The sequence below is a fragment of the Nannobrachium achirus genome (assembly GCF_963921795.1).
Source record: "Nannobrachium achirus genome assembly, chromosome: 13".
Taxonomy (NCBI): domain Eukaryota; kingdom Metazoa; phylum Chordata; class Actinopteri; order Myctophiformes; family Myctophidae; genus Nannobrachium; species Nannobrachium achirus.
Genome location: NC_137833.1, coordinates 28,497,501 through 28,641,679, shown reverse-complemented (window position 1 = coordinate 28,641,679; position 144,179 = coordinate 28,497,501). Strand labels below are relative to the sequence as shown.

The following is a 144,179-nucleotide window of genomic DNA, read 5'->3' as shown; positions in this document are numbered from 1 at the left end:
CTGCTGCATCGTGAGCCTAGCCTGAGTCTGACGTAGTGACTGGGGGCATCAACTTTGGTCGCAACCTGCACAGATTTTGCTCCTCGCATTTCGTCTTTACAGTCACACACATTTATCCAAAATATAAATCATAATCATCTAAGCATATATATCTAGTTGCTTAGCAGAAATTATATTTAAAAAAATATTTTTGTGAACGGAAATGCCAGTTAATAGTCACAAATTGCAGCTTTAACTCTAAAGAACTACAGTATACTCCACCTCTTTAGACTCGCATGTCATGTCCCTCTCGTAGTTAACTTAACACAGAGGATTTGTTTGTGTTTTCTGTTTCCAGGCTGCTCATTATGGATGTGGCTGCTGGGCTGAAAATGCCTGTAAAGTGACTCCTTATGCTACTGCAGTGAGTACCTCAGGTATAGACCACAACACACACTCCACAACACACCATTTAGTATGTGCCCCGCAAAGTCCTTCAGTATTCATTTAACCACATGAACCCTACAGTTCCTATTCTTGGGCAAACATTCAATGAAAATTGACAATTTACAAGCTCGCAAAGCATCCGCTTTGGGGACGCTTTACAAACTTGTAGATTGGCTATTTCCGGCAAAGAGATTTGGTGTACTGTAGAGGGAGTAAAGGAAAGGGGCAAGTACAATATACAGCCCTAGGGGACTCTAATCAATGAAGTATATCAGTTAAATCGAGTGTGTAAATGTTTTAATTACCTTAATGCAACATCGTGACATGTTGTCTAACACACTGTGCAGTGTGCATGTATGCGTGCGTGCAAGTAACCATGAGTATGTGCAGTTGCGCACGCACGCGCACACGTATGTATAATCTGTTTCCACCCAGCGTGAAGTTTTTTCACCGCTAGCCTGTGTTTCATTCCGGTGATGATATGAATCAGACGCAGGAGTTTTGATGTGGTGCCTCTATATTTTGTTTCAGTGAGTCAGGCTTAAAAAAAAAACTGATAATACTTTCCAGTGACCCTCCGAGCATTCCTGCTGCGTGATCTCCATCACAGTCACTTCCTCCTGGGTTGATTGGGTCGTTGTGCCGCGCGCTGTTAGTCAGCTGCATACCAGGTGGATTACGGAGTCTGTTTGGATCTGCACTGTGACATGTGACAGGAGACACCTGCTGTGAATGTGATAGTGGAAGGCCAGGCGCTTATCAATCTGGGGGGAAAAAAAGCTTCTTGATCCAAATGGTACCCCTTTTTAATATAAAAAAGGGAGGCTTATGTGGTAGACAGATATATTTGCTAGTTGGGCATTTTGCTAGTTCAGCATTCTCATTGTCACATTGATTCACATTGCTCTTCAATCACATCAAAAAAACAACTTACACACAATTTAGTTTCCTTGCTAGCGAGGAATTTCTTTTATGTCTCTCTGATAGATTGAGATGGATGAGACGAGCGGTGCTGCTAGGGAACCAGAGGCAGGAATGGAGGGAGGAGAGGCATTCAGAGAATCTGAAAAACTCCCAAAAAGTATTTCCAACATCTATTTTTCGCTGCACGACACCGACCCACAACTAGGTATAAACCAGGCTTAAACATTAGTGGTTCCTTCTTGCAGAAGTGCATTGGTCCATTTGTTCACCACTTGTACACAGTATTAACTCATTCTCTGCAAAGATTAAATAACCAAAAAAGCCCACGCTGCCTGCGATTTTCTGAAGCTGCCTGAAGTTTTTCTTACCTTTTCAAGTATTTCCAGAATATTTATCTCCAGTACGAATAGGATCCATCCCCTGATCGTTGGTAACAACAGAGGTTATCTCCGAGTCAACAAATTCGAGTCATTTTGACCACCCGTTTTTGAGTTATGGGCTGTTGAAACAGCGTAGAGGAGATGAGGACGTTTCCGGAAAGAAAATAGACAGGAAATGGTGCGCATCAAATTGTTCAATTACATTTTTTCATATTTTCCGGTGGGACTGTGAAAAGACAGGATTGGCGGTGTGGGCCAACCCCCAAAAATCGGTGGAAGTACGTGATTGGCAGATTATGAGTTAATTTGTTTACCAAAACATATCTCAGAAACTACTGTTTGGATTGATATGGAACGTTCTCTGTATATCCATGATCCCTGGAAGATGAACTGTAAAAAATTGTGTGACTCCATGATCTATCCTGTAGTGTCACTCTCAGGCCAAAATATCAATTTATCACACACACTATCTCATAATGTAAATAGAGTGGCAACAACCCAGAAATTAGTTGGCGTGTGCACTTCCTGGTTCTCTCTCTCAAAGTCTATAGGCCACAAATGTTGTCAACACACAAGCATTCGTGGTGGTGGTGATGTTGTTCAAGACATATGGGACCGTGGTGTAGTTTGTTCATAGGGTAAGGTTATCTTTTTACTTCTGGGTTTGCATTTACTATCATCTTGCGTAACTAATCATTTATAATAATAAAGTATCATGAGCTTTTATTTGCCACAAAGCTTGTTTTCAGCATTAATCAAAAGCCCAATAAAAGAATCCCACTGACATTTGTTGAGAGAAGCAGGAAGGTGGTAACTTACTGCTTCAGACAACAGACAGTCATCCCTTGGGGCACGGTGGTGTAGTTGGTAGCGCTGTCGCCTCACAGCTAGAAGGTCCTGGGTTCGATTCCCGCTGGGGACGCTGTGGGCGCTGGGGGGCGTTTTCTCTCCTCTGTGTCATCAGTGCCCAATCTGCCCATGGTGAAAGGGCCAACATGCAGTAATCCTGGTCTCTATACTGCCTCCCTCTGGTCAGCCAGGACGCCTGATGGAGGAGAAAGGAACTGGTTGCAATGTCCTACCGAGGAAACTCCCCACTGTCGAGTGATAAGAAGCGGCCTGCTCACTCCTCATGCATTGAAGGAAGCATGAACTCAGTTCATGGCTCCCCCCAGATTGGGAGGGAGAATAGCGCACAGGATTACAGCTACAGAAAAATAGGTGGGATAATATTTAAGTCATCCCTGGATGAGGCACACATGCAGATTCCAGGATGAACACTGTTGATATTGGTGACCCGTGGCTTTTCCTTCACCACTACTCTTGGGTCAATATCCAGTTGGATGTAAGGAGCAGCATGAACTCTAGGGGCTTTTAGATAACTAAGTATTTGGTTCAGGCCTGTGATACTGAACTGAAATCAAGTGGTTCCCACTAAAGGGTGATCATTTGACCCAGATAGTGAATTTTTGGAGCTGTGTGGAACACAAGCTCCCTATACGTGGCCGTGTGTGTGGGTCTGTCTGTCTGTCTCCGTGTCTCCGTCCGTGTCTGTCTGTCTGTCTGTAGCCTGCACTACAGTAACCTTTTCTGACCACACATGTTAAGGGAGGGGCGCTGTTGCACACACACACACACACACACACACACACACACACACACACACACACACACACACACACACACACACACACACACAGCTCCACTTCGAACAGAGGTTCGATTTTTACTACCGCGTAGTTAACTTAAAACTCCAGATCTCTTCTGAATGTTTCTATTGCTCACCCTTCTCTAAGCTCTTGGTTCCAAACATCTCAATACGTTCTCACCAACATGTGAAATATCTACACCCACATGCATGGAGAGTAGAAAACTTGGAAACCGAGTCAGATGTTCTGCTCTGACTTCTATGACAGCCCTCAAGCACTGCGTGTTTACATTTTAAGCTAACGCAGACTGTCACATGAATAAAGACGCCCCTTCCCTTTCATGACTGATCTGCCATTTTCAACAAAGCAACTGCATTCTTGTTGAACATATTTATGCCGTGTACATGTGCATGCCTTGGTCTTATAAAAAAAGAGGAGTGCATGCCTTCTTCATCTTATAGCTGAAAGGCACACACGCATTCATATGCTTGTATGGTTTTGTGTGTGTGAGATACGTTTCTGAAAGAGACTACAGCATGTTGGCCCAGTTCCTTTAAGATGCATCGATGCTGGTTCGTGTGTAGCTTCTGGGGGACATTAAATCTTTTGATGTGGATCTGCTGCCCGATGCATCTCAATGCCTAGGATGTGATTGGATCAGACAGGCTGAAGCCGGAGTATTACAGCCACTATAACATATCCCAAGTGTCTCATCATCGCTGGAGTTCACTTGAATTATGTCATCGCCGTTTGGCGTTCGCTGTGATGTCCAGGTGCAGGAGACATGGCTCAGTCAGGAGGCTAAAGCGGCCGTCTCGGAATCGGAAAGGTTCCTGGTTCGATCCCCAGTAAAGATAGCCGATCTAAGCTCTCAACATGTGACACGTAGTGTGAGCTTGTTGATCAGCTTTTTCCACTTTCTTTTGGGAGGATGGGATTTACTGTCATTCTATAACAATGACAGTAAATCACCACAACATGCATACTGTATCCACAACTTTCCAACATCCCATCGTGCATTGCGCAGAAGGTGTGCTGCAGCTTCCGGCGTCGCAGCCGAGTGTGATCTACAGTACAAGCTCACAACAGTTGCATCTGCGACGCGACGTGAGCTTGTACGTCAGCTGTTCTCCGGAAGTGTCCCACAGATAATGCTACAGTAAATTCTCGCGGAAACAGGTGGATAGATCCTTCACTCAGCAATCCAGTCATCATGCCTAGACAGATTTAGAAGAACAACACAAAAAAATGTTACTCGTAAATTAAGTTATACTGTAGTACAGTGGATCCCAAACAGTGTTCCGTCCAGGTGATTTTAATTTACTTTAGCCTTACTATTTGGGCACTGATTTCCCAATACATTGGCAAATGAAATACCCTGAAAATATTTTATATACATTTATTCAGAGTGTTACCACGTTTTATAGGGGCTATTTTGCATGGATATGTGTTAATGAATTAATGGGAATATATTCTACTTGAAAAGATGCTCTCCTAAACAGTAGTGACTGCTTCACTAGAAGATAAAATGCACCGCTCTGTTTAGTGTCCAACAACAGGTGACTCAGATTTGACAAAGGCATCAGTGGTAGATAAATCTATGCATCATTGTGATCTATATAAGACTATATCTATATAGATATGTGTCGGATCAAGCAACCACATTCTGTAGACTAGACAGTGTACAGTATATTGAATACAAAACGGCACAAATCAGTTTTTTATCAAGAATGTTTCTGATTTTCCCCAGATTGACCAGCCTGGCGTGTCACACAGATGCGCATTGTATCTATGAATCACTGGATCTATAGGTTATCTGGTGCTGCATCCTACACATCTTTGATCCCAGCATGGCCACGCTGGCTTGTTTGCCCTTCGTGTTTGTTCACCTCCTCCCCTGTCGTCCTATATCGTGGCCGTGCCTTTCATCTGAGTCAGAAAAAAATTGAAAACTCTTTCCTTATGGGGATGGAAAAGCATAATGTGTGTTCCAGTACGACACCTGCTTCTAATTTCCTAACTTGAAAGGCATTCCCATCAAAAGCAGCAGAAAAACAATCATTTTGTTTCTGACACGGGGCGTTTGGTCCTCCCCCCTGTATGTCACCCACTCCTCCACCCCCCCACCCCCCCATTCTGGTCCAGTGTGTAATATGCGGCTTATGTGGGTATTTTTTTAATATACGTGTTGACCTCTAAGTCAGCCTTCCCTCTGCTGTGGCTGACATGTTGCACGATTCACAAGTCGGTAGTGTTTCCTCTTTGCTGTAGTTGGCTGTCACACACTGTGCTTCAGTTTGCTTTAGTATTTATGTTTTTACTCTGCGGCCTCTGTGCTGTTTTTTTTTTTCTTTTCTTTTTTAATGTCTACAACTCCTGTTAAAGCAACAGTTCCAGCGTTGGTTCTGTTGCTACCATGATGTCCATTCCCCTCCCGGGACGGGCCAGTTTACGGTAAATACCAAACAAAGGGCACCGTACACCGGCCAATTCCGCATTCACCTCTCATTAAATGAAGAAAAAAAACGTATTCTGAATTACTCCGGGCCACAGTAACCAACCTGCATTCAGTTTTGTTGTAGTTACCTGATATTTTATAGGGCCTCCATTTATGTTCACAGAAACAACAAGGCTATAGTCTTTAGTCTTTATGGGTTTTTATCTTGAGTTTTTGCCAAACATGCTTTGTTTTTCACATTAGGGTTTCTTTTTCCTTTTCCAAAGCACTGGCTTTGACTTCACATTTGAGAATGGTCACGTTATAAGAATGCTACATGTACTCAAGGTGTTATTCTTATTCCCAGCAACACCATATACATGATTTTTGATTGATAATGTTTTTACCTTAATACATATCTTATATTGTTGCTAACAGGCGGAAACCTTGAATCTGCTTATCTCCTCTTCTCATGTTCTGACTGTATCCTCTTCAGAGGGTTGAGTTTTGTTATGTATACAAGCTTAAAAGATAAGCACCAGGCCTGTTTCTCATAGACCCTTTGTTGTTGTCTGGCAATGGTATTTATAGTGAAAATGATTCAAAGTTAGAGATGCTTGATATGCTGTATTTATTTATTTAATCATAATGCACTGTGAGTGCTTATAACTCCAAGAATGGTTGCAAAATAAAATAACCAGCTTGCTAAAAAACTATATTTCTGCAAAAAAATATATATATATATATTTTGAAATTGTGAAATAGGACATTCTGCACAATGAGTACTTTTACTTTTGGTACTGTAATTACTGTACATTTTGATAGTACTGTGCAATTTGAATACGGGACTGTTACTTGTAACTGAGTATTCGTACATTGCAGTATAGATACTTTTACTTTAAAAGGGAGTACTTCTTCCATTAATCCTTCCCACCTAAAGTATATGCGTTCATTACTCCAATCCAGCCGTTCTTGACCTTGACCTTGATTGTGACCGAGTCAAATTGTTAGTAGCCAATAATTTGTACCCCTTTTTTTCCCAATGTATTTGTTTTGCAAACATATTCTGTGTTGCTGCTGCGCCCCAGCCCGTATAGGAGTCGCTAGTGCAGCGACAAAGAGACAAGTTATACCAAGCTGCATGCCACTGTCGCTCACCTAAAATAGCCGATCTAGGAGCTCACAACTCGTCGGAGCATGACATGGCATGCAACTAAATATAAATCAGGCAAAATATGTATCATCATAGAGGATTCAAATCTCTTCACTCAGCGGTGGCCTACTGATGTTTCCACCAAATTTCAGGGAATTTTCGACCATCCATTATTCTGAGTTACATAGCCACATAGACTGCGGCAATTACAATATCCTGCCAAGCATAGCAATAAGTCCAATTTGATTAGACTTTAAATGTTCTGTTGCCTTTTATACAGTATATGACAAAACATCTCCAATGCGTGCTCTTGCTTTGTCCTCGTACAACTTTTGATTGATGGGAGGTGTAACACAGAGCAAATAAACTGCAATAACCGAAGTGTTCTTTCTTGCCCTCGTGTCTCTGTTGTTTGTGCGTCGTTGCCAGGCTGTGGAGAGCATCTAATTCGCACCATGCTGGCAAGGGAATGCTCCGCTGCCATGCAGTCTGAGGATGCCCACCAAGCACTGCTGGAGGCTATGCAAAACAAGTTCATCAGTGAGTAACTCCACTCCAACATGTCCTCCTTGGCCTCTCCGTAGCCCCTTAGAGGTTTGTTTGTGAAGCGATGGGGTTTGTTGGGACACCCAGCTATGCATGGAGGAAATTAAAACTAACAAAGTAAAATGCAAAATAAGAAATGACCTAACAACATGGAAACATGGCAATCAAAGGGATTTCTAACAGACAGACAGCGTTTGATTTATGGATCATTCTCATGTGTTTCAAACAAGGCCTGCAAATGTTCCACACGTTCATATTTGACAGCCGCAGTTATTTTTGGGGAAGACATAAATGTTTTGTTGACAATTCATGTGAAGATGTTCTTTTCTTTTTTTTGAGAGAGAGAGAGAGAGATCTTTTGGTCTTGCGTTCTGAAGTGGTCCGTGTTTAGAAAGACTTGTTAAGTGTGCTTGGCTCTCTGGGTCCCGTGAGTGAGAGTGACCACTGGGGTGACGCAGGGACCACTGAGCAGGGGGAGAAAGTCAAGCATCGCAGACGATGTGGAAACCCGCCGCCGCGGTTTGAGTCTCGCTCTGGCTTCCTTTTTTAGAAGCCTTTGTCCCCATTGGTTGGCTCTGTCACGGACATTTGTGACATTTGGAAGGGTTGGAGAGGAGTCGTTTTTTGAAGTTTAATTCCCTCTTTTGTTTTCCTTCGAGACACACATTAAGTTGAACAAAAGCTTAATAAATCCAGCTCTGGTGAGGAGAGTTGATGAATGTCTCAAGTTATCCTATCTGTCAGTTCCTTGGCATAATGAGATATATCAGCTATTTTGGCGGAACTTGATCAGCAGTTAAATTTCGCTTTTCTCCACGCCGCTGTGCATCATAAATCTGAATGTTATTGCTTCATTAATTATATACTAATATAATATTCTTGCAGCATTAGAGGCATAATTTTATTTACATTTCTCTCTTTGTCTCATGGAATAGACACCTGTCAAGTACATAGACAAATACCGAAGAAGGGTCTCTGAACTCATTAAAGTTATTCTGGTTCTCGATTGTTATTGATGGGTAAATTATAGACTGTAACTGGCATGTTTACGGTGTCTAGAGATTCTGTTTTTATTCAATATGGAATATTTAACTAAACATATTTAAGAGGCTTTTAAAATGTAGCATAAATACCAGACTTTCTGTGTGAAAGTGCTCCAAGCTATAGTCAATTCTTTTTATTGTGTGTTGAGCAATGAGGGCATTACTACAAGGAACCAAAATCAGCGTGAAACTTAAAAAAGCAACAATGGCGTGCAAAAGCAACAATAACATTTTAATGAAATGGCGTGATTGGTCCTGTTTTGCTTTAACTTGCCACTATGTTTAGATGTTTCCAGACATGGCTGCTTTCAATGAGCTTCTTTCCAAACTACAGCTCCCTCCCTTTATTATATATCGCTAAGCACATAATCTGATTTTCCTTGTACACGTGACACCTCAAATACACCTCTTCTGATGTTTACTTGGGTCGTGTGGAAACGTAGCATTTCAAACTTTGCATTTTTGCTCTCTGGGTGTATTTTAAAAGTGAGATTAAAAGCATGAAGCATTGTGGTTGTGTAATGTATATACAGTGTGCGTATAGAACAATTACACCACCTGTCATTAACCTATTATGTGCTAAAACCTTCCCATCCAAATGGTTTGAACAATCTTTTACTGCAGTCTGGTTAATACAATAAAGGCAGTGGACAGAATAATTGGTTTCAGTTGTTTCACTTGGCCCAGTCGGAGGAATTATATGGAAGGAATTGGAACAAGGAATTGTTCATGGTCACCTTCATATGATTAATAAAAAATGTCTGCGTTTTGTCGAGATTCTGCGTTTATTGGAACTGTTTTTTTGTTTTGTTTTTACATCTGTTGTGGGGATGTCTCGGGGACGTAATTGCTTAGCGCACTGTAAGCTTCACATACTATTAATTGCTTGTGCGTTTGCCACGATTGTGTCAGGTCTAGTTATGGTAAGTGTCTGTTCCTCTGGTGTTCAGGTTCACCCTTCCTGGCCAGCGAAGACCGTGTTCTGGGCGGTGTGATCGTCCTACGCTGCTGCAGATGTGTGGAGGCCCAGCCGTCTCAAGACATCCAGGCCATACTGGGTAAGGAAAAGGACATCAATCAATTCCAAACCCAACCAACCAACCACACACACTCACACACAAAACCACACGTGCCAATTACTGCTAGGTAAAGGAAATCAGTGGTGGATATTTACAAATCCATCAGCAGATTGTCTAGCAGAAGAGGGGGCTCTCTGACTGTGGCTTTCCTCTGCGGGTGGTCTGCGTTTCTACCTCACACAATCAGGCTCTGGTTTCACACCCCGGGTTCTCAGGTTCAAACCCAGACCTCCCACTGATGAATCAACCACTAATCTTTAAGATAAGTGGAGGCCTTCTCCTCACCACCCACCCTGCCCGGGTGCTGCTTCTGTGGATAGATCTGGTTTCTCTACCTGTGAGTCCTGGGGAAGAGCGCTCCCGTCTCTCTGATCAACAAGCAGGGGTGTCGTGCCAAATTCTGGGCCCCGGGTATATAGGATTCACTGCGGGCCCCCCATGAATGTTTTTCATAAGGGGAGGGGGTTTAACCCATTCAGACTGGGAATGCATTATTTTGTGCTTTAACTCTTGAAAAATAGCAGATATACAAGCTCACAGCAAAAAAAAAGAGAAAAATATTTCAGGTTAGGGTTTTGAAAAAACAATGTTTCTATGTCAGTTGTGCTCAAACGTTTCCATATCAAGGACCCCCAAAATGATATGTATTTGGCCACGGACGCCCATCTCAAAATATTTAGTTCCCCCAGGACAAAAATTGGAGTTACAATTGTTAAAAATAAATATTTTCACACATTTGCACACATTTTAACGACTTTTCAAAAAATAGAAGATCTACAAGCTCGCAGCGCGGCACTCGGTGCCGCGCTGTGAGCTTGTATATCTGCTATTTTTCAATAGCATAAAGTATAAAATAATTAAGGCCCCTCCACCTTGGGCCCCAGTTTCAAAAATATTCAAAATATTTAAGTTTTTTTTTTCTCAATATTTTTTAAATAGTGTCGCAATGTGACACATTGTGAGCTTGCTGATCTGCTATTTTCAAATGTAAAGTAGTAAAACTGAGCCTAGTTGCTTCTGTTGGGCTTATTTCTTTGGCAAAATCTGGCAACAGACAATTCCCTGTCACTTCCTTACTTGGGAGGAAGTGAAAAGATGTTTTTGAAGCAGCACACAGAGACAAACTCTCTAGCGTAAAAGGCAATGGCAGCCTCCCTAGAGAGGGCCAGGGCATAAGGTGAATAGACGCTACCTGAAAACAGTCAGTTGGGCCTCTAGTACCAGTGCTTTCACTGCAATCTTCACAATGTCATGAATTTACATGGAAGTACTGTAACTGCACAGTAATATGTAAACAATTCCATTCATAACTAGATGGTAGAAATCTAACCAAATGCACCCATAACGGTCCATTTGTAAGATTGTACCCTCTCTTGAGTTAAATAAACACTCAGGATTTTGCTACTTCACTGAGCAAGAGGAACAACTGTCTGTCTGTCACAGGAGGACAAGACGTCTCCATTAATGATTGACACTAATGCTTGACACCCAGTGAATCCATTCAATCCTTTCCATTCATTCAGGCTATCTATATGCATCCCCATCGATGACATTTCCCAAAAATACCGCGGGCAGAGTGATTGACTGCTCCTCTCCAGCAATTGGCACAAGCCTATATTGTTGCCGTTTGTGGAATTGCCCCGGCACCCCCGTTGTGAAAGAGTGCAGACTTCACTCCGGTCGACTGCAGATCAGATTGCAGCGGACAGGGAAAGTCTCTCTTGTTGATTTACAAGACTAAACAGTCCCTCAGCATATCCACCACATCCCCTGGCGCTGTAATTAAGTTTAACATCCAAGTCACAAGTTCAGCCTCCATTCCCCAGTAATGTTGCAACCGTGTGCCATACAGTATATTCTCATGCAGTATTTGACGGGCGTGCCGTACGCAGACTGTGGCACATTGTGAGCATGCCCTCACTGCCACCTGCTGAACAGCACTGCGTCTCCTCTGGCACACCGGACCGGGAGATGTTCAGGGTTCCATTCGCTGGTGGGCATGTCCTGTGCTTTTGATACTGTACCCACTCCCACCTTCTGCTTACTCATTGTTATGGCCAGTGGGGATTTGTTGTATATTCTGGTCAGGAAATGTACACTGTCTGATGTGTTTGATGTTTATGTTTGATAATATCACACTTGTTTTTATTTATTTATTGATAACACTTGACACTTTTAACAATTTAATTAAGCCTGGCATCCCAGTTTCCTCAAAATCATAATGATGAATTCAAACTCATAAACCCCTGCCCCTCCCCATATGCAAAGGGAACATGGTTGCAGTCCAATTACCCATCAGCCCCCCTTATAAGTACAGTAGATGTGAAGCAGCTGGTCCCTCTTTCCTTGGCCAGCCACATAAACTCCAGCACTCATCCCAACTGACAACTCAATGAAAACCAAATAACTTAAATACAAATTAAATGACTCCTGATAAAACAACTTGACCCCTAATAAAAGATAACTTATGGATGTACACTCGAGTCAGTAACTTTCCCATCAAACTTGCAATAAACAATATGCTATTTAACCGGTTGTGTGTAGTCCTTTATGTTTGTAGTGCTGGCCATCACATATGGCCAGCACTTATAGTGTATAGTGTATACATGTGGCCATCACATGTATACACTATAAATACCAAACTATAATGACCAAAATATATACAGCATACAGAAAACTACAAGCGCATGAGCTTGTAGATTGGCAAATTATTTTTTTGTCGTACAAAGTATATATGGCTTAACACAATAACTGCTGGGCGCCGCTAGGTGCCGCTAGAGTGCCAGCCATTCTCCCGTAGGCATTCACTATCACATCCGGGTCGCCAGCCTGAACTGGCTTGGCTTTTCACTCGAATGAGTGCTATGCTAGCGAGCCGGAGGAAGTTAGCTATCAGTTAGCAATCGACTATATAATTTTTTAGAAGAGCGATCTAGCCGCCAAAATAACTTGTCTGCTGGCCTCGGAACACAATCCGGAGAAAATCCGCTGTAAAGATGTGTTTTTCTATTGGAGTGGGCGGCGTGGCGCGGCCTTTTCTTCCCATTACGGGCCGTGTACACAGAATCGCGGCCTTGTGCTAGGATGCTAAATTAGACCGGAGGCATCCTCCGATTATTTAATTCATTTTACTAAATGAACCGAAAAATTTCGGTTCTTGTAATCCTTAATACGTCTTGCTGAAACAGCGTTTTTTTGGGGGGGCTCTAAACTTTTTTCTAAACCATTTTCAATGGAATAAATCATCGGGACAAGTAGAATGGCTCGTTGGGAAGCGGTGGAGGAGCCAGGACCACCCACGTCGCTACTAGCAGCTCAGGGTAAGCGAAATAGATTAAAAAATTAGTATTGGAATGGAAAAAAGAACCGATATTATTCGGTTTTCGCACAGAAAGAGTTAAGTGGTAGAAAAGCCCCCGTTTGCATTGCTTCCATTTGTACACTCTCAGAGTTAGGGGGGTCCTTGCAAATAAAACGTTTGATAACCACTTGTGGACTCATAAGTGCCATAATTAGTTTAGTTTAGTTTATTTAGCACATTGCTATAAACTTTAAAGAAAATTGCATCTGCTCATCAGGCATTGACACTAAGGGTTGCCCACCTGCCCCTGACAGATGGAGATTGAAATAAGAGCACTGTTTAACTATAATGTGCTGTTTTCACTGTCGCTACACTTAAAAATACAAGTTGAAATATTCATAGCTACGCTAAAAATTGAGGTATGCCATTTTTGATTAATTGAAGAGTAATTCAAATTTTAACAATTATTTTATAATGGAAGATGTACTTTTTGGGCAAGTGGGTGTGACCTGTGGGCAAGGAGAACATGACCTGTATTTGCCCGACAGGCAAGTGCCTCTGAGACCTTAGTGTCAATTGACACTAAGGTTAGGTTCAAAATAAGAAGTCTTTGCCACGGACACATCTGTCTGTGTAGTTTGGACATATTGATGACTGAACCCTGATTCAACCTGTGTGTCTGTGTCCCCACAGTGGAGTTCCTATGGAGTCACACCACAGAGAGCATGTGTGTTGGCTACATGTCTGCCCAGGACAGCAAAGCCAAGGTCAGTTTCACACAAACACAAACATCCTTTCAAAGTTTGCCTTCACATAATGGCACTCTTTGAAAATACGTGGATATCGTCATTGTCGGGTGGAAACCTTGTATGTTCAAAACCGTTCATTTTGTATTTGTCAATTTAAAAATGATTTAAACTAGTGAAAATAGCTTATATCTATAAGCACACAACACCTTGCGTGGTGTGCTTGTAGATCTGATATTTTCACTAGTTTTGTGCGACAGTCTTGCGTGATGAAGCAGGGCTTTGCTTTATGAAAAACAAAAACTTGGAGATACAAGGTCTCTGCCCGACAGTGACGATATGTAAACACAGCCATCTCTATCTGAACATGTACAGGAATTGTTTTAGATCTCTGGGCAATTTAGACTTTTGACATGTTAATTCACATAAACATAATGGTAATTACGTTTCATTGGCTAGGGCCAATCGCTTGAAGTTACTTGAGACATGTTGTTTTCATAATTTACGGAGAATTTCTTCTTTCACGACTTGTGGTTTGAGTCATAGATTTTTGCTTCGAGCCTTTTGCGAAGGTTGTTTTACATCAAATTTTCCAGAATGTATGACTGCTTATTAGAAAAATGTGACCGAAGAAACAAATTAGTCTCCAGGAAAAATCAGCCTAGTTCTTGTGATGTAACAGGTTTGTGAAACGTGTCAAACTGCACAATAAGGAACCCAGAGCAGCTTTCATACAGTTGTTCATATTCCTCCTGAGCAAATTGCCCAATTGGCTGTATTATATAAACTCACAAATTGGCCTCGGTTGCAAATGAAAGGAAGTAGTGTACACTGTACAGTGCCTTCATGATCGGTAAAATGTGTCATTGGATTTATAATGCACCTGAGTGCATGTGTGCGTGTAGTACGTGTACTGTATAGTATAAGTCAGGGTTCCCCAATTAGTTTTCCCCAAGGGCCGAATTATGTCTATGGTACAGTTCAGATATCGTCGTTGTCGGGTGAAAATCTTGTATGTCCAAAACCATTCGTTTTGCATTTATCATTTTAAAAATTATTTAAACTAGTGAAAACAGACAATCTACAAGCACACAACGCCTCGCACCGCGAGGCGTTGTGTGCTTGTAGATCTGCTGTTTTCACTACTTTTGTGCGACGGCCTTGTATGATTTGCGAAAGAACGTACAAATTTGGAGATACGAGATTTCCACCAGACAACGTCGATATACTAGTGTTGTTGCTGCTCTTATACCACCATTATTACTGGGGTTGGCGTGGGGCAGACAGTAGCCCCCCGCGGGCCGCAAATGGCCCACGGGCCGCCTATTTGGGAACCCTGGTATAAGTGCATGTTCATAATATGCATGTAAATTGTAAATACAATAACACATTATTAATGTAGTTATGACAAATCTTCCTAAATCCCTGTGTCACAAGTTCAAAATAAACACACACTAATATTTCTTCATACTTGATTCATCTGTGCATGTAGTTTGTGTGGCAGCGTACAAACCTGTCTCCTGTGTTACAGCACTGTATGTGGGACTGTAACGTTTCTAATTATTACGATTCGTGAGTGACTGAATGGTCAAATAAAAGTGCAGTTAAAAAAAAGAACAGATCTGCAAGCCAACAAGCTTTGTTTAGCTTGTAGATCTTTCTCTGGCAGGCGGCGGCACCATCGTTCTACGGAGCATAAATTAGGCTCGAGGCTGATCTCTCTTTTATGGATGTAGTTCTGTCAGTGCTCATGAAGAGAGGGTACTGTTTGTTCAAGCAAATCTGGTTCAGATTTCAAAGCGTTTGCCCTCCAATCCCCCCTCCTTCCCCTCACTCTGTCACAAGCCCTCTCTCTCTCTCTCTCTCTCTCTCTCTCTCTCTCTCTCTCTCTCTCTCTCTCTCTCTTTTCTCTCTCTCACACACACACACACACACACACACACACACACACACACACACACACACACACACACACACACAGCCTCTCTTTCTTTCTCTCTCTCTCTCCATGGCCTTACCTGCTCCTGAAGTAGCCACGTAGTGAGTTTACAGTAAGTCACGCTCCACTGGGGATATCGGTGTCAGTGGGCGTATTTGCCAAATGTGCCTCCGTGTGTAAATGTGCCTCCGTGTGTATCGGGCCCTTGTGGCAGAATGTGAGCACGCCATCTCTCCTTTCACACAGTGGCGGCCCCTGCATAACGAGGTGGGCAGATCGCTGCAGAACTCTATCCCTGTTCTTGGGGAAACTTTTTTTTTTCTAAACGTTGATTTTTGATTACGAGCGCTTGTTAGCCCGATTCATGTTGCTTTATATATTGTTGTGGTCGGGTGGAAACCTTGTATGTTCAAAACCGTTCCTTTTGTATTTATCATTTTAAAAGTGATGCAAGGCGTTGTGTGCTTGTGGATCTGCTATTTTCACTAGTTTTGTGTGACAGTCTTTTATGATGAAGCAAGGCTTTAATTTACGAAAAAAACATACAAATTTGAAACTTTGAGATACAAGGTTTCTGCCCGACAGTGACGATATATAGCACATAATGTACCCATTTGGAATTGAGGACTTTAGGCGCGTCATGGTTCAACTTCAGAGCACCTGTTTTTATCAGTTTTCCATGTTGAATTCAACTGAGAATTCAACTGATTTGAATACATATCATTTTGGGGGGTCCTTGACATGAAAAATGTTTGAGAACCACTAATAAAGCAACATAAGGTTTTCAGAAAATTGATGGATTTTAACTAATTTAATTATTTTAAACTTTGGCTATTCAAAAATAGCGGAGAAACAATCTCATAGCACGTCACTTCGTGCCGCACTATGAGCTTGTAGATCTGCCTTTTTTTATTGTGAAAATGAAATTGCGCAATTCTTTGAATATTTATATATATTTTAAAGCGAAAAAAATCTATATCAAATCTTTGTTTCTGGCCAATAACATATCATTTTGGGGGTCCTTTTGGGGAAACCACTGATATGTTGTTGCAACATAGGTTTTTTTCTGAAAACTGACATGGGGGACTTCAGGTAAATAAATGGGTTTTAACTGCAGTACTGGGCACTATGTGTATGGAATGTATGCATTCTCAGGGGTGTCACAAGGGGGGGGGGCAAGGTGGAGGCGCCTTTAATTGTTTTATATACTTTAGCTATTGAAAAATAGCAGATATACAAGGTCACAGCGTGGCACTTGGTGCTTGTAGATCGCTGTTTTTGAAATATTCAAAGAAAATATTCAAAGACTTGTTCACGATTTTTCAAAAATGGCAGATCTACAAGCTCACAGTGAGCTTGTATATCTGCTATTTTTCAATAGTTAAAGCACAATAATGCAGTGAATCCTTGTACCCAGCCCCCAGCATTTGGTGCGACACCCCTGTGCATTCTGTCCATAGGGACAGCAGAGCAAAAGAAGGACCCAGTGAGCTTGGATGCACAGCGCTCACTGTAGCTCCTGTTCTGCCACAAATTCCTTCCATTCCTCCTGGCATCCCACTGAGGGTCTTACTGACCACTGAGCCAGGGTCCCTCCTGCCCCGCTCCCCTGCGATAAGAACATGAAAGGCCTGATACACGGGGAGCAAGGGGCTATTTAGGACAGAGGTCGGACTGGATTTGTACTAGTACCCCCTATACCTCATGTATACATACCGTATACATACTGTATGTCAGTGGGGATAAAGTACTCACTTTTTTTGAGCGGTGGTAAACCGCTCCATAGAGTGGCTGTGCGTGTGTCTGTAGCCTTTTTCCTCAGCGTTTTGCCATAGCAAAACGTGTGTGTGTAGCATAGCCTGTACATCCTAGACTCAAATCCCAGTCCGAAGACGTTATGCAAGCACGACCACCGCTCACTTCACATTGGGTGTGATTTTTTTCTTAAAGGACGACTTTGCCACTTTTCAATCTATCTTCATATAATAGATCCTCACTAATGTTCATAATAAAATAGCAAAAAAAAAAGGTTCTACTCGGTCCAAGTCTGTGGGAAGTTCAGAAATCCATAGTCTTGTGACATCATCGTTTGACAGATTTCTTTTTAAACAATATCTTTGAAAAAAAAAAATTCAATTCTTATTATCGCGAGAAACATTGCAACTTTTCAGGAATAGAAAGCCTGCATTTTCTATTAGCTTGGATTCTCCATCGATGATGTCACAAGATGACGGGTTTCTGACCTGCCCACAGCCCTCCTCTGAGACACAGACCGCCATCGCGTTGTGAGCATGTAGATCGTCTATTTTCACAATTTCTGCCTCTAATCTGACAGTTTGGCCAATATTAAATTTGTAATTTTGGAGGTATTAACTCAGCGGGTGCCCACGAGGTGTCTACACGCCAATCTCTTTGATGTCTCTGGAGGCCCACGACGCGTTGATGTGTTTACTGTATTTACAGTATTAACTTTAAATCTCACCGTTACGTTGGGGCTGCGCCTGGATGTAGCCCATTAGCCGCTAGTCGCTTCGAGTCGACGCTGAGAGCATCGCGCGGCCGTTTTTCTCTGTATACTCCAATGCATTTCCCCATCTTTAACGCCCTTTATCTCTGATGGCAATGAACAGCTATGATCAACACTGGCCCATACAGTAAGTTACACAATAACATCCTGTCTGCGCTCATGTGACCAAGTGACGTCATGACGCATGCATTGACGCAACAGGGCCTTGTATTCTTCTATGGAGGTGGCTTTGGGCACTTAGCTGGGGCTCTGGTGCCACCTTTTGGGCAGCCGATGTGTTAAAAGGGTCCTTTAACACATTGACCGCCATTTTAACATACCTCCGTACTCCCACCTGCCATTCGTCTCCATAGACTTCCATGTAATTGGGTGTGCACGGATCATGCACACCCATGCCTAGATAATGCACCACGTGTGTCCACCTTGCTCACAGCTTTCAAACAAAAAAATCCGAATGGAAATCCGTTCAGGCATTCCTGAGATAACAGCCACTATGTTTAACAAAGATGGCTGCCAAAATGGCTACCATGCTTGAAAGATGGGGTTGCTATGGGGGTTAAACATGAAATTTCGCGATTGCTATCATGCCTACTCCATTTTTTGGGGTCAAAATTAAAAAAAAAAAAAAAAAAAAAAATTGATTGATTTTTTTTTTTTTTTTTTTTTTTTTTTTTAATTCTCGGGACTATCGGGCCTGGCGGGGAAAGACATTGGAATAATCTCGGGACTATCGGGCCTGGCAGGGAATTTAATTGTCACTTTAGAAATGTGCAGATACCCTCTATACACTCAAATCATATGTCGGTTTGTTTTCTGTAAAGTGAAAAAACAATGTTGCACATTAGTGCAATCATCGGAGGACCCCACAAAATAATTTGGGGACCCCTCTGGGGTCCCAACCCACATGTTGAGGACCACTGGTCTAGAGAGGGTTTAAGTGGTTAAAAATGAACTGAGTTGATTGGACTGTGGGGAGAGAGAGAATGCCTGGTTTCATTCAGACATTCACCTTTGTGACTGACTGTCTGCCCTGCATGAGCCCCACCATGCAGGATGAGCCCCACCATGCAGGACATGGTGGATGAGTCCCACCATGCAGGACATAGTGGATGCAGGACATGGTGGATGAGTCCCACCGTGCAGGACATGGTGGATGAGTCCCACCGTGCAGGACATGGTGGATGAGTCCCACCATGCAGGACATGGTGGATGAGTCCCACCATGCAGGACATGGTGGATGAGTCCCACCGTGCAGGACATGGTGGATGAGTCCCACCGTGCAGGACATGGTAGATAAGTCCCACCGTGCAGGACATGGTGTATGAGTCCCACCGTGCAGGACATGGTGGATGAGCCCCACCGTGCAGGACATGGTGTATGAGTCCCACCGTGCAGGACATGGTGGATGAGCCCCACCATGCAGGACATGGTGTCTCATCAGTCACGCTGGGCAGATCACAGAGCTCCGTGGAGCAGCAGGGGTGTTGCTGCACAAACAGTTAGGCTATTGTTTTATTGTCCTGTGATGATTGGACAGATGAAAGAGGAGCGCGGGCAACACAGCCCCCTCTCTGTATGGCTGGGTTCACCCCTCCTGGACATCATTACCACTATAAAGCTTGTGGCCGCGCAAATTATATAAGGCCAGAGAAATTTCAAACGCGGCTTGCAATTCGGGCCTCCTGGCTATTGTCTGGGCTTGGGTCTGTGTCATGACAAATGTCTTTTATTATGGCACATTTTGTTTTTATTTTCCATTTTGCATGGAGAATAAATGCCCCATGATTGTTTTTGTAAATGTTTTATAAGAATAGAATGTGCAAACCACAACATGAAAGCAGCTACATTCTCGTTGGAGCTATATTTATTCTATGGCCGTGTCTGTGGTGTTAATGTGTGGCTTTTTCAGCACTTAAACACATTCATATCACCAAAGCATGTTGGGTCGTTGTTTCTTTTTTTTTTGCACACAGATACAAAGGGACATTATGTTGTGTTTTGACTCGACCATGGCTCTGTCATGTGGTTACTTCAGACGCAGGGTAACAAGCTGACAACAGACTTACAGAAGGTTTGTGTCTGTGTATTTCTAGGGCATCTAGCTATGCTAATTCATGTCTCCAGTCCTTTTCCACCCTGTCAGCCCCATTGTCTGATCTCTGATGGCCCGGCTCGTATAGATATGGATTAATCTAGGGCATGCATTACTTTAAAGAACCACGCAGCATCAATGCAAGCCATTGTCACAGCTTCGGTCATACAGTACATTGTACATAAACACTCTTTTCCCATTAACGGCTTTATTATATATTCAATATGAATATTTGCATCACGTTTGCATTTTCTCCAGTCATTAAAACCTTGCTTAACTTAAACATCATTGCATTATTAACAAGACAGACAGAATTTAGTTTGGAAATTAATCTGTCCCTTAAGCTAAACTTCTCAAGTCATTCTGTGCTATGAAAGTCATTGCAATGCAATAATAACAACTTTCACAGAAACCTCACAATGATAGCATGTAGGATTATCTATCTCAAGCAAGTTTCGAGTCTCCACAAGTCTTTTCATTCCACACTGAAATGGCACCGTCAACTATAAAACACTCTGGTATACAGTACCGTATGTGGGGCAATAAGCTGAGACACAGGGTCACAAATACTTTTTGAGCTGTGCAAACCGCTCCTACATTTCACTTTGTGTGTATTAGGACAGATCTCCATGTATGGATAGCCAACATGTATTAGTATGGATCTCCATGTAAGGAGATCCATACTAATATACATAAAGTAAATGACGGTCACGGACAGAACGGCCCATATAAGGAGATATACACGTGTTGTGTTTGCACCGCTCTCTTCGCACAGGTGTGATTTTTAATATATCAGCATGAAATAAAAAGTCACACCGGTGTGAAGTGAGCAGTGCTCCCTTCCCATGGTATGAAATAGTGACATAGACTGTACTCATACGGACAGACATACCTACACACGGTCAAATGTTGGTGCGGCTGGCACCGCTCAAATACCATACTCGTCTTGATTTAGGAAGACCAGTGCTTTGGAATACTGGAGTTTGGTTCCTCCACAGTGCCTCTGGCTTGGCTGAGCACTCAGCCATGTTGGTGGGTTGGAAGCCAGCATGGGTCTCTGTACCAGTGACTCCTACAGCTGTTCAGAAGGCAGTGGATCAGGGAGGGACGGCGTGTTCCTCCATCTGCGCTACGTCCTTCCGGTGAAATTCCTCACTGTGAGGTGAAAGGAGAGGCGGGCCACTCCATGTGAATTGGAGTTTACATGTGGTTACCTATGTCTACACCAGGGCGGCCTGCGGGCCATTTGCGGCCCGCTGGGGGGCTACTGTCTGGCCCACACCAACCCCAGTAATAATGGTGGTATAAGAGCAGCAACAACACTAGTATATTGTCGTTGTCGGGTGGAAATCTCGTATCTCCAAATTTGTACGTTCTTTTGCAAATCATACAAGGCCTTTGCACAAAAGTAGTGAAAATAGCAGATCTACAAGCACTGCTTGTAGATCAGCTGTTTTCACTAGTTTAAATAATTTTTAAAATGATAAATGCAAAACAAATGGTTTTGGACATACAAGATTTTCACCTGACAACGACGATATCTGAACTGTCGCAGTCGCTGGAGTAGCGGGAACGCCGAGGGCTATTAGGGGGAGGGCACAGATCACCATTTGATATGAACGAAAGCGCAAACATAACAGTTTAAGGAAATGAACGATTCGTTCATGATTCATTCTTGTGATTCGTTCTCATCAACAAATCACTCATGAACGACACGTCACTACAGTTGGGGTTTGCAGCGACAGGAACTATGTTATAGGTAATTGTTCAAGTGGAACTGGCAAGAACGATTCATATTAAATTATACTTTTTTTATATAAAAAAAGAAGACAGTCACATCTCTATTTAGACTAGTACTCTTGTCTTCAATTAAGGGCTATTAAAAGCAGGCACAGAGTCAGACAACATAACTTTCCCTACGATTCTCAATCTTATATGTCAATTAAATTGAGCTTGCGATAGTTCTTATAGATACGGCAGGCGGCCGTTATATGCACATAACATTGTATTAATTTACTCCTAATGAACAAATACAACTACTACTACTACTACTTGAACCTTCAGTTGCGTGATTTAAGATATCACAAATCATAATCAATCCATAGAAACTGTACAATCTATGAAATCTACAACAAATAAATATTAACATATTTAACTACATTCCACTAATGGTTGTGGTTAATCCCAAGCTAAAGTGTCTAAAATAATTTACATACAGTATTAGAAAATCACATAATTTCCAGGCAAATCACCTCTTGATCCCACTTGTTTAGTGTGTCAAACCTGTTTGATTTTCTCACCAGGCCTATAGTGACAGACTTACAAGTCTGTGAGAGTCAACAGCCAATGAGCTTCTCAATTCTCACCGAAGAACAGTTAACCCACATTGTCCATGATGAGCAAACAGTAGTGGTCTGCCCCAGGCTTTCAGGGCATTTTCTACACAAGGACTAATTGTCACTCAAATAATTGCGATTAACGATTTAATTGTGTATTTGTCGTTGACAATTACATTTCTGTTTGGCTTTTAGGCAGTTTTATTTTTTTAGACATTTTTGTCAATTTTATATTCAAAAAAGAACATTGATAGTCGCATTGCGACACGTTGTGAGCTTGTAGATCTGTTATTTCCACTACTTTTTGAAAGTGTTTGTAACTATATTAACATTTCTCAACATGGAACGATTATGACGATTATGCAAAATAATTGCGATTACCTCAAATAATTGCGATTAAACGATTACGCAATAATTGTGACAGCCCTACAAGGACTTCACATTGAGCGGCTATAAAAATGAGGCAACCTCACAGCTCTCGCCTCTCAATAGGAGATTTTGGAAGTCGCGCTGAAAAGTCACAAGGGAATCCTGAAATAGACCCCTTGACATTCCTAGACGGTGCATAGTTAGAGAGTTAAGACGGGAAGAGGACGACTTAAATTCGACATGCTCTCAGGCTAAAAAGTTGTGCAGAGTTGTAAAATGTTGTAAAAAACAGTCTTGATATTGATAGAAGCTGTTCAAGGTAAACTGATTTTGCTGGAAGTTGGTCAGAAAGTGTCACATCGGAGAAGGCGGCCGCAGACACAACAAGCGTGGGGATGTTAATTGGTAATCCGGTGGTGTGACATCTGGTGCTACTGCGTAGTAGTGACACTATGTGTATATTCTGACCGGCTCCCCGATGGCACGGAAGCGTCAGGACACCTGCTGTCTGATGACAGAGACGTGGAAGGAGATCTCATTCCACTGCAGCCTGGCCACCGTGGACCATGTAAGCTGATGCTTGATTTATACTGGCTCACAACGTGTCGCACTGCTGAAACACGTCGTGAGCTTGTAGATCGGCTCAAGAATCGAGAGGGTTTATCAGTCAAAACTAATACAGTTACAAGCAGCCAAAAATGCTTAATACTACTTAGCAACAACATAACATACTTAGCAACAACATAACAATAAGCATTGGTAAGAAATCTATACCGATATGTGCAAATAAGGCATAACCATAATATGTGCACTTGTGCAGATACCTCTATATGCTATAGCAGTGGTTTTCAACCTATTTCATATGAAGGTCCACTATTTATTCAGCATTTGAGCCACAGATCAGCATTTGATGAGATCTAGCCTCTCAGATCCAAATCATAGTATATTTTGTTATCGTTGTATATGATTTTGTCCACAATTCCATTACCAATAGGAGAGAGAACAGGAAAACATTGATCAAAATAACAATTCCTCTACCTTCTCTAATTGTGTAGACTTCTTGTAAATTAACTAAGTAATGCAGATGTCATTAAAGCGGGTCATGGTTTGCAATTTGCATGTTTGTAATTGTAACAGCTAAAATCAATAATATAATCGGTATTCCGGTATTAACATGTGGTAATTAAGTGAAGTTAGGGGCCGCATGTGGCCCGCGGGCCACCAGTTGCCCATGTATGAGTTAGAATGTTCAGTTTGCTATCCAGCCTGGTGGGGACTGCGCTATTGAAGGCCGAACCGTAGTTGATGAGTAACAGCCAGACACAGTGACATCACCCTCTCGCTGTCTATATTGGAAAGGCTGACGTGCAGCACCTGAGAGACAGTCATCCGTGGATCTGTTGGAGCGGTGCCCAAACTGCCATGGGTCCAGTCCAGTGTGCTGGGGAGGGAAGAGCAGATGTGCTCTTTTACTGGGCTCTCGAAGCACTTAATGAATACTGAGGTCACTCAGCGCTACCGGGCGGTAGTCGTTCAGGCCAGATGGGGAGGCGTTCTTGGGTGCGGGGACAGTGATGGACGTCTTAAAGCAAGAGGGGGCCACAAACCGATTAAGAGAGAGGTTGAATATGGTTGTAAACGCTGGCGCCAGGAGGTCAACGCAGGTCTTGATGACTCGCCTTGAGATCCGGTTGGGCTGCTTTGCTAATGTTCACCCCTTTCAGCACCCCCTACACATCCTGCTCAGGGAGGATGCTATAGCTGTAACAGGGGTGTAACTCTTTTCTGCAGTGGTCGCCGGGCCATCCCTGTCATTTTCCGGGATAGGGTTTGCACTACTTGTGTCAAACTGAACATAGCATGCACTGTTACTTTCAGGGTGTGACACCGGCAAACGACTAAGTGTAAACAAGGCATGACGGCTCTGTCATAACGGCTTACTGAGCTTTATGTGAAGTACTGTAGTGTAGTAAGCTAAGAACTGTGTGCTAGTGCAACGGTCCAGCAAAGAGTGTGGTCGAGGTATTGCTCTACATGTTTGGTTTAGAAAGCCCTTGCCAACTCAATATTCCTGCATTGACCAATTTGAAAATAAACTAAGGTCTTGGTGTGGGGTGGGGTGGTATGAGGGTTGATGGCACAGACACACATCACGTCTTCATCAATATTCTCTTTGACAAAAACAACAGACGTAGTATAAACGTCTACTGACTTTGTAAAGGCCGTTACAAGGCGCAGTCAATAACGATATTTTCATCTGCAGCATTCAAGCTGGTACAAATTTAAATGAATTTGGATGGCCTGTTTCCCTTCACGTCACCCGGACATCAAAAGGAAGACCATTTAGCGTGTCACCCTCAGACGATAGTGACTCACTGATGGCTCTTCACGCTGAGCAGTTTAAGCGGGACCTCTCTTTAACCCCGTCTCTCTGAAGATGAAGAGAAGATGAAGAACACAGTGAGGGCCAGCGGAGGCATAATAGCCCCTGAGAGCGTTGCCATGTGTGCCTGGGCCCTGTCTGGCTGTTGTCCCACAGCAGTGACAGCTGCCCTCTGGGTTGCCTGCAGGGGCCACAGTGCAGACCTAAAAAAAGGTCCCAGCCCAGAGATGACACCTCCTGTGGCGGGAGGAGTGATGTCAGGCCTATTCTGTGACTTGGTCAGACACGCGCACTATTAGGGATGGGACCATATGAACATTTCATGTCACGATTATTGTGACCAAAGAAATCGCGATTTACCATATTATCGCGATATTCAAATCCGTTATCCTGGGGTGGAACATTTGCCAAAAAATATCTACAAGCTCACATCTCACAAGCTCACAGCTCACATCACGATCTACAAGCTCACAACTCGTTGCAACGCGACGCGCTGTGAGCTTGTAGATCGGCAATTTTTTTTATTTGGCAGAGATTTAATAGAGATTGAAAAAAGGCTGTATCAAGTACGTATATTATAAGTACCTTTTACCAATTATAGAGGGTTTAAGTTGTACCGGATATGCAGCTTGGCAAATAAAAGGTGAATTGATCCCAGTGCATGACGGAGGTCGTTATCGCGATAAATTAAATCTCCACGATACGATTATCGTGAGAGATTTATCACGATAAACGATAATATCGCTTATCGTCCCATCCCTGACACACACACACACACACACACACACACACACACACACACACACAGACACAGTGCCGGGGGCTTCTTTCTTCCAACCTCTGTGAAGGCAGAGAGGACTGGCTGCTGGCTGCAGGTTCTCTTGGCACAGGGCAAGACGGCCACCTTTGATGATTCCTCCTCAGTGGAGGAGGCTTTGCTCCCAGATCTCACAGCTGTGTTTGCATCCCCTCCTCTCCTCCTCTAAATCTCCCTCTTATCCAGCACAAAACCTCTCTCCCCCCTCCCCCGTGTGCGTGCACACACACACACACACACACACACACACACACACACACACACACACCCTGACTCACCCTTCCACCTCCTTTCTATCCTTTCTATCCCCATAGATGCACACAGAGGTATTCACTAGTTACTTGCGCCAGCAGAGCGCACAAGTACTGCGTTCGGGCTGCGTATGTCAGTGTCTGTGTTTGTTTAAGCCTGTAGGCCAGTCAGGGACCAGCATATCTGGTGATGCCAGTGGTGATGCCAGTGGTGAGCGCACCTCATGGCGCGCCCTGCTGGCGCACAGGTAGGCCATGTATGGCCTACTCGTGCGCAAGTTGGCACGTCTCATCATTTTAGATCTAACAGTTATATAGTCCAATATTTGAATACAAATCTGAAATAAAGACATGCCCATTTATGTAGTTGTCCAGCGATGAAAAGAAAAATTACACTGGGGTTAAGCTGCTGCCAGTGATAGACCCACATGACGTAACACGTAGGGGGTCAAATATTGGTATATATTGGTACAATGGGAAAAACACCTGGATATGTGACGACATCAATATTTGATACCATGGAAAAACACCTGGAAAGACACGTACACACTAGGGATGGGACTATACGCGATATTATCGTTTATCGCGATAAAAAACACTCACGATAATCGTATCGTGGGGATTTAATTTATTGTGATATCTTCCTCTGTCATGCACTGGGATCAATTCACCTTTTATTTGCCGAGCTGCATATCCGGAATTGGTAAAAGGTACTTATAATATACGTACTTGATACAGTCTTTTTTCACTCTCTATCAAATGTCTTTGCCAAAAATAGCCGATCTACAAGCGTGAGCTTGTAGATCTGCTATTTTTTGGCAAATGTTCCGCCCCAGGATAATGGATTTCGATTATTGCGATAATATCGCAAATTGTGATTTCTTTTGTAACAATAATCGTGTTATGAGATTTTCATATCGTCCCATCCCTATAGTACACACAAAGCCACGTATTGGAGCGGTTAGCACCACTTAAAAAAAAGTATTAAAACGTTTTTTGGTTGGTTTTGGAATGTGATGAGGATCTCCTCTGCTGTGTACATGTCATCTCACTGTCTCCTCCATTTAGAACGGGTACACATTATTGTGTATCATTATTTTATGCTTTAACTATTGAAAAATAGCAGATATACAAGCTCACAGCGTGGCACCGAGTGCCGCGCTGCGAGCTTGTAGATCTGCTATTTTTTTTAAATCGTGAAAATTCGAATTTTGACCCGATTCTTCGAAGTGTCTTTTGAATCCTTCTAAGATTTTTTGAAAAACTTATGTTTCTATGTCTCCTCTGCTTTGTACATACATGTCATCTCACCGTCTCCTCCCACCACCTGTCGCCCCGCAGACTCACATCTCCAGACTGCCACCAGGTGCTGTTCCTGGACAGTCTCTGGCTATAGAGGGCGGCGTGTGTCGCCTGATGAACACAGTGGAGTGAACCACAGCCACCTTCCTCCTGGGCTTCTTCAGCAATACTCCAATGCATTGCATACCCCCCCTCCCCCCTCCCCTACCCCGAAACCAACACACACACACACACACACACACACACACACACACACACACACACAGTGTGTACCAGCGTAGATTTTCGGTCGACTTAAAACTATGACCAAAAATGTTCGTCCACTACCTTTTTTTCACTGGCGAAAATTCAATAAAAAAAACTTTGTGTTCGGGTGATGTGCTCTGCAAATGGCAGATCTACAAGCTCACAACACTGCGACGCTTATAGATTGTCATTCTCAGCGTGCAACCAAGTGTAAAAGCAGGCATTAACGGCACCGTCAAGGCCCGCCAAAATCATTTTTTGTAGACAAAAGTCAACTGTAGATTTAGTCGACTAAAACTAGAACATTTCAGGTGACTAAAATATGACGAAATGGAATTTTGTCCAAAAAAAACTTCAACACCGCAGTGTGCACACGATCACCGTCCTCCACCACTCCCCGAACCACACTCTCTCTGCCAGCGCCCCAACAAGCCCAGACGTAATAAGCTTTAGCTGTTTTTACAGGTATCTTGTGAAGGAGGGAGGGGTTTATAACTTCTGGCATAGTGCACTTAAAGCCCATTTAGAACGGGTACACATTATTGTGTATCATTATTTTATGCTTTAACTATTGAAAAATAGCAGATATACAAGCTCACAGCGCGGCACCGAGTGCCGCGCTGCGAGCTTGTAGATCTACTATTTTTGAAAAATCCTGAAAATTTGAATTTTGACCCGATTCGAAGTGTCTTTTGAATCCTTCTAAGATTTTTTTTAAAAACCTATGTTTCTATGTCAGCAATCTGGCCAGCCATCGTCAAAGAAAAGGTCCTTTTCACTTAACTGGAGCTCAGTTAGTCTGTTCTTGAGAGACTACTATGTCAGTGGTTCTCAAACCTTTTCATGGGAAGGACCCCCAAAATGATATTTATTTGGCCACGGACCCCCATCTCAATATATTTAGTTCCAGGGACCACCCAGAAGCAAAATTACAAATGTTCGCTTTGAAAATACATATATTCAAAGATTTGCACACATTTTCACGACTTTTTCAAAAATAGCAGATCTACAAGCTCGCAGCGAGAGCTTGTATATCTGCTATTTTTCACTGGTTAAAGCATTCAATAATTCTAGGCCTAAATGGGTAGGACCTCCCCTCCTCATCACTGTCTGCCTCCAGCATGTAAACTATGCCAACGTCCCCTTTGCCCCCACGTAGCTCTCCAGGTTCCCCTGGTTTAGACTTGACGCACCATTGCCTTGACGTCACAGTTAATGTGTTTTTCTTTGTTACAAGTCTGAGTTATACTTAGTTGTGTACTGGTGTGTCGCGCATCCAAACTAGCTGATCTACAAGCTCACGGCGTGCGAATTGTGAGCCTGTAGATCAGCTATTTCCGGTGTGCGACACTGCGCGTATAACAAAGTATAAATTAGGGTGTTTTTTTTAGCTAAAGGCATTGTCTTTCCTACTGTATATAAGCTATTTCTTAAGGAAACAGGGTGGATATCCACATTCTTTTATATTGCTTAGTATATAAGGCTATTTTCAAATGTACTTTAAATGCAAGACTGTTTATTTCTGTTGTTCAGACACTTTTTTGGAGTTTCAGAGGATGTCAAGAATGCAGATTGTGGAATGCCTACTACCCCAGATAATTGTATTATGTGTGATTGGGTACTTTTTGTAGCTGTGAATGTTAAATAATATCAGCGCTTAAAGCAATTTAGAAAGCATAGCATAAAGACCACCATTCATAACTTAAGCATATTGTGACCTCTAATTGCCATGTTCATCTTTGCTTACGATCATCGTGAAGTTGACCATCATAGCCTTAGAATGATATTGCTTTGCCAAATTGTTAAATTAAATGTGAATACAAAGCTATTGTTATAACAAGAACTGCATGTGCAAAACTAATAACCTAAGCCACTTTTTGATGTTATAGCGAGGTTTAGGGTTGATTGTTGAAATATGAGATATGCACTTCCCAATGTGATGCTGAATCTAGAGTGCTCAGGTAGACGTACTTGATCCCCATCACCATGACTGTTAGTCACCATTAGAAAAAGCAGTTTATATTTGTATAGTCACATTGACAGAGAGCTGTATTTTCTTGTCAAGGGAGAAAAAGAACCGATAAAGAAAAAACTTTATGCATTTGTAATGCCTATGAAATGGTGCTGTTAAGTATTGTGCTTGAAAAGAAGTAAGGGTCTAAATGTATGCTTCTCTTGGGATAATCAAAGTTTCCTTTTATTTTGTTTTTGTTTAAAAAAATGTTTTAGTTATTAATAAGATTTCGATCCGATTTAAAACAAATACTATAACACAGCTTACTGTATCTTTACTTGAATTGTATTTAATATAAAATTGCAGAAGCTGTTGAAATGACGACGTGTACATCTCTATTACAGTCCTCTAAAAGCAAATAAATACTATGTTACAGATTTCTGTGTCAGAGCCGAGTTTTAGTTGCCTTAATTGCGTGATCTGTGTAATAGATCTGTGCGATTTCCCTGATATTCTCCAGAGCATTTTTTTTCCATCATTTTCTGAGCTGGTGTTTCTTTTCATTTGTGATGTTTGCTAATCATTGAAAACCTCCAGCGCTCACGTTACTCATAAATAGGCGTAATTGTGTGTGATTTCTCTCATCTGGGGGTCGCATTCAGCCTAAAGAGGAACCCCATTTCCTCAAGCGCTCTGCAGATCCAACATGAGCCAGATTGGTTCCAGGTTAATGCAATGGCCCAAGTCGAAAGCAATAGCCAGAGACGAGCTGGAGCGGTTTATTTTTAACAATTGTATCAGTCTCTGGGGCAAGAGTTTGTCCAGCTGCCGGCTCTGGATCGCAGCCACTGTAGTGTCTTGGGGGAATGTGGAATAGAGATGTTTAGGAGGATAAATATATGCTCTGTTCTAGGGGAAGAGATGCCTCCTCCATGCCTGTGTGGTGGCCTGCCTTGGCCGCAGGAGCGGACCGTGTCACTGTACACAGCCAGCCAGCAAACTTACCTTTCGGGTGGAATATATTATATTCATATGTCACAGGCGTTTAACAACTTATACCCTGCATAACGTAGCCAAGCAGGTTTACAACAATCTCTTTGCTGAAAATAACTGTAAAAGCTCACGTGTTGCATTGTGAACTTGTAGATCTGCTATTTTATGTTCTGCCCAGAATAGGGGAAAAACCACATTCTACCACTTTTTCTAGTCACATGTTCAAATACTGGATTCTGATTGGTTTAAAACGGTGGTAAATAGGCCAACAACCTTGAGTTGGCTCATGGACCCCGCCCACTGAAACAATTAATGATTGTAACTAAAGATCCAGTAGGGGCGAGATCATTTAGCGACCTACAACTGGGTTGCAACCTGGTCGGTAGTTTTCACCGACTGGGTCGCTAAATCTACCGACTGGGTCGCTAAATCTACCGACTTGGTCGCTAAATCTACCGACTGGGTCGCTAATCTACCGACTGTAAATGATCTCGCCCTCTCCAGTAGGGGCGAGATCATTTAGCGACCTACAACTGGGTTGCAACCTGGTCGGTAGTTTTCACCGACTGGGTCGCTAAATACCGACTGGGTCGCTAAATCTACCGACTGGGTCGCTAAATCTACCGACTCCTTGCAAGTTACAACTGTGTTTTCTTTCATTTATATGGGAAAAAGTGGTAGAAAAGCAATTTACCATTCGAGGTTGTGGGTTGTTGGCTGATTTACCACTGTTTCAGGGTTGTGCTACGAGCCGCAGCCTACAACCCACTCCCTCTCATGGTAAATGGCTTACTTCTTCAACCTAGAGACAATTTCTCTCTTTTTTTTCATAAGATTTTCAAAAATGGCAAACATGAGCTCAACAAGTTCACAACGATTCAACGACGATGTGACACACTGTGAGCTTGCCAGATCTGCTGTTTTCATTACGTCGCCTCGTACAAACAACAAAGTATAAAATAGGGCTTAAGTGGGGGTAATATCACTAGTGCTCAAAATACAGGAGGTGCTGGTGAAAGAACTCCTGCCAGAGGTGTTTGTTTTTGTTCCTGGTAGAATCCTGACCATAGTTGAATCACGCAGGCCTCATCCAAACAGGAGACACCTGTTTACCTCCTCCTCCTCGCCCCTCACCCACACTCTGCTCTCCATCGGCTTGATGATGTGTGTTATTGCATGAGTGTCCCCCCCCCCCCCCCCCCCCCCCCCAGGGGTGTCGCACCAAATTCTGGGCCCTGGGTACTTTAACTATTGAAAAATAGCAGATCTGCCGCGCTCGAGATCTGTCGAGTGCCGCACTGCGAGCTTGTAGATCTGCTATTTTTGAAAAGTCATAGCAAATATTTTTAACTCAAATTTTGCTTCTTTGTGCAAGTCTTTGAATATTTCAAATCCTTTTAAGGTTTTTTTGAAAAACCTATGTGTTTCTATGTCAGGTGCTCAAACCTTTTCATGTGAAGGACCCCCAAAATTATATGTATTTGGCCCACGGACATATATTCAAAGATTTGCACACATTTTCACGACTTTTCAAAAATAATTTCACTTAATTTGGGCCCTAGTAATAACTCAGTCCCACTCCCCTCCCTTGTGACGCCCCTGGTCCCCTCCTTTCATCAGGCTTAATCTGAGTTGCCGGGAGACCCTCGCCTCGGTACCCATTCAGCACAGTAGCCCTCCCTCGCATATCATCCCAGCGCTCCGGCCTGGATCCCCTTAGCTTTGAAAAAGGATCTCTGGGTCTTTAAAAAGGGGACAGGGTCTCTGAGCCATTCAAGGTGTATCCAATGCCTCTCGCTCAGCAAGACTCTTAAATGCAAAACAGACGGTGGAGCAAATAAAGATCAAAGGGAAGCAGCCTGGCCTGCTGTCCTCACATGCCAAGCGCTGCTGTCAGAGTGAATCACGGCCGTGCAGCTTCCATGCTCGCCGCGCTGCCCCCCAAACCCCCACCTCAACACCACCACCCTGGGGCCCCTACCAGCCCGGCCCCCATCACTGTGCCGCTATCTAACATTACGATGAACAACACACACACACACACACACACACACACACACACACACACACACACACACACACACACATACACACATATACACACACGCACGCACGCACACACGACACACAAACAAACAATCATCACTCAACCCAGGGCAGGGACACTCTTGCCTTTGTCTGACCAAAGTGGACCGAGCTGGAAATAACCCGGAGAGATCAAAGCACAGTCCTGCTCCAACCAGCCCTTTGATCAGGATCTTCTGTCCTACTGTACTGGATGTTCAGCATTATTGATCGGGATCTTTCTACTGTATGTTGATGTTCAGCATTATTTTTACTTTACATTTTTTTGTTTTTTTGTAACCCATTTTTCACCCAGTGCCAATTGCCTAAGCCAGTGTTTCTCAAACTTCCAAATTCCAGGGTTTCCCCTTAAATCTGACAGTGTACAAATGGAACCAAATGGACCCGTTAGGGTTCATTTGGTTCCATTTGTACACTGTTAGAGTTACAGACTTGAATGGGTCAATTTAGACACACATAAAGGAACCCACAAAGTCCCTGGAATCCACTTTGAGAACCATGGGCCTAAGCTGTAATACTGGATGCTACTCTCCCTCTGCCAACCTGGGGAAGGCCCCGAACTGAGCTCATGCTTCCTTCAGTGCATGAGGAGTGACCAGGCCGCTTATTATCACCTGACAGGGTGGAGTTTCCACCGGTAGGAGATAGCACGTGGAAGGAACATGTTATTCCAACCAGTTCCTTTCCCCTCCATCAGGCGCCCTGGCTGGCCAGTGGGGGCATTATAGAGAACAGGATGGCTGTATGTTATTTTTTGTGAGGGTACCTATACCCTAGGGGACATCGGGAGAACATGCAAACTCCACACAGAAAGGCCCTTTCACCACCCCACCTAGGGTATGGGCACTGATGACGTGGAACAAGCCACTAGCGCCGACAGTGCTACCGACTGTGCCACCGTGTTCCCATAACTTCAGTATTATGATCAGGATCTTCTGTCCTACTTTAAGTTCAGCAGTACGGTGAATAAACCTCAGGGTGGATCACTTCAGAAACAAACGGTAGCGGTCATCGTTGTAGTGGTTTATCCACTCTGTGACCCTCTGGGCTCGGTACAGAATGTCACAAACACTGGATGGTTCGTACTGTGTCTTTTGGTCATTAATTACGTTGTCTGGCATTTGTCCAGGATAGTAATCTCTGTTTAGTTTTTTAGTTTTTTTCTATGAGATCCCATGAAGATGAAACATTTTCCTTTTGTTATCTTCTAATGTGCCATTGGAGCAGCACAGCATGTGAAATTGATTGTGAAAGTGATTGTGCATCGCTCAAAAGTTCAGCAACAGTGTTAATCTGTTAGAGAACTGTTCTTTCTCTTGTTGATCTCCCTGGGTTTTCTTCCAGGACTGATCTCATCTGTGGACAGTGGACCACCATAGGGTCAGTTGAAGAGGAAAAGGGTCTACTGTTACAGAGATCAGTCCTGGACAATTTCAATTCTTGAGTTGAATTAATATTTGGTACCTTGCTGTGTACTTCTGATTCCTTCTCTTCACAGGTAGCAACCCTATGGTAGCAACAGGTAGCTTCCTCATCTCTTCTGGAGTTTGGTTATAACGTCAGGGTCCTGCTCCATCACTTCCAGATACAGTACGTTGTTTGCCATTTCAGGGACAACAGGTACATTTTGTCTTCTTCGATACCGTCACAACCAACAAGTCCTAGCGGCACATCATCTCCGCTGAGGATGTCTGCATCTTTGGGATGGACAACCTCAGCAGCAACGAGGTTCAAGTTCCTAGCATTTTTCACTGTTTGATCCTGCACTAGAGATGTGCTTAAAATATTGAAATACTTATTGCAATGTATCAATTGGCCCATAACTCAATATTTTATTTCGATTTTTCTCTCCCTGGCTCAAGTTATTACGTATACCTGTCACACTTCTGTCCCTCTACTGTGCTGAGCGCATGGCACTAAGAGAATTATTGCTAACACTTACATCACTGGCAATATTAAAGGGTGTGGCTAGCTATCATAACTCTTTTATTAGGGCGAAAAACAGTACTTTTTCTCCCTCATTTGTCCAACAGCTGTGTGCACATTATTTTATGACTGGCCACATTTTTATATTGGCTTCTGTCTGCAATAGAGGCAGGTAGAACTCAGGGCACTGCAACTCTTAAAAGCACAACCCTCTGGGTTTTTACTGTGTGAATCCAGAGTTAAATCAACATTTTCTGCATACTGTATGCACTGTATCTGTTCCCATTGGGCTGAAAGACCTGCAGCATCTCAGGCAGCGGTGTAAAGTAAATAAGTACATTTACTCAAGTACTGTACTAAAGTAGAATTTTGATGCCAATACTTTTGTACTTTTACACAAGCAAATTTAGAATTGCACACATTTGCTTGTAACAGATTATTTCTACATTGCAGTATTGGTACTTTTAGTCTATAAAAAATGTCAGGACTTTTTCCACCAGTGAGCATGGAGATCTCAGGGGTCTTCCTTGCAGCAGCAGTGGTTTAACTGAGGCTTGTGACCTTTCAGGAGCTCCACAGCTACTTGACCTGTTTGTTCAGCTGTGCTAACCGGGCACGTTTGAACCTCAACCCCACGGCACCCCACGGTACGCCAAGCCGCGCCGCTCCCCCCGAGTCTCCGTGCCAGAGATGGGATCCCCCCCCACCCTACGCTTTGCACAGAGCACAGTGGGTGTGAAGCAGTGTTGATTTTGTCGACTAAAACTATGACGAAAATGTTCGGCGACTACCTTTTTTCACAGAGCAAAACTAAATAAGAAGAACTATAGAAACTAGCCCTTACCCGTTCAAAGATATGAGCTCCAAAATGATGTGCAGTGTGTGGGTTATGGGATGTGCACTGTGCATACAGTATATGAGGGATGGAAAGTAACTTTAACTGGTGCTTGCATGATAATATGTAGGAGCATCAATGTAAGAAATACCCGTTTCGTTTAATGGCTACCCCCCAAGCCCGCCCGCCCCAGCCCGCCCGCCCACCCGCCCACGCACACACCCGCCTGCCTGCACACACACACACACACACACACACACACACACACACACACACACACACACACACACACACAGAGAGAGCTGGTTAAACATGTTGCCTCATGCTAGATGCAGAATAGATGAGCCTCAAGCTAGATGCAGAATAGATATAGATACAGCATAAAAATGCTAATATACAGCATACGATTTGTGAAAGTGACAAACGGGCTTCACAGTTATGTCAGGTGTGTTCATATGCTAATGGTGATGCGATTTCAGATCAATTGCTCCAGCCACTGAGGAGAAACGCTGTGACAGACACTCACTCACTCACTCAGACAGACAGACATTCGCAAAATTATAGTATAGATATATATATTTACAATTTCATCAACAAATAAAAACTAGACAAAAATATTAGGGAGGCTTTAGTGGAGAAGAGATCCAGTATAGACAAGTCATTTTATGTTTGGTTGCGCTTTTGTGATCTACAAGCTCACAATGCGCTGTTGCTTTTTTCAGCATGCAAAATCATGCCATTATAACGCCATCAAGGCCTGTAAAAAGACCTTTTTGTCGACAAAATCAACTGTATATTTAGTCGACTAAAATCTTTTGATATTTGGTCGACTAAAATATGACTAAAACTAAATGAAATTTTAGTCAAAAGACTATGACTAAAAGTAAATCAAAATTTCCAACAACTGGTGTGAAGGGGGCGGGGGCGCCCAAGATAAGCGACCTCATGCCCCAGGGTCGGCTTCTATTCCAGATTAGAGGACTCGCGAGACAAAACCTTTTAATTAGGATTTGCCGTTGCTAGTGAGGGCCTGGCGGTATTGCGGCCCAGACACTTCCTGCTATGTGCTTTGCTACACCACCCATAAAGTGGCAGAATGAGGGAGTGAGTGAGAGGGCGAGGAGGGAGAGAGAGAGAGCTAAAAATGGCTCTGCCACATCTGCACCGCCGTCATGGGAGCAAAAGAGCCTGATTTATAGCTCATCGCGCAGCGGTGTGTCGAGTCGACGCGTCACGGTTTTTGCTCGGAAGTGATCGGGACCACATGGTGACATCCTGAATTACCCATACATCAGTGGTTCTCTCAAACAGTGGTCCGGGGACCACCAGTGGTCCCTAAGGGGGTTCCAGGTGGTCCCTAGCTAAATGGACCCTTAAAGATCTTTAACTTTTGGGAGTTTAAAATGGATGCTTTCATTTTATGCTCTCAAGAGTTAAATTATTGTTAAACATGTGCATTACTTAATTTAGAAGAAGTCTACACAATTAGACAATGTAGAAGAATTGTTAATTTGATCAATGTTTGCCTATCTCTCCTAGGTGACATCAATAGACCATGGAATTGCTTTATTGACAAAATCCTATCCAACGACAACAAAATGTTTCGGGTCTGAGAGGACCCGAAACATTTTGAGTCGTTTGTGCCAGGATGTAGGCCTAACCCTGATGTAGCCGCACTTCAGTTTACTTAAGCCCTGGACATTTTTGAACGGGTTTTTCCCCTTGGTTTTTGACCGGACAAAGCCAGATGTTGGAGCTTTAGCTCCTGTTCCAGGAACACCAAAAAAAATAATAGGGCAATTACTGTAGGGGATGTTTAGCAACTCTAACTAAGTGTTAACCACTTTAACCCTGGCATCCCAATGTTGGACATGTCATTATAGTACTGTAGGTGAAACTTCCAGATTAAACATTAAATAGTGTTTACATGGTTAAGTCATTCACTGTCCACTGTTTTTCCTCCTTCGCTCTCTGGCTTAAAGTCTCTACTCTTCTCTCTTCCCACAGTTAGATGTTTTCGACCAGAAGATCCAGTGAGAAATCACAGAGGCAGCCCTTGTCAAAGCGGCTCTAAAACAGAGTAATACTGTCAGACGTAATTTCCCTCTCATAACAAAAATAGAGGCGAAAAATACCAACAATGATATCTTGGTGATGCTTAATGATCCCCTTCAGATCCTTGACAATATACCACTAATATGGTGCTTTGCATCCTCTGAGACACAGCAGAGAGGAGAACCCTGGAAATAGCAACCTAAATGTGAGGCCTTCTGTAGCTTCCTGTAGCCCCAATGCACTGCACTGAGCCCAGGGTGTTTTCACTGGGTTCACTGCTCACTACCGCAGGGAACAGGAAGAACTTGAAGGGAAAAACAAATCAGTTGTCTTCAGCGAGTGACATGCAACTAAGTAAATGGTAAATGGTGCATTTATTGTGACCAGTAGTATGTGAACGGTCACAGCTTGTCCGTTTCTCTGTGGTTCCCCTGACACATCACTGTGACGGCACTGTGATGTCAGGGGAACCACTCTAACAGAATGGGTTTGCCGCTATGACATCACACTCTGACTTCACTGTGATGTCAGGGGAACCACACTAACAGAATCCCTTTTATGCCCATACATGGAGATCCCTGATTTCATCAATATTAAGCCCATATCTAACAGGACTTCATATGGGAATGCCCATATATGGAGGCCACAACGGCCACATACACACACTAACCGAATCCATACTGTATATGGCCAAGACAGATGGCCAAGACAGCCCAGATCTGTGTAGCTGGTTCTACAGACAGGAATCTCCATGTGGGCATAAAAGGGATTGTATGTATGATGTCAGGTGTCATAGACATCATAGGACTTTCACATAACGAATAACTCAGCATATCTCCATATACAGTGCATGGATCTCCACATATGGGTATCAGGGGTCTCCATATATGGGTAACTGGTCCATTATACAACATCACTGGCCAGATGGCCAAGACATGGCGCGACTAGGGGGAGGTTGCATGGAGCGTCTTACTAGTATAGTGCCTTTATCCAAGGCATTTTACAGAGATTGTGCATTACATTCACACATTCATACAACGATGGCAGAGGAAACCATGCAAGCAAGGGAGTCTTGCTCAAGGACTCTTCGACAGTAACACTGGGTGAGCCCAGGATCGAACTGGGAACCCTCCATGTTCTGATGACGGTTTCTCTACCCCCAAGCCACTGCCGCCTTGTATAAACTAGAATGGTGCAATTCTGTGAAATTGCAAGTTTGGCGCGAGTCGCGAGGAATCCACTGGGAACTGATTCGTCTTACCTTTTATATATTGTGGTGTCATGTGAAGCCCGACAGCAGTGACAGCAGTGTGTGAAGCATAACCAAAAGCTTCACTTTTACGTTTGTGCAAAAGTTTACAAAAAGCAGGTGCTGGCAAAAACAATCTTGGGCCGAGAGCAATAGTGTGTTGCCTATAGCAACCACACTGACTAGAAAGGTGCAATTCTGAGAAATTGCAGGTGTGGTTGACCTGACACTGGTCACGAAGAATCCACATGGAAATTAATTCCGTCTTACCATTTACAGATATTGTGATGCAAAGTTAAGCATTTAAAATTTTCCCAAATCTAAAATGAAAACTTTCCTCTGCCTTTCAGGTCCAATGCTGGAATGCACCATTTTATTTTGATATTGCTTTATTGTCCACTGACCTGGAAAGGTGTCCTCTGCATTTAACCCCTCTAAGGAGCAGTGAAAAGCCACTGTGGAGCACTTGGGGACCACTTCACTTGTAATGCAAGTACCCTGGTCAAGGGCTCTATCAAGATTATGTATATCTACTGTAGCATGTCTTTTTGGTGTGGAAGGAAACCAGTGTACCAACACCTACATGATGAGAAAGAATATGCAAACTCCAGACAGAAAGGTCCCCCTGCCAGGATCCAAACCCAGGCGTTCTTGCTGCTATAACCACCATGGCAATATTGTAAGTCGAGTACTCCTCCCACACACACATACACACACCCTTTCTGCTACTGGGAGTTGTAATTCTGAAACAGTAATTCCCACCTTGATGACACACAGTAGCTTCTAACATAATTTATTCCAAACGCCCACGTGTTCCAATTCCTCAAGGCCTTCTACCTTGTTTTAGACATGGGCTACTGTAATACAAGCCTGCCAACAGTGGATAGAACGTCTATTTGTAGTGTGTTTAGGGACTAAACACACCTGCCCGCATGTGTTATTCCATGCACACAACAGCACAGGAAGTACGAGGTTGGTGAGTGTTTGCGGTGATAGAGGTGGGGGGGGGGACTAAACCCTAACATCCGAGGGATGAAAACAGTGAAGGTTGTACGACGTGTAATTGCCTGCTCACCAAGACACATGCAGCCTGTCTGGCAGTGGTGTGAAGTAACTAAGTACATTTACTCAAGCACCGTAGGCTTACTTATTGTATGAATTGAGTACAGAGGGACCCCAATTTAAACAAGCTTTCTTGTGGTCTTTATCCTTTTAGTTGACCCTGTATCAGTGAACTGTCCAGTACCTTTTCCTATGCAAACTTCTAATTAAGTATTCAATCAATCAATCAATCAATCAATAATTAAGTACAATTTTGAGGTATTTTTTACTTTATCTGAGTAATTTACAATTTCCAGTACTTTTACTTCTACTCCAATTTCAGAGGCAAATAATGTACTTTTACACCACTACAATTATTTGAAAACTTTAGTTACTAGTTACTTTGTAGATTTTGATTATTACACAACATAATATTAAACACTTCATCCCTACATCATACATTCTGGGCCATTTGAAAAGAGCTGATCTACAAGCTCACAATGTGTCGCTTGTAGATCTGCTATTTTCAAAGGATTCGTATACATTTGAAAAACCTGAAATGGGACATTCTGCATAATGAGTACTTTCTGCTTGTGTTACTTGAAGCACATTTTGATACCAATACTTTTGTACTTTTACTCAAGTAAACATTGAATTCAGGACGTTTACTTGTAACAGAGTAGGGCATTCACGAATAGTGATTTTTAGTATTCGAATTATTCAACCTCAAAGTATTCGAATAGTCGATAATATTTATCTGCGGAACCAAGTCACATTAAATGTAATACCTGCAATTCCAAGTGCTTGTCAGGGTGGGATTCCCCAGTTCAAATATGTTTATTTTGGGGGTCACAGCCTAAAAAGTTTTGAGAACCCCTGGTATAGAGCATTATTCATTCTTATGACTTCCTATCTAGACAAAGCTTTATAAACTATATATTTTTTAAAGAGAAAACAATAAAAAAATACAAATAAGTGAATATTCGACTTTGGTGAACAACGTCGAATAGTGACTTTGATATTCGAATATTTGGTGAATGCCCTATAACAGAGTAATCCTACATTGTGCAGTATTGATACTTTTACTTAAGTAAAACATCCACCACTGGCAGCCTGTCTGGAAAGGAGGTGCTGGGAGGAGCAGGAGGAAGAGGAGCAGGAAGGGGGGGTGGTGTTACATCACCACTGTGAGCTGGAGCCTGATGTTTCAAAATAAAAACAAGCACCTTTCCTTTGATCTTCATGGCCTGTTCAGCAGACGGTGTTTAGAGAAGGATCTTCGCTGGTTACTATAATCTTTCTCCAGCAGTGTACTTTTACTGAGGGTGCTGGAGACACACCAGACAGCGGCTTTTAACCACTTGTGGCCTATTCCCACATTTGTTGAACATTTCTGAAAGTTTTTGCCTATAATGACATGAACCAAAATATGGACGCTAGGGTGAAAAAGACTCTTGACAAAAAAAAGAAGAAAAAGTAGACCTGATAATGATCCTCTTTTAAAAAAATATTGCTGGAAAGTTCATATTAACACTTATGTAGCCATGATTTTTTCTCTTCAATGGGCCACGTTGCCATGGTTACCATAGACTTCCATGTAATTGCGCAATTGTGTAAAAAGTGCACGCCCATGCCTAGATGATGCACCACGTGTGTGCAGGCTGTTCACAGCTTTCAAACAAAAAAATCCGCTTGGAAATCCGTTCAGGCATTCATGATTTATGAGCCATTATGTTTTCTTCAGATGTAAACAAACATGGCTGCCATGTTTGAAAGAATGGGTTGGTATGGGGGTTAAACATGCAATTTCGCGATCGCGATCATGCCTAATACATTTCTGGAGGTCCAAAATTTTTTTTTGAAAAAAAAACTTTGGAAAAAAAAAATATATTTTTTTTTCAAAAACGGCCCAAACTCGGGAAACTCGGGGTTGGCACAGCACTAGTACCAATACAAACTCGGGAAACTCGGGGTTGGCACCATATGTGTTTTAACAGGACCATAAAAACTTAAAAAGCATCATATTTTAAAACAAAAAGTTAATCTAATTAAGGAACAACTGTGTGCTTGAATCTGTAGTAACTATACTACACTATAATTTAATCAAACGTCTTTGTCACTTATGACGAAAGAGGACACATGAATGAATGATATAAAGCAGGGGGTCTTCAATGTTTTTCAGGCCATGCCATGGACCCCTTACCTGAGACAGATAAAGCAGGGACCCCCACTACCTACTTTAGAAATTTGTGTGATAAATGATTCTGATATGATACTGACCATGCTACTAACCACAGTACCGACCGTGATACTGAGATGATGATGCTAACATGATACCGACAGGATTCTGATACGATACTGACCATGATACTGACCATGATACTGACCGTAATACTGACATGATGATGCTAACATGATACCGACAGGATTCTGATACGATACTGACTGATGGGTATTTTTATGATGGTTAATATCATCCTTTTATCAATTAATATTGATTGTTAGATATGAATTATGATACATAAGTACTGTATATGATTCATTTATTAAGTTATATTATGTGAACTACTGTCTGAACTTACAGTATAGGAGACCATGTTTTGGTTATACTGTAAGTTCTGGCTAGTGGAAAATTACCAACACTCTACGTGTCTCTGTCTTCTTGTTATGATTATGAGAACGAATCAATGAGTCCCACGATCTAACTGTCATAATCCGTATTCCTTATATACTGTATGTTAACTTCCATCTTTGGAAGAGAGAATTGGCAAGCTGCCACTTGGATGGTATGCTCACTGTTTGTCTCTTTGTCTGACTCTCTTCAATACAGCAATTTATTGATTGTCCTTTGGCTCGTCTCTGTCTTATTTTGGTTATGGATTTATCCATATCCATATTTATTTAATTTAGTAATTTATTTAACAAACCATGATACTGACCATGATACTAACCACGATACTGACCGTGATACTGACATGATGATGCTAACATGATACCGACAGGATTCTGATATGATACTGACCATGATGATACTGCTGAGTGCTAACCATGATACTGACATGACAACATGATCCCGACACAATACTGACATCATGATACTGACCTACAGTATCAGCACTATCATCATGGTTGTGGAAATTCCCAAGCCCCCTGTTGAAGATCCACAATATAAAGCATGCATTTGAGGCCGAGTAGCTGACAAATGTATTCAGCGGCGGATAGAAAAAAAAACGGGCCAAGATACAGTGAAGGATGCATGTAGAGAGGAATGTTTTGTATGAATAGTGAAGCAGCTAGGAGGTTGCAAGGAGCGCCTGGAGGCTTGCAGAACGTGCTGAGGCCTGCTGCTCTATAAAGACAGGCCCAGCACCAGGCCAGCTGAGCCACACTGCAGGAATGAGGGCACCATGAATGGCTTTCTCTGTGTCACAATGACTACTGCACTCAGCGGAGAGGGAATGGTCAGAGGTCCCTGCTATCGAAAGGAGGCAGCATTCTCTCTCTCCGTGTGTGTGTGTATGCACGTGCACACCGGCGCATGTGTGTACACACTGAGAAATTACTCAGGAATGTGAGGATGCATGCCAAAGACAAAGAATTTGAGTCACATTCAAGGGAACCGTACCCTCCCTCACCCTCCCAAGAAATATCACAATCCCATCAAAAGGCCGGGCCTTACTGCCATACTGCATGGAACTAATGGAAGTCTTGTGCACTGGCTTAAGTTGTTGGGTGAGTTTAATTGGAAGCCCCCCCCCTCCTCTATCTCTCTCCCTGGATGAATTTTCTCTGTTTTCTCTGACAGCAGGGAGGGTAATTTAATAGCAGCTGATCCTTCTCCGGGTCCACTGGCAATATTCCACTAAGCTTGCTAATATCCACATAAGAGAGTTCGAATTATTATCGTGATGATCTCTCTGAGAGATTAACATAATACAACCTCGTAAATCAGAGTTGTTGATTCTTTCCCAGCAGACACAATTAGAATTTATCTTTATTTAAACATTTATTTATCTCCAGAATCTTCTTTCCGTACAACTGTATTCACACATTCTTTAATATTCTATGGGCGTTTAATCCTAACTTGAGATAAGGCTCCTCACGGCTATGGCAAAGTTTGACCTACACGCGTATCTCAAGTTAGCATTGAGCCATGAAACCTGATTCGTACCTTGTCGTACAATGGTGTCCTGCGCCGGAAATAGCAGATCTACAAGCTCACAATATTGTGAGCGTGAGAGACACCAGTGCACGACAAAGTATAAAGCAGGCTGAAGTCAATTGGAAACCACACTCATGGGACACCCGACTTGGGGACACAGCTACAACTTAATAAATACTTTACAAAAATAACTCAGGAGTTCTTTTTTCTTTTTTTACACTAAAGAGATTGATGCATCAGAGGACAAAGAGCATGGTCGTAAATTATTCATGAAAAACAAAAACAAAATTAAAAAAAAAATGTGCATGCTAAATAAACATACAAGCATACATGAGGACCCGATTATTACAATTAACCAAACCAACATGGGGTAAAAATGGGGTAGAACAAATACAGGGTAGAATTCGTTCCAATTCCTCTGCAGGCTATGGGGCTATGCAGGCTCTCCCCACCTCCCATGCATTTCTTATTTCCTTGGGGCCCACATTACAACCATTCTAAAAACATGGTGGTTCTTATTGTTCCACCGATTATCTCTGGCCTCTCAAATTCACCAAACATTAACGATCTACAGAAACAAACAGAGGCAATCTAAACAGAACAGTCTACACAGTTTACTTTTCCCTTTTAGCGAGTTCTCCCTTTAGTAACCAACATTGAAAGAATTATCATCGACTAATTACTTATTTGCAAAAATCATCATTGATTTTACTCATCATTTAAGAGGCATATTTTTTGTGAAATACAAAAACAAAAAACTATACTTTGTCTCTGGTCCTTGGGGTCCAAGGGAAGGATGTGGCTCTGTTTGGGAGTTCCATTTGCTTGGTATGTTTTGTTCGTCAGAGTCCAAAGGTTCATCCACTGTTTTCTGGACCTGAAACTGAACTAAGAGCCATATGGTTTCAGCACCATTTTGCGAAGTATACTGTAGGCGATTTCTTATTTATTTATTTTCATTTAGCGTTTTTTTTTTTCTTCTCCCTTCCCCCTCTCTTTTCGGAGGGGCGTTAGAACTCCCTGGCCTCCTCGAACTGTTTGTAATAGTCCTCGTCCTGGGGGTTGTCCGGGCACTTCTGCCCGTTGTTGGGCGGCCGCGCCTGGTTGTAGCGGCTCCAGTCGCCCTTGCAGATGATCCAGGGCAGGATGTCCACCTTGTAGTGCAGGTCGGCCGAGAACTCGGTGCTGATGAGGTTGGGCGTGCCGGCGCCCTTGCCGCGCGTCACCAGCCTCATGGCGTCGTCGTAGCAGCAGTGCTGCGCCGCCAGCGTGGTGCTCTCCAGCGTCAGCATGGAGCGGATGCAGTAGCGCGCCGTGGGCTTGTAGATCTCCAGCTTCTCCTTGGGCCCGCTGGCGTCCTTCCAGCGGAAGGGGCGGCGGCTGGCGGGGTCGTGGACGTCGGCCGTGCTGTACGCCACCTCGGTGGGGTAGGAGCAGGGGCAGCTGGGCAGGTCGTTGGCCACCTTGGTCATGTACTTCTTCAGGAAGTCGCTCTTGCAGTTCATCCAACGCTCGCAGCTGTCCGTGTCTGGAAGACATTATGAAAAGGCAAAGAGCATCAAGCACCATAACTCCTGCATAACTTATGCCCCCTCTCATCTAGTGTTAGAAGATGAAAACAGGAAGATGAGTGGTGTGACTGAAAGGTAGATGGGCTGTTTTCACCCACCCCTGGTTGACATCTGAGCTGATTGAGAACAGACAGAGAGATAGACAGAGAGAGAGAGAGAGAGAGAGAGAGAGAGAGACCAGTTGCACTCTTAACCACTTTTATTTTATACTTTGTCGTGCTATGGTGTTTGATTGAGTGATTGAATATTTTATTAGACAGAAATGTAAAACAGCAACGAGTACAGTCAAAACACTAAGTCTAAAAGGATTTACACCAAAAAAGACCTTGAGGCCTTGTTTCCATTGGGGTCATTGGTATTCAATGCATCAACATATAAAGTAGCATCAAAAACATCCATTAACATCACAAGTATAAAAACACTATCACACATGTGTCATGCAAAAGGAGTGAAATAGATCATTATTATAGCCAATTTATAAGCTCACTGTAGATCGTGAAAACGAGGAGGAGGATCTGCAGTTTTCTTTTTTCATTTTGGAAAATTGTGAACAAATCTGTTAATAATGACATGTCCAAACTAGAGAAGGCTGTAAAGTGGTTCATGTTCTGCTGTGTTTCCATCCCGTGCAGCTACAAGGTTAGGCTCAACGAACAAGGAACGTTGCGTGAGTTCAGCAAAGCTGGTCTTCTTACACTTGTACCAGATGGACGGTCCATACTGGACAGTGTGAGGACTGGACTGTCTGCCTGAATGACTGATAGTCCAGAGTGACAAATCACCCCAGTAATGAGAGGCTTCTTACCGACACCAAAGAGCTCCGTGGCATTGAACTCGTCTGTTCCAGCCAGCAGACTCACTTCAGTGGCCGCCGTCTTGAAGGCATCTTCAATCCCTGTGGAAGGATGGAGAGAGAGTGGTGATGATTGATCCAGCGAAAGATGGAAATTAATCCAGGACACTGGTAAAAAAATCAAACCCAAGTTTGAAGTGAGTGGTGGTGCGCGTGTGTGTGTGTGTGTGTGTGTGTGTGTGTGTGTGTGTGTGTGTGTGTGTGTGTGTGTGTGTGTGTGTGTGTGTGTGTGTGTGTGTGTGTGTGTGCGCGCGTGCGTGGCCATGTGTGTAGCAGTTTTTAGTATCGTAGTGTGACGATAATATTAATTTTCTTTTTAGTTTTTCCGAAATGAGTGATTCAATCCATAACGACAAAACAGTCTTATTCCATATCATGATATTACAATATAAAAAATACTGCACAAAATCTAGTCTCATATCACGATATCAATATAATAATTGTTGGATAAAACCCAGCCTTACAGTACCTACAACCTACAATTAATATTGTTCCCTTTACCTGGACAGTTGGGCATGTCACAGGTACGCGACTCTGTGGCAGTGCAGGCGTAACCACAGGACCTGGTTCTCTTCTGGTTTCCATTGCCACAGCTGACACTGCATGCCGACCAGTTGCTCCAGTCCCCTTCCCCATCTATGTAGTCTGAAGGAGATGGAACAGATAGGAAGAATTAGAGACTCCTCTACATGCTGAATGGACCCAGTCCTGTCTTTTTTTAACACTTTATTTAACAGACAGTAAACATACAACATGTACATTGTACTGTAAAATCTTATTTCCCCTTCCCCGCCCAAAAAGTCAACATTTCTTGATCCGACCTGGCCCGCCCGCAGGGTCGACCCGCGCATCACTACCGGACAGGAATCCATCCTTCCACCACAGATATAGGAAATGGCTTCAAAAAAAATCCTTCCCAAAACCTGACTAATGAGTTGCATGACCAAACACACCCAGCTTGGCTGGTATGTGTTGACATCACAGACACCCAGAATCAAAGCCAGGGAATATCTGGGCTAGCTTCTCATTGGAGTGGTGGAGTCTACGTGTGACCTTAAATTGGAGAGTATACGTTTTAAACGACCAAATTCTCATCCAAGAGCGTGACACCTAGATCCGTTTCCCACACCAGTTTAGTGTTGTCAAAAGAGGAAGGCTTGTTTCTAAGTGGCATAGGACAGTGCTTTTCAAACTTACTGTGGACATCTCAGAAATCTCACGCATGCATCACATCAAAATGAAATGGAAGCTTAACACAATATTAAATCAATGTCAAGTTGAAACATCAAGCAATGTTTTGCATCTATTGTATGCGTGAATATATGTACGCAAAAGTAAAAAAGAAAAAACGTCAACTCAAGTGATTTTTGCTGAAGTCAAATGAACAACAGCCATTCAAATTCACACAGGATTTAAGCAGCACAACAAATATTGCTTCAAGCTAAAATGTCATGTCCATTGTGAGTGCAAAAGACTGAAGCACGAGTGACGGTTATTTATATCATGGTTCAGTGAGAGAATGCACCCTAAGAACCTAAAAGCTCCACTAGTGTCGCCTAGAGCCTGTGCTGCTCATGTGACTTAAGTGGTTTGAACAGAACCTACGGACCCATCGCGATCGTAGATCCCAGCGTGCGCTCTCTCTAGAGGGACTAGAAATTGATGGCATAGGCATGGGGAGCATTTGGCAGATTACAACCGCAAGACTGAAATTCTATCCACTGCTACAGATTTGTACAAAAACCTGCTCTAAGATAATGGCCCACTGCCAACAGACTTGTTCAATAGGTCTATCCGCCGGTCATATACTTGAAAATGGGACCTGAAGTTAAGAAATCCTCTTTAACTCCAATTACCATTGGGCACATCACTGTAATGCATATACATGGAAACAGTTACAGCGGGTTGTGCGATCAATCCAGGCTTAAGATCGCCCATTCAAATCAGGGAAGCAATTGACCCCATCAATGAGCAGAATATATGTCAACAAGTTGACACACACAAACACACTCCAACGCAGGGAATGTACGCACACACACACACACCAACATCTGCCCCTCATTATGAGCATTTTATATGAGGCCAGATAGCGATCTAGCTCCACCTCTTCAACCCTCTAGTACGTACAGTATTATGGCCAAAGAGCTGTTGGCAACGCATCCAAGCATAGCAAGACAAGGAGCAACTTGCTGTTAGCTAACATGTCGCACACAGACGCAATTGAGCGAACGCCACATGTTTGATTGACAGTCCACACCGCCCAACGTGCATTTTTGACCATTATAAACGTTTCAAACCATGAGAAAAACAAGGATAAAATATGTTCTGGTGCACTGGTGTGGCGTGAAAACTAGATGGAGCCGGAGTTCACCGTAGCGATAAGCCAAATGCACTAAACGTGGTCAACGGTTTGACAAGAAGCAGTTGACGAAAGCTCATTCCTAGCGCAGCCATAAGCGGAGTGGATGGAATTGCCCATACATTCCTGTTCAACCATGTTGGTTTGGGCATGCTGCAACACGGAGAGGACGGATACTGTACGAGAACGAGTGTGAATTCTTCCGTAGCAGATTTATCTGCGGAGTTCCTTTCTGGAGAGCGCTGGGAGAACGGTACGGCAGCCCCATCACTGCTCTCCTGGCCCCATTCCTGCTGGGGGACTTTGATGTCGGGAGGCGTTTAAACTGTGTCACATAGCCAGCGCTGCACCACAGAGGAATCTGTCTCATAAAAGAGTGTTAAAGGCTTCAATCAAGGGCTCCCAGAGGCCGGGCTGGAATGACTGTACTTATTATGGTGACAGCTTGAATCAGCAAATCTGCAAATTACAGATTCCACATCAAAACTATGCCCATCTGTGGCAATGCTGTCCACCAGCGTTCAAATGAGAGCCCCTGGATCCCGAGTAAATAGTATATGACTTGCAGTGTACTGCTGTACACGCAATTCCGGTTTACGCAGGTACAAATACAGTACTCGGTAGGCTAGTACAGTGGTCCTCAACCTTTTCAGGCCGCAACACCCAAAATAATCATATTTTAACTGGGGAACCCCACCACCCTGACGAGCACTAAGAGTTGTATGAGTTGAGGCATTACATTTTGTTTAATACGGTTCTATTGTGAAAATAGCAGATCTACATGCTCACAATGCCTCGCAACGCGATGCGTTGTGAGCATGCTATTTTCACCATTTCTGCCTCTAATATGGCCAATGTTTAATTTATTTTATTTTAGAGCTATTAAAAGGGTATTAAAAGTCCTTAAATTGTCACTTTAGAAATGTGCAGATATGGTTTGTTTAACTGTTGAGTGAGAAAACAATGTTTCACATTAAGCTAATCATCTGGGGACCCCCCAAAATAGTTTGGGTACCCCCCTGGGGGTCCTGACCCACAGGTTGAGAACCACTGGTCTAGTACACACTCCCATTGCACTCACCATACTCTGTCTGAGCCTTGCTGCTGCCTCCTCCCGTGCCTCCCCCCGTGCCTCCTCTCCTGTCCCAGTCTCCCAGCGGCCGGAGGAAGTTGCTGTCCTCGGACTTGCTCCCAAAGGCCTGGTCCTGGTCCTCCTGCGTCCGGTGGGGCGTGGAGGAGGCTGAGGAGGCCGAGGAGGAGTGTGGCCACCAGTTCCTCCAGTTGGTGGCGGCCCAGTTGGGTTTGTTCTCTTTGTGGAGGCCCTTCTCCGGCTCGGAGCCCTCCAAGCCGTCCACCACCTCGATGGTCACCTGGTTCAGAGAGGAGCAGAGAGAAATACAATCCATGGTTAACGGAGGAGAAGAGATGCTGGGCTCTTGTGGGTATGTTTTACCTTTATTGACAGTACAGCAGTTAGACAGAAAACACATGCAGCAAAGGCCGTCGAGATCGGGACTCGAACCCGCGGCGCGTTGTCAGGCATCAGAGCCTATGTGGTGTGCTCCCGGACCGCTAGGTCAGTGGGCGCCCCGTAGAAGAGATGCTTCTGGGCTGTATAATTTGAACAGAAATGCTTCCGGGTATCTGTCAGGGACTGGAGCTGCTGTTGGGAAGTAGGGCTGTCTTTCACTAAAGACATTTAATGTCATAGGATTTGTTTTGTTTTAATCGATAAATCTGTAGAATTTAGTTTGCTGCATACAAACATGCATTGAGCCAGCCTTTTCAAGTTGATGAGGCTGAGAACTGAGCCGTCTTATGTTGAGTTCACAATGGCTACTGTCTATTGGCCTATAGACTGGCAGAATTAAAGGGTTATATCTAGAATGTGTGTGTGTATGCTCATAATTTGTCAAGGTATAATCAATTCAACATGGGAAAAGAACATAAAAATGTACTAATTAACTAACAAAGTCTTGGTCGACTTAAGACCAAACCGACCGATTAATTGATTATTTCGACTACAAGGGGACAGCCCTATAGAGGGGCGGGTGACACTTTCTGATCCCCCTGTTGCCAATCTCCCCCCATCCTCCTCTTGTCCTAACACATGTGCCTCACAGATGAGGGGGGGGACCTCCACTCTGGTGCACAGCCACCCTCCCACCTCCCTGGCTCTCTCCACCTAAACACTAAGTTCAAAGGGCTGCTCAGCCTCCTCCAGACCATGAAAGCCAGATGAATCCCAGGATCAAAGAGGTCCCCCCCCCACCACCCTCTACCCTAGACCCTCACTCTCTTGCTCAATTGCTTGCCCTGCTCTCTTCCCACATCTTGAGATGTTAATTCACTTTGTCCGTGCTCGGATTTAGCAGCGAGATGCTCTCAGAAATGGAAAGACCCCCTCGCTGGATTAAACAGGGGAATGATTTAAACATGGCAGCGGTTACTCCGCCATCTGCACACTAAGGGACTTATGGGCGAGGGCTTGCCACACATTTACATAAGCTGCCTTCGGTCTTCCTGCACATGGGTTAGCAGCGAGGCATTGGTGGTTAGTATCTGCCTTTCAGCTGTCATTATGATGGACGCGAGATTTGACCTCAGCGTCTATCTTGAGCATATACGCTCTGGAGTCGGAGAGTGTGAAGGGGGATGGAGGGAGAGAGGAAGGGAGGGAGAGAAAGGGGGTAGCGATGTGCACCAAGCTATTCTGACCCTTCCTGTTTGCTCTTCCTGTCCTGTGTGCTTGAGTAGCCATGTCTTGCAGAATAGTGGACACATACACATGCAGGTGCACACATGCACGCACATCCCTAGTGTGCACGTTCACACACGGACGGACACACACACACACACACACACACACACACACGGGCGCACACACATACGGGTGCACACACATACGGGTGCACACAAACACACACAGGTGTACACGCGCGCGCGCACACACGCACGCACGCACACACACACACACACCACACACACACACACACACACACACACACACACACACACACACACACACACACACACACACACACACACACACACACACACAGTTGGTTACCTGTATGTTTGGATTTTGTCCATTGATGTCAGCTTTGGAGAAGTCAGGAAAGTTGTGCAGGTCTAGAAGGAAGGCTCCAGGCCCATCGCGCTGCAGGCTTCCCCCAGCACCCTGGCTCCACGGCAGGGTGCCAGGCCGTTGGGCCGACCGATGCTCTGGACCAGACCGTCGGTCTTCAGGAGCCAGTTGGGCAGTTGAGCTGCTTTTTACATTTATATTGTTCTGTTGGGCAGAAAAGAAGGAGATGGGGTGTGTTATAAATGTCCTTATTGTGGGCTCGCCTGGAAGGCGAGCACACGTATGTTATCTTCATTATTTATCTATCAGTCAGTCAGTATCCTCAAAACTTTGGCGCGATTCATCTCTTAAACGCTTACACCTTTCAACACCATTCAAATTTTTATGTGTTCAGCTTACTGAGGACACGTGTGCTTGTATTTTTGGTTTTGAAATGTTTTGTAGTATAAATATAAAAAAATAAAAATGTTTAACTTTAAGCACCCAATGCATTTCCAATGGGTTTAGTGAGTGGAGAGAAGGATAATAGACCCATGTTTATGTTAAGGCGCTGTGGCTGCAGTGTTCACACTTCAGATATGCTATCTATATCATTGCGTTCACACAGGTCTGCTCTCTGATTTGATCCAAATGTCTAAGCTGTGTGATGTATAAAACTATAGTTAAAGTTAAAACTATAAATAAATGTCCCTCTCCACTCTACTGATTACACAGCTGTGATCAAGAATCAAGTCCGGGCGATGGGATGTAAATCCCATAGCCATATATCCTAGAGCCCGCAGGGACAGTCAGCCATATTAGTGGTTGTTGTTGGTTGTCAGGGAGATATCAAAACCAATGCATTTCCAAGTCAGATCCACAAACACAATAAAAGCCATGCTCCACTCCTCAGTCTGGAGTGGCCACATAGAAGAACGCCTTGGTTATAGACATAGTGGAGGACAGATGTGATCTGGGATTGTTAGCCTACAGTATATGCACTCAATATACTCCACTACAGTTGGAGTCCATTTGACAGTTGCTGGTTCCCAAACACAGAATCAAAAATGTAGATCTAGAACACATAGAATATGTACAGTACAGTAAGGTTCAGTAGAGTACAGTAAAAGTACAGTAAGGTTCAGTAGAGTACAGTAAAGTACAGTAAGGTACAGAAAGGTACAGTACAGAAAGGTACAGTAGAGTACAGTACAGTAAGGTACAGTAAAGTACAATACAGTACAGTAAGGTACAGTAGAGTACAGTAAAGTACAGTAGAGTACAGTAAAGTACAGTATAGTAAGGTACAGTAGAGTACAGTACAGTAAGGTACAGTACGGCACAGTAGAGTACAGTACAGTATAGTACAGTAAGGTACAGTAGAGTACAGTAAAGTACAGTACAGTAAGGTACAGTACAGTAAGGTACAGTAGAGTACAGTAAAGTACAGTAAGGTACAGTACAGTAGAGTAGAGTAAAGTACAGTACAGTAAGGTACAGTAAGTTACAGTAGAGTACAGTAAAGTACAGTAAGGTACAGCAGAGTACAGTAAAGTACAGTACTGTAAGGTACAGTACAGTACAGTAGTGTACAGTAAAGTACAGTAAAGTACAGTAACGTACAGCACAGTAAGGTACAGCAAGATACAGTAGTGTACAGTAAAGTACAGTACAGTAAAGTACAATACAGTACAGTAAGGTACAGTAGAGTACAGTAAAGTACAGTAGAGTACAGTAAGGTACAGTAGAGTACAGTAAAGTACAGTATAGTAAGGTACAGTAGAGTACAGTACAGTACAGTACAGTAAGTTACAGTACGGCATAGTAGAGTACAGTACAGTATAGTACAGTAAGGTACAGTAGAGTACAGTTAAGTACAGTACAGTAAGGTACAGTACAGTAAGGTACAGTACAGTACAGTAAGGTACAGTAGAGTACAGTAAAGTACAGTACAGTAAGGTACAGTAGAGTACAGTAAAGTACAGTAAGTTACAGTAGAGTACAGTAAAGTACAGTAAGGTAAAGTACAGTAGAGTACAGTAAAGTACAGTAAGTTACAGTACAGTACAGTACAGTACAGTACAGTACAGTACAGTACAGTACAGTACAGTAAGGTGCAGTACAGTATAGTAAGGTACAGTACAATACTGTAGGGTACTGTACCTTACAGTACCTTAAAGTATCCTATTTGTTGGGTTGGAATCGAGCCCACACTGTTTCGAAGGAACAGTATTTCTAGTTTAAAAAAGATATTTGCGAAAAACGAATGGCTGTGTTTTAGGGAAATGTGTTTATGATTTGGGGTAGACATCCTAATGAAAAAGAAAAGCATAGACACAAACTTCCACAAGTAGTTTTACACAAGTGTTTTCATTCAATCTCTTTTCTTTTTCCCTTTCCTGAAAACTGCAAATGATGGGAGCGTGTACAACAAAGAATTTCACCCACTTTCTTTTTACATCTGTAAACCATTGATTTATCAATAAAGTTATTCCAGTTTCCCCATCACGGATAGGAATGTTTCTGATAAGCATCTCCTCACAGAATTAGATAAATCGTTAACTATGCTGGTCAGTATGTCTACAAATTGAATACAAAGGACCCCAATGGAAACAAGCCATAGTGCTTTCTTGGGTTTAAAATCCTCTTAGCAGACCTTTATTGAATTGTACTTTTCCTGTGCTTTTTATTTCTTGAAAATAAATTATTCAATCAATCAATCAATCAATCAATCAATCAATCAATCAATCACTCAAGATGCAAAGTCTACCAGCTCAGCAACATTAGATTGACATATCATGCAGTCAATTCAATTCAATTCAAAGGAGCTTTATTGGCATGAGAAAACTTACGTTTACATTGCCAAAGCAAGTATCACAAATACAATAAAAACAGTTGAAAACGGGGAACATATATACAGTTGGAGGGGGTATGCATTGTGTAAACAGAGCTATGTCGCATTGTGACATTGTATATATATACAGGGTACAAATAGCAGCATTATTCTTTCTCAAAATGCATTTAAAGGTATCAGCTATGTTTCATACTATATGTGCAGTAGATCTAGAAGTCAATCCATGGTTTGTAGTCCTTAAGGTGGTTGTGTTTCTAGCCTTCTTTTGTCGCAACAGTTCACAAATCTTGCTGCTGTGTTCGCACATTGTTGTATTTCTCCCAGTAGGTATGGGAGTTTTTCATCATTGGTCGAGTTTTCAAATACACTTCGGGTGTGTGTAATCTGTGGGAAGTATGTGTCTCAGTCATGTCGTTCATGTGGCAATGACCCTCTTCATATATCCCATGGTCAGTCTTGTCAAATGTCCCAAACACAGCAAGACAGAGGCACTGAAACACCTAGGTCAATGTAAACGAAGAACAAACAACAGACTTCAGACATTTGCTGCTGTCTGCTTCCTGCAAACCATAAAACCACCAAAGGCCTATACTCAGGGCCCATGTCACATAGCTTTTTTATTTTTCGCTCCATTTTTAGCCAACAGAAAACTCGACTTCTTTACCATAGTATTATGCAGTGGACATACTGTATATATATAGCATGTTATGCTTCTTGCACTGGTTGCAAGAAAAGAACTATGTCAGCCTGATGGTCCCGTTCATGTCCATTGCCGAGGCTATACACAGAAACCTGAGCAAACATTGCAAAATAATTGCTTCTCCCTTCTGGTAGACAGAAAAACACTCCCGTCGTCTGACAAGGGGTTGTAAATACGTCCCAAAAGGACGGCTGAGGCATATGTCCCCTGTCACATATGCACAGAAGGAGCAATTACTCCACAATTGGACAGACAGCTATAAGTAGCCAGCAATCATCCATTCTCGGGTGGCAGAAAATAAGATCAAAGACAGCCATCAATCTTGCGCCTTGTTTTGCTTTTTTTCATCTCCCCATTTCTTTCTCCCCAGTGTTTTTGTGGCCGGGGCAGAGGCCTGAGCAGGGGTGGCGCACCAAATTCTGGGCCCTGGGTACAAGGATTCACTTCAATTATGTTGTGCTTTAACTATTGGAAAATAGAAGATATACACTGAGTGCTGCGCTGCGAGCCCCCCCCCCCCCCCCCCCCCCCCCCCCACACACACACACACACACACACACACACACACACACACACACACACACACATTGTTTGCTTAAAAAATACATATATTCAAAGATTTGCACACATTTTCATGACTTTTCAAAAATAGCAGATCTACAAGCTCACAGCGTGGCTCGCAGCCATATTTATATATTTATATATTTTTAAAAAATATTTGTTTTATTGAGAACATTATAAATAACAATACAAAGTATCACAGAATTTCTCACATTTGCCCATATTTTTGTTGTTTTTCTTCCTTTTTTCCCATCCCCCCCATTGTACCATGCTGTCTTTGTAGAGCGCTTGGTTCTCCCAGGTGCACTACCAGAGAGATCACAAACACTATTCAAAAGTATTTGCTGTAGTTCTTTTTCTCAAAAGACAACACTTTTCAGGGGTTTGCAGGTATCACTTCTCAATAAGAAAATAAAAATAAACACACATTAAAGAAAGTATCTGTTATTTTTCAATAGCTAAAGTATAAAATAATTAAGGCCCCTCCACCTCGGGCCCTAGTAACTCAGTCCCACGTTTCCCCTCCTTGTGACGCCCCTGGGCAGAGGCCTGAGAATATGGCAGCGCTGCAGCACCGTTGTGGTGGGCCAGTCACAGACAAAGTGTCAGCTCAGTCACGTTGCGGTGGATGTTAAAAGCCCCCAGCGGAGCTGTTTGTGTCCGGGCCATGGTGCGCTCTGGGACAATATGGGAAGCTGTAAATAGTGCTATACGGTGCGAGTGAAAGGGGTATGAATGGTACAACCGCAGAGCTATGGCTGATAACAGACAGGCACAAACAGACTGCATATCCCTTTCATTGCGAGTGAAGGCAGGCTTACTTTATTATATACCTCAAAACTTGAAATATGAATTAATCTTTTTTAGTGGCCATATAACAGTATAATTATATCTATAATTGCCCCTAATCACAAACCAAAGGTTACAATAAATGAGTTCAATATGTCAACATTTCTGAGTGCACCCAAATAAAATAAAAATGTTGTACACCTCATAAGATAAACAAAATCATAAAATCTGCGGACGAGAGAGTGATTTAAACATTCTGGGAATTAAGATTCCAATTATTACCACAAAGAATGTTCTGTATTGACCGAGACCAACGGATTATGGGCTCAGAGATAAACAGGATATGGAACACTGGGACACGGTCATTTTTCAACCCAAAAGCATAGTTTTTGGGTTGAAGCGCTAGCCTCTCCCTGTAAATCATGTGAACATCAGCCCATGTGAACACGGCTCTCTGGGCTTTGAGGTGTCTGTGTGATAATAAGTCAGCCCTCCCAGTCCCCAGCCTTCAGAGGTCAGTCATCAGCTGTGACTAAAGTCTGATCAGGCAGGCATGTTTCCCCTAAAAAACATAATCCCTCCACCACCACCCGGCTCTCATTCAAAGAAATGCATCACTTAGGCTCAGCAATTTTAACCACTCGAACCCTAAGAAACAGAACATTTTCTTTTGTTGTTGGTAATGCCTTTTCTTCTTCTTCAGCCCAGCTCACTTTGTGGTGTTCCACAAGGGTCCATTCTAGGTCCTTTATTATATATCTTTTGATTTACATGTTAAAATATTCATTTCCATTGCTATGCAGAATGATTTGTAACTCAGTTGATTCGATGACTCAGCCTAAATCCTCTGACCCCAGTGGAGTGGCTTAGTATCCCTTTTTTAAAGGAGTAGTTCACCCCCAAAATGACTTTTGACCAAACTAGTGAAAATAGCAGATCTACAAGCTCACAGCGCGTCACTTCGCGCTGCGCTGTGAGCTTGTAGATTGGCTATGTTCACCTAGTTTTAGCTGCACTATACTGGCTACCGGTCACTTTTAGAATTGATTTTAAGATTTATAATTAACTTTTAAATGCTAAAGAAGCCCTATGCGCCAGTCCGAGGTCATCTGATTTAGGTCTACAGGTTGTTGCCAGGTCTAGGTTGGTGACAAAGGGTGAGCGGTCCTACGCCATTTGGCCCCTAACAGCCTGCAAAAGGACCTCAGGTTAACTCGCTCGCTAATCAGTTTAAAATCTCTTTTAAAAACCCACTTTTACAAAAAAGCCTTTTTATCCCCCTAAATAGCTACTTCTAATACCTCCTATGCCATGGTCTGATCATTACATGTTCATTTTTGTATTGCCCTCTGATTATTGTCAGCTGTGTTTTGCATTTTGTCTCATTTTATGCTTTCTTCATTGTAAAAGCACTAAGAAAAGTGCTATGTAACTTCGTCAAGAAAAGTGCTATATAAATAACGTTCATTATTATTATATTATAGCATACCTATTCTGGGGGCCGACCATTCAGCAAATATAAAACGTCTACAAGCTCACAATGTGTGGTGTTGTGAGTCCTGCCCAACAAACACATACCCACTAGGTCAACAAAATCCTTTTCATTTCAGACATTAGAACCAAATACCCATTAATTAGCAAATAGATGATTGTTTGCGGTGGGGAGCCTCTGCATGGCTCCGTTCCAACAAAGGAGCCATATGAGGCACACATGATGGAAGCTCATGTGAAACAATGTATAATTACAGATAAAAGCTATCCGTTAGATATAAAACTCCCTTTGTCTTTTTATATTAATTCAGAGGCATACAATGTATTTGCAAGCTGTGCGTTTTGCATCATGTTTCAACTTAGGCCAGTGGTTTTCAACCAGTGGTCCGGGGACCACCAGTGCTCCTTGAGGGGGTTTCAGGTGGTCCCCAGATAAATGATGGAGAGTTGGTAACCAAATGGCCCATCCTCCTCTGATCTGCATACAGTTGTCAGTTTCACCTGACAATTGGACCTGGTGTTTGCGGTGGTGAATGAGTGATTTACCTCTATGACACCAGGACACCTCTGTCAGGGCATGACATTAAGGCTTGTCCTGTTGTCCGGGACAACTAAAACATCTTTATGGACAAGTTCATTACAAATGTCAAGTGGCTCTTGGTTTCACTTTTTCTGTGATGCTCCTGGCAGCTTTGTGCTGTATGCAGGCTATGGACTGTGGAGTGGAGGGGGCCAAGGGGGGGTCTCATTTATTTGTCAAATAAAAAAAACCTGAAAAAGAAATGACTGTGAAATGGCAAATTTATATCCGGACAAGTGACTTTTGTGCCTGGACAAGTGAATGGGAAATGTACTTGTCCAGAGGACAAGTGCCTCAAAATGTTTATGTCAAGCCCTGTCTGTGTTTTATGTAATATCACAAAGGGATACTTGCAAAAGCAGATGAACGGTGTTCCTCTGAGGGTTTTGCAAAGACTTATCCTAATCTCAAAACGCTTGTCATGGGGCGCCTCATACCACATAGGCTTTGATGCCTGAGAACGTGTTGCGGGTTTGAGTCCCAATCCCGACGACCTTTGCTATGTGCCACTCCCCATCTCTCTCCCCATTGCCTGTCATAAAAGCCCCCCAAAAAAAGAAAGACAAAAAAAATGCTTGTCATTTACTTCAACCAAACTGTTTTGAATAGTGCTCAGGAAATTATACTAGTCTACTCTACTGCCAATTTGATAATTTTAATTGACTGACAAAGCTATGTTTATTGTCCTATTGAGATAAACTTCAATCTATTGTGCTAGTTGATTTGATTCACTGTCACTGCCTCACCTTTGTGACATTAAGTGCCATGAATGTCCACACGATGAGAGATTTTGACAAAACCTACCACTGGAAATATTAATAATACAGGACAACATAAGTTTAGGGTCATTTCAGCACCTTGGACAGTTTCTGTGAGGTCACCAATAAGTTGCTGGTTTGAGGAATGTACATAACTGTCAGCAATAATACATACATAAACACATACAGAGTATAAATAAGTAAGTATACATATACAGTATACATATATATATGAATATGAAGCTGGCTTGTGGCATTTCTTGCGTCCTGTTCTGTCTCCCAATGTTATCTTTTCTTTTGCTGTTCACTGTAGGTAGGCTGTTGAATACAAAGAAACTCATTAAATGATAATATCTATTGCTGTTTCATCATCTTGAATGAGTTCCTAGACGACTGCTTATGTTTGCCAAAATAAGTCAAATGTTACAACACATTCCCTAGGAATACCACTTCTCATTATAATTCATAAAGGATATTCCTTTGGCCTACAGCAGTTCTATCGGTTTAGGGGTGTGATAAAGACAAATCATTAAACAAAGCACAGTAAAAACAGAGAAGACCAAAGGGAAGTGCAAGTAATTGCAAAGAAATGTAAATTGTTCAATGAAAATCTCACACACACAGCATATGAAAATTAACCACATGAGCCCCAGCATCACTATTCTGCGGAAATAGCTGATCTACAAGTTTGTCAATCTTGTAGATCGTCTATTTTCGGCAAAAATGTTAGGTGTAGACAGGGGGTGGGGAAGGAGCAGACCAAGTGCAGAGCCCTGAGGACTCCGGTCAGTTAAGGTTTAATTAAGGGCTGGGACATGGGGTGTGAATGGGAGTCAGTAATGACCGTTCACCATTACTGTCTTAAGTGTCCCTGTGCGTAGGAACAGCATCTGTGGTTTTGCCTTTTAATGGCAGTCTAGTCTACTCCAGGGCTTAACGTCACTGTCGGGCAGAAACCTTGTATCTCCAAGTTTCACATCTGTATTTTTTTTTTTTTTTTGCAAAGTAAAGCCCTGCTTCATCATACAAGACTGTTGCACAAAACGAGTGAAAATAGCCAATCTACAAGCACACAACGCCTCGCATCGCGTTGTAGATCGGCTATTTTCACATTTTTTAATCGTTTTTAAAATAACAAAAAAAGGAAGGTTTTGAACACACAGGTTTCCACCCGACGACGACGTTATACTGCTCATCTAAGCTCTTCCACAACCAAGGACGTGCTCTAATTTGAAGATCAAAAGTGACACACCATTCCTCGGTTCATCTGGGGCCTCCCAGGATGTCCCCCCCACCCCACCCCGAAATGCCATGAATGAAGACCCCCCCCCCCCCCCACACACACCACACCACACCCCAACCCATCTCACTGCACGTCCTCTGGTATTCCCGCTTCCCCCCTTTTACACTTTGTGAGGGTGAGGGCCTGCTTAAAGGAGCATGACTCCATTTTCAATTGGGAGCCACTCGGGGGGCCTTCCCCCCAGGGAGACTGGCAGGAAATGAAGGCAGTGCACATTGTGTCAGATGCTTTTCAACTCTACACTTTTAGGTGAAAGAGAAAAGCATCCTTCCTCCTGCGTCACACGCCACATACTGTGTGCGTGTGTGTGTGTGTGTGTGTGTGTGTGTGTGTGTGTGTGTGTGTGTGTGTGTGTGTGTGTGTGTGTGTGTATGTGTGTGTGTGTGTGTGTGTGTGTGTGTGCATTTGCTCTATCAAACAAACAACACATAGGACAACGGAGGTGTCATTATGTGCTAACAAAGACAGTAGCTTGCTAGTTTGCTGTGAAAACTACACTTGATGAAACTTTGCTCTCTTTCGTTGAACAACAGCTTGTTCCAGCGGTTATTTTGCAACAGAAGTGTGTTTTATTGATATTTTGTGATTAGAATGATCCTATCCAGGCTTTATCTGGGAACCATAATTTGAAACGGTTACCCTTGATTCATACGGGGTTGTGCACCACCACATGTTACACTGAAAATAGGCAATCTACAAGCTCACAACACGTCTACAAGCTGCACTGTGACACTGCGAGGTTATGGATCTGTGGATCTGCTCTTTTTGGTACATGACTGACAATGTTGGAAAATTAAGTGTCACCCTTAAAAATAAGCAGCCTCGGGGGCGCGTGCTGGTCTACTGGTCCAGGCGCATACAACTTAGGCTTTGCCACATAGGCATGGATGCCTGGCGGCGTTGCCGGTTCGATTCCCGATCCAGACCATCCAGTCTGCTGTCCTATCAATAAAAGCCCAAAAACTTTAATCTTAAAAAAAAAGAAAAGCAGCCTCTGTGAATCAGTGTTAATTTTGCTGTGTCTATGACTAAAGACCCTCTCTCTGTCTGTATGTCTGTCTCTCTCTCTCTCTCCCCCTCTCTCCATCTCCAGGTGCATGCAGCCAGCTTCTGTCATTTGTGTCCCAGTGAATGGCACTTTAAATGTGACACCTTGAAATGACAATACACCCCCTGGGCCGTGACAAGCCCCGGCAAAAGGTGACATCATCGTCTTCAGTAGTGGACCAGTGAAGCATGGCTCCACTGGAATGGACTGCAGAGCAGCAGTCCATTCATGAGCACAAAACCATTCAAGGCTTCTGTGGGATACATGGAAATGTGGAGTTTTTTGCGGTGATAATTTAACTCTGGAGAGTGTACGAATGGAACCAAATGTACCCGCAACAAGGGTCAATTCGGTTCCATTTGCACACTCTCAGAGTTGCACACACGTAAAGGTCACTATGGCTCCATTTGTACGGTCTCAGGGTTAAATTAACTGAGTAGTGTCGGTGGGATGGGATGGGGTGTGGTGGGGTGGGGTGGGGGGGTTAGAGTAATACTGTACTGTCTACATGGGTCTTCAACAGGGGGTCCGGGACCCCTAGGGGGTCCTCAGAGTTACTAGAGGGGGTCCTCCGAATCTTAGTGTAATAGAAGCTTTTTTTAATCCTTTTTTATATTAACCACTTGAACCCATAGCTTGAACCCCACTTAACCGGCGTTGTGAGCTTGTAGATTGGCCATTTTCAGCAAAAAAGAGCTTTGGTGTAGAGGGGAAAAAGAGCAGACTACGTACAGAGTGAAAGGTCAAGTTTTGTAAGTATTGACGGTTCAAGTGGTTAAATATCAGAAAACCCAAATTGACATGAATCCAAAATACACTGACGATTGTGCTGTCAAACAATGAAACTATATGGAATCTCTCAACTAAGGGGTCCTTGGCCTGAAAACGTTGAAGACCCCTGCTGTACTAGGATGCCTTGGGAGGATCTCCTGCGTGATCCTCCTGGTCCTGCTGGTTCTATCCAACATTCTGGCCATGTGACAAATGCTTAGTGAATTCCTGGGATGTTTCCCCTCCTCGCCTCGCATGCCACGAACGATGTATCCAATGGGAGCGCGGGGCTCGCTACTGCTGCGCGCTCTCAGGTCAACCTGTGGTGATGATGATGATGATGAGCAGCATCCGACCGCAGAGATAAAAAAGAACAGCGCCATAAACCTCTGCTAGTGCATAGCGGTGTGAACATTCCTTTTCCAATCATTTTCCCAGCATCCTAATAAAACCATTTAACGGGGGGAAGAGCCACACCATTCCAACCCTGCCAGTAGTATAGGTATGACAGCCATTTATCATTAGCTCACACGGTGAGTGACCGCGGTATGTTCAGTGGCCACACTAAAAATACATCAAAACCGAAGCCGAAGGATGCTTAACACTCTCTGGTTGAAGCCTGTTGATCCTGAACCCGTCTTAACCCTCAGGTCAGGCTTTGGAGGCGTGCTTTTACTCTGATGTTAAAAAGGGCAGTTAAACTATTAAAGCTGTCTGGAGCAGCGTCATGCTAACAAGTGATGGCCTATAGCTAGGTGGCTTTGTGGTCTTCTCTCCCAAAACCGGTTGTTGTCACACTTTCTCACGAGGAGAGCCACACAACCCCCCCCCCCCCCCCCCCCAAAAAAAAAAGGTTTCACTTGACAGCATCTAAAGATGCAGCTTGAGCAGTGTTTCTCCACTAGGAACATATGTCATCACCTAAACCAGTGGTTCCAAAACTTTTAAATTTCAAGGTCTTCCCTTAACACTGACAGTGTACAAATGGAACCAAATGGACCCATCAGGGTCCATTAGGTTCCATTTGTACACTGTCAGAGTTACAGACTTGTATGGGCCCATTTAGACTCCCCTGGAGTCCCTGGAATCCACTTTGAGAACCATTGACCTAAACCAACATCATCAACATATCGCATTGTGTGTCTTTGCTATGACACCTTTAATTCTTCATTCGAGCCACTGTGGCTTTCATTCTCAATCGTTTATACCGCTTACCTAGTCATCTTTTTCTCTGCTCTTTCCACAAGGTGTCCAGTTGCATTATAAACGCAAGAACAGACATCGCAATTAAGATTAAGTCATATAGGACCATCTCTGTGTGTGTGTGTGTGTGTGTGTGTGTGTGTGTGTGTGTGTGTGTGTGTGTGTGTGTGTGTGTGTGTGTGTGTGTGTGTGAATGGAGGCGGGTTGCGGGGGTACCTACTACCTACCAACCTCCAGGGGTTCAGCTCTTAACCCCTGGAGGGGGCACCCACCTCCCCGTCTCATCAAGCGAGCGCCCGGGATGACAGTGATGAGTCCATGATGACAGAGAAGTGCCCGCAGCTAGCATTTAACCCCCAACAATGGAGGGGTGTGTGTAGGGGGACTCGACCTCTGACCCGGCCTCATCTTCCATTTCTCCCCACACTGACTGACCGCCGTTCCCAGGGGACAACACAGAGAGACGGACAACATCCTTCAATAGCAACGCAGCCTCCAAAAAGTCTCCGAAAGAACTAAGGACCCTCGGGGAAAGGAGGCTTTATATTACCTGAGCCACCGGCTTTATACGCGAGCATTTTATCAAACCCATCTGTGACCGTTTAAGCCTGCTTACATTACAACAAGACCCTTTTATATCAGCTGGCAAGCTTTCCTATGTAATTTCTCTTCAGTAGCATTTGATCATAAAACAAAACAAAAAATAAATCCTTTAGCCACTCTGAACCTCAGCAGCAACCCTGTTCTGGGGGGAACATCTGACAAAAATGTGATATCTAAAAACTCACAACAGTCATCTTTAGATCGGGCGGCTATTTACTTTTTCTTTTCTTTTTTGGCGAAGAGATTTGGTGTAGAGCCCGAGTACAGTTGCAACTCTCAGGTCATTTCCACTATAGATGGTTTAAGTCAGTGTTTCTCAAAGTGGATTCCAGGGACTCTGTGGGTTCCTTTGCGGGGGTCTAAATTGACCCACACAAGTCTGGACCTCTGACAGTGTACTAATGGAACCAAATGGACCCATACAAGTCTGGAACTCTGACAGTGTACAACTGTACAACATGGAACCAAACAGCCTATAGATCAACTCACCTCAGTCAGTACAGTGTCCTGGTCCAGGCTCAGAGTGACATTCCCCTGCGGCAGAGGACTGCTCCGTAGTACCGTTATGTGCAGAGTGAGCAGCAGGAGTCCCAGTAGTAGCAGGAGTTCTGCGGCCAGCCGAACCATCCTCTTGACGCGCCCGCTCTTCGGACACTGCGTGGTGGCGGTGCTGGCAGCAGCAGCGGCAGCAGCAGGGGCTCCGACACCCGCCGCAGTGACTCCGATCTCCGGATCCGCCGGGGACGAGGAGCCGCAACACCACTTCGGAGCCACTTCGGGGATCACAATTACAATGTGAGGGGAAGAGAGGGGGGATCGAACACTACACGCTGGAGCTGTGTGCGGGGCAGTGGTTCTAGTTGAGGTCCAGCAGCGCTTGTCTGTCCGCACGATATCCCCCCAAAAGTTCACTCTTTTGGAAACAATGGTCAAAGAGAAATCTTGTCTGTAATGTAGTTTTACAAATTAGTTCACAAGTTATAATCTCAGTTGGAATTGTTAACCCCGCGAACCGGTTCCAGATTGAAGCGGTTGAAGATGGATGGATGGATGGAAGTTATTGCCAGTAGGCTACAGAGATGAAAGCCAGGTCCTCGCTTTCAGAGTTTTCCTTTCCTTTCTTTTCCCCAAACTGAAATATGTCCTCTCTAAAAGCGGCTAACTTATAGTCTTGAACATAACATTATACATTAAAAACACAGCGCGATTAGATTATAGGAAGATCTTCCCATTTAAATCTATGCATTGAACAGCAGCGCTTCAAAGCGCACGGCAGCAGAACGCACGGATCTCTTGTTGCGCCCCCGTCACTTTCCACTCTCATGAGACCACCGTAGTATTCTCCTTCTCCCCCCACCACCACATTACTCCTTTAGGCTGACAAACCACTGCTCTGTCCCCCCATCTCAACTCGCGGTGCACATTCTCTGACTTGTCCACATAATGAATAAACTGTGCACGACGTGAGAAATAGACACCGTCCGAAGGGGGAAAAAACGCTGCAAAAAAGGGGGATGGTTTGAAGAAGTTCTTCTACCTTTCGAACAAAAAGTGTCCTCGGTCCTCCAGACAACAAGCAAAATATCTTCCCTCTAGGACTGCTTGTAGGAGTTGTGTCCTCTTCAGAAGAAGCGATGTGATGATGCATCCATTCAGCTGAAGATTAGACTTGCATGAGTCTCAGATGAATTAACCAAATAGACGCAACAACCCAGAGAGAGATCAGGGTTTACACTACAGAGGCACATACACATGCTGGTCCTGTTGTAGTGCGCTCCAGAAGTGGTTTTATATATACGCCCCTCTATGGCTGGTTTGCTGTCAAGACTCCCTCCCCCTACTTCTCTTTTTTTCCCCTCTTTAACTCTTTAATGCCCGTGTGACACGGGGGCGCAAGTCTGTCTGCAGTTATCACTATTTGAAGTAGTACATGTATTAGTATTAATATTTAAAAACAATCTCCTGTTCATTTATAGCTTCAAAGGTTTATTCTCTGAATAGGCCAAGCCAACAAGTAGGCTATTGTAGGTTACTCTTAATTTATTACAACTTTAAAAAAGTATACAAGTATTGTTAAATGGTATCAAAAAAGTGTTGTAACCTATACAATAAGACCGTATTAACCTCAGAGTATCCACACTGCACACATTGCAGCCTCTCTCAAAGCTGATGGGATATCTCAGGGCTGTCAAAATGAGTGCATTAACTGCATGGATATGTTTTCGTTTGTGGAATTAATGCATTGCATTCAATCAAATATTGTAATTTGTTTTATTCAACACGCACGCACGCACGCACGCACGCACGCACGCACGCACGCACGCACGCACACACACACACACACACACACACACACACACACACACACACACACACACACACACACACACACACACACACACACACACACACACACACACACACACACACACACACACATTAATGCAGATACTTGAATTAATACAAGTATACATAACCCCTTACTGCCCAACACTATTGAACGGGCTGACTCAGGCACTCACATTGCACCCACAACAAAGTTAATTTTGGGGGGTTTCACACTTTTTTTCATTTCACACCCCCATTTTCAAATGGCCTAATTTACTTCCAGTATATGCCACAGGTCCCATCATAAATGTTCCTGCCCTAGGAACCCTAATATGAAAATATATTAAATTAAATGAAATCAATGTCAGAATGTCAATGTACATTTATATTAGAGATGTGAAGCATTTTCTTTTTTTAAATTCCTGCTCTGAACTGAATTATCGTGAAATTAAACCACTACTCATTTTAGTGGGTACATTTTAGTGGAGCACACAACGCCTCGCGGTGCGAGGCGTTGTGTGCTTGTAGATCGGCTGCTTCACTAGTTTAAATAATTTTTAAAATGATGAATTCAAAACGAATGGTTTTGGACATACAAGATTTTCAACGACGATATCTGAACTGTCGCTGGAGTAGCGGGAACGCCACCGTCGCCCCCTGCAATGTTGTGGCCCTCGGCTTGGTACCCTAGACATGATTCGGCCCTTGGGGAAAACTAATTGGGGAACCCTGTTCTAGTGGGTCTCCGGCTAAATTATAAACCGTTTTATTAGAGAATAAGAATGACTTATTCAGCTCACAAGTTTCACTCCGCTGTTATCTCCCCTATAGACAAGTTCTCAAATTCTCCACCAAACACAACACATGGGGATCCACGGCCGAATCAGTTTGCGGGTCCTTGAGACTGTGATCTCCACATCATGGAAGGTGTTGTTGCACCTACAGCAACACCAAATGGAGTGCAGTTAACCTATCACGCTGTTAGAGGAGCACTCTCTCTTGGCTTCAAAGCGCTGGTTGCTGTTAGTTTATGCACCTAAAGTGCGTTTGCCTTTGTGGTGGTATAACAGTTAGTTCACACTTAGGAGTAGCAATAAGGCAGTCACGTCCGAGACCAGAAGCCTAATATCGTCGTTGGCCCAGGGAGGATTCCCTGTGGTTGAGCGGTAGATGTTTGGTTTGCCATGCAAACGAGAATTTCAAATCCAGGTGGTAAAATATCTTCCCAATCAGTGCCAATCACAGATAAACCCACTCTACATGTTGTTTATCTGTTTTGACTGTGCTGTCATAGGCAACAGAAAGGTAATGATGGGTGATGTGGAAGCACTCCTTGACACACAGCAGAGACTTTCCCCTTCTGTCAGCCAACAATACTTTAACACTTATAGCCTGAGTGGCAAAAATAAAAAGCCTTCTCCAACGATTAGCATTTAATTATCCCACAAAAGAAATTCCCTTTAGTTCGCAAATGTTTCGTCCTTGCAGCTGCTTTTGTCAGCAATGTCTTTGTTTGCCCAGGAAATAATGTGATCATACTAATCATTTGTGTGCATTAGGCTACAAAACACTCATCTCATGTCCAGGCTCTAAGTCATTGGTTCTGTAAGTGGGGTCCGGGGAACTCCAGGGGTCCTTGAGGGGATTCCAGGGGGTCCCCAGCTAAATGATAAGTTTGGTTCCATTTGTACACTCTCAAGAGTTAAATTAACATTGATTTTACAATATAAATTGGGGTCTCAGAGATAGAAATGCCATTGAATGGGGGTCCGTATAGCCTAATGCATGTCAAACTGGGGGTCCTTGAAATTATAATGGTTCAGAATCACTGCTAGAGCCGTAAGTCTACTCTTAAGGGGGTCCCTGTGGAATATCTTGTAAAAATGGTGGTCTGCGGGCTCCTTGACATGAAAAGGTTTGAGAACCACTGCTCTAAGTTGTCTGTCTTCATCAAATACATATCGGCCAGACCCACTTAATCCTCCCTGCTGATTAGTGACCACAAGTATAACTCTTTGCAGCGACCGTCAATCCTCATCTCCCTTCATGCCAAGCCCTGCTGTCTGAAACATGTAAATCTGTCTTCAGTCTTCTTCACCTCAAAAAATTCTCTTCTCCGTGGGACAAAATGGGAAACAGAGAGAGCCGTTAGAACGGGTTGCCTTGCCTTGGACACAGTGGAGGACATCAAAGGACTTTTTAGCAGAGGATCCCCCCCTTCAGAATAGCCGCCACATGCCATTCCAATAAGTGCAATGTATGTGGATCTGCAGTTCAAACGCGAGCGGCGCGGTGCAGGTCCATGGGGCCTCGCCACCAATAGTCTGGCCGGACAGATGTTTTGAATGCCAGCGCAGACCATTTGCCGCTTCCACTGCAACTAAGGACCATGTGGAGGGAAGCTCTGGCAGGACATGTGCTTTCCACCTTGCCTTGACACTCAACTTGAATTAACATCCTGTTGTTTCACTGCTTTTTGAGCGGTGGTCACAACGCTCCTATACGTGGCCGTGTGTGTGGGTCTGTCTGTCTGTCTGTCTGTTTGTCTGTCTGTATGTCTGTCTGTCTCCGGGTATGTAGCCTGGCCCTGCAGTAACCTTTTCTGACCACACATGTTAAGGGAGGGGCGCTGTTGTTCAGGATAGGCCAGGCATAGGCCAGGCACACTCACACACAAACACACACAGGGGCCACACACACACACACACACACACACACAGGGGGCACACACACACACACACACACACACACACACACACACACACCACCGCTCAGTTCACACGAGTGTGATTTTTTTGTTTTAAACTCTAAAATCTTGAGTGTTCATTTAAAACTCTGAGTGTGACTCTGAGAGTGTACAAATAGACACTTAACGGGTACATGAGTACACTCCCAGTTGTCATTTGATGCCACAGCAAAAATACTGTATAAGGTGATTTGACAGACGTATCTGCCTATTAGGCCATTTTAGCTGGTGAAATTTTAAGTCAGTAGGCTGGAACCATTTTCTGAAATGACCAATGAAACGATCTGATCACAGGTGTTACAAAATTATCAGAACCAAAAGAACGGAACCCCTTTCATTTAGAGATGCTTGAAAAAGTTGGATGTAGCCACCTACACCTGTAGCTCTAAAATGATGAAGTATTGGCAAATTAAAGGAACGTGATTATAATCCGTGTGTGATCAAAGTGACTACTGACTACAAGCAGTCTCAGTCAGTGCACAGATCACATGCTCCTAGCGAGCACGAGGACCCGGGTTCAAATCCAAACCCTGTCTCTCCTCTCTGCCCTTGGTTTCCTGTCTACACTGACCTACTGTATGTCTGTTGGGGAGACATTTGAAAACTCAAATCCCAAGCCTCAGATCAACATTCTCACCTAACACGCTGGTATCCGCCTTCTCCATTTACAGCTTTTGCATTCATAGCCCAAAAAACAGACATACTTTTCATTATAGTATGTGTTATCAGTTATCACCTTTAACCTTTGGTATGCATACATGTTCAGGCGGTAGGACAAACTCTTTTCCATTGATATAGTTCATGCCACACAGAAATCCATATTTACGTATTCTTAATTACAAAAGGATTTACACACGTGCATGCCGGCTGACTGGGATTCTCCTTTAAAACAAAGAACAATGGTATTTCTACAGCGACTGCAGTAGGCGCTGAGCTGCCAAAGCTGTAATGTGATCTTCTTATTCAACGTTGTAAAAAGCACTATTGCTGTGTGTTGTTTGTGATGGAAAATTCACAAACATTTTATGGTCTCTAGGGCAAACAAGTGTCGACTAGACCCGATCTGACACATTGTGAAACGCATTTATCATCCGTCTGCATTCCTTTCCGCGTTAATCAAATGGTTACCCCATACCAAGAGAATTTAGAGTTCAGCGCTAATTGCTAGGTTAGGTTGCTGTTGGCTCAGGTAATACATACTCTGCATGCTTACCGTCACAAATCTCAGACAGAGTGTGTGTGTGTGTTTGTGAAAGAAAGCAGCATCTCTTTAAAAACAGCAATAATTATGCTGTTAGAACTCGGTGAATGTGCACAGTCCAAATCCTCAGTGCTAATTTGACCCTGGGAGTGTTAAAAAAGGGCCCAAATGGACCCGTACGGGTCCATGTTTACATTCTGTGAAGTCTTACCACAAAACAAGCCAAAGCACTTCCTTTGTCGTGTGTGAGGGCTGTCGACATTTAATGACACGTCAAAAGTAAATAACTGGTTCACAATATATTATTTTTGAAAGCATTAAGCTGTTGCAGAATCATTTATAAAAAACAAAAAACGAAACAAAAACAAAACATTCGGGTTCAGTAAAATACACCTTCCTCCACTTTTTGTTCAAAGATGTCTTTAAAAATAAAAATCTATATATTTACAGTAGTAATTGTTTGAAATACATATCAAAAGGAATATTCAGGTGCGTGACTCGATCTCATTGGCTCCCTGGTATATTATTATTATTTATTATAGTATTTATATACGTTAAAATTGCCATCAAACTCCTGTCAACATTTGTCAGCAATGCTGGTGGAAGTCAATGGGATATCAGCTCTAAGAATTGTACCCAACCCTCATGCTGAAGTTATACATAGTTGTGTGGCAGTGTCACGCTGTGAAAATAGCCAATCTACAAGCTCACAACTAAAGCTGTGAACTTGCTATTTTAGTATAAATCAGTTAAAGAGATTAGTTTCCTTGGCAACACTTTACTTGAAGGTCCAGTCTGTAATGCATTATAAGCACATTTATAATGCATTATAACACTCTTCATAAAAGGTCTATAATCATGTATGACAACTTATAACAACATTTATGTGCTTGTCATAATGTATAAGTTCAGTGGAACAGCACATTATAACTACCTTAACTTAGCCAATTATGAAGTGTCTTTGTTATAAGTTGTTATGCATAATTATAAACATTTGTAACAAGAGTTATGAAGCACAAATATTGAGATGAATTATGGTCAGTAATAAAGGAGATATTGAAATATGAAATACCAAAGACAAGTGTGATATTATATCTAGGAAACTTGACGCAGGAAAACACAGTTATGAAGCATTATAAGTGCATTAAAATGCACTAGAATTCATTATAAATATGATTATAATGTATTTATAGACCCAACCTTTAAGAAAAGTGTTACCTGGTAGTTATGTTTTGTTCCACGGAGTTTGTAATGCATTATGACCAGCACTTTATATATTATCATTAAGTTATACCACTTCGTAAACCTTGTTATAAGTTGTTATGCATAATTATAAACACGTATAAGAAGTGTTATAATGATGAAGCAGCACCTGAGGGCATTATTGATAACCGTTAAGTGCATTATAAATGTGGTTAAAACGCATTATAGACCAAACCTCAAAATAAAGTCTAACTGTTTCCTTATACTATTCAATGACATGTACTGTAGAAATGGAGAAATATTTTTGGTTGTCCAAAAAAACCTTCCTGAGTACGATTAGCTATCAGTGGGGAAAATCCCCAAAACACAATACCTAAAGTCAACATCTGCTTTGAAAATAAAGCACAAAAAGGTATTTGACATCAAAAATCCAAGTGCAAATAATTCACGACTTGTTTTTGCATAATAAAAAAATAAACGTACCCAGTGCTGAGGTGTAACTCACAGGTTATCAGACACGGGAGAAAAGAAAAACGGGGATGTGCAACGATCTTATTATTATATACAGTAAACGGAGAAAATAGTTATTCCTGTGTAGTTAGTAGCATTCTTCTCAATGTACAGATTATCTTATAAACATACACGAAACATGTTTACCCTTATTGTGCCAAGAACGGTCAACATTGTCAGTGCATGTGTCTCCTGTGGCATGAAGGGAAACCCCAGAAGCCAACCATTCTGACACAGTGGAGTGAAGGAAGGGGTCAGAGGTCATCTCTCAGCAGTCCAGCTCAAAGTCTGTCTCGCTGAGGTCCGGCCGAGGGGAGGAGTATTTCCGCCGAGAGAACTTCAGACACAAGTTATCGCCTACCTCGTTCAGATGGTGCAGCACCTGAGGGCATGGATGGTAAACTGTACATTAGGCCCGGTGGGTTCTCAACCTGTGGGTCGGGCCCAAATTATTTTGGGGGGTCCCCAGATGATTAACTTAATGTTCAACATTGTTTTCAGTAAACAAACCAACATAAAGTTTAAGTGTATAGAGGGTGTAGAGGCATACCACTAAAATGACAAATTAACCAAATTGACAAATTAACCAAATTGTCAAATATTAGAGGCAGAAATTGTGAAAATAGACGATCTACATGCTCACAACGAGGCGTTGTGAGTGTTGTGAGCACCAAACGGACCCGTAGTTACATACAGACATACAAGTTTTGCATACTCCTTCAAAGAGCAAACAAGGCTTCAATTTACTTTCACAATTTAGGCACTCAGTAAATGCTCTTATGCGTGATCTATTGCTTACATAGTCAGTTACACTATAATTTAAATGTATTATAGTTCAACTGAGTATCTCACACTGCCACTGCTGTGTGTGTGTGTGTGTGTGTGTGTGTGTGTGTGTGTGTGTGTGTGTGTGTGCGTGCGTGCGTGCGTGCGTGCGTGCGTGCGTGCGTGCGTGCGTGCGTGCGTGCGTGCGTGTCTGTGTGCAGACACATTAAGTGTTCATGTGTGTATCGTCGCTGTTGAGTGTAAACCTTGAATGTTCAAAACTCTTACTTTTCAGGAAAAAAAGAACCTCTGTGTTGAACTGGATCCAATGTAATTATTATATAGTCACAAGCTCCGGTTAATCATTAGTTCAATATCTATAAAACCCACAAACTCAATCACTTTCACTAATCTATTTTCTTTGCAAACATCCATGGTATGTGTTGTCAGTGGTACGGTACCTCGTCCAGCATGCTCCTGGTGTGTGCGGCAGAGAGGCAGAAGCGTGCGCGGGCCTCAGTGATAGGTGTGGCTGGGAAACCCACCACCACCACTCCTATCTTCCTCTCCAACATGGCTCTGGAGAACGCCCTGATCCACAACACACAGCACACACGTTCATCAGCTTCATGGTAGCCAACACAGACCAGACACAATTAATAGGATACGATTTGCGTGGGGGGGAGGGACCAGCTGATACTCAAACTATGCAACTACGAAGATGTAAGAAAAGCCTTTTGACAACATGCTTATGAACAGACAGAAGGCACTGAAGAACATTTTGAGGGGATTAGCCCAAAAATAGACGATAACGAGTGTGAGTCGGTGTGAGTGTGTATGTATTCTTGTTTTTTTTTTGGTATGAGGATTGGTGTAGAGGGGAAAAAAAGAGCAGGCCAAGTACAGAGCCAGAGGTCAAGTTTACTATATTGAGGGTTTAAGTGGTTAAATGTCTGAAAATACACATAAACATGAATTAACATGAATGAAACATGAGTCTAACAAAAAAAACATTAATTTACACAACAATGACTATGGTGCTGTCAAACAAGTCTATGAAATGGGGGTCCTTGGCCAGAAAGATGTTGACGACCCCTGCCCTAAAGGGAAGTGCGGTCAGGGAGAATCCTTACACCACTTTTCCGGGCATGTAGAGTAGAATGGGGACCACAGGCGAGTCGTCGTTGCCATAGATTATGAAGCCCATCTCCTGAAGTCTGGCCCTGAAGTACTTGGTGTTCTGTGCCAGCTGCTGGACCCGACTGATGCCTGCAAATAATACCAGCATGTTGCACATTTATTTGTGTAAGGCACCTGCACAATACACTCACCGTTACATTTATGTGTATGTGTCATTTATTCATCGTTAAACTTCGTAAACTTATCTCCATATTTTAACAGTTTTTTGGTAAATAAATGCCCTACTTGATCATACTACCGCGTCACACAAAAAAGTGACTTGTTTCAAGCTTGTAGATCTGCTACATTTTTTTATTTGAATGCTGAAAAGTAACAGTTTTGGACATAATTATGTTTCCAGTTTCCACCCGACAAGAGACGATTTGCACGGTGCTGTGTCTCCTCTCAAAGTCTTTTGGAAGACGGGGACAGAGATTGGCATGCCAGGGAAGGACATCCTCTGTCAGGATTATGCCAGAGCGGTGTGACCTTTCATGAGGGCAGCAACTCATCTCCATCCCCGCACCTCCTCCATCTGTGCCGTTCCAACGGTCACTGCAGACTCAATCATGATTACAGTTCAGCTGCAAGCAGCAGATGGTTCGGTTTTGTTCGCCTGACAGTATGGTAAACTCGACTTGCACGCTGCCAAGACGAGGGTCTCGCAAATAGGATGCGATGGATTTCACATAATACGCCCCCCGACTCTAGGCTGCCACTGGAGTGTAGCCACAAGAGACACTGAATACAAATAATGCTTAAGTATATAATGTCTCGTCTTTCAGAGAAATATCTTCAGAGACAAACCCCCTGGGCTGTGCTAATGATGCCAGTCAGTGGGGACTGGGGAGTGGGGAGCCAAACAGCTACAGCCCATCTTGGCACGGTCCAGCCTTGGAACATTCTCTCTGACAACCTGGGACCAGATTGGTAGCTGCTCTCAAAGGGCGAGCAAAGAGTCCACTCTCAACCTGGCGTCCCCATGTTGTCATTACAGGCAAAAATGTTTCAAAACCTTTCAAAACTTTAAAAAGATAAAATAAAATAAAATAAATAAATAGCGAAAATAGCTGATGTATGCTTGCAGATGGGTCATTTTAGATATTTTTTAAATGGGCTTTAGTGGTTTATTTCCCACATCTCAGCTGAAGTATAAGAATAATAATAATTATTATACACATAAAATATGATAAAGAAGATAAAAAATAAAAAATAAAGTTAAGCTTACATTCTGGCACTAAATATCAACCAAAGAAAATCTGTGTATATGTATGAATAGTTGTCTATAAACAGTCACTATATGAGAAAACTATGTACTGTACATCCCATCGTTAATCACTACGTGTGCATGAATGATTATATGGTCTCACAGTCTATCAACTGACTCTCAACAATGAATGTATGAATGAATGGGATAATACATGTACGAAACATGTATGAAATATATACAGTTTATCAACAGCTATCCTTACAAACAAACTATATGTCAATGTTCAGCACATATTTATAATTTAGCTTGTGTGGAAGAGTCTAGATGCAAGAGTGCCAGAATTCACATCAAAAAGCCAATAGATATTTGCTATTTCCAGTGCACGACACCCACTCGCAGCTAAACATACTGTACATCAGCCATTACATCATATCAGGCATTACGTCAACGCTTAGTTGTGGGCCCTGATGGCCTCAGGCATAGTCTAATAACAGCATGGCCTCCCAGTCCAATATTTAGCCATCAATAGTACATTACTGTGAGCAATGCACTGTACACGACGAATCCAGATAGCACCGTCGTCCGACCCACATTGATAAACTGTCTGCTCGATGGAAACAGCGATCTGTTATAACAAATTCACCTTGCACTTTTCATGCTGCATTCATTTAAAGCAGAGGTAGTGCTGTTTCATGGCATCATGTACGTGGGGTGCGTGATGGTGGCTCAGTCAGTTTAGTGCACCGACCATTTTTCCCTTGAGACAGTTTGAATCCAATTCATGTCATGTCATGTTTAGGGATGGGACGATATGAACATTTCATATCACGATTATTGTGACAAAAGAAATCGCGATTTACAATATTATCGCGATAATCAAAATCCATTATCCTGGGATGGAAGGTTTGCCAAAAAATAGCAGATCTACAAACTCACAACGCGTCGCAAGGCGACGCGTTGTGAGCTTGTAGATCGGCTATTTTTTGGCAAAGACATTTGATAGAGAGTGAAAAAAAGACTGTATCAAGTACATATATTATAAGTACATTTTACCAAAGGATTTAAGTGGTACCGGAATATGCAGTCTTGGCAAATAAAGGGTGAATTGATCCCAGTGCATAACGGAGGACGATATCACGATAAATTAAGTCTCCACGATAAATTATCGTGAGTGGTTTTTATCACGATAAACGATAATATCGTGTATCGTCCCATCCCTAGTCATGTCATGTCATCCCTCTCTCTGCCATATGTTTCCTGTCTCTCTATACACTCTCTTACTTAAATAAAGCATAAAAATGCAAACAAACAAACACAAACATTCAAGAACCAAGAACTAGTTAGTAAAGTGCTCCTCTTCTGATGACAGAGGTCAGGTACATTAATAATACACTGGGTGGATGCTGTGCCCCTCCAGTGCTTTTACTGATTCCACAACCACTTCCCCCAGATTGCATTAGTGGCGTTTGGCCAATAAGAGTGACAACCAGTGGTGGAAAGTGCATTTACTTAAGTACTGTAATTATTCCACTACATCTGAGGCAAATATTGTACTTTTACTCCACTACAATTATTTGACAACATAGTTACTAGTTGCTTTGTAGCTTTCGATTATTATTACAACACATAAATTAACCACTTCAGCTCTGTATAGACTTCGGCCCTTTGAAAACAGTCGAGCTACGAGCTCACAGATCTGCTATTTGAAAACTTGGAGGACGTTCTGCGTAATGACTTTTACTCAAGTAAATCTTTCAATTCTTGACTTTTACTGGCAACAGTATTTCTACATTGTTGCAGTATTGATACTTTTACTTAAGCAAAGAAATCGAAGTACTTTTTCCACCACTGCCATCCAGTGCTTTCTACTTATTCCACAACCACTTCCCCCAGATTGGCTGCATTAGTGGTGTTTGGCAGTGGTGGAAAAAAGTACTCATATTCATTACTTAAGTAAAAGTATCAATACTGCAATATAGAAATACTCTGTTAGGGTGCCCTCACACCAAAATACCTATGGGAGTGGAATCTGCGTTCCGCCAATGCATTTCAATGAGAGTGAAGCGGTTTCATGCCAGCAGAGGATTTCTGCAAAAAACGCTCCCTTATCATTGAAATGCATTGGCGGAACGCGGATTCCACTCTCAGGGTGCCCTCACACCAAAATACCTATGAGAGTGGAATCTGCGTTCCGCCAATGCATTTCAATGAGAAGGGAGCGTTTTTTGCAGAAATCCTCTGCTGGCATGAAACCGCTTCACTCTCATTGAAATGCATTGGCGGAACGCAGATTCCACTCTCATAGGTACTTTGGTGTGAGGGCACCCTCATAGGTATTTTGGTGTGAGGGCACCCTTACAAGTAAAAGTCTGGAATACAAAATGTACTTGAGTACAAAAGTATTGGTATAAAAATGTACTAAAAAGGCTTACCAAAAGTAAAAGTAAAAAATGTTTGAAAATAGCAGATCTACAAGCTCACAACGCGCCGCGATGTGACACGTTGTAGATCGGCTGTTTTCAAATAGCCTAGGTATAAAATAGGGCTAAAATGGTTTATGCATGTTTTAGAATGTTATAATTTACATCTGCAAAGTTACTAGTAACTAAAGTTTTCAAATAAATATAGTGGAGTAAAAGTACAATATTTGGATACGAGACGTCGTGGAGTAGAAGTAAAAGTATTGGAAGTTGGAAATACTCAAGTAAAGTAGAAATACATCAAAATTGTACTTAACTCATTTAGTGCCACCCCTTTCACCACTAGAGGGCGCCCAGTGGCCATAGAAAATCCCATAGAGATATGCTGGTATATGCAGAAGCCCTGCAGCCATGACTTGCCTGAACACTTTCCTTTGTGCATGTACAGGAAGAGGATGAAGTTAGCTTGAAGTTAGCTATTGGCTACCAAGCATTTTAGAAGCCTTATTTTCGTCAACTTAGCCATGATTAAACCTTGCACACCTCATGCATGGGAAAAAAACAGAGAAGAATGAGCTCTAAAAAATCCTGGATTGGAGTGGATTTGTGCAGTTTGTTCACAGCTTTCAAACAAAAAAATCCGATTGGAAATCCGTTCAGGCATTCTTGAGATAATCGCCATTATGTTTTACATGTTATGTAAACAAACATGGCTGCCCTGTATGTTAGATGGGGTTGTATGGGGGTGGAACATGCAAAATCGCGATTGAAATCATGTTCACCAGATTTGATGGGGTCCCAAAAAAAAAAAAAAAAATTCAAAAAAAATTTTTTCAAATTTTTTTTTTTTTTTTTTTTTTAAAGCCGAACTTGTTCGGGATCGGCACTCTGCGATACGATAATAAAGCCGAACTAGTTCGGGATTGGCACTCAATGAGTTAAGTACAGTACTTAAGTAAATGTACTTGGTTACTTTCCACCACTGGCATTTGGCCAAATAAGAGGGACTAACACATGCATGATGCATGAGAGAGAGCGATGTATAAAGTGAGAGAGACACTGAGAGAGAACAAACTATCAGGCACACTCGCACAGATCACTTGACCTCTTGTGCCACAGCAAGTCCAGCTAATCTCCTGATGGGACACGGTGTGCGTGCGGAGAATGCTCCACTCACTCCACCCAAAGAGTGAGCCGTTGTTTTGAAAATGAGTCAAGGACGTGCTGGCCATTGGGAAAAGCGGGACAACTCCCGAACGGCCGGTTCATTCCCGGCCGGCCATGAGGAAAAAAATAATAATAAAATGTCGGCCTTCGTTCCATTTTGGGGGCTGGGCGGCCAACAAAGTAAATTGTCACTGTCGGGCAGAAACCTCGTATCTCCAAGTTTAAAATGTATACATTTTTTCGCAAAGCAAAGCCCTGCTTCATCATACAAGGCCGTTGCACAAAAGTAGTGAAAACAGCAGATCTACAAGCACACAACGCCTCGCACTGTGTGCTTGTAGATCCGCTGTTTTCACTAGTTTAAATCATTTTTAAAATGATAAATACAAAACAAATGGTTTTGGACATACAAGGTTTCCACCCGACAACGACGAAATATAACTCATGTACAGTAATTGGCCCACTGGCTTGTCACTTGTCATGATCTGAAATGGCAAATCTTTGAGTAGCAGCAGCGCTATAGAGAGATCTCTCTCTCTATAGCGCGCAATGAGGGCCTCTCCAACACTTTTACCCGGGCTGAATCAGGGGCCCAGCACGTCCCTGAAATGAATGCACACCGCTTGCCGTGCAACCTCCTCTCTCCACGACAAGACAGGTCAAGACCGATTTCTCCACAACAAACAGAGTCTTTTTCCTGGGCTTACGTCAGATGCGAGGCATCTCTTTGCGTAGAGTCAAGAGGAGATGGTTACTCATCTCTCGAGGAGCGCCGCAGCTCACACACACATTACTCCCTGGTCGTCGCAGTGGCAAACTCATTAGCGCTTCTAAGATGTGTCAACAAGAATAGGTCAATGTGTCACGGCTTGCGAAAGTCCTCTGCACAACTCTTTTGTAGCTATTCCAGCATACTAATATGAGCCATTCGGTGTTTGTTCATGTTGTGAGCGATGCCATACAGTTTGCATAATCTTCTCCCTTTGGCCATTTGGACCAGAATGGTTTACTGTTTATTGTTGTTTATTGTTTATTTAGGTCCACATTAGCTGCCACACATGGCAACAGCTACTCTTCCTGGGGTACACACTGGGGTTAAAAAAAAAAACATAAAAAAGGACCTTGTTGCTTCCCAGCAATGCAGTAAATGCACTATTGGTTATTTACTGACTGTATGAGTATCCTGAATGGGCCCGTTTCACTCGGACTGCATTGATTGTGGTCTTTGGGTAAGATAATGGGTTTCCCGCAGCAGGATCAATAGTTTTTACTACTACTATTTCTGTAATCACTACCACCACTACCACTATCACTAAACTCTACTCTACAACTCAATAAGAGAAAGGGGAATTGTGATGTTAAGAGTGGGTTGCATTTTGTCTGGTAATGCGGGGTAGTAGTAGATTGCTTCACTAGCCCTGGTGTCTGAAGCCATTAAAGCGGAGACGTTTCAGAGGTACAGGTTTGCTCACAACGCCAACATGTGAAACTGATTTCCAGCGCGGCCGGGTCACGTGTGCACCGAAGCAGCACGTCCTCCTCCTCTCTCCCTCCCAGGACCCCTGTAATTGCTCGCACATTTTCTTCTGACCACGCAGCTGTTTGGTCTTTCCAATGCAAAACTGGCCTTACCTATGAAAGGCTGAACACGTTGCGGAATGCACTTCTGCATTGTGAGTTTGCAGGCAGTTCTTTTCCGTCACGAAGCATAAGTTATAAGCATATGTTAGGCTTAAAGGGATATTTCACTTTCAACGTGTTTGTGGTAAATTTGTGAGCACCCCATTTTTTAAGTTTCTTGATTCAGTATTTAGTTATTTGATATTCTTTTTATCAGACACCCTCCCTTCCTATTTATCTGTTATTCAATGTTATCTGAGTTAAAAAAAAAAGGACCCCAATTGAAACAATTAAGCTAAAGGCTTTTTGTGGTGTTTATCCTTTTAGTTGACCTTGTACCAGTAAACTGTACTGTCATGTACCTTTTCCTATGCAATCCTCTAATAAAGTCTTCAATCAATCAACTACTGTATACAAATCCATTGTAACTTCAAACTCCATTTTAACCATAGATTCATCGAATCTAACATGGTTGGAAACATGTGTCCTTGGCTGTGGTGACTGATACTGGATACTATCATCTGTTGTTGCGTTTAGCTGCTTTAACTCTGGCATCACTATTTTGTTTTCCCATTTGTAGATCGGCTATTCTCACAATTCCTATCATACAACAACGCATATTGCCAGGCTCAAGTGGTTGATCACATGTACCCTACCATCCCTACTCTGGGGACGAACATCCAGTAACAATAGCAGATCTACAAGCTCATTTGCAATGGGAAAAGCACAAGAAGCCTGGGGGGAGTATTTAGAGGTTGAGGCTGATGAGGCTGAGGTTGAAACCCATTTAGGCCTAGAATTATTGAATGCTTTAACTATTGAAAAATAGCAGATCTACAAGCTCACCGCGCAGCACCGAGTGCCACACTGCGGCTGCAAGCTTGTAGATCTACTATTTTTGAGAAATCGTGACTTTGAATATATCTTTTTAAAAGCGAACATTTGTAACTCAAATATTTGCTTCTGGGTGGTCCCTGGAACAACATATTTTGAGATTGGGGGTCGGTGGCCAAATGCATGTAATTTTGGGGGTCCTTGACATGAAAAGGTTTGAGAACCACTGATTTAGAAGAGATTTATAGACCCGGGTCAAAAATATTCAAAGACTCTCAGTCACAAATGATCATGATTTAAAAAAAAATAGCAGATCTACAAGCTCGCAGCGCGGCACTCGGTGCCGCGCTGTAAGCTTGTATATCTGCTATTTTTTTATAGTTAAAGCATTAAATAATGGTTAAAGTGGTTCCATTCTGTTTAAGCCTAAATGGATGATGAGCAGGAGGGAGGGTGAGCTTCTCACCCACTGTGGTTCCATCCAGGCCCATGATGCACTTCATGGCGCGTGTCACCTGCTCGGTGACGGGCGGGGACATGGCACAGGCGTACACCGCACTGTGGGAGTGGCTCCGCAGGTAGTCCACCAGCTCCTGTTCAACACACAGACATGATGCAGACCGTCAGAAATGCGCCGTAAAACTTTATATTTGGGTCAGAGTGCTGCTTTAAAAGTGGTTTGAGTCAGTGGTTCCCAAACCTTTTCTTGTCAAGGACTGCTATACAAAATGTATTAGTCTGCGGAACCCCCCATCTGAAAATACTTTGTGCCAAGGACCCCAGATAAGATTTGTGGTGTTAAAATGTCAAAAATATTCAAACATTCTCAAAGAAGATTCTTTGAAAATAGCTGATGCCCTGGGGGTCCCCGGACCCCACTTTGAGAACCCCTGCATTAGACCACGGACCAACATAACTATGCAATATACAAATGGATCCAAATGGACCCATAAAGGTCCATCCGTTTGTACAGTTACAGCCATTTGGTTCCAAACTATCAGTCAGTCAGCTGGGGACCCCCTCAAGGACCCCACTGTGAGAACCACCAGTGTAAGAGATATTTATTTTTTGCTTAAAGGTGTCAAATAGCTGTGTACATCGCTCTGTTTTGATTGAATACAATTGGTATCCTGGTGCCAACATTTATTTTCTGTTTACTAAAGAGCTGGATAGGTGGAGAGACCCCTGTTACTGAACACTCTAGCAATGATTATGTTCAGAATACACATAGAATATACGAGAAATTATCTCTCTATTTCTCCTTCACTTACATCCCCTTAAGTCTAGTTTTGAACCGAACACAAACAGAGAACATCTATCAACTATTAAAAACATTCCCAGCCGGGCAACGGGCATAATCATAGATTCACAAAAAGCATAAGGTTGGCCTTGTACTTGTCCTTTAGGGCCACTAGAGAGTGCTCACGTGCAACGGCCAACACCTGAGAATCAATTAACGGCACCATGTGGTTGTTTCTCTGTCACCTCCCAGGCAGCGCTGCCTTTACATCACAGAGGGCCTGTGAATGCAGAGGGTGTTTCTCCTGCTCCATTCTCTGAGCCAGAGCGCAAGATCTTGAGACACAGTCCAGTGTAGGAAACGCGCCGCTGAGCCACCACAACAGGACAAAGTAGCCAAGTCTCATTATTATTCCCAAATGTCAGCGGTAGACTCATTCCGCTATCACTTGTCAAGTGGGGAGAGCAAGGATTCAGGAAACGGGGACTGATTTTGGTCACGGTCACGGTCCCTGAAGCACGTGTGTGTGTGTGTGTGTGTGTGTGTGTGTGTGTGTGTGTGTGTGTGTGTGTGTGTGTGTGTGTGTGTGTGTGTGTGTGTGTGTGCAGGGGCGTCACAAGGGGGGGGGGGGACTGAGTTACTAGGGCCCAAGGTGGATGGGCCTTAATTATGGGCCTAAAAAATAGCAGATATACAAGCTCACAGCGCGGCACCGAGTGCCGGGGCTGGGAGCTTGTAGATCTGCTATTTTTGAAAATGATTTTGATTTTGAAATGACTTTGATTGTGTATTTTTTAAGCGAACATTTGTAACTCAAATGTTGCTTCTGGGGGGTCCCTGGAACTAAATATTTTGAGATGGGGGTCCGTGGCCAAATACATATAATTTTGGGGGTCCCTCACATGAAAAAGTTTGAGCACCACTGATATAGAAACAGAGGTTTTTCCTTAGAAGGATTTGAAATATTCAAAGGCTTGCACAAATTTACATGATTTTTCAAAAATAGCAGATCTGCATGCTCGCAGCGCGGCCCGTGCTGTGATATCTGCTATTTTTCAATAGTTATAGCACAAAATAATGCATTCCCAGTCAAAATGGGTTAAACCCCCTCCCCCTATGAAGAACATTCATAGGGGGCCCGCAGTGAATCCTTGTACCCAGGGCCCAGAATTTGGTGCGACACCCCTGTGTGTGTGTGTGTGTGTGTGTGTGTGTGTGTGTGTGTATACTGTAGGGTTGTTCGATTAATCGATTTTTAATCGTAACCCGGTTTTTTTCCTTTGGAAGATTTAAAAAAATGGAAATCGTAAAATCGATTTTCACTTTAATTAGGGAAATTCTTACTCATTGGAGCCTTGCACGCGCAAAAAGTACACAGCCCTGTCCTCCTAAAGCAGGACGACAAGGTCCGACACCAAATTAATACTACTTTCTATCTGATGTGTAATTTCTTTGATGCGCGTTTAGCGCACGTCAGACTGAGCAGAGTTCACCAGCGCACTGCGCTCACTCGCGATGGTTCAAGCAGCAAACAGAACAAAACGCTGCTGAGCTGGTAAACTTACTTACTTGTTGTAGTTTGAAAGAAGCTTATTAATTCTGTGTTACCCACCTACTGACTGTAGTCTACTCCTAGTCCTACTGTCCCTGTCACTGTGTTAATTTTGCGTCGGGAAGCGAAGCGCTTCGCCTCCGTTTACAATCAGTCAACATCTCCGTGCATGAGTGGTGCAGGGCAGGGGCGTAGCCAGGAATTACATTTTGGTAGGCGAAATGCCTACCAAAATGCCTCACCAGCCTCCAAGAGCTGGCTTGTTTTGGCTGTTTTGTCACTCACTATTGATAATGAAACACTAAGGACGCTAAGTTGTATGTGATTGTTGCACAACTAAAGTTATTATTATTAATACCCTTATTGTTTTATTGCATTTTGCTATTTGGCTATATAAAAAAAAATCAAAAAATGAAACAATAATGGAAAAAAAATCATTTCCTTGCATTTTTTAAATGAAAACAAAATAGTTGAAACAATGTATTATTCTTTTAACAAAAAATCGAAATCGAAATCGAAAATCGGGATTTCAGAGAAAATAATCGAGATTTTATTTTTTGGCCATATCGAACAACCCTAGTATACTGTATAAGTGGTCTGAGGTTAGAGTTGGCCCGGAGCTGCCACTCGGTGGCTGCGTGGTGGCCGGCGGGGGTGGGGTGATGACATGTAGCCGGAGATGCCGTCTGGCCACCATTTTCCAACCCGCTGCCATCTGTCTCCGCTGGGCGCGGTGACGCGGTGACGGACTCTCCTCGCGCAGATGTGAGAGAGGAAGGGATTTGTTGAGGGGGGATATGCTCCAAACCTCGGAAAGGAGCCCCGCAACGACCCGACATCTGTTTTCATTTAAAGGCATGGGGGGGTTTTCACCGCTTTAGGGCCTGGCGGGAGTTTTTTTTTTCCCTCTTTGGTACCACGACCGAGATAAACCGGTTAAGGGAACATGTCCGAAATCCCTCCCACATCTGTGGAAGGAGGGCAGGGGAGCGACGGCTCAGAGTGTTTACGCTTTTCTTCCCGAAGCGCAGCTTGCAATACCGACGTGACACTGCAAGACCACAAGGCAGCAGACCGGCAGCACTGCTAGTGATACATATTACGCACAGTCGCACACCACGCACACGGGCACGGGCACATACACGGGCGCACCCACACACACACATCCCATGTATGGGCAAAGGGGGGGTTAATAAACTAACCTTACCTCATGCAAGGTTCAAGTGATTTATATGGAGTTTGGAGTCTATTCATTAGGGTGCGTATTTTTGGGTAGACTTATAAAACAGCTATGACTGTTTTCCAGAACACATCTGCTAAGTCTTTTGTCGGTTCAACCTGAATCCACTTAATGGATAAGATTTGGGGGCTTTTCACCACAACAACAAATAAGTAAAAATCTAAAGGCTTTCTCTCTCTCTCTCTCTCATTCTCTCTCTCTCTCTCTGTCGTTTACTGTAGCCAGCTGTCAGACGAGGCAGCGTGTTCATACTTCAAACATTATCATGCTAGTTAAAGGCCATCCTGTTAAATCTGGAGCGCAGTTCCGATGGCTGCCACAAGAAGGGGCTGGCCGCCTGCCAGCTTTACCTTCTTATTATGACGAGAGCAGAGGGCTGAGCCAACATGGGGCACGGCGGGCAGGAAGGGTCCCTCGCTGGATGCCTAATTCAAACAGCATGGCCATTTCCTCCGTTGCTTTCTAATCAACTGCCACAAAGCTGGTGTGCGGTTATGTACTAAAGCGCACTTTTTAATGGAGTCGAGAGGAATTACAAAGGCTGAGAGACGCGGCCCGGGGAACATTTGTTGGACACATGAGGGCTAAGAGAGGGAGAGAGAGAGGGGAGGGGGGAAAGGATGGTGACACTCCATTCATGATACATCTCTATAGCAGTGGATCATAGGGCATTCACGAATAGTGATTTATAGTGTTCGAATTAATTGACCTCAAAGTATTCGAATAGTCGAATATTCGACAGGACTGGCCAAACTGTCAAATGTTAAGTACGCAAGAGGCGAACATTGTGAAAATAGCCGATCTACATGCTCACAACGCCTCGCAACGCGAGAAAACAATAAAAATAATACAAATCGAATATTTGACTTCGGTGAACAACGTCGAATAGTGACTTTGATATTCGAATATTTGGTGAATGCCCTACTGAACACTGCAATTATGTTAGTCATCGCAAACGCTATTTGTGCATTTCCTGCAGGTTGCTCAGGTGTCAGGTGGCGGGTGAGGGATTTCACATCAGACAAATGAGCGCTAGTAAATGTTCGTGGGAAAAAGGCCTTGAATGTCAATATGTAGTAAACCTTTCTGTGACTGACAACAGCAGACACAAGAAGGGATGAAAAGAAATCGCACACTCAAGCAGTAAATGCCAACTCAATTTAATGGACCAAGATGAAGTCATTGGCCGAAACGACCATTAAATTGAGTTGGCGTCGGGCATTTGTGTGTGTGTGATTTCTTTTCTCTTTACTTACTAGCATTATCAAATGCTGAATTCTGCACCTGACTATGCGCTAATGGTGTGTGCTATGTTTAGTGTTTCTTGAATGTAACTTTAGCACAGTGGTTCTCAAAGTGGGATCTGGGGACCCCCAGGGGGTCCCCAGATCCTAAGCTAAATGATAGATAGTTAGGAACCAAATGGACCCTTATGGTATAATAACACAGGTCTACCACTCCCATGGATACAACATGAACAGGCTGAAGAGAGGTGAATGGTAACGGTTATAATGAATGCTATTCAAACAAGGCAGCTGAGCACCATTAATAACTAAGTGTTGATAGAAATAGATCACCTTTTTAGCATGTAACCCCTAGTAAAGTATGATGAGCTGATTATTGTTGTATTTAACTAGAGTTTGTCCTTTGTGTCTAATGTTATGTATTTACTGTACAACAACGCATCCAAACGCTCTAAAAACACACCATGAAGTGAACATTCAGTGGATGAAATGAATCGGATTTGCGTCACCTCAACAGCAACCAACAGACTGTTCTAAACGCTGAACAAACCGAAATGCGAAGGCATCGGCCTCTGCTTTACACACAGTTAAGTCGATCTATGAATCTACTTGCAAAGATAGTGTATTCATTTAAATAACCCCACTTTTCAAAATTGATTCTGTGTGTATGTGCCTGTGTGTGTGTGTGTGTGGGGGGGGGGGGGGGGATGAGCACTGAAATAGGTAAGGTGAAGCATCATTCATCTTCTGAATTGTTTCTAATTGCTAATTGATCCAGCTAGAGGCCATGCAGAAGGTGCTTCCATTAATTTAGGTTTAGACAATTAGCACTAACACTACAAGTGAATGACAACGACATCCGTCTTGTCTCTGTGTGTTGTGCCACCAACCTCTGCTTAATTTACACTGCACGCACGCGCACAGCAGCATTGTGCACCGGAAATAGCAGCCCAAAACGTGTCGTGAGCATGCACATCACTATTCCACGACAGCAACATAATACAAATCAGCCTTTTACAAATCCTGGAGTTGGAACACGCATGAACAAACAAAACACTGATATGGAATGTGTCCAAAGTCAACCAAAAGCCTGTACAGGAGACTAAAACAAGACATTTGAATATTCTGCAAATTCTAAGGTTTTTGAAAAACATATATGTGTCTGTCAGTGGTTTCTCAAACTTTTTCATGTCAAGGACCCCCAAATCCCCCATCTCGTGTATCAGGGACCCCCCCAGAAGCAAAGATCTGTGTTCGCTATATCTTTGAATATACCATATACTGTACATATATTCAAAGATTTGCACATATTTTCACGATTTTTCAAAAATAGCAGATCTGCTATTTTTAGTGGTTTAAATCTAAAGTGACACAGATGCTTTCTATGTCTAAACGGGTAGGGGTTTAAAGGATGAATCATCAGAACCTTTTTCCCTGCGATGTAGCCCCCGGCGGCCCCGAAGCTCTTGGTGAAGGTGCCCATCATGACGTCCACGTCGGTGGGGTCCACGGCGAACAGCTCGGTCACCCCCCTGCCCGTGGGCCCCACCGCGCCCACGCTGTGGGCCTCGTCCAGGTACAGGTAGGCCTTGTACTTCTTCTTCAGGGCCACGATCTCAGGCAGTCTCACCACGGAGCCCTCCATGCTGGAGAGGAGGAGAAACACACACGCTACACAGTCAGTGCTGCCGGAGTTTGAAAGAGAAATAAACAAGCCTAAATGAGGAACAAACTAGCTTTGAACTGAGCAGATTGACCCGGCCCAAAAAACGCCGGGTCGGGTAGTGTCGGGTTCGGGCAGAATTTGAGAACTCTATAGGCCACGTGGGCACCAGATGTGGGAATTTGGTCGGACCAACGGTTTCTGAGAACGGAAAAACCATGAATATCTGTGTGGACCCACAGAAGGTCAGACATAGCATAAGTGGGGCATGTCATTCCAACTTGAAATTGTTCCAAATTTACATCGTTCCTGACTTGGTAAGGAGACAGAACTTGTGTAGTTAGTGTGGTTGCCCCTGCAGGGCAACCACACTAACTACACTATAGTAATTGTCCAACTTTATTCCATCTTCCATCGTCTCCTAAGTTAACTTTTTTTTGCCAAGCTACTCCTCCCACAGTTTTGGTGGCACACACTTGGGCCATACGTCAAATCGACCGGCTACATCGGGACGGGAAGAGATACGTTATATCGTTTAATTTATCTACATTTATTTGTGAATTAATTTTCTCCATTGACTTTCATTTAAAATGTAACTTTTCCCAAATATGGAGTTGGCTGACATCATATATGTCTGACATCATACATAAACCACATGAAACTAACACAGTGTCCATATACAGTATGGGCTTTAAAAGATATGGGCTTAATATTATCAACATCAGGGAACTTCATATATGGGCATAAAAGGGACAAGGACTGACACAGAGATCTCCATATATAATGTATTAGATAATCAAATGGTAACCACACATTTCTAGTTTAACTTCTATTTTGTAATGGAAGTCGGATCAGGTTGAAAACCCGCTCAAGTATCATTCAACATACAGTAGACGATTGACATCATAGACTATCCACGTTAATTCCCAGATCCACATGGGAGCTATACTGTATGCCATTATTTGCGGCAGACTGGATAAACACATTTGCGACAAAAGATTCGCAACTTTCCTGAATAAAAAAACATATTTTTTTATTTAACTAGTTGATTTGAACGTTGGTTTATGTTGTACTCACTGCAGACAGCATGTACTGTACTGTATATGCAGATTACATAACACCGCCCCTGATCTTTCATGTCTGCTGTCCATCTTTTAATCCTCTCCCACCACACACACACGCATGCACGCGCACGTGCGCACACACACACGCACGCACGCACGCACACACCTCTACTTTTTACAGTCCATCATTCAGCCCTTAAAAAGGCCTGCCTCTGAGGAATACCTTTTAAGGTCTCCAAGTAGACACAATTGGTGCATCACGGGGACCGGAGCAATTCCAGACCCAATACACAGCAAAATCCCAAGTGTACAAATGGAACCAAGTGAAGCGGACCCTTACGGATAGTGTTGCTTTTGGCACTAAATTTAGATTTAGATTTAATCATAGTCTTTTGAATAACATGCATTTCATTTAGTTTTTGTCATATTTTGTCGATCCACAAGCTCACAACACGTCGCAGCGCGACTCGTTGTGACTGAGCTTGTAGATCTGCTATTTTCAGAGCGCAACACCTGAGCGCAACCAAACATAAAATGACTTTTCTTTTAGTTCTACTGGGTCTCTTCTCCACTAGTCCACTAACATTGTAGTCTAGTTTTTTCATTTGTTGAGGAAATTGTCCATATGTTTAGTCTTAGTTTTAGTCATCATAGCTTAGTTTTTAATTAGTTCTTCTTATTTTGTTTTGGTCAGTGAAAAAAGGTAGTCGAGGAACATTTTTCGTCATAGTTTTAGTCGACGAAATCAACACTGCCTTATGGGTCTGTTTGGTTCCATTTGTACACTCTCAGAGTTACCCACCCTTACGGGTCCCTTTTGTCACATTTATATACTCTAGTTCAGTGGTTCTCAACCTGTGGTTCTGGACCCCCAGAGGGGTCCCCACATTATTTTCACAATGGCATAGATCGAGTCAAACTCAATGTAATGCCAACTCCTACAATTCCAAGTGCTCGTAAGGGTGAGGGTCTCCAATTCAAATATGATTATTCTGGGGGTCGCGGCCTGAAAAGTTTGAGAACCACTGCTCTAGTTAATTGAACACTGAGTCTTTTACTGTGTAATATTTCACAGTATCCCCGCCATGGCAGGAGAGCCTCTGCACTCCAAATGGCAGCAGACCGAGCAGAGGTTCTCCAGGACCTGTGTGGACATCAAAGGAAGGGCTCTGGATATCAGCTAAACATGTTCCAGTCTTTATCCAAGCCTTTGATGTTCCCGGCCAGGGTACGCCGGGTGCATTAGTCCTTTTCCAAAAGCTGCACCAACATGGCCTCGCTTTCCCTCTAATGTCTAAGCTATCATCGTGATAAGAGGCAATAAAGTCATCATTTGGATTAATGTGTCTGTGCGGGTGAATTCAGGATATAAAAATGTTCCAAAGTTTGCAATCGAGATTGATTCGATGAAGAGAAAAACAGCAATGCGAAACTTAACTACCTGGCAGGCTAAGACTCAGCAGAGAAGAAAGTAGGCGATTAATAAATAAACAAATGCACAGACGATGTCTTTTCTTGATAAATACTGAACTGGAAAGAGGATAGTAGTAGGAAAGGTGGGAAGGCAGAGTGAAAGAGAGGCAATGACACACACACACACACACACACACACACACACACACACACACACACACACACACACACACACACACACACACACACACACACACACACACACACACACACACACACACACACACACACACACACACACACACACACACACACACACACACAGTAGGGGTGGAGGTGCATTGGAGGGGATCTCTGTGGCTTCTTTTGGCCTTGATTGTGAGCTAACGAGCAGATGGAGAGAGAGGGTCACCAGGGCTCCAGATTGTTGCTCACTGGCAGCAGAGACACACAATACCTCCCAACCCCCCTGCAGTAATCAAACAGTACCGGCAGAGATGCACACGCACGCACAATTTTTTGTATTACTATACTTCAACCTTTTAGAATATCAACTTTATCAATGGAATTAGTACAAATTGTTTCCCTATTTTTAAACGCCAGCTATTTTCAGCATGTGACACCAGCGTGCAGCATAAATCAGGCATACTGTAACTCCCAACACCAAACGTCACCGCTAAATGTCTAACCTTAACCTTAATCGTTGGGGCGAATCCGATATTTCCGTGACCGTGAGAGCATAGGTCAGTTTCTCAGTGGTTTTGTCAACTATGAAGGTTAAATAACAAATTGAACTCCCATGCCCCTCGCAAAAATGCGGGCAAAATGTTTGACAGCCACTGAAAGTTTGTGTCTCATTCACCTACTATACTATATACTATAAAGGAAAACAATACCCCCCAAAAATCTGCTTTAAAGTTGTACCATGTAACTTTTTTTATAAAACAAATCTTAAAATTGTCCTAACTGTTAAATCGCTAAAGTTTTAGAACACCCACTCCGTTATTTTCAGCTTCTGAAGCCTTCTCTTTATATGTTTTCTTCTTAGCAGTGACAGGGGCGGGATTTCGCGCCAAAATGACGTAATCTGCATCATCTGTATACGTTGTGTATACGTTGCCCAATCACATCGCCGATCATGCACACATGGTACACTACCGGCCAATCACAGCTTATCTGCTCTGGTCTCCAGGAAGCGCCTCCGCTTGGCTACAGTGTTTACCATGGTGAAGGATTTTAACCTCTTAATCCACAAATCCTGGCCAGAAAATTACGTTCTACCATGCGTTCTACCCCTCCACGGATTACTATCAGTCGCGGTGGTTTGCGGCGCCGCTCTGGTGGTCCGCGGCGGTGGTCCGCGACGACTCCGGCCGAAAAACGGTCGAAAAAAGCAATAGCGCTACTGACCACTAGTTGAGCAACTTACACAGTATAGCTTTAAGTAGCATGTGAGGGATCAAACTAGAGTTTTTTAATTATTCTGAATCCATTGCAAGCATTTGTTTTGCATGAAAAACATTCCTTGGGCTAAAAACAAATGCTTTCAATGGATTCAGAATAATTAAAAACCCCTAGTTTGATCCCTCACATGCTACTTAAAGTAGATTTTTGGGGGGTATTTTTTTCCTTTATAGTATAGTGTATAGTAAGTGAATGAGAGACAAACTTTCAGCGGCTGTCAAACATTTTGCCCGCGTTTTTGCGAGGGCCATGGGAGCTCAATTTATTATTTAACCTTCATAGTTGACAAAACCACTGAGAAACGGACCTATGCTCTCACGGTCACGGAAATATCGGATTCGCCCCAACTGTAACCTGAATCTTTTCCCAGGCAACCAGAAGTTTTGCTGTCAAGGAGGGCACGTGACAAGTGTCTCTCCCATTGCCATTCCAGCACGTTATGCTAATTCTTTCGCAGGAAAAGAATCTGCCCAAATCTTGTTTAACCATAAAACAACAAATTATCTTGCTTGTGAGGACCGGGGAAATAGTTTCAATGTCTCAAATGTTACTATAGTTGTGAGGACACTTGGCCATCCACTCACCCACACACGTATTCAAGGGTAAAGAACTATGCAATAAGTAGCAGAGACCATTACAGTTGGCTGCTAAACACACACAGGCAGTGCAGTGAGCTTTCCTTGAGTTACAAATAAAGATTCAGCATTTAGCGGAGTCTGAGGCAGCGTGTCCTGAACTCTACTAAGCAACAGCACCTGTAAGCCTGCAGTCACACACACATTGATTAATCACATCCCAGTAGCCAGAGACACGCGTGTTGGTATTGTGCATGTCCGGTCCACACGCACGCATGTTATGTGTGTGTGTGTGTGTGTGTGTGTGTGTGTGTGTGTGTGTGTGTGTGTGTGTGTGTGTGTGTGTGTGTGTGTGTGTGTGTGTGTGTGTGTGTGTGTATGTGTGTCTGTGTTGAGTATGAGAGAGAGAGAGAGAGAGATGGAGAGAGAGAGGATTTGGGTGTGTGCGTGCCTGCGTGCCTGTGTGCGGGCGTGCGTGCACACACACACACACGGGTGAGCATGCATGTGCGCACATGTGTATGTGTGTGTGCATTGGTGGAAAAAGTACTAAAATGTTTTACTTAAGTAAAAGTATCCAAAGTTCCAAATCCAAATTGTATTTTAGTAAAAGTACAAACGTATCGGCATCAAAATATACTTAAAAGTACCATAAGTAAAAAATACTCATTGTGCAGAATGTCCCATTTCATACGTTTTTATATAAAAATCTATTGAAAATAGCAGATCTACAAGCTCACAATGCGTTGCGTAGATCGGCTATTCTTAAATGGCCATAAGTGGGTAATGTATGTTTTGTAATGATAATCAAAATCTACCAAGTAACTTTGTAGATTTCGAATACTTGTAGTGCAGTAAAAATATTATATTTGCCTCTGAGATGTAGTGGAGTGTAGTGGAGTACACTGTGTGTGTGTGTGTGTGTGTGTGTGTGTGTGTGTGTGTGTGTGTGTGTGTGGTATAATTAAAGCTCTTTGTGTGAGTGCGTGTGCGCGCGGCGTGGAGGCGGTGCTGCTGACCTGTAGATGCCTTCCACCATGATAAGCAGCTTCCTCCAGGGTCTGTGGGTGCGAGGCTGCCCACTGCAAATAGCCTCTCTCAGTAGCTTCTCTAGACTGTGCATGTCTGACACACACACACGCACACACACACACACACGCACACACACACACACACACACACACACGCACACACACACACACACACACACACACACAAAACAAGGGGGCGAGAGAGAGTCAGCGAGTTAAAATCTGAGCTCAGTCAGTACACACAGTTGGTAACAAAAATATATAACATTTTTGAAAGCATCAATCATGGTCCCCCTTAAAAGTGCACAGAGCAATAAAGCATACAAGAGCCTCTCGCTGCAAACAACACAAAGTTCTATCACGCTGAGCAAATCACTTTGCATGCAAAGTCAACATTTGTGGAGTCCACACAGCGTCCAACAATCACACTCCCACGGGGCAGGGCACTTCTTTATCTGCCAGCAACACCTTCCACAAACTACACAACAGGAAATGCCTACGCAGCACGCGGCACACCTGCAAAGTCTGCCCTCAGACTATGATTACCAACCTAGCTTTGTTTGTAGTGCACTGGTTCTCAAAGGTTTTAATTTCAAAGACCCCAATAGCGCTTGAGAGTGCACTGTATCCATTCATAAAACACTCTCAAGAGTTACAGAACTGTGAAGGGTCCATTTGGAACCCCTCCTCAAGGAACCCTGAGGGTCCCTGGAACTCACTTTAAGAACCCGCTGTTGTTTTTTGAATGATTTTATTGAATACTTTATTAGCGGTTTCGTGGAAAATAAGTACAGGGAAGTACAGTTCAATACAAGGTCTGCTAATATGATTTAAACCTAAGAAAGCACTGTGGCTCGTTTCCATTGGGGTCCTATGTACTAAAAGGTGTACAGTAGTGTAAACAGTAGGAATGACTAAAACCACAGGTCTGGGCGGTTTATGCAATAATAAGGGAAATGCAAGTAATGTTGGAACTTGTATGATACAATGCCAAAGTGCCGGTTTACATTTGGATGATTCATGAAATGTACTTTCCTATTAATGATTATATTAAATAGCAATGGTTGGATACATTAATGCCTTTACTGCTGCAGGCATGGAAATCCATCCAGGAGATGGCAGTATTGAACAGCTGTAGTTAATGAGGTTTGTCGTTCAGCATTCTGAACTGGTGTCAGCAGCGCAATTAGTTTGGAACACTGTTGTTCATAGATGGCTACAATGTGAATAGTAAACCGTCCTACGTTTCAGTTGTAATTGATGCATTTCTGTTATAAAGTTGAATCTTGATTTCAAATAGTGTGGAGGAAAAAAGATCTAACATCCAGCATCTAAGCACAGGAAAGATAAAAGCAAACAAGTGTTTCCATGCATACTAATTCACAGATTACATGGAATAATCAGGTTACAGCAATCATTTGAATGAAGCATAATGCATAACACAGTTGGTTACGGCAATAAGTTGGGGTTTCAATGTTTTACTTCAGACATGCACACATCCAGAAACCCAAAACAAATACTGTTTGACAAACTCTTAACATGGCACATGTTAAGAGTTAAAAATGACACATGACATTTATGACATCATCAACTTGCGACAGGCATTTCCCCTATTGAGTGAAAGATTAGCTATTTCTAGAAGAAATAAAATAATTGAGGTGTTTTTAATTTTACATTGTAGTTATAGAGGACAATTATAATGTATTAAGACATATTTGTCGTATTAGTCAGGGATCACTTTAATAGTTTTTTTTCTCACCCCAGTGTTAAATATTATCCAATTTAGCATTTTGGCAAAGGGAAAACAGATAATGCTATGTAATGGCCTGACCATGTCAATAACCAGAGTATTGTCTCATTCATAAGTCAACAGGAGTGGCTTGTCCTCCTCTGCATACCTATGCCACGGAATGTAGTTTAGAATGTATACAGTCACTGAGCTAAGATAAGCCATGGTCTGATACTACTCGAGAAGATGTTAACTAATAATATGCTCCTATGAGAGTTATATTCATAGGAGTTCAACAGGAGATTTCCATACAGTGTTGAAAGCTCGCCTTTTAGATGACCCGCCAGTGTGCGAAAAAGTGTTTTGCATTTAAATGCAAACAACAGCATATGTTGCACTTGAAAGTGTTGGCTACCTATTCTAGATCAGTGGTTTTCAACCAGTGGTCCGGGGACCACCAGTGGCCCTTGAGGGGGTTCCAGTGGTCCCCAGCTAAATGATGGAGAGTTAGTAACCATGGACCCTTATTAGATCTTTAACTCTTGAGAAAGTAAAATGAAACCAAATGGCCCCGTTTCATTTTACGGTCCATTTGGTTCCATTTTACACTCTGTACGCCTGTTGTCTGTCCTATGGCACCACATCAACACAGCATGGAATTGTGGCCAAAATCTTCTCCAAAGACAACAAAATATTCTAAATATTGGATCTGAGAGGCTAAATGTCATCAAATGGTGATCCGTGGCTCAAAGGCAGAATAAATAATGGACTTTGACATGAAAAATGTTGAAAACCACTGATCTAGATCCATTTGAAATTATTTCACACAACATAGGAATGCTCTACAGCTTAGAGAGCGAGCAAACCAGTTCAGTCACATCTCTGTAAACAGATTCTCCAGCTCAAGCTGTACAGTGGTATCACTCGTGACTCATCAATCATCACAATGCTTGGCTGGCATGCTTTGTGGCGTGCATTCAGACATATAAAACTGCAGTCTGCAGCGCTGTGCTTACACAATGCCTTTACCTGTCTTTCTTGTTGCCAAGTTGAGCGGTATAACCCTTCTAGCAAACAGGAGCCTTGTACCTAACCACTTTCAATCTGGCCTTCTTATTTTGGGCATGTCATATAGGTGGAAAATCAAAGAAATTGGAAATTATTATTCATTCTTTTTGCTAGCAAAAAACAGACACATGTAAAAGCTCACGCTGCATGACGGTGTGGCGCTACGTGGGCTTGTAGATTGGCTATTTTCTCTTTTTTAAACTATTAAAATATAGTTCAAGTGCTAAACAATTTCAATGTTAGCATGGAGAGTGGAGTAGGCCAGTGGTTTTCAACCTTTTCAACCAAAATAATCATATTTTAACTGGAGACAAGCATTAAGAGTTGAGGCCTTCATTTTGTATAACACGGTTCTATTGTGAAAATAGCAGATTTACATGCTCACAACGTCTCGCGTTGCAAGGCGTTGAGCATGTAGATTGGCTATTTTCACAATTTCCGCCTCTAATATTTGACATTTTAACCAATGTTTAATTTGTCATTTTAGAGTTACTAAAACGTCCTTAAATTGTCCATTTAGAAATGTGCCGATACCCTCTATACACTTAAACTTTATGTTGGTTTGTTTACTGTTGAGTGAGGAAACAATGTTTTACATTAAGCTAATCATCTGGGGGACCCCCCAAAATAATTTGGGGACCACCCTGGGGGTCCCGACCCACAGGTTGAGAACCACTGGAGTAGGCCAGGGTGTGATGCTGCCTGGGGGCAGGGAGGATGGGAGGGGAGGGGTCAGCTGTGGGGATGCCTGAGGGCCTCTAGAGTCTGCAGGGAAGACATACCTTAACCCACTCTGCTTGTACCTGTCACTACATATTTGCTGCCAGAGCTTTGTCTCCTGCAAGAGGGAGGACGGTTCCCCCGATGCCGGAACATGGAAGTGTTATATTATTCATGCTTAATTTCTTTCCTTGTTGCTTTGTAAAGAACAAAACACTATAGACAATATAGAAACAATATTGAACAAATTATCATTAAAGGTGGGTGTACAGCAGGGGCATAGTTCTGCCGATTTAAAATGACTCCAATACAGAACTAAAACTTCCTATGATTGGCCGCTAGTTGCGCTGTTTCCCCCCCCGGCCGATCGCAAAAAGAATTGCCCGCCATTGGATCCCATTCATTTTCCCCTTTCGTTTTCTAACCTTGGCTTAATTAACATTTTCATGAATACTGTATGGTTCCTATCGCTAGTTAAAAATTGCCTTTCAATCACCATCATATTCGTTTTGTTGAAATGTGGTCCAATGTATTTTAAAATAAATGATAAAGTTGCGGGGGGCGTGGCCAACTAAACTGATACCAGCCGGCTGTGTTCTTCTTCGTGTGCTGTATTTCGGGAGGCTCTGACCACATTCTCCCATGTATCCCTGCGTTGCACGTGACCGTTGGCAGCCAATAGCATCTCTGATGCCTTTACAATTCTATGATGGCGACGTCCCATTCCAAGGGGTAGAAAGAGCCATTTGCGCTGCATAGAAACCAATGGCTTCGCTTCGTTCATATTTTTCTACAGTCTATGGTGTACAGTAAGTGATATTTCTTAAAATCTCTCTTTAAAATGTTCCTTATTTTAGGGTGGCTCAGTCGGTAGAGCTCTTGCCTTTGGACAACAATGTCATGGGTTCGATCCTGGGCACCGCCAACTCAGCGTATGAGTGGCACGGCCTGGGTGCGGAAAGACATGAGGCAAGTACTGGGAGCTGATGGTAGGTGTGGTGCTCCACCTCAGCAATCCATCTCCCAGGGAGCGGTCTAGCGCATTGTAACGGGGACAGACTCCCGCGTGTTACCGGCTGATATTGACAATAAGCCGTAGTTTAGGATAGTTTATTCAGTAACAGCTGTTTCTGCAGGCCTTTAGTAACAGAAAATACAGACGCCACAAAGATTGATTTATCAACTTCAATTGATAATTTTCCAGTTCAGAGTTTTTTTGTTTCACCACTTCCAATGTCATTTGATATCCTGTATCCTTCCTTTTACCCAAGAGCTATGGAGACGGGAAGACCCCTGTGACTAAACAAACACTCTAAAGCAATGATTACTATCTGACTATTATGGACCCATTTAACAGATATTTGAACTAAATCATATCACACACAAAAAAACAATGATTACTATCTGACTGGGGTGACAGCACTGACAAAAGCAAGCAGACAGAGTCAGGTGTTGTGTTGACATGAAATACTCTCTGTACTTACTGTTGTGTTTGAACACCCGGATGGTTGCTCCTGATAATCTGGCTCCCAGGATGAGAGACGTGTGATTCAACTCATCACTCAGTATCAAGCAACCCTGAAGACCGGCAAAGAGCAAAGACATCATTCAAATCTAAATAATCACCTCAAAGCTCCCAAATTATCTGGCAATAGCTACAATACGGATGAAAAAAAACATGAGGCCGAATGCAATTCTCTCATTATGTCGTAATAATAATAATAATAATAATGTTAAGAAAAGAGTTATTGCAAACTTAAATATCATTAAAGGGGAAGACCACCCATTTTCAATATTGAACTATGTCATTAATATACCTTAGAGGAGTGGTGTGGAATAGAAAAAAGTTCCCCCCCTTCTGTGTTGCCTAGAACTGGAGGATTGATTTGGGGGTTTGTATTGTAAAGTACAACTTGATGACATCACGCCATTGTACTTTACAATACAAACCCCAACATCAATCTTCCAGTTCTAGGCAACACAGAAGGGGGGGAACTTTTTTTCTATTTCCACACCACTCCTCTAAGTAAATGGTAAATGGTAAATGGTGCATTTATATAGCGCTTTTATCCAAAGTGCTTTACATAGATTGTTTATTACATTCACCCATTCACGCACACATTCATACACCGGTGGCAGAGGAAACCATGCAAGGCACCAACCTACTCACCGGGAGCAATTAGGGGTTCAGAGTCTTGCCCAAGGACCCTTCGACATTCACTCAGGGGGAGCCCGGATTCAAACTGGGAACCCTTCGGGAACCCTTTGTGCTCTAATAACGGTTTCTCTACCCCTGAGCTATGCCGCACCCCAGTCTAAGTTAGATTAACTACATAGTTCAATATTGAAAATGGGTGGTCTTCCCCTTTAAGTAGTTATTTAAAACATGAACAAAAACACTCCCACAGTAGCATTGGTGCCATTAAAATATTGCACAGGTTTCTTGGAAAGGTTTCTTGATCAAGGCAGCGTGTTTTCTCTGCATGCCGAGGACTTTTGATGTTAGTTAAGGTCAGGCTCATAACTTAGTTTATGGACAGTGTGGGATAGCTCTGCATCATCTCAGAGGCATCCAGGGCACTAAATAATGTAATGAATAAAAGAGAGGTGAAACTGCTATCATTGCAAAAAAGAAAAAGTGTGTGTTCACCAGAAAAGTGCGTGTTACTTTTAAGGTAAACTATCATGTAAAATATAATGTTTCAAAGAGGTGTTGGCACTTCAATGACACAGAATTACCGTGACTGCTCCGTCACACAATGAATTACAAACAAAAAGAAAAAGGTACAGGATGGCAGATTGTTGTTCCCTTCAATAGTTAGGCAAAATTGGGATCGTTGCCAAAAAAAAGTAACTTCAGATATGAGATTTAATATAATATTTTAAATTAGCTATAATTACACCAACTAATATTTCTTCCTATGTTGGTAAGTCTCACCTGCTTAAATCAGGGTAAGATCTGTAGTCAGTAGTTTTCCCATGATGTAATGCTCCCACTAAAGATTTTCCTACACAAATCCTATGCAAATTAATGAACACTGATAACATAAACGTCAAACCATCATGACAACTGCTTAGTGCTTAGTGAATCTGTATGCATTCGCCAACATAAAAAGGCGAATTACACTTCTCGATGTGCATTTGTCGACACCATTTCAGCGACAGAAGAAGCCCTCAGTTTTGGCCAGGGATCCAGCTGGCTGGTGGTCCCTAGCCTATATCAGCAGCTGTCCCTCTAGTTCTGCCCAGCACAGCACGGCCTGGCCCAGTTCAGCCCGTCCCTGTAGGATACCTCTGGCAGTCTGTGTAGAGTAGACTTGGACACCCCCACCACCTCCACCCCTGTGGTGGGCTCTCTCCAAAACGGTCCTTAGGGGCTACAGTACATCGACCACTTGAGCTGCATAAATGGCCACATCCTCAGCACTTAAACCCCAAACCGCATGCAACCTCAGCCTGCTCCCATCAAGTCCAATCAGTGAGAGTCATGCTGTGTATTGCCCCTGGTAACCCCGTGGCAGTCGGTGTGAACCGTGCTGGTGTGCCAACAGACCGGGGTATATGGCTAATAAATGCCCCTGGGCAGTGCCTTCAACAACCCCTGCCCTTTCCTGTCTGTGTGCCTGAATGTCACTTATGTATGCCCACAGCAACCGTCCCCCTGGCTACTGTAATGTTTAATTATAAGTTTAATTAATGGAACTGGGTGGGGGGAGTCATTAGCAGTTGAATATTTAGTTGACTGCTATTATTCATTCATTTAGGCCGTGTGCAAGCCAGGAACAAAAGCTAGGCTAATTAGATTAACTTATTCTGTGGGAGTTGGGCCCATAGAGCAAGCACTTTTCTTCCTATTGCTGTATGATGGGCTATGTGTTTAAAACAGATACTGTACCTTGCCAACCAGTGCCGGGATGTTCATGGAGTTGGTGCCAAACCCCATCCCGAGGATCATGGAGGATTCTACTCCGAGGAACCTCGCCACAAGTTGCTCCAGTTCCTCGTGGATGCTCAGATTACCTGCAAGAGAGACGGCAATAAATGATGTCACTCACACAGTCCAGGCAGTAATTCAGTGTTATGGGTTTGTTAGATTTACCCACCGCCGGCCAGTGTTTCACTGTTATGGTCGTGTTGGATTTACCCACCAGTATTTCACTGTTATGGTTTTGTTGGTATTCTTTATTCATTCTTAGGTTTTGACAGCTGTGCATGTGGCTGCCTCTCAGAGCAAAAGCATCAGTAGTCACACCATGGCAGAGATTCTGGACCACCTTCAAGTCATATCATTTCATTTTTCATGCCAGGTAATGCCAAAGCATTGCATCGTACGAGGGTAAAAGGAACACTGTGTAAAAACTGTTCTACAATTTACAATTGAGGCCTTTCTATTCTGCTAGCGTGAATAAGACCAGAGTGTGACTTGTGTTAGTTAGAATATCTGTTTTTAGTCACGCTGGTGACGGTACTCCAAGGATGGTGAGCTTTGCTCGTCAGTTGGACCGTCCATTCTATCCATTTTAGACTCTTTCTTGTTTTGTGTCCTACAATTTGGGACACATACTGTACTTGCATAGCGTCACTTGTGTCAACAAGTACCAGCCATCATATTGTTGTTGTCGGGTGGAAACTTTGTATGTCCAAAACCGTTCGTTTTGTGTTTATCATTTTAAAAATGATCCAAATGAGTTAAAATAGCTGATTTACGAGCACACAACGCCGCGCTGTGTGCTCGTAGATCAGATCTTTCACTAGTTTTGTGCGACAGTCTTGTATGATGAAGCAGGCCTTCACTTTATGCTTGGAGATACAGGGTTTCTGCCCCAAAAGTGACGACATATAACTATACAAGTTATAGATTTTGGACCAGTTGGACAGTTGGTTCTACCCTACGCTGAATGGTGCGGTCCAGAATTTCATTTAGAAAATTAAAAGTAATTTTTTTGAGCCACAGGGACAGACATAGGGGGGGAAAGGTTCATATAAGTATACGTATCTTATTTCTCTCTTGGCAACAGGATATTACAGAGCTCCAGACATAATTATATTAAAACTATTGAAGCAAATTACACCTCAACTCATTACACTTATAGCAACGTGGAAATTACAGCCAATTCACTATACTCTTGATGCCTTTAAGTATTACAGTATCATCAAATGTTGACAGAAAGATGACCATATATTAAACACTTAAACCAGAGGTGTACATTTTTGAGGTATTTGTAGTACTTATATAATTTCCAATACATTTACTTCTACTCCACTACATCTCAGATCCAAAGATTGTACTTTTACTCCTCTACATCCATTTGAAAACTTAAGTTACTTTGTAGATTTTGATTATTATTACAAAACATACATTAACCACTTCAGTCCTATATACATTTCAGCCATTTGAAAATGGACGATCTACAATTTCACAATGCAGCACATTCTACAGCTTGTAGATCTGCTATTAAAAAAATGAAATTTATAAATGTTTTACATTTGAAAACCTGTGAAATGGAACATTCTGCAAACTAGTTTACTCTACTCTTTACTCTAGTACATTTCTAATTCCTGACTATTACTTATCAGAGTAATTCTACATTGCAGTACTGATGTGTGTGTGAATGGGTGAATGTAAAGCACCTTGGATAAAGGCGCTATATAAATGCACCATTTATATATTCACCAAAAAAAGACCAGATGACACGTTGTGCTATGTGGTGAACTTGTAGATCTGCTATTTTTGCCCCCAGAATAGGGACGCTAGGCTTCATGTGGTTAAACAAATCTGTATTGCCAAAATGTCTAGCTAAAAAATGTGGTTGATTGACAGTCAACAAAATGTGTGGTTTTGGTAGGTCTGCAAAAGTGTTGCCTCATAAGTGTTATTTCCTTTTTTCTATTTCTCAGAGTGTACATAGAACCAGCTCAATGAAAATACACAGCCAAATCAAATAACTGCTAAAATTACCAGCTTCACACCAGCTGGTATGAGATAGAGACCAAGCAGAGTTAACATTATGGGGCAAATGACTGAGGCAATCGCCACCTGTCCTAAAGCAAACAGTAGTGTTGATCTTGACAGCAGATTTTGATTTAGTTTAACATTTCATTTAATTCTCGTCATATTTTAGTCATTTTTTAGTTTTAGTCGACTATCATTAGATTAGTAGTCGACAAAATCTACAGTTGATTCAGTCGACTAAATGTATTTTGGAAGGCCTCGATGGTCGTGGTAAATGGCAGATTTTACACTTGGTTGCGTGCTGAAAACAGCTGATCTACAAGCTCGCAAGGCGCGTTGTGAACTTGTAGATCTGTGCAACCAAATATACAATGAGTTGTCTTTTTTTAGTCCTACTGGATCTGTTCTTCACTAGTCCCTCCCTAACATTTTAGCCTCGTTTTTATTGACAAAATTGACAACATATTTAGTCTTCATAGCTTAGCCTTCATTTAGTTTTCGGCAGAGAAAAAATATAGTCAACGAACATGTTTCATCATAGTTTTGAGTCGACAAAATCAACACTGCACCAGCTGGTATGAGACAGAGAGAGACCCAAGCAGAGTTAACATTATGGGTCTGTATCATTGACTGGGGCAATCACCACCTGGCCTGGAGCAAACGGTAGCATTCATAACATGTCAATGAAGGAAGACATCAACAGAAAAGTCGGCACCCACCGCCTGGAAGTTTCAGGAAAGGAGAGGATTGGTATTGAGTGGTTGTGTATAAAAACATAAAGCACCAAGGCTACTCTCCCTTTATGGTGTTTTTACATTCGGTGCCTTCCATCAGGCCGTGTGCCAAGTCAAATCGATTCATACATTTCCTCAACCGCTCAGGCTCAGAGCACCCCTGCCCACCATGTGCAGCTTTTTTTAATCAGACTGCATTGACATTCAGTCTCTTTATACAGCGTTTTCCTCTCAGGCCTGCCTCCTCATTGATATGCTAACTTCATATGGGGGGGCTTTGGTTCCCCAACACCCTGAGGTAAATGAGAGAGTGGAGTCCTCACCACAACTCATTTCACTTTGCCCGGGTTTACCTGAAATTAGAGTTATTATGGGCATCCGTTTAAACAAACAGTGTCACCTGTTCTCTGGATTACAGGCTTCACCTGGCTGCCAACCAATGATGGTGTTGACACGAATGCCAAATAAATATTGCAAATTGTTCATCTGCAGCCCGGTGAGGTGGCAGTGATCACATTTGCAAACCTCAAAGCGAAATCTATTATTTTCCTTTTCTAAGCGACCATGACTGACATGTTTCCTCAAAGCTTATCGCGGTGCGTGGGGCCGCAGAGAAGAGACACAGGACTAGATGATTCTACGTCTACCTGTGCATGCCATCACTACTGCTGTCACGATAATTAAACACTGGCTTAACTGCTGTGATAACCGCTGGTCGGACCTCAGTCTAATTTCTGTTAATCAGTATGTGAACAGTAGGAAATGGCTGGCTACCCATTAATATAAGTCTACAAATGTTTAACGCAGTCTCTTTTCAGACTCACTCCAACAACAACAAAAAGCTATCACATGGACTAGCATGCCATGTATTCATAAAACACATGTTTATGTGCCATGGGAGAGTCCATTCCACACCCTAAGAATAACGCATGGACAGGATATCAGTTCATGTAGCAAGTAAGGCAGGTTGGGAAATGCTCTGAAATGGAGTCTCTCAAAAGGAATTGGAAAGATCTGGAAAGTAGGAAGTTCAGAAACGATCATTTGTGAGATACATTGCAGAGTCGTGTTTGTCCCTGAAACTTTCTTTTGTGTGTGTGGAGGGGGACCTTTTAAAAATTAAACATTTAAACTTAAGAAACAGTTAAATGTCCAAATAAAAACGTACGCTTTGAGTGAATTGAACGCTCTGCAGCACTTTGGAGTCTGTTCCACCCAGAATAAAGTTCACTGCATGTTGACTAAAATCATGGACTATGATGGCGTCGCTGCTTCTAATAGAGGCACTGGGGTGTTTAATAATTGACGCTTAATAAGGTCTCACGGGATACATGCTTGTTATTCCTTAAACCTCTCACTGAGCCAACGGACTGAAAAACAGGCCCGTTTTGAAAAAGGAATACAGTAAACGTATAAATAAATAAAAAAAACACAAATGAATTATGGATGGTGCAAGGGAGGGGACTTCATATTTGCACTCAAACACACATGACTAATAATAATAATAATAATAATAAAACTTTATTTGTATAGCACCTTTCATGACATGAAATGCAGCTCAAAGTGCTTTACAGAGCATAAAATGAAGCACACGTGCTTAACAGAGAAAAAGTAAAATAGAAATAAAAAATACATAAAAAAGAGATAAGTAAAATGATTACAATAAAGCAAGAAAAAATAAAAGCATAGAACATTGAAGAACAATTTCAGAGCCGTGCGGACGTCAATAGCAGCATAGGGATTAAAAAATTTAGCTAAAAGCAAGAGTAAAGAAATAGGTCTTGAGCTGTGCTTTAAAGCTATCCACCGAGGCTGCCTGTCTTAGGTGTAGTGGTAGTTTATTCCAAGCTGTCGGTCCATAGAAGCAGAAAGCTGCTTCACCATATTTTTTATATGTCATTGTTGGCACCTCAAGTAGGTCTGCACTAGAGGACCTGAGTGGGCGGGTTGGAACATATCTATGCAGGCAGTTATAGAGGTACGAAGGTGCCAGACCATTTAGAGCTTTATAAACAAGTAAAAGAATTTTAAAATCAATCCTAAAAACAACCGGGAGCCAGTGTAGCGACGCTAAAACTGGAGTAATATGTTCTCTTATCTTAGTTTTTGTTAAAACTCTGGCTGCTGCATTTTGAACAAGTTGTAATCTGTCAGTTGTTTTCTTTGGCAGACCAGAGAGAAGTGCGTTGCAGTAATCAAGCCGAGAGAAAACAAAAGCGTGGATCAGCGTTTTTGCATCGTTCAGCGACAGATAGGCTCTAATTCGCGCAATATTTCTAAGGTGAAAGAAGGCAATCTTCGTGACATGATTAATGTGTGTATTAAAATTTAATTCAGCATCAATGATCACCCCCAGGTTCTTAACAGAGGTGTTATTTTCTTTAGCCAGGTTACCAAGTCTATTTATTATTGATTCTCTCTGGGCAGTAGAACCTATTATGAGAACTTCTGTCTTGTCCTCATTTAGCTTGAGAAAGTTCTCACTCATCCAGCATTTTATGCTGGACACGCACGTCAGCAATGGGTCTAGAGCACAGGGGTCGTCCGTAGCCACCGAAAGGTACAACTGGGTGTCATCAGCATAGAAATGGAAATTCACAATGATAACATGTACTGTACTTTTATTCCTTTGGTTTCCCGCTGGTTCCATCTCCGAGGTACAGCTGCAACTGCTATTGATTGTCTTCTAAAGCGATTATTCTATCCGATACCTTTTCAATTAATCAAAATATTCAAGAAGGGCTTTATTTTAAAGGCCTATCAACATATCAACAAGGGGGGAAAATAGATTTTTTTATAATTGCCTATATCGATTAGTCTGATTAAACCCCATTTCATACTCGTACAACAGTGTTGCACAACAATATTTAAAATAGCCAATTTACAAGCTCATGTGTCTCTCGCGAATTGATATGCAAATTGATATGCAAACTGATATACTTTTCCCCCCCGAATCAATTAAATCGATTAGTTTGATTAAATGTTGCACCCCTACTCTGAGGTCTGTCAATTCTCTGACAGCGGGCAAAGCTCGCTGTGCAGAAATCCAACGAAACCACTCCCCTGTGTGAGAGCTCCCGAACCTACAGTATGTCATATATCACCCTACGATAAGCCCTGCTCTCATATATCACTGTGTGTGTGTGTGTGTGTGTGTGTGTGTGTGTGTGTGTGTGTGTGTGTGTGTGTGTGTGTGTGTGTGTGTGTGTGTGTGTGTGTGTGTGTGGTGTGTGTGGTTGCGCTAGCTAGGCTATTCAGCTACAAGTAACAATGACAGAGCAAAACAGGAACATTGTCTGTGGTACACACTGCTAAGCATGTGTGACAGTGACTACATGACACTGTGTGCTCTCTCTCTCTCTCTCTCTCTCTCGTAGCACCTGTTTACCCCAACACCAGTCCTGAGTGACCTATAAACACACAGTTGGGAGCCATTCATCATTTCTTTTTCGCCATTACAACAGCAGGACACTGCTGGAACACGAGCGATTCTCCAGAACCCTGAGCCACCACAAAGCCATTTAGACCGCCTCAGGGCTGGATCGAAGTTCAGAGAATGAAATGGCAATTTAAAGAATTCTATACATCAGAAGCCACAGTCAGACAGACCCATGCTTTCAGATACGGTCCCTCCTTCTAACTCTGCCATAGCTCATAATCTTCCCATGGCCTATTTTATATCTGAGGCGTTTCATAATGTTACACTACTACACCATGATACACCCCCCCCCCCCCCCCCCCCATTGCTGCTCAGTGTGGGCCAGTATGTAATGATCTCTGCCTATGCCCCCCAAACTGTACATTATTTAACAAAGGGTGAATAATTCATATAACATTGCAGCCCGCTGGAAGATAATTAAAGATTCGAGCGGTATAATTCATGAGAAAGATAATAAATGATGGTGCATGTTTCTCCCCATTTGATGTTTAAGCTTTTTTCTTTTGGTATCATCATAGCACAGCAGTGTTCTAGCATTTCTGTTCCTGAACCCATAAGAATACAGAGATACGCTGTATAGCCTCCAAAATTACCGTAGCTGGAACCAAATCCACCTTAAACCACTTTCAACCTGGCGTCCCTATTGGGCATGTCATGAAAAGTGTTGTTTTTTTATTCAAATGAGCAAAAATAGGTCAAATTGAATATCTTCCAAGCTCACATCATGATGCAACTTGTTGTGAGCTTGTAGATCAGCTATTTTCCCTATTTGTGAGCTTGTAGATCAGCTATTTTCCCTATTTGGTGTACAACAAAGATTTCTTTTCCCTTTACACTTCAGAAAATGAACACTCAGCTGAACGTTTTTCAAGCTGCATGAAAGAGAAAGTTGCGTAGCGCAGACTCACCCACTTCCTGTCGCGTGCTGCAGACCCCCAGCCCGTACTGGAGCGTTTTGTCGGCCACCGTTTTCAGGAAGTCAGGGTTGTTCTCTGCAAAGCCCAGGTAGTTGTAGGAGCCCATGTTGATGACATTGTCTATTCGCTTCCCAGTTAACCTGCATAGCAATAGAGATTGTTTTTCTTCTTTTTTTCCAGTGAGCTCAAATTAATTTCAATTCAATTTCAATATTTTGAGATGGGGGTCCATTGGCCAAATACATATCATTTTGGGAGTCTTTCACACACCGCCGACATAGAAACATATCTTTTTCAAAAAACCTTAGACTTAGAAGGATTCAGAAGACACTAGAATCGGGTCAAAATATTCAAAGAATTGCACAAATGTTCAAGATTTTTCAAAAATAGCAGATCTACAAACTTGCAGGGCGCTGTGAGCTTGTATATCTGCTATTTTTTAATAGCTAAAGCATAAAATGATAGGCAATAATGCGTACCCGGTCTAAATGGGTTAAAAGGAGCTTTATTGGAATGAGAAAACATACGTTTACATTGCCAAAGCAAGTGTCATAATAAAATAAAAACAGTTGAAAAAGGGGAACATACAGTATATACAAGGGGAACAGCATTATGTAAACAGAGCTATGTCCCATTTTGTCATAATATACCTGTAAATGTTAATGCGACCAAAGGTTGCAGTTAAGTATGTAAACCACCACATCCTGTCAGCAGTAGGTCTGTCAGCGATTCCGTAACAACTCAATGGCTATAGCTGACCTCAATGCCTATGGCTGACCTGCCCATATATGGAGGCTGACCTGCCCATTTATACTGATGTCATCCTGCCCATATATGGAGGCTGACCTGCCCATATATGTCATGGATCTCCATATATATCTATGGCTGACTCATTCTGACATAACCAGGATGACTCTCATATCTGTGAATGCCAATATATATATATATATATATATATATATATACATGTCACTCTAACCAATGTGCCCATATCTCCATACACATGGATCTCCATATATGGGTATCATGGATCTCCATATATGGGTAACTGGTCAGATATTTATATATTAGTAAAGGAAAAAATAAAATAAAAGTCCATATATGGGTATTCCCATTGATGCCCTATTAGGGGAACCACACTAACAGAATCCATGTATGGGCAAGACAGATGGCCAAGACAGATAGTACAACCTCGCCTCACCAGTCTTACTGGTATATACAGGGTATAAAGCTTTTTGAAACAAATAACATAATTTCATGGTATTGAAAGGGAATCAACGTTAACGCATTGTCGCTCGCGGTAGGTCAGGACGTCCTCATTGAAACAAATGTATTTTAATGAGATTTCGTCGCTCGCATCACGTCGCTCGTGTCGCATTGCGGGCAGTGCGGATGAGCTGTAACTTTGTTCACAGGTCTTACCAATTATTAAGGCTCTTGTTCCGTTTAGTGTAGCACAGTGGTTCTCAAACCTTTTAATTTCAATGGCGCTCATGACTCTCAGAGTTACACACCTATAAGTAGGGATGAGACGTTATGAACATTTCATTTCACGATTGTGAACAAAGAAATTTGGTGATTTGAGATATTATCGCGATAATCAAAATCCATTATCCTGGGGCGGAACATTTGCCACGCGACGCGTTGTGAGCTTGTAGATCGGCAATTTTTTTGCAAAGACATTTGATAGAGAGTGAAAAAAAGATATATATCAAGTACGCATATTATAAGTACGTTTTACCAATAGAGGGTTTAAATGTTACCGGATCAGCACCTCGGCAAATAAAAGATGAATTGATCCCAGTGCATGACGAAGGACGATATCACGGTAAATTAAATCTCCACGATACGATTATCGCGAGTGTTTTTCTTTTATCACGATAAACGATAATATCGCTTATCGTCCCATCCCTACCCGTAAGGTGCCATTTGGAACCACGTCAAGGAACCTGGCCCACACTTTGAGAGTGAGACCCACTGGTGTAGCAGAGTGTTTCCACTGAGCCAACATGCAAAATATCAGCACCCCGACTATGTTTGACAATTGACGATTTGATAATCAAAAGACCTGTGAAGGAAGTTAGGAAGAGGCCACATTTCTTTCCAATATGACTGCTGTGCATAGAACCTATTCAGCCGATTCCAGACATAAAGAGCACAGTTAGTTCTCTAATCTGGGATTTCACGCATACACAGTAAAGTCCTGTGTATCAATTTAGTCTAAAATTGACTCTAAAGATACAGCTTCGTACAGCTCCTAAGAACAGGCATTCCTTTGGCATGGAAACTGGAACTCAGTTTAATATAAACCTCAAGTCAATTTAACGGTTCATAAGGTCAATCTCCCTCTACTGTCCAGACAGTACCAGCTGCCGAAATCCTCTGTGTTAATGTATCCATTTTGTGTACAATTGTACGCTCTCCGAGTTAAATGAACACTGAGGATTTTACTGTGTAGTGTCAGAGATTCTATAGGTTCATGTGGAGTTCTCTGTAAAAATATAAAGTTACATTGTAACCCAGGTTTGTTTGAGAGATAGTCTTGACATGATAGAGTCGTTCCTCTGTCTTCTATGCCAGTGGTTCTCAACCTTTTCAGGCCGCAATCCTCAAAATAATCATATTTTAACTGGGGGCCCCCCACCCTGACGAGCACTAAGAGTTGAGGCATTACATTTTGTACAACACGGTTCTATTGTGGAAAATAGCCCTATCTACATGCTCACAACGCCTCGCGTTGCGAGCATGTAGGTACGGCTATTTTCACAATTTATGGCTCTAATATTTGACAGTTTGGCCAAGGTTGAATTTGCCATTTAAGAGGTATTCAAATTGTCCTCAAATTGTAATTTTAGGATGGGGAGACACCCTCTATGCACTTAAACTTTATGTTGGTTACTTGGTTTGTTTACTGTTGAGTGAGAAAACAATGTTGCACATTAAGTTAATCATCTGGGGACACCCCAAAATAATTTGGCGACCCCCCTGGGGGTCCCGGCCCACAGGTTGAGAACCACTGTAGTGCACAGAAGCCTGCACACCACTATAAAGACTGTATTTACTGCTTTTACTACTCACCAAAGGAAGCAACTGACAATAAGAGGCCACACCACAAAAGGCCGTTTTCAAATCTCTCAATCTCCGAGTAAGCCCTCTGCATCTCTCTTACCTGATCCCACTTCTACCCCATAGCTCTGTTCCTTTTCAAATTCTATTCCCATAATTGTGTTGTGCGGGGAGATGCCATGCTCAGTTTTAATCTTCTACTGAGAACCCCATGTGTCCTTGCTGGCTGCATCGAGGCCAAATACATTACAACACCTACCCATTACAGAGCCAGCACAATCTGCCTGCTTCAACTGATACTTGCTGTAGGTCATAAGATATTTGTTCATCTCTAACTGAACCGGCACTAACACCTGCTCTCATTTTATCTATAGGCTTTTATCAGTTTCAGACAAAAAAAATCCACAAATTTGTTTCCCCAAATTATTATGAAATATAATATTTAACTTTAATATTGTGATGGAAGTCAGTGGGTGTCTGATCGGGCTGAAACTCATGCCCATAATTTGGAGTCATAGGTCAAAGACGCGTCATAGACAACTGACGATGTCACAGAACAACATTAGAGCCATGCCATTCTCATGTGCATTCAGAGAATCTAGAATTGAACCACATACTTAATGTATAAAAAAGCTGGGGTAATTATGTAGCAGTTAACTATTAAAAAATAGCAGATATACAAGCTCGCAGCGTGGCACTCGGTGCCGCACTGTGAGCTTGTATATCTGCTTTTTGAAAAGTCTTGGTCTTAATGGGTTTTTTAATAGTTATAATAGCATAAAATAATGGTTAAAGTAATACTCATAATAATGCGTTCCAGGTATTAATGGGTCAAGAGCTCTGGTATAATTACGTAGCAGTGAATGAGTCAATGTTAGTACCTGAATGTCCAGTTGTAATCATCAGACACCCGCTCCATCAAGTCGAACACGGGTCCCGGGAGGCTGCATAGAGGCCGGTTCCAGTTGTCTCGTACCCTCATGTACAGGTTGCGTGTGTAAAAGTTCTCAAAATCTTGATAAAGTGGCACAAAGTGCTGCGAACCAAAAGGAAAGACATTCATCAAGACCAACTGCAAGGCATGTAGTAAGTGTATTTGGTCCATGGAGCATTTTAATGTACGGTAGGTAGTTACAGTAACCACGTTAACCCTGGTGTCCCTCCCTATTCTGGGCAGATTATTTCTTTCCAAAGATCTTTGTTTTTAAATATTTCAAAAACTATTATCCGATCTACAAACATCCCGATGCATTGTAGATCAGCTATTTTAGCTATTTGTTGTACGGCAAAGTATACAGAGCAGGGTTCTTCAACAGGGGGTCCGGGACCCCTAGGGGGTCCTCAGAGTTACTACAGGGGGGCCACCAAATCTTTGTCAGATGGGATTTTTTTTTACATTAACCACTTGAACCCTAGCATCACAACTTCACTAAGTATTGATGGTTTAAGTGGTTAAATGTCTGAAAACACACATTGACATGAATCCAACATACACAGCTGTCAAACAAGTCTAGCCATCTATGAAATCTATGAGAACTTTTTTATCTGCTACACAGTGTAGTGGGGGTCGCTGCTTCATCTGTCTCAACAACAATAAAATAAGATCTGGTTGTCCCAGAGGTGAAGTGGGCCTTTAAATAGAGTGCAAAGCAAATAATTAAGCGCTACAAAGTATCTAAGATAAGATACCAGGTAAACATCAAACATGGCTAAAGTAAATAACATTCTTGGCATTCGTTTTGTGGTCTTATGTGCCACAAGGCACAAAGTGGATAGGTAACACATGGTAAACGTATGTCTATAACAACATATTATGTGAACAAGTAACCAACAACATTATACAGTATCTGCATAGATACCAGTATAACTAGCATCCAGTGTTACTTTTGTAGACTAAAACCACAATGAAAAATCTTCATCTACTACCTTTTTTCAATGATGGAAAATAAAAACGAAATATAGACTAAGCAATGATGACTAAAACTAAGACTAAATATATTGCCAATTTCGTCAGCAAATAAAAACTAGACTAAAAGGTTGGGGAGGGACTAGTGGCGAAGAGATCCAGTAGAACTAAAAGACAAGTCATTTTATGTTTGGTTGCGCTCGGGTGTTAGGCTCTGAAAATAGCAGATCTTCAAGCTCACAACACATCACACAGCATGCCATGCAACCAAGTGTAAAATCTGACATTACGTCATCAAGAGCTGCCAAAAAAACATTTTTGTTGAAAAAATCCACTGTACATTTAGTCAAGTAATTTCTTATGCTATTTAGTGAACTAAAACTAGACTAAGACTAAATTCCATTTCATTCAAAAGACTATGACTAAACTAAATCAACATTTGCTGTCAAAATGTATGCTGCAAGCCTCCAACAAAAATAGGCCACATAGTAATACAAGGAATGAGGAGTGCCAGGGGTGAGGTGGAGTTTAAATAGTTGATGCAAGCTTTCGCTCAGAGACCTTCTTCAAGACGAGACTTCAAGGTCTCTGACCGGAAGTCTAAATTAAATGACTTCAAAAGGTGATGTAAAAAAATGAAAAAGGTTTATACTAAAAGAGTGAAATTAGTTTGTGGACGTTTCCCCATGACTATGGTTACGAATGTTAAAGCTGCACTACAGTATGTAGTAAGTAGTAACCCAGGATTTGAACCCGGTCTCCTGCACAAGTGCTTAAACTGTTACCATTGATCCAATGGAGCCTGCCTGGCTGCTTGCTCATGAATAAATTGAATCTCTTGACCACAGCCAGCTCAAAATTTGTGTCACAGATCCTGTGTCAAGGTGAGACGTGACCTGCTTTGACACAATCTAAATGTCAGTAGAAGAGTAGGGAGACAAAATACAACCACCACATTTGTATAAGTTATATTGTATTAACATACTCTAGCACAGTGTTTCTCAAATGGGGGTACGTGTACCCCTAGGGGTACACAGGGGTACAGGAGAAAATGTCACTGTTATGGGTAATGACAAAACATTGACAGTCTTTGTGTGAACCTGCTGTAAATTGTAAAACCAAATAACTTGACTAGTGCAACTGTTATTGAATAGAAAGCAATGTTAATTTGCCATTATGCCGTTTTATTTTTGACATATTGGCATTGGAACTGGAATTTTTGATGAGCTTTTGATAAGCAAAATGCTATAGTCATGGGAAGGGGTACTTGGCTTCAGTATAAGGGGGTACTGCAGCCAAAAAAGTTTGAGAACCACTGCTCTAGCATACACACTTGAAATCACATTTTATTCATAGAAATTAGCACACTTAAATAATAAAGAGTTATACATTTTCTTTGTTTTTGTTTTGTTGTTTGTCTTGTTATTTTGCTGTTGTAATTAAGTTTTAACTGTCAAATTTGTTTTTATTGTTTATATGTAACTGCAACTTTTGTACTGGTATATGGGTTTTTCAACTTAGTCATGTGGTCCAATTGTTTTGTCTACCCGATTGTTCTTTGTATTCTTGTACGGACGATATGCTTAAAAAAAATTAAAAACTTGAATAAACAGATGTTTAAAAAAATAAAATAAAGAGTTAATATACATAAATGGTCAAAGGATACCCTACCAGTCAAAAGTTTGGACACAGCTTTCATTCAATTTGAGAGAGAAGCTGTGTCCAAACTTTTGACTGGTAGGGTTAGGGTTAGGGTATTATTGCGACCGTAGGTCGCACTTACTACAGAAAGCTCCACCAGGTGTCCGTGCGTCAGTCAGTCAGTCAGTCCGTCCGTCCGTCACACGTCAGACGTCACACTTTTGCCCTGCTCATATCTCCGCAACCGTTGCCCCGATCCATGCCAGATTTTGCACACACACTCCTTACCTGCCAAACTACAACCTCCAAGGACCCCCGGAGTTCCAGGGACCCCCAGGTCCCTGGGGGACCCCCAGGTGTAAAAAAAATACCAAATGTGCAAAAATGACCAAATGACCACCCCCACGGGGCTGCTCACGGGGAATTCCCGGGGACCACCCACTCCTGCTACTCCAGAACGGATGCAAAAGTGGTGGCGCCCCCAGCGGAGGACCCCCTCCACTGCAGCTCACATAAAATGCCCTAACTCGGCCTAGGAGCGTCCGGGAGAGCCGGGGCCGGTACCTATTCGTCCGCCAAGGCAACGCGGAGACCCCACCCCTCATTTCTCACATGGCCCTCTTCTAGCGAGACCTACGGTCGCTTATCTCCTGATTAGGGAGTCTTACTGGTATATCTAACTATTAATTTACCCAATGTCTGCCTCTGTGTTCTTCAAGGGTTTCCCCATTGGATGACATCATCGGATGCTGCTTCCTGATTGGCTACGAGTTTACACAGAATTGTGTAGAACTAATTGTGTTGCCCTCTGGGCAACCACACTAACAAGTGACCAAATTTGGAGATGACTGACATCACTTGACTGACATCACTACAGTGCCCAAATTTGGAGGTGACATCACAGACTGGCCTGGACAGGGAACACCATATATGGGCATAAAAGAGAGCCAGACAGACAGAGATAAGAGATCTCCATAGTCCATATAATGTTAGGGCATGAAAGGGACACAGACAGACAGACGGATACAACGGGTATTGCACAACTGGACGTCAATGTTGAATGGTTACTATTCTGCCCAACGGGCACCGGTCTGGGTTCTCCAACATTACTTCTGAGACTCCTCAGGGACATTCAATCACTCATATACTGTGCACACCCCTGGGCACCCGCCGGGGGTCTGACACCGTTTTACGCATCGACCACCTTTCAAATGGACACAGTTCTTTTAAACGCCGGGGTTCAAATCAATTTAGCGAATTAAACGCCCAGGCTGGAAAAATACGTTACACTACAAGCATGGTTGTTGCTCGCGCGCACACACACACACACACACACAAACAAGCATGCATATCTCTTTTCTCGGCTTTAGCCCCAGCATCTCAGCTAAGCATCAAACTAGGTGACGGTTTTCTGAAAAATAAATAACAAAAACTGACATTAGAGAAGCACAGATAAGGTCCAAGTTATCTTGGTAAATGGTCTGGATTGCATTCACCCACCATGAATCATGATCGGTGGTGAAAGAAAGCAAGCATGCAAGGTAGCACCCTCTTCGGGATCAGTGAGAGTGTTCAGTGTTTTAAGGATACGCTTTAACACAAAGCCATGAAGTGTCACAGATCAAACTGGAGACCATACTGGCTCCCAAATGGCCATTCCACCGCCTAAGCCTCCCGTCGCTCTTTCCCAGTTTTATTTATGCTTTATGTCGCTGTGACAGACAAATGTTGCAATACAATACACACATGGGTGTTAAAAGAGAGTATAGAAATGAAGCATATATATATATATAGTGGCTGAACATGTCTTATGGGAACGCCAGGTCCCTAACAACAGTGTTCAAAACCTTCCTAGAATCGCAACCCAGCAAACAAACCAACCATGCCAATTAGAGGTTTGAGTGGCTGCCTGGACCTGAGACCAGCCCGGCCCGCGGGTCAGGGTCAGGACAGGGGCCGGCAAGAATGTCTCTCCATTTCCTTGGGCATGGAGTTGATACCGGTCATATAATTGCTTTTCTTTTTTGATATGATTGGGTTGGACAGTAAGCCATTTGATGAGATAATCAGTCGATAGCCTACATAGTCACAATGTTACAATACATTGAATATGAATCTCATTGAGCAAATAACTATAGTTAAAATATTCATTATAAACATACATTACACCCACAATAATCAATCAGACTTTACACACTAAGAAAATGTACAGAATATGCAAAGGCTTGGGCTTGTTTTCTTGGTCTAAACACTACTTTGCTGGTGTAAAAAACAACAACATAGGCACAGAAAGATATCAATATTACATTCCATCGCGTTTAACACAAATATCCGAGGGAGAAAACATCATACACCCAATTCTGTGACTTCTGGATTTAAGGAGTAAAATCTCCAATATAAAAATGCCCATCCTATTTACAGAATCACTACTCTCCTCCTCCTGTACTAAAACACCACTCAGACCTCATCAAGGATCCCAAAGCAGAGCAGCATAGAAATAACTTGAATCCGCAGGGAATTAATTAGCTCTCTTCCAACAGCTATCCTCTATGGTACCCTGTCTCAGCCATGGCAACATAGAAGTGAAGACATGAGACAGGGGGAAGGGTAAAAAAACGTACAGCAATTATGGGAGGGAAACAAAAACAAAGGCACGCATGCACATAGTGAGGGCACTGGCAGGTGTGTGGGTGTGTGTGTGTGGTACACAACAACAACAACAAAAGCTGTATGGGTAATATTTCCCTGATTAAAAAGCTTCAACACTATTTACTTCACTGACCAGGGCCAATGTACTTAGCCCACTTCGTTTCCCTCAACACAACAAAATAATATCTACAAGCTCACAGCTTGTAGATCGGCTATTTTCTGCGAATGTTCACATATTACGGTATGACATGCCCAGAATAAGGACGGCTAGGGTTCATGTGGACACTCAGACGTTTGCAGTCATCTGTGTGTGTGTGTGTGTGTGTGTGTGTGTGTGTGTGTGTGTGTGTGTGTGTGTGTGTGTGTGTGTGTGTGCGTGTGCGTGTGTGTGTGCAGGGGTGTCGCACCAAATTCTGGGCCCCAGGTACAAGGATTCACTGCGGTCCCCCCATGAATGTTCTTTATAGGGGGAGAAGCTTTAACCCATTTAGACTGGGAACGCATTATTACGCATTATTTTGTGCTTTAACTATAGAAAACTAGCAGATATATACAAGCTCACAGCGCAGCTGTGAGCGTGTACATCTGCTATTTTTGAAAAATCTTGAAAAGTCTTTGAATATCTTAAAACCTTCTAATCCATCTCAAAATATTTAGTTCCAGGGACCCCCCAGAAGCATAATTTGAGTTACAAATATTCGCTTAAAAATACATATATTCCAAGATGTGTACACATATTCACGACTTCTCAAAAATAGCAGATCTACAAGCTTGCAGTGCGGCACTCTCACGCTGTGAGCTTGTATATCTGCTATTTTTCAATAGCTAAAGTATAAAATAATTAAGGCCCCTCCACCTTGGGCCCTAGTAACTCTGTCCCACTTCCCCCCCCCCCCTTGTGACGCCCCTGTGTGTGTGTGGTGCATGCATGTTATTCCTACCTTCTGCTCCTTTCTCTCCTGGGCAACGTGGCACTTCTCTAGGCCCACGGCTCTGAGGAAGTCTCTGAAGTAACCGAAAAGGGTGACAATGCCAAAGCCCAGGTACGTCATGACAGCCACATACATGGGCGCCTGTTCAAAGGACTCGTACCTACATGTATGCTGTCTGGAGGCAACCCCGTTCTCTTTTCCATTTTTCTGAAGAAAAACAAAAACACACAAGAAATATATGAGTTATCTTACAGCTGTGGGACAATTAAGATTATTTTGGTTTCAAACGTATAAGTAATGTAATGATTATTTTGGTTTCAAATGTATAAGTAATGTAATAATAATAATAATAACTTTATCCTACTAATAAACGACCAAATGTCTGTCCGATGTCTGTCTGATATGCCGCATGCTGAAACATTGCCCACATTTGGAGAAGTCTGGTTTCTCCAACATTGCACACCACCACATAACCCAAACTCTGCTCATAATTCGGAGCACATATGTTCGAACGGGCAAGGACTAGTATTATGTATTTTTATTTCTTTATTTATTTGGTGTAAAATAATTGGGTGAATGTTAAAAAAAACAGTGTGGAAAAAGTATCCTTACAGATAGGCATGGGATAATATGGATCCTGGTCAAAATAATTCTGATTCATGGCAGGGATTCTTTGATCTTTTGACCATACATTTATTTAGTGGAACACCCAGCAGAGTCAACACAACAGATAACCACAATAGCAGGGAGAAAATAAGTCCATTAATAAAAAGAACCTGATATCTAAGCTTTCCAAATAGTTCATTTCTTGGTTATGTGTTGTAAAAGCACAGTAAATGAATAACTTGATTTGTTTTCAAATCATAAAGCCAGAGGTACAGCAAGGACAGCAGAATAACAAATTATCTCAAATATGGTACGGTAATCATAACAGATTAAATTATTTGCTGTACAGGCTTCCAACATTTGCCGTTTCAAAGCAATAGAAAGGGAAAGAAAAAAGGAAAACAAATAAAATATGTCCAAACAAATGAAATATGTCCTATATTCCTAATATGATAACAGCATTGCATGTTAAATAGCACTAACATGAGACAGAAATGCTTCTGGTGAAGCACTGAGATGTGTAAAACCGTGGTCCTTTTCAAGACAGATTGAAGTGCAAAAGATGTCAGCACATTAAAGTTTTCTGGCTTTAATTGTGCTTGTAGAGGTGTGAGAATGCACAGTGTCCACTGGTACTACACACTCTCTTGGTAAGAACACTTGTACAGTATGTTAGTGTGAAGATATTCACAGTTTTCACACTCATGTGAGGATATTCAAAATTATCCTGATAATGAAAATGTGAGAACCCACAGGTCTGTAAGATAAGTAGTTAAAACCAATCAGGAAAGGGGGTTACACCAATGAAGGACAGTCAATCAAGTCCAATGTGGTGAACTATACATGTCTGTAAGACAAGCAATAAGTACAGTCACAAATGTTTCGAAAACTTTGAATGCAGGTGAATGACCATTGCCAGCCGTGGTGTAATTCAGATCTTGTCATGATGATTGTGAGCAGTGCCGGAGGTGACGCACACGGAGAGCAATTTTGTAGTCCGTTTTAATGGTTGTGGTTGGTTGTTGGTCACACATGTGGGCTTGATATTTTTCTCCCAACTCACTGCCAGCATCTCTCATAATGGGCAATTTGTAGTTTAGATTGGCAATATCATACAATGATGGCTGGTTAGACACAGCAACAATCAAAGGACTGGACTCCGACTCACTAAGAATACTACAGCCAATAATAGCCAAGTGGGGATCGACCACACACCCTGCTATTGGTTGAGGCTTGACCAAGAGGCGATGACCATGGCTGAGGCCTTGGTCAGCCACCTAGGAACATCCGGCTCAGAGCTCCACTCAAGACCAAGGCGGAACTGAAGACATCCAGAAGACAAGGACCACCCCGCTTCACGCTTCCACAAAGTGACAGAAACGTGGAGCGGTCCCAGCTGGGACCTGCAGATATCCCTCTTTCTCATGGCATGCTCAAGTGCAATTCAGCCCAAGAAACCACCAGCTGTACTCTTGCATTGTTGACCTTGGGCGTAAAAACTGAGAACGCAGTCAGAGCTGAAGCCCATCGACGACCACCCAACGCACCAGACAACATGGCTGGGCCGGAACACGCCAGACAGTTGAAGGACCGACTCAGAGCAAAATGGCTCTCCAGCTTCACCCGGCACCAGACAGAACAGGCGTTCTTCCAGGAATCGTCAAAACCTAGGCTATGACGTGCCTATCAAAAGTTCAGGACCTCTAGGCTGGGGAACTTCCCTGGGCGTATAATGGAACCACAAAAGAGAAGAGCCGCTGCTCCAAGTTTCATTTTTACACACCATTATGACTATGACACTATGGCATATTAGTCCAAATAGTACTAGTGGTTCTCATTTTTGTAATTTGCAAGGACCACCATAACTCTAAGAGTGTACATTTATTTTGTACACTCTCAGAGTTACAAACCTGTTATGGACATTCAGGGATAGCTCTTTATGAGTTTCTTGTAATTTTATTGTCCACTCATTTTGTATGTCTGTGGCAAAAATTGAATTTTGACGACAATGTCCAGTCAGTGACCACCACAAGCCAGCACGGCGATGACCGCTGGGGGGAAGGAGTCAGTTGGGTAGTCAAGTTCTGAGAAGGGGAGGGGACAAGAGGAAGAGTCCGAGTTTGAGGCTAAAAAGACGGTGGGTCGGAAAACAGAAGCCCCGAGGAGAGACACCTTACACCCAGTTATTTGCTGGCCAGCTACTTTACACTATCAGGCCTTTTGTTTGGCACCCTCCAATTCCCATTTACTAGCCTGCATTTTGAGGGTAATAAAACCTGGTCATCTGGTTAAACTTCAACCAGCTGCGTCCTCTTTCATTTGGCTAGGGAGCCAGCCATGTTGAGGAGCCATGAATGCTACAGTATAAGCGGTTTTCAACCTTTTCCACATCAAGGTCCATTATTTATTCTGCATCTGAGCCACGGACCACCATTTGATGAGATTTCGTCTCTCAGACCCAAACTTAGAACATTTTGTTATCGTTGGATAGGATTTTGTCCACAATTCCATGATACATTCTGTGATTGTGTGGACTTAAATACGTAAATAAATATACGTAAGTAATATGTTTAAGTAATGCAACACACTCAATGCCAAGAAAGAGCGCCTCCCATTGTCATTCTGTTGTGTGCCAGCTTTTTTTTTTTTTTGCCCCATCTTTCCAGAGCCACAGTAAATCTTCTGTTTGGACTATATGAACACACAATACATTGAAATGAAGCTTAGAATGCCTGCTTTCACCAGAAAGAGTTTCTAGCATGTTCAGTTATTTAGTAATCAGCCCGAGAATGCAGCTCGCTTTCACCCAAAATGTCCCTCGGGATTTAGAATCAGTATAGGCCAAAGCATATTTGTAATGTGATCAAAAAGGTCAATCAAAAAAGTGACCCTTATTTTGACCTTCACACACACATCTCAACAAGTCATTTAAACAATAATTTAACTCTTGAGAGCGTAAAATGAGAGCACCTCTCAGGAGTTAAAGATCTATAAGGGACCTCTGTGAAGTTGGCACCCCATATGTTGAAAACATATATAAAAATGGTGTCATTTGTTAGTGCTGGATTTGTGCTGAATTGTGCCATACATTTTATAATTTGTGCTGCTATCATTATTGAGATATTCTAAGTTATAGTTTTGCTGAGGCTTGCACCCCCAATATTTTGGCTCCAAATCGGGAAAAATGGTCTCAATCTTTAGTGCTGGATGTGCTCTAATTTGTGCCACTGAAATAATCAATTGTGCTTTTATATATATTTATATAAATAAATATTGATATGGTAATGAATTAGCAGATTTAGCTGCAGGAACCCCCTCAAGGACCACTGGTGGTCCCCAGACCACTGGTTGAGACCCACTGCTATACAGTATGAAAGACTAGATAGGAGCAACACAGATTGTTTTTCTATTTTTCTTTTCTTTTTTTATTATATATTATGTGGAAGTAGAAAGTGGGTAGAATAAATAAAGACACAATGAAGATAATATGAGTGGGAGCCCACTAAATAATATAAAACAACACTGAATGAACAGGCCTAAATGATAAGTTAGCAGCTATACCCTCAAAAGCTAACTGTCTTCAAACAGGCAGATTAGTTGTTGTCATTTTACAATCACAAAATAGGCTATGAACACACACACACACACACACACACACACACACACACACACACACACACACACACACACCAAAACAAAAAAGCATAACTGTGCTTCAGGATGACCACATGTGTTCATACTAGTGTAAATAGAAGTTAGTATAGAACTTAAACTTTAGTGAAACTATAACAACGTTATCCCCACCATTGCCTAACAGTTATTAGTCCTTGATCAGGATCAGGTGTTTCCTCCAGTATTTTGACAGACAGCTACCAGGAGGTCTACGGTAGCAGCACACAGATCAAGGTATTATGATAAAAGTTTGATAACCCCTGGCTGGCCAGCGTCATGATGTCATGACATGGACTCTTGGAAAGTTGACTTCAGGTAAAGGATTCCCCCCAGCCTAGCCCAGCCGACTGGCCACAGCTTCCCCCACTTCACTTCAACACCACAGCGATTTACTGGCTGCGATTTCCGTGTTTACAAATAAATATTGATCTATACCTGTATTTACACGGAAATCGCAAATTGTCTACCACAACTTTGCAATGCACGGGCCCTATCTAGGCTGATTCATTATCTATTACACAGAATTTGTTCCTGAGCAGGTATAACTACATGGACAAGTTGGACAACAACGTAGATAAGTTTAAAATGTGTCCAACCCGAGTAGCTTTAGGCTACGATCTATCTGTCGAAGAAATGACAGTATGTACTCCCGTCTCCTGAGGCTGCACCCATCTCTCTCTCACCTTGTGAAACCCATTTTTCTTTGCATTGTCGTTTTTAAGTCCAGTCTGGTGCTCCAGGTATGACTTCAGATTCTTCCCGTTGGCCACGATCGGGGCGGCTGTTCTTGTAGTTCTTGCCATTCTATATTACCCCCACATACACACACACACACACGACCCGCGTCCACTCCCTGTCTGTCTGTGTGTATGGCACTGGCAGTCTGCTGTCTGCAGGTATGGAAACCGGTTTGGAGGATCATTACAAAGGTGACTTCCTCCTTGTCCTGTAGTGTACCTATCGCTGCCTGTGTGGGAGCTGCATGTGGGATCAGCCTCTTAGCATGTCTGAGAGAACATGCTGTTTAACCCATGATCATCTTGTGATTAGGCTAGATAGGCCAACTTTCACTTCCCTGTTGTTAGACTGGCAGTGGTGGAAAAAGTACTCACATTTCTTACTTAAGTAAAAGTATCAATACTGCCATGTAGAAGTACTCTTTTACAAGTAAAAGTCTTGAATTAAAGATTGGCTTGAGTAAAAGTACAAAACAAGTAATTGGTATAAACATGTAGGCCTAAAGTAAGCCTACCAAAAGTAAAAAATACTCATTATGCAGAATGTCCCATTTCATGTTATTTAGAAAATAGCAGATCTACAAGCTCACAATGCGTCACATCGCGATGCATTGTGAGCTTGATTTGCTATTTTCAAATGGTCGTTAGAATGTATGTTTTTGAATAATAATCAAAATCTATAAAGTAACTAGTTACTAAAGTTTTCAAATGATTGTAGTGGAGTAAAAGTACAATATTTGGATCCGAAATGTAGTGGAGTAGATCATGTAAAAGTACTGGAAATTGGAAATACCCACGTAAAGTAGTCTACAAATACCTCAAAATTGTACTTAAGTAGCTACAGTACTTGAGTAAATGTACTTTTACTTAGTTACTTTACACCACTAGCTGCTTCCTTAAAAATGATCAGGCTAGATAACTTTCACTTCCCTGTTCCCTGCACGGGGCTTACTGATGAGAAACAAAACGGCAACCAACACTGCAAGTTCTGTGAAGTTACAGGAATATTAGACCTAGTAGTAAATGCACACTAAGTTCAAGGTTCAAGCAAGATTGTACTTTATTGTTACATCTTGTGCAGTACAGGTACATATGAGTAAATCTTATTTTGTCTTGGCTTCCTTCAAAATAAGGCTTACACAATGAGGATTTGTGTGTAGCCTATATTCAGGGGTATCGCACCAAATTCTGGGCCCTAGTGGGTACAAGGATTCACGCGGGCCCCCATGAATGTTTAGTTCCAGAGGTGACCCCCCAGAAGCAAAATTTGTGTTACAAATGTTCGCTTAAAAAATACATTTACCGTATTCAAAGATTTGCACACATTTAAACCCGCGCTGTGAGCTTGTATATCTTCTATTTTTCAATAGTTAAAGTATAAAATAATTAAGGCCCCTCCCCCTAGTAACTCAGTCCCACTTTTCCCCCCCATGTGACGCCCCTCCTTAATTCTGCTCTGTAGATTATACAGATATGCGTAACGTACTGTACGTACAGTAGGCCTACATCATTTGCTAGGTCCTATGTGCAAGATTGAAAAAGTTACATAGGACATAATTATGATGCTACATGATCTGATGGACAATTTGTATCTTAATTTAAATTTAAATGTAAGCATTTAAAAAGAAGAAATACATTGATATAGCATTATCAAACTCAAACTGATTCATTTTAACACAATAATTAAACTGCAAACTAGCTTTGTTGATTTATTCCAACCAAATTGTATTGTTTCTGGGTGCAAGGACTGTGTTGACAGAGTTAATGGGCTGACAGTTCCATTTACTTTCCTGTAATCCTTAACAACATATCATTTGAAAAACTAATCTTCCCAACTCTGGCATTGCGTGCTGCACAGTATAGATACTATCTATACTCCATCTCTGGATGAGAGGCATACAGTCAAGAGCATAATTAGCCGGCGGTGAGCAATGTTATTCATTCTAGACGGCTGTTTAATTATAGTATGACAGGCATATTTGGTGTTATTCTATTCTATTGTGTATTGTGCCTTTAATTGTAGTGTAACAAGTTGCATTTGTTATTTATTGTATTGTGTCAAATCAACATAGCCTTTGGAACTCTGCAGACTGTAGACATATTTGTGCCTGGCTGACTGCATTGTTGTGATTTTCCCCTTGAGGCGGACACACAAAGAGAGGATTTGTTTGTAAAATGTCAGTGCCTACTCAGTGGTCTTGCAGGCAGCATGCACAGTGGTGCTGAGGAGCCATAATATACACAGTACAGTGCCACCAGGTTGTGCTTGGCACTTTGACAGGCATTAGAAAGAGATGCCACTTTAACATTGTGACTGCAGACCTGTTGCTGAATCTGTTGGTTTTGGCAAGCTTGTGTGGTGGTGGTGGTGGGGCATGCACCAGCAGATAATGTTAAGAAGGGAAAAGAAGAGGTTGGTACAGTTTGGAATGCAACTGCATGTCTGAGCACCATGCTCAGGTTGGGTTGGGAAATACACACAGGGTTACATCCTGCTTATGTCTGTTCAGGTCCAGGCTGTGTGTACGTGTGTGTGTGTGTGTGTGTGTGTGTGTGTGTGTGTGTGTGTGTGTGTGTGTGTGTGTGTGTGTGTGTGTGTGTGTGTGTGTGTGTGTGTGTGTGTGTGTGTGTGTGTGTGTGTGTGTGTGTGTGCACACGCATGCACATGGGTGTGGGTGTGCGTGTGCGCAGGGGGCCGTTGGGGTGGGGAGTGTCCTTTTGTGCATCATTGTAACTGAGGAAGCACATAGCAAAACTTCCAATCGTCCTACAATTCCAAGCCCTAGCCTTCCTATCTCTCTACTCCTTATAAAGCATAGATATCAGCAATAACACTTCTGGCCTACTGTATGTTCCTTATTGCTGTTCCTGTATGCACTTAACTTACAGTATGTACCATCATGGACAGACCATAGACCAGTGGTTGCCAACCTTTGATGGACCGGGGCCCACTTGGAAATCTTGACAGCATTCGAGGCCCATCTGACCACTTAAGTACCATGCATAGTAGTACTTAAGGACCGCAGGAGTACACTGGTACCTCAAAAACACTGTAACATATTATATATTTAAATATTAATGTTATATTTTTTGTTGTGCCAGGCCCACTTGCAATACCCTTGAGGCCCACCAGTGGGCCCCAGCCCACAGGTTGGGAATCACTGAATAGACCAGTGGTTCTCAACCTTTTCAGGCTGTTTCCCCCCAAAATAATCATATTGGGGACCCCCCCACCCTGACAAGTACTTGGAATTGTAGGAGTTGAGGCATTACATTCTTTTTTATTTTAACTTTGTTTGGTTCCACAGAGTAATATTGTGAAAATAGCAGATTTACAAGCTCACAACGCATTGCTCTGTGATGCATTGTGAGCTTGTAGATTGGCTATATTCAAAAGATTTCCCTCTGTCTTATATTATTTGACAGTTTGGCCAATATTTATCGTATAGTACTTTTTTTTAGTTATTAAAAAGGGTCTTAAATTGTCACTTCCCTGTCATCTGCGGACAAAAAAAGAAATGGTCCCGACCTACAGGTTGAGAACCACTGCCATAGACCAGTGTGATTGGATGGTACCATTGTGACTGGCAGCAGGGGCGTCACACCAAATTCTGGGCCCTGGGTACAAGGATTCACTGTGGGCCCCCCATGAATGTTAACTATTGAAAAATAGCAGATAAACAAGCTCACTGCGAGCTTGTAGATCTGCTATTTTTGAGAAATTGTGAATATGTGTGCAAGAAACTTATGTTTCTATGTCAGTGGTGCTCAAACCTTTTCATGTGAAGGACCCCCAAAATGATGTTTCAAATGTTCGCTTAAAAAATACATATTCAAAGATTTGCACACATTTTCACGACTTTTCAAAAATAGCAGATATAAGCTCACAGCGCGGCACCGAGTGCCGCGCTGCGAGCTTGTAGATTTTTCAATAGCTAAAGTTACTAGGGCCCCTCCACTTTGGGCCCTAACTCAGTCCCACTTTCCTACCCCTTGTGACGCCCCTGACTGGCAGTGCCCTTGCAGTGCTCTGTGTGCAATCTTAATCAGCGCAGATCTCGTTCTGCTCCTCCCACCTCTACAACAAGGGCTGTCTCTGTGGCATTTGACACTTTGTGAGAGTGTAAAAACTTGCAAAGAAGGTGTTAGGATAAGGGCTTGTCTGATGGCTGAGAGTGGTGTTTTGCTTGTAAACACTTGCCATGCGATATGGCACATGCGTCATTTCACTCACTGTCCTCTCTTCACTTCACTCTAAGCTGATGATGTGGGCTGCTTTTGTCTAATAAGGCGACACCCTTGTCATAGCTCATCTACTATATCAGGGGTTTCTCAACGCCGGTTCCAGGGACCACCAGGGGTCCAAAATTGACCTTTATGGTCCTGTAACTCTTTCGGACCCCACTCTACCCTTTAAAATCCTCAGTGTTAATTTAACTCAGAGAGCACAAATGGAACCAAATTGGTCCATTTGGTTCCATTTGTACACTCTCATAGTCACAGACCCCATAAAGGGTCAATCTGGTGAATAAGGGGGATGGAGAAAGAGAGAGGGATGATACCGAAACCTGAATGCGCTGATGGACTTGAGCGCAATAACCTTGCAACGCCGGGCATGCTGTGTTTTCTGCTTGTTTACTTATGTGGTATACAGACAGTAGTGTTGAAGTTTAATTATTTCTATGGTATTTTCTTTTTACAGGACAATATGATCTACACGTTATACATTATGCACAACATTTTGGAGTGATTTATGAAAGACAGTTTTGTTTACGCTTCTTAGTTGTGTATTTATTGTGTAGATATACCGGTATATTATGTGTTGGGTTGACATTATGGTGTGTCATACTGTAGGTCATGATGTCACATAATCATGTTCATGTCTGGAACTGTCTGGTTAAAGTAAAGAAATAAATACAAATAACTGTCTGCTTAGGATGATTAGTCTCACACAGGCCACACTCATAGAGAGACACTCCTACAGGAGAGTGTGATTGTCTCACACATGTGAACACAGAAGGGGTGGAGTGTCTATCTACTGTATATAAGATCATGATAGTATCATTTCTGTAAGGTCCAGAGGGACCAAAACGTTAGTTGTACAGCATAAATAAAATTGATGCTGCTGAGCAAGAGCAGTGTGCAGGATTTTGGTCACAATATGAAAAATCCATTTGATCAACGTCTTTTTATTATTTTTCTTTATACAAATAACATTTAAAGAATATACAAAGCCCCACCTACCCACCAGACCCGTAAAGAAAACAGGACAAAGACAAAACATGAACATGTACACTCAAGGTAAATATTCTGACATTCAGTGTCTCTTTCAACAGTATGGAATTAAAGGGGAAAATCACCCTCTGTCTGAAAACAAATGCAACAGGGGGCATGGCATGCTGTTGATTTGCATGGTTGGGACAGTATGGAGAAAACTAATTCAAGACGTATGGAACATAATGCTTTTTATTCATGCAACCCTGATAGCGGAGAGAGTGAACATGGGCTTTGCAGAGTGGCCCAGAGAGATGGGGAGTTATGTCAAATCAAGATTGACTGTGTAATTTAAACGAAGCTATACTGTATTCCTCACCTCGCACCAGCAGTCTTGAGTGGGGATGTCACAGTGGCTGCGCTGCAGGGTTGTTCTCCACTAGTGGGACCAGATGCAACCTAAATCTGTCAAGCCTCATTAGCTATGTCAATCAGGAAAATTGCTGTTCGTTGTGATGTGACAAAATGTTTTCTCAATCCATCCATTCAATTTGTTATGGAAATGAGGCCACTGGAGTTGATTTGGTTTCAATTTAGTGCTGATTTAACGCCAATGAAGATATTTTTGTTGCTGGGCTATGCACCGGAACATTGGCAAGTTTAACTGAAGTTGGTCAGTCTTTAAGGCAGATCTCTAAAATAAGCCCAACTCTGGTGGGAAATTCTACACTTCAAGAAGCCCCTTTTAACATTTTTCAATACTTTTGATGACTGACCTTCATTTAACAACAAATAATTGTCTTTCTTGGCATGAAATGTATCCCATTTGATACTGTTTTCTCATTTCCTCAACGTATTGCTACTTATCACCCTGTCCCTGCCTGCTCTAACACTGCCTTTAAATTGATTAGACACACTTTGTAATTTTATAATGTGTAGTATAATGTGATGTAGAAAATTGTAATGAACGCTTCATGCAAAGCAGTCTCCTACCTGGAATGCTGATGAGTGTATAGCGTGTACACTAGCCTATAGGGCCCAGCAGGGAGCCTCCATTCATGCTGCTTTCATCTGAATGTCATAGAAGAGATTAAAGTGAAAAACACTGCATAGATCTAAGTGTGCAGAAATGTCTTCAATCATGTGGACTCATGGATGACTTCAGCACCTAAAAAGCAGAGATTTAGCAGAGTAGAGCATTGGTCATCCTGTATTATCTGAATGTCATGTATCGTTAATTTCCCATACAACCACTTTAAACCCTGATGTACCCATATGAACGAATGAATTATTTTAATAGTCATGCCACATATGGGCAAATATTCAGAGAATTAGAAATAAATAAATAGCAAATATAGTAGATCTATAAGCTCACTATAATTCCATACGTTGTGAGCTTGTAGATCGGTTATTTTCACTATTCGCCTTACAAAGTATAGGACTTACTGTAAGTGGAGAAAGATATAGCCTAATTCCAGACCTGCATTCTTTTTGTAAGTAATGTAATGCTCACAGTCACAGATTTACTGAACAGACTGAGTATGACTATTGACTACTAGGCTAAAAACATCTTAAACTTTGAATTAAGGCTGGGCGATATTAGGAACACCTTCGATATTCGATAACGTTGTTGAATACCTCGATATCGATATTACTCACGATATTAGTAACAACAATTGCATTATATAGTTTTTAATGTTTTTCTGCTTTAAGTCTACTGCCTGCCTAAGCCAGATAAAGAATAGCATATCCATGCATGCACTGATGCACACTGCACAGTACACTACACATAAAAAAAATGAAATGCCTTATTTCCAACAATGGTTTTATTGAAATGACCCCACCTGGTTACAGATGGACAATTTGACACGTACACCAATACCTCATTTCAAGCCATCTTCGTCGATATGTATACCTTGTATGTTGATTCCTCGATTTCGATAGTTTTTCGATATATTGCCCAGCCTTGCTTTGGAAAAAAAAGGGGGAAAAAAAAACATAAGATGTGTTTTGTTTTATTGAAAACAAAATGGAACAGAAATCTATAACACACTATGCACTGTACTACAGGTTACAACCCTTAAAGCTGTTTTCCCCAAAGTTATACTTTAAAGTTCATAATGTATTGAAAGAATGGTTCCTCCACCTAGTGGTAGCACAAGGAATTACCTTGTGTCTCCAGCTAAATGATGGAGAGTTGGTAACCAAATGGACCCTTATCTTTAACTCCTGAGAGTGTAAAATGAAACCAAACAGGTCCATTTGGTTTAATTTTACGCTCTCAAGAGTTAAATTGTTAAACATCTGCAGTTGATTTACAAGAAGTCTACACAATGAGAGAATGTAGAAGAATTGTTATTTTGATCAACGTTTGCCTGTTATCTCTATAATGGCACCACATCAGCAGGCCTACAGCATGGAATTGTGAACACAATCTTATCCAACAACAACAATATATTCAAAGTTTTGGGTCTGAGATGCAAAACCTCATCAAATAGTGGTCCTCGGCTCAAATGCTGGATAAGTAATGGACCGTGATATGATAAAGGGTTGAAAACCACTGCACTACAGCATTCAATTTGACATTTTAGGCATATTATTTCTGATAGATGCACAGTTCCTCGTGCTTGATTTACACTTAGTTGTGCGTGGGGTGACGCACACTGAATATCAAAGTCACATCTACAAGCTTGCAGACTGGCTGTCTTCAGTGCGCAGCACCTCCACGCAACTAAGTATAACTCTCACTCAGGCTTCACTGACACTGTGTTCTCATAGTAACATTGAAGCATAGACACAGACCCATCTAGGAATTAAGTGTTTATGGATGAACTCTGTCGTGCTGTGTGGTTACAGGCCTGTGTTAATGCAGTGCTATATTTAAACCACCCCTGGGGTGCCATTAAATCATGTAATTTCTTCATCAGGCCTGACTGACCCCATTTTAATATCCACTTCAGAAAGCATCAAGGGGAGGAAAAAAGAGGAGGATATTGAGTTTTGAATTTACTGTGGTGGTGACTTTATTTTACATTTACATCTGTTTGCATTCAAATAATATTCACTAATAAGAAGAATATTTTTTCCCCTTTTAGTTGTTGAGTTATTTATCACTGCATTTGTACATACGTGAAATTTGTTCTCAACATTAACACCTAACTGTGAGGCGCAGTTGCAGATGACTTTCGTTTGTTATTTCAGTAGTAAGAGACCACACCTCTACTTAAGTTTAACAATTTATTGAAATTACAATTTATCTCATTGTAATGAGATGAATGTGGAATGGGATTAGGAACCCAAGGTAGGGTGAGACCCAGGGTGGGGGGGCGTAGTCTCGGGAGCTGACGGCCATCTTTGCTCTACTCTGGGAGTGGTCGGTCGTCTCTGCTCCAGAATAAGCTTTAGGTAATTAGAATGGCTGAATAACAGGTGTTATGTGTTACTGTATATTATCATGCATTTATTGCATTTGTTAGGCTCAACAGGACAGCTGAGAAAATCATGACATTTTAATGCATAAAATGTGTAGATTGCTACAAGCATGCAGAGAGGCATCTCTTTCACAGAGATGGCAAGTGAGTGAAAAATACACAACATTCTTTTTTTGGAGGAGGTCGACAGAATATAAACTTCGATGTGTCTAATTTTTTTTAAGAAGTGATAAATGAGTTTGAGTTTTAGGGCACGCGGGGCCATAAATGTGGACGGTACAAAATGTCTCCACTTAGTCCTGTTTGACAGTAGGAGCCCTGTGTTGGCTTCAACAGCTGCAGTATGCCTAACCTTGAGTGGGTGTTCACATCCGCAAGGGATGGAAGACTCCCCAATGCTTGTTTCTGAGAGAGAGAGAGAGAGAGAGAGAGAGAGAGAGAGAGAGAGAGAGAGAGAAATAAAGGGAGTGAGGGTGGGAAAGACAGACACAGAGCAGGATATTTATAGAGGGAGTGGGTGAGATTTGTGTCTTGAAGGGTTCAAGTATTGAGGGAAAGGTGGAATGATGAGAGAAAAGGGGAAATGGCAGATGTTTGGGTGAACCCAGGTCATTAGGTAGCAAGCAGGGTGATAGAGAACACGGATAGAGTGATAATATATTGAAAGAGGGGGTGGAGAGAGACTTTTGATGCTCCAAACGGAACCAGGGGTTCAGTTGAACACAGCATGTCTCTGGTCTGGGGGTGTTAATTAAGCCCAGGCTGCAGCACTTGATGCGTCTCTGACAGTGTTGACCTTAATTACTGCAGACGCGGTTTGTGACTCATCTAATACTTGCATGTCTTTTCCTGAACCAGGGGCGTCACAAGGGGGGGGAGTGGGACTGAGTTACTAGGGCCCAAGGTGGAGGGGCCTTTAGCAATTGCGGTGGAGGCTGCATGTGTGTGTGTGTGTGTGTGCGTGCGTGCGTGCTTGCGTGCGTGCGTGCGTGTGTGTGTGTGTGAATGTGAGTCTGAACAACAGCGCCCCTCCCTTAACATGTGTGGTCAGAAAAGGTGCTGCAGGCTACATACAGACACGGACGGACGGACGGACGGACGGACGCATACATACATACATACCCACACACACAGCCACGTATAGGAGACGGTGTGACCACCGCTCAAAAATGGCATCACAGCGCGGCACCGAGTGCTGTGCTGCGAGCTTGTCGATCTGCTATTTTTGAAAAGTCATTCTGGGGGGCCCCTGGAACTAAATATTTTGAGATGGGGGTCCGTGGCCAAATACATATCATTTTGGGGTTCCTTCACATTTGTTTTGAGCACCACTGACATAGAATTCTTTTTTCCAAAAACCTTAGAAGGATTTGAAATATTCAAAAATAGCAGATCTACAATCTTGCGCTGCGCTGTGAGCTTGTATATCTGCTATTTTTCAAAAGTTAAAGCACAAAATGTGAGTGAATCCTTGTACCCAGGTCCCAGAATTTGGTGTGACACCCCTGTACTGAACACACTGTGTAATTCGAAGTTTTAATTTAACTGACAGTGTAAAAATGCCCCCCCCCCCCCCCCCCCCCCCCCGTATTTCACACTTCTCAGCGTTAAATTAACATTCTGTATTTCGCTGTGTGCCGCTTGCAGCTTAATGGAAGAGCGGGAGGGGTGGTTGAATATCCTCTTATGTTTTGTACTTCTGTCCACTGTTTCTCCCATTATCTCTTCCTACAAGCTCTCTATCCCTGTCAATCAATAAGTTCTCATTACACTTCACACATCCAAGCGTTGCAAGTAGCTTAAGCGCTACGTAGCAGTGGTGCATTCGGCACGCCTCTTCTAATGGCAATCAGACGGGCCCACATGTAAAATTATTAAATTGCAGAAATGTACTTGGTCCAGTTTGTTTCCACCGTCGTCTGTGGATATGAAATGGACTCTGCAACTGTGCTATTGAGCTAAGATGAATAACTTATTCACAAGACGAGCCCTAGGTTCACCGTCAAAATATAGATCAGTGTGGAACTGTGCAAAGAAATCATGACTTTATTTTTCATAATTATGTCATCTTGAAAGTTGGTCATTGATTCCAATATTTAATTTAGTCAGCTGTTGAACTTTGCCTGTGTCTCCTCACCATTACACAAGATCATTGTACAACACATCCATCAGCCTCACAGGGACAATAAAATCCCCGGGGTCATTACATGCATACCATTTGATCAAATATATGGCACCGATAAGCACAATGAATTACAAGGCATTAATGCTTTACATAATAATGATTACATTATTAAGAAGAAGAATTGGGATGATCATTTTTTAGCATTGAGCAGTCACGGACTAGAACCTAGTCTCTTTGCGCACAATCAAGCTGGTAAATCTTTTGTCTGGATGTGCTGTATTACTCCGGTGCTCTGACTGCTAAAGCAGCTATTTGTTCCAGGCGCCCAGGAATCCATCTGCCTTATGACATCCAATCTCTGCAAGGTTCCAGACTCCCCCCTCCAGCTGTAATTACTGTTCTCTATCTACAGGGGTTGTCCTGTCTCAAGTCCACAGAGACACTGGGCTTTTCTACACTAAATCTCCTCCCTGTCGCCAGTCAGCCAACCAGATCTCACGCCCGACAGCCAGGCAGGGCCTCCGGAAGGTGAGCTTCTCTCCAGGGCCGTTGATGTATGGACCTACAGGGCTGGTATATCCGTCCCCATAGTCTATGTTGGTCAGAAGTCCTTGTCACGCTGAGCAATTGTGTCTCAGGGGATGGATAGAAGTCTACTGTGGCTGTGATACAGGGTGTGTGTGTGTATGGGGAGGAGGGGGGGGGGGGGGGCAGTTTGTGAGACTGTTGCCTTGCAGAGGCATTGCTGATGAGACACAGACTCGTGCAGACAGCTATTTTCCCGGTGCAAAAGAGAGAAGTGAATCCGTTCCTTCTCCTGTCACAAGAATGAATGGTTAATGGTAGATGGAGGTAGGCAGCGAGTCGGTCTGACTTCAATCTGTGTGCGCATGCATGGGTACAGGTTTTTTGTGTATGTGTGCTTGTGCGTGTGTGTGTCTGTGTGTGCCTTGAAAACATAATTATCCAGGTTAGTCATACTGAAACCCAAAGAGTGGGAATTGGGGGCGGCGTGGGCAGCAGTGGGGGGGGGCAGACAGATGGGGAGATTGATGAGGAACATCGGCAGCGTATCTTTCAACTCAATCAAATCATCTGCAAAATATGTATGATCTATGTCTATCCCTTTTCACCAATTTCCATTAGTGGCCTATTATTTAACCCACACGACTCACATTTGACATAGGGGCCAGATTGCCTGATGAGAGCGCTGTAGAGGGTGGAGCTGTGATTACATAACCCAGGATTGATTGCTAGAATTTGAAGGGCTCTGTGTGTTTGATCGAGCTGTTTTCATATAAGTTTAATAGAGTATACAGCAGTTATAGACCTTGTTTTTCTTTTTTCCTCTTTACCGCGTGGGCACCAGATTGGGGGTTCAGGGTTTTGCTCAAGGACACTTCGACACTAAGTCTGGTTCCCAAGCGCCAACTCAACCTCGAGCCACTGCCACCCCTTTATCTTTGATTTTCAGAGGAATTTACACCTACTGTATGCAAAAATAATGAATGGCTTTGAAATGTAACATTAAATATGCACCGGCAATCCAGAGAAGATTTCACATAATGTGACGTGCAGTACACTCTAATTACTCTCTACTTATTCTGTACTTGCGTCACAAGGCAGTTGCATCATGGAAACTGTTCCACTCACTGTAATGTATGTAGTCTACTGTATATGTAACACAAGCACAAAGCACATGTTGTCTACATTCATTCACAACCATGAGTATCATATTGTCAGTCTAAAGGGACAGAAGGGGCTGGTAGTGCTTTGGGCTGCGCTCTGCAATGCGATCAAATTTGCGTTGGGTGGGGTGGGGGGTGGGGGGTGGTGAATGAGAAAGAACAAGATCGAGAGACAGATAGCTGAAGGGGCCATTTTATTTCAGCCCTGCTTAGTCGAGCGCAGTTATTATGAGAATATAAATCCACGTTACAGCACACTGTCTTTCCAGCCATTTCCAACATGCTGCAAGGCCTCCAAATGGAGAGTTTCTTTTACAGAGTTTAAAAAGTCACTTTTGACACCTTCAATGTACTCATTATGGCCAACTAAGCTACTGTAGGCCTATATCCGTGTCCTTAACTGGTCCCTAAGACACATTTATGCAAGCGGCAGACTTAAAGGAGAATTTCAGGCCAAAACGGTGATCTTACCTTTAGAAGTATTTATTTGGTGCCCAAAAACATGGTCCCCTTTTGAAAAGATGCAATATATTACATTTTTGGTCGAGCCGTCCTATCCATACAAGGCTTCAGACAGGAGCGAGTGGTTGAAATGTTAATCTGGTTATTTGTCTCGCTTCAAAGTCCATTTTCTCGCTACACGTCAGCCTCAAATACTGTTAGTAACACAACCGAGTGATAACATGACCAGGGCAGCGCCATTCTTGTTTATAAAATGCTGAACTTTGAACTCCTGTTGAAAATCCCGTCTCTCGTCGAATCTCGCGCTACTTCTGTTATTGAATGAATGTGAATGGAGACCGGAAGTACAGCGAGACTCTGCTAGAGACGAAATTGCCAACAGGAGTTCAAAGTTGAGCTTTTTATAAAAACAAGAATGGCACTAGCCTGGTCATGTTATCACTCGGTTGTGTTACTAACAGTGTTTGAGGCTGACTTGTAGCAAGAAAATGGACGTAAAATAACCGGAATAACATTTCAACCACTCGCTCCTGTCTGAAGCCCTGTTTGGGTAAAAACTGTTAATATATTGCATCTTCTCAAAAAGGGACAGCTGGACCATGTTTTTGGGCACAAAAAACTAAAAATAATATCATTTTAAAACTTTCTGTACACTTTTAAAATAAATTCTTCCTCCAAGTATATAATTCCTGGTGATTATGTTGTAGGGGGGAAAATATCACAGCACCCCATTTTTAATCCATGCTGCTTTTTAAAAGGTATCTTGAGAGTTCAAACCTAAGCTTCCCTGCTCCCACTGTAAATGTCAGGTAAACCACATGAAGAATCACTGGTCTGACCTTAAGCTCCAAGTACACCCAAGTTCAAATCCAACTCTTGTTGTGTCTCCCGCTTCACTCTGCCCTCTCTTTCCTGTCTCTGCACTCTCCTGTCTATTACAGCACAAACATCTGTACACAGCAGGTACAGAACATTCAAGTCACTGATAATTAATCTCTGTAAATGGCAGCCAACCAACATTAAGAGCCACTTAAAACATTAGGTAAACATTGTTAACAGTGAACACGAGGTTAAGGAAATGACAAGTGAATCCTGGCAATGACAAAGTAATTGAAGCTTTTAATTACTGCTGTAGTTGAGTGGTTAGAGGGAATAGACACTGATACCTCGGAAACCCAGGCTTCATTTGGCGATCGGAAGAAAATGAAGCCTGGGCGATCACGTTATGATCACTGTTGGAGGAAGTGTAGAATTTCCCTAATCAATCAGAGTGCAGAGAACGTCACACCGAATGTGTTGACGTCATGACGAAGCAGCGTTCTCTGTGCTGAGCAGAGCAGCAGAGGGGGAGGGGGGAGGAGAACACATGCTATTGGTCGGAGACTTGCGGTGATCGCCGCGCCCGCCCATCTGCCTACACGAACTGGTCCGTGTTAGCCTAGTGTGCTGATGGGTTGACCCCGGTACTGTATGGCATGGTGTTAATAACCAACAGATTTGGAGAAATTGCCAACAACAAATGAATAAAGACTTTGATTGAGATGTTTACATATTAGTCAGTGTGTGTGGTAATCAATTTGGTGTAAGTTCATTCTTTGCTTGAGCCCTTTGTCAATACTTAATGGCCTGACTACATTGTTACCTGACAGAATTAATTTATTTCAAATGAGATAATCTTTTACGATGGCATCATTCTTAATCTAACTGATTATGAATTGCACAGTAGATGAATTGAGTCTTGCAATGTACGTGTTGTATTTCTGGAATGTGTGCAATGATTATGTCTGAATTAAACCTTTCCCAGATGCATTGTTTGCCGACCTATACAGTTCGATGAGAGATGAGATGAGATGAGATATACTTTATTAATCCCCAAGGGGAAAGGTTGTTTTTGTGCACAATTACATTCTGGGACCTTAGCTTTAACTTTAGAAACAGGTAGATTCATGGTACTCCTGAGGAGGATAGCTGGTTGTGTGATTTGGAGTAAATTGAAAGTGAGGTTCATTTTCTGTTTTACTGCCCATTAAGACATTATTTGGTAAAATGTAATCTATATTTGTGTTTATTTTTAGTTAAATGATTATGAAAGACTTGAATTGTGTTTTAGGAAAGGTATTTTCTTTCTGGTAGATTTTGTATGTAAGGCTTGGGGGGAAAAAGACAATCTGTGTTCTTTATGTTTGAATTGGATTTTGGAATAGTGTTTTTTTTTCTCTCTCTCTCTCTCTCTCTCTCTCTCTCTCTCTCTCTCTCTCTCTCTCTCTCTCTATACTGTACACCCATGCAATGATGCAGTGTACTGTAAGTGCATGGGCTGGGCACCTTTGGTGCATGACACAGAAATAAAGAAATCTGGCCTGGGCCACAGTGTAGTGGTCCAGGCAACTAGGCCAGTAATCAGGCTGGCAGCGCAGAGGGTTTGTACAATGGCAATGACTGTACAAGGAGATGTTGCTTGGAGAACGCATCACGCCACGTCATGCCAAGCGCCTGCCTCGGAGGTATAAATCTGGGCTGACGGATTCAGTCCGGCAGAATCCAATTCACCCTCGAACAGATCATTAAACGACTGGACTATCTCCTAGCCGTACTCAACTTTCACCTTCCCAAACCAAGGCTAGGCATCAGAAGAGTCTCGCTAAGACCCTCTCAGAGGCTTGCAGGCTAAGAACGAACCAACATCCGAGCTCTATTTCAAGCACAGTAGACAATTTGCTCTTTAATGGCTATTTGTAGATGTTGTCCAAAGTCATTACTACCAAACTTAACCTGAATAATTCAGTCAGGGTTGACTACACTGTCCAGTGGCCACTCAGAACATTCACAACACACACGCACGCACGCACGCACGCACGCACGCACGCACGCACGCACGCACGCACGCACGCACACACACACACACACACACACACACACACACACACACACACACACACACACACACACACACACACATTAAAATCCCTCTGTCATACATGGTCCAACCATTATGAGGTTTTGAATTCAGAAATGCAAAATATTGTAAATAAAAATAAAATAAGCGTAAAAGCAACAAAAACTGAAATTTATAGGTGAAAATATACAAAAGAATAGAGAATAGGACTTGAAATACTAATACTCTAACTTCACATTTAGTCCATTCGTTACATCACAATGGAATGGATGTTTTCCCTTGTAATACACCGAGGGAAACATCTCCTTGCATGGTGTATCCATCCAACCAGCATTCATTGCCTCCAGGAGGGACATCTGATCATATACCTTCCATCTCCAAGCAGAGAAGAATTCCTTAATTGGCTTAAGAATAGGAGAGCAGGGAAGAATTGCATCATCATACAGAGCTGCGCTGCAAACCATTCATTCACAAGGCGAGAGAGCGGTGGACAGCAGCATTGTCCTAAATTATGACATACGGAGTCATGCAAGGCTAGGCCAACAGGACTCTCTCTGCCCTGTGATGTCCCTTCCTTACGCAATCCGCATCTCTTCACTTTGGAGAAGGTTGAAGCCTGTTTCATGCATATAAATGTGATGTGCTCGGAGTGCTCCATCAACTCTACGGTAATGATCCTTACATCTGATTTTTATTTGGTTGCACGCCTGTGTCACTCACTGAAAACAACCTAATCTTTCACAGCGCGACACATTGTAGAATGGCTATTTTTCGGTGTGTGACATAATGTGCAACCAAGTATAATAACTTGGGTTTCACCTGGCCCTGCTGGAGTTGTGTGTGGCTAAATATGCCAGACCACCTGTATGGTCCTTTAAATGCTATGGAGTAACTTTCATCATTTTTATCCTGTGGCTTGAATAGATCGGCTTTATTAGCTGACCCTGCATCTTTCTTATGGCCCCCGTCTCTGGGTTGATCCCTGTGGCTGAAGTTTGCCCGCCTCGCAGTAGTACTCTCTCACTTCAGAAGAGTCACAGAAAGGAACAGATCAATACAGGGACCTCCCAGAGCGAAGAAGCAAGTTAATGGTTCCCTCTCACCCTATGAACGAGGAATCAATAAAAGAAATGGGTGCAGTTAAAACAGTATTTCTTAAATGTCTGCCATGTTTTTTGGGTCCATTTATTATCGGGCGACATAGCTCAGGGGTAGAGAAACCGTCATTAGAGCATGAAGGTTTCCTGAAGGGTTCCCAGTTCGAATCCGGGCTCCCCTTGAGTTGATGTCGAAGAGTCCTTGAGCAAGACTCTGAACCCCTAGTTGCTCCCGGTGAGCCTTGCATGGTTTCCTCGACCATCGGTGTATGAATGTGTGTGTGAATGGGTGAATGTAATGCACATCTATGTAAAGCGCCTTGGATAAAAGCACTATATAAATGCACCATTTACCATTTTATCGCATGATGTAAGAAGTGCATGAACTTGTGTTTGGCCGAGTATTGTGTCCGTGTGTGTGACCAGCCTGCCAGATGCCTCCTCCTCCTCAGCAGAACCAAATGACATTGCTTCACAACTCCCATTGATCACCATCACCTTCCTTGTCTGCTCGGTGATTGCGACCGTAGGTCGCACTTACTACAGAAAGCTCCACCAGGTGTCCGTCTGTCCGTCCGTCCGTCACACACGTTTTGCCCTGCTCATATCTCGGCAACCGTTGCCCCGATCCATGCCAGCTTTTGCACACACACTCCTTGCCTGCCAAACTACAACCTCCAAGGACCCCCGGAGCTCCAGGGACCCCCAAGTCCCTGGGGGACCCCCTGGTGTAAAAAAAGTTCCCTCCGTGACTCACGTCACACGTCACACTTTTGCCCTGCTCATATCTCCGCAACCGTTGCCCCGATCCATGCCCCCTTTTGCACACACACTCCTTACCTGCCAAACTACAACCTCCAAGGACCCCCAGAGCTCCAGGGACCCCCAGCTCCCTCGGGGACCCCCAAGTGTAAAAAATGAGCACATGTGCAAAAATTACCAAATGACCACCCCAACGGGGCTGCTCACGGGGAATTCCCGGGGACCACCCACTCCTGGTGCTCCAGAACGGATGCAAAAGTGGTGGCGCCCCCAGTGGAGGACCCCCTGCCACTGCAGCTCACATAAAATGCCGTAACTCGGGCTAGGAGCGTCCGGGAGAGCCGGGGCCGGTACCTATTCGTCCGCCAAGGCAACGCGGACACCCCACCCCTCATTTCTCACATGGCCCTCTTCTAGCGCCACCTACAGGCCGATTTTTAAAACACATTTTTGGCCACTGCTCCTACAGTTTTTGCCCTAAAATCACGAAAATCACTACACAGTATGTCTACACTCATGTCATCAACATGGATCAGGAAGTTTTTGGAAAAACACATTTTTGCCCTATTTGTGGAGATAAGTGACCTACGGTCGCTTATCTCCCGATTAGGGAGTCTTACTGGTTATAATTGGCCGTCCGTCCGTCCGTCCGTCCGTCACACACGTCACACGTCACACTTTTGCCCTGCTCATATCTCCGCAACCGTTGCCCCGATCCATGCCATATTTTGCACACACACTCCTTACCTGCCAAACTACAACCTCCAAGGACCCCCGGAGCTCCAGGGACCCCCAGCTCCCTCGGGGACCCCCAAGTGTAAAAAATGAGCACATGTGCAAAAATTACCAAATGACCACCCCAACGGGGCTGCTCACGGGGCATTCCCGGGGACCACCCACTCCTGGTGCTCCAGAACGGATGCAAAAGTGGTGGCGCCCCCAGTGGAGGACCCCCTGCCACTGCAGCTCACATAAAATGCCGTAACTCGGGCTAGGAGCGACCGGGAGAGCCGGGGCCGGTACCTATTCGTCCGCCTTGGCGGCGCGGAGACCCCACCCGATTCAGATTTTGCCCTAAAATCACGAAAATCACTACACAGTATGTCTACACTCATGTCATCAACATGGATCAGGAAGATTTTGGAAAAACACATTTTTGCTCTATTTGTGGAGATAAGTGACCTACGGTCGCTTATCTCCCGATTAGGGAGTCTTACTGGTAATTGGTTCATGTCACAGCGAGAACTATTTTCAGGTCACTCGCGTAGCAAACTGGTTAGTAGGTGGGACCGCTGATGCATGCTGAGTGCCTGAGTGCTAAAAACCTCACACTTTTCTAAGGTGTCATAATTCTCTGCTAATGTGCCAGGCATATCCGCCATAATGCGGTCCCGCTGTGTGTCCTCTCTGTACTCCCATTACTATTACCATGATTACTATTACCATGGGCATAATGCAGTCGCGCTGTGTGTCCTCTGTACTCCCATTACCATGCAGACCCCTGATAGCTGTGATTGTGCGTGTCCGGCTGCAGACGCCTCCTGCTATGGAGCTAAATTGAGACATTTAGTGAATGACAGGGGTCATCAATGTGTCCGTACACAGACAGACAAATGTGTCCGTGGCAAAGACTTGGTCTTGTCTGTGGCAAATTTGTATTACTATTTTGATCATAAGACCCAATTACTCATTCAGGTCTAGCTCTTTATGTGTTTCTGGTAATCGTATTGTCTCCACCAGCCGAAGGCATGGGAGAGACTATGTTTTCGCCTCCGTCCGGCGGTCCGTGTGTGTCCGTCAGTCCGTCCGTCCGTCCATAAAGTTTGTTACCAGCTAATCTCCGGCTCTGTTGGCTTGGTCTCGGCCAAACTGCGCACACACACTCCCTGGATGCCATTTCAGAACCTTTGCCCCACATTTTTCACATGGGCCTTTTATTGCGCCACCATGAGGCCAATTTATGTCAAACTCCTTTTTTGACATTACTCTTACAGATTTTGTCCAAAAATCACGCACATCGGTAGACCGTATCTCTACAGTCATGTGATCGAGACGGATCTGTCTGATTTTCCATATTCCATCCTGATTGGCTGAGATTGGATTCCAAAGTTTGTAAGATTGGTCAGTTTTGAACAAAATGTCTCAAATCACGAACACAGCGTGCACTTTTTGTGAAATTAATGTGCACGCACATTCCCACTAGGCTGAGGATGAAATGCCACGTCAAAATTTTCAAATCAGCCCCATGGTGTCACCAATTTGTGTTTTTACCTATAACTCCACCGATCAGTGTCAAACTTTGTACGCGC

General features: G+C 42.7%; 3 protein-coding genes across 3 annotated transcripts in view; 1 reads left to right on the top strand and 2 right to left on the bottom strand.

Annotated features, from left to right (window-relative positions):
* The window catches only part of tasp1 (taspase, threonine aspartase, 1), a 50,925-nt gene extending 22,965 nt beyond the window's left edge, over positions 1-27,960 (top strand). The window contains exons 10-14 of the mRNA XM_080739946.1: positions 338-416; positions 7,399-7,509; positions 9,509-9,616; positions 13,632-13,705; positions 27,740-27,960. Coding sequence (XP_080596072.1) covers positions 338-416; positions 7,399-7,509; positions 9,509-9,616; positions 13,632-13,705; positions 27,740-27,832 — 465 coding nt within the window. The 3' untranslated portion in view covers positions 27,833-27,960. The remainder of the gene's footprint in view (positions 1-337; positions 417-7,398; positions 7,510-9,508; positions 9,617-13,631; positions 13,706-27,739) is intronic.
* A 17,296-nt stretch (positions 27,961-45,256) lies between these two features.
* Positions 45,257-65,384, bottom strand: ism1 (isthmin 1; the record flags this gene model as incomplete). The annotated part of the gene is made up of 6 exons (XM_080740154.1): positions 45,257-45,774; positions 46,623-46,712; positions 47,172-47,315; positions 50,111-50,399; positions 52,100-52,321; positions 65,247-65,384. 6 exons carry the CDS (start codon positions 65,382-65,384, stop codon positions 45,257-45,259), a joined length of 1,401 nt encoding a protein of 466 aa, XP_080596280.1.
* Positions 65,385-71,584: 6,200 nt separating this feature from the next.
* sptlc3 (serine palmitoyltransferase, long chain base subunit 3) lies at positions 71,585-124,420 on the bottom strand. The gene is made up of 12 exons (XM_080739774.1): positions 124,142-124,420; positions 119,190-119,387; positions 112,934-113,088; positions 108,978-109,126; positions 101,839-101,963; positions 99,428-99,521; positions 94,415-94,520; positions 88,643-88,862; positions 82,407-82,533; positions 74,644-74,779; positions 73,972-74,101; positions 71,585-73,127 (listed from the first exon to the last, which is right to left on the bottom strand). Exons 1-12 carry the CDS (start codon positions 124,259-124,261, stop codon positions 73,014-73,016), a joined length of 1,674 nt encoding a protein of 557 aa, XP_080595900.1. The 5' UTR covers positions 124,262-124,420; the 3' UTR covers positions 71,585-73,013.
* Positions 124,421-144,179: the final 19,759 nt, after the last annotated feature.

What these genes read in the sequence shown, in the direction of transcription:
- sptlc3 (XM_080739774.1), bottom strand. Translation starts at nt 124,261, where the DNA reads ATGGCAAGAACTACAAGAACAGCCGCCCCGATCGTGGCCAACGGGAAG. An exon ending in AGAAAAATGGGTTTCACAAG is followed by an intron (nt 119,388 to 124,141) that starts GTGAGAGAGAGA and finishes GTTTTTCTTCAG; the next exon opens with AAAAATGGAAAAGAGAACGG. An exon ending in AGGAGAGAAAGGAGCAGAAG is followed by an intron (nt 113,089 to 119,189) that starts GTAGGAATAACA and finishes TTTGGTTCGCAG; the next exon opens with CACTTTGTGCCACTTTATCA.